The sequence below is a fragment of the Anser cygnoides genome, chromosome 11, assembly GCF_040182565.1.
Source record: "Anser cygnoides isolate HZ-2024a breed goose chromosome 11, Taihu_goose_T2T_genome, whole genome shotgun sequence".
NCBI lineage: Eukaryota > Metazoa > Chordata > Aves > Anseriformes > Anatidae > Anser > Anser cygnoides.
This window is the reverse complement of record NC_089883.1, coordinates 1,317,791-1,439,686: the sequence shown is the minus strand read 5'-3', so window position 1 is coordinate 1,439,686 and position 121,896 is coordinate 1,317,791. Positions and strand designations below refer to the sequence as shown.

The following is a 121,896-nucleotide window of genomic DNA, read 5'->3' as shown; positions in this document are numbered from 1 at the left end:
CAACCAAGAGCAGTTCCTGGAAGAACGGGAGAGTGAAAACCGCGCGTTTCCATCCCGAAACTCAGGGGGCCGGCGTGGTGCCTCGCCGCGCTCCCTCCTTGCACTGCCCTGCCCCAAGCAGAGCCACCCCGTTGCCCCCCCCCGATGGGTGCAAGGACCCCAAAAGTGGCATTTCTTCGAAGGACGAGCGTCTCCTTCAGAGGGCGAGCATCTGCACCAGGCTCAAAACCCTCCTGTGGGGCTCTGCGTGTGGGTCCCTGGCAGCAAGGGGCTGCTCCGCTCCGCGGCCCCTCGCTGCTGCCGCTGGGTGAAGGGCCCTCCGGCCTTCCCGCGTAACGCCACCGCCTGGGCAGCGCCGCAGGGGCTTCTGCCACGAAAGCAGCTCCATACAACGACGTGTCCGGTGTGAAAGCCGCGGCGGGATCCGGACTCGTTTGCGATGGAAAATCTGTGCAAGCGCCAGGCTGCACGGGCGCGAGCCCTCCGTGCGCACGGAGAGGAGAGGGGGAAGAGCAATAACCTTCCATTATCTGAGCATCGCGCCGCGTCTCGCCCTGCGGTTTTGTTTTCCCAGCGTGTGGCAAACAAGGCTAACGAATAACGCAGCCGAAGGAGGTGTTCGTGTCGCCATGGAGACAATTTTGGGGCCAGTCCTGGCGCGGGGGGTTCCTGCCTCGCGCAGCCGCCAGCATCGCAGCATTTGCGGGGTTCCCATAACCGTGCAGTGCAGCAGGAGCTCAGCACCCCGTCCTGCGCTTTTTCCTAACTATTTTTGCTTGCTTACGTGCTGCTGGTGAGGTTCGGAGCGATGCACGGGCACCCCGGCCCCGGTGCTTGGTCCTGAAGCTGGGGGGACGCGTGCGGTGCCGTGCTGCTGGGGTTGTGTTTGTGCTACAGAAGGCAAGGCCAAGGGACGTGCTTTGCAACCACGGGGTAAGGCGGGGAAGGTCTCGTGGCAGTGCTGAGCTCGCACCTACTGTAAATACCTTCCCGGGTCTGAGTGACGAGGATGGTGCTCTCATTAGGACACTTGCCGGGTTAATTTACCCGGTTAACGTGAAACCAGTGGGAGGGCAAGGCACCGTTTCCAGGCGGTTTCACTAACCTGTATGTTTGCAGGGCCCTACGGGACCGTGCAGGAGCTGGGCTGGTGGGGTCGGTCCCAACGCGTGGCCCCGCGCTGCCAGCACGCCCAGCGCCACCAGCACGCCCAGTGCCACCAGTCCTAGGCCCTGCCCCAGGACGTCACAGCCCCGGTGCTGGTTGATTTGGAGCCCGTGGCTGTGCTCGGAGGGAAGTCAGCAGCACGCAACGAGGGTTTTGCAAGGCGTGGGCTTCGGCGGGAGGTCACAGCAGGGGCCGGGGCAGGGCCCAGCCCTTGGACGGCCGCGTGAGGCTGCGCGAAGCACAACAAACTCCCAGGGGCTGCTGACGGCAGCCGCAAGGAGCCAGCGGGGAACTGAGCGCGTTGGCACGCTGGGTGCAGGCGGGTAACATCCGGTCCCCGCGGTACAGAACCAGCGGGGGGGGAACGAGAAAATCAGCGAAAAGCTGCAAAAGGCCGAGTTGGCAGCGCTGCAGGCAGCGGCACCGTGCCGGGGGCTGCCCGGCCAGGTAGGGGTGGGAGAGCCCCGCGGCACCGGGGTCTCCGCCAGCACCCCCTCCACCAGCACCTGCCTGGCAGACCGCTCGAAATCCGTGCACGTCACTTTAATAAAAATTAAAAAAAAAAGCCAAAATCGAGCAAAATGCCGTCTGATGCAGCTGTGGGCACGCTGGGGGGAGGGTGCATGTGTTCAGCCCGCAGAGCTGAGCCCGGGGCCTCGCCCCCCTCCCCGGGCCGAGGCAGGGCAGGGCAAGGACCCTCCCCAAACCCCCCCGTACCCCCCCCGGCCCCCTCCCGGGGCGCGCCGCCCGCGGCCCGGCAGCGCAGGGGTTAACCCCACCCCGCCCCTCATTCTCCCGCGCCCGCGCCGCCACGTGCGCGCTGCGGGGCGGGGGGCGTGGCCGCGCGCAGCCAATGCGCAGCGCCCTTCTCCCTCCAGACCCCGCCCCCCTCCCCTTTCCCCCGCCGCGCTCCCCCATTGGCCGGCGGCAAGCCCCGCCCCTTCCCGCCGCTCTCGCGGGAAGCGTGGGCGGGGCCGCTCCCTCCCCCCCCCCCTCCCCCGCCCCGGCGCAGGTAGCGCCGCGCCGCGCCGCGACCGGAAGGGCCGCGCGCTCCTATTGGCCGGCGGGCACTCAGCGCCCCGCCCGCTGCGCTCCGATTGGCTGCGCGGGGGCGGGGCGCGGCGCTGCTCCCTCCGTGCGGCCCCGCCTGCCCCGGCGCTGGGGTTCCGCCCGCCGGCAGGGCCCGCGCCCGCAGGTAGGGGCCGGGGCCGGGGCCGGGGCCGGGGCCGGGCTGGGGGGGGCTGGCGGGCACCGGACGGGCACCGGGGCCGGGGCCGGTACCGGGGCGGCTCCGCGGGGTCAGCGCAGGCTCGGGAGCCGCCTGCCGGAGGTCGCTGAGCACCGGCGGGGCGAGAGGAGCCACCGGGGGGGCTGCGGGGGCGGCCCGGGGCTGGCCCGGGGCTGGGGGGCTGCCCTCGGGCGGGAGCCGCCGGTAGAGCCGCGGGGGTGGGGAAGGGAGCGGGGCCGGTGCGCCCGGTGGGAAGGGGTCGGAGGGGCCCTGGGCACGGGGGGAGCACCGGGGCACGGCGGGTTGTACCGGGGGGGTGGGAGGAATGGGAGACGTTCGTGCTGGGGGGGGGCGGCGCTGTGGTCCTGAGCCCCTGGGGTCCTGAGCCCCTGTGACCCAGAGGTCCTGAGCTCTTGAGCCCCAGAGGTCCTGAGTCCCTGGGGTCCTGTGGTCCTGAGACCCCGGGGTCCTGAGCCCCCAGCTGCCCCCGGTGCAGGGCAGCACCCGGGTGACAAGGACCACCTACGGCAGCACCACCTGCACCGCGCTGCCTTCGGACGCACGGCGCCCACGCGGCCCCTGCAGGCCTCGCACGCGAGGTTCTGCGCGATGCCCCCCTAACGGAAGGGGTTTGGGGCGCCTCATTGTAAGGCGAGGTCACGGAAACCCCAATAAACGCGCTTAGGATGTACGCGGACACAGCTCCGAGCGTCCTGGGGCTGTTTGGCCTCTGCCCCTTCTGAGGACGCGGGGCAGCGCTGCTGCGGTGCGGTTTTAGCCGATTTATTCCACCTTTAAGCCCAATTTTAACGTTGCGAAGGCAAACAGCTGGCAGCCTCCTGGGCAGGGCGAGAGGGAAATCTCTCCTGTGGGCGTGCTAACCCACACGGTGCCTGCTGGCTTCAGACACCAGAAAGGGTTGGTTGTGGTGTCGTTGGTAGGAGCTTGAGCATTTGGCTTGTTCCTTTAGGCGCAGGGCCTGCCGACAGGTGGTAGCTCTGCTGGTCGGAGCCTTTCTACCTGTTAAAAAATGAGAAGCGAAGCCTTTCCTTCCAAGATGAGGCGTAACTCCCGCGGCTGCTCCGTGCCCCTGCTTTTCAGGTGCAGCGGGGAAGTCTCGGCAGCCCAGACGTCAGAACCCAGCAGTGTTTGTGGCAGGCGTTTAAACTTTAAAAAAAAAAAAATAGTCAGGTGAGAAGGACGAATCTGAAATCCCCAGGGCCGGTTTGCAGTGCCACCTTCACCGGGCCTGGCCGCCCCAGCCGGTGGGGTGCCTTCGGTCGTGGTGCTCTGACAGCACAGGAAAACTCCGATAAAGGAAATACCGGCACTTTTCTCTCCAGGGGGCACGCGGGGGAGTTCCTGAGCCTCCCAGCAGGTAATAACGGCGGTGTCTGCGCTGGGGCTGCCAACGATTTCTGTATTTTTTCACCTAATCAGCGGAAGCGTCCCGAGGCAGTGCCCGGAGGAGGCCGCCCCCTTTTGTGTCACGCCGCGTGTTGCACAGCTAAAAATTAGGAGGGCCCTGAGATGATTAGCGGCTGGCTGCTGGCCCGGAAAGAGGGAAAGCTGGGCCTGGCAGCGTCTTGACAGTAATTTTCTGTAAGACAAGCGTCCTCAGCTCCTTCATTGTCCGGCTGATGCCTTAACAATAGCGCTCCCGTCGGTAACGCCGTGGCAGGAGGAGCGAGAGGTGAGCCAGGCACCGGCTCGCGCACGTGCTGCGGTAAACAAGGGGTCCGGGGCGGCTGCTTTGGAGAAACGTACCCGTTTTTCCACATTTAGTATAAATATTCCGCCGGAGCAGCCGTGGTTGCTGGTGGTACCCTCGTCACGTCAGCAGGTGACGGTCAAAGCGCTTTGCTCGGAGGTGGACGTGTTCTTTGGGGTGTTTTTGGCCTTCGGTGTTTTTCTTCTCTCTTCTCAGGATCTCTCCTCCTGAAAAATAATAATAATAATAATAATGATGTGAGAGTTGGATTTCACTAAAGTTAGTCTACGTAGCTCTCTCTCTGAACACTTAATTGAGCTGGAAGATGAAAAGGCAGCTGCTCGTGGTGTGTCTTGAGCTGGTTGCTTTGCTGCTTGGCTGTGTTTTAATGAGCCGCCTTTCATGTCCGAAGCAGCCAGAACTTCAAGGTCTAATTTCTGCCGGTTTCCAAAGCAAGTTGACTCATCGCTTCAGCTCGTGCTGCAGACCCAAAACGTCGGCAGATGTTCCCCTTTTTACGGTGGTAGGATCTCGTGATTTATTTATTTTTTTTTCTTCTCTAACGCCAAAACCCGCGTACACCCAAATAAGATTTGGATTTTCCCAAATAAGATTTGGGAGCTTCTCAGACCTGCTGACGGGTGAATTCCCGAGGCGCCTGCCACGCGTCCGGGTCCTTCCTCGCCTCCTGGCACCACGGTGGCTGGCAGCACGTGGTGGCAGTCGAGCTGATGTTTAACCAGGTCCTCTGGACGGCCAGGCGTTGCTTCCTGGCTGGGTTTTGAATGGTAAATATCGAGTCTGAGACATTGGAGGCGGCAGATAAAATGCACGGTAATGAGATCCTGCTGAAGAAAGCTTGCTGCTGAGTCCAAAGGAAACGAGCTTTTAATTAGCGTCTTATCTCAAGTACGGCACCTTTTCTTTATTTCCGTGCTTACGTTGCTTGTGTCGTTGGAGTTAGAGGTTGGCTGGAGTCCTCTGACACGTGAACCAGTCGGCTGGTGGCACTTTGTAGAGCCCGAGGTACAAATTCTTGTTTACACACACCTTGCTGGTCTCACAACGAATTGATCTGGTGATGTCTCCCAGCTCTGAGTTTACTGTTGCCTGAAGCCACGCTTTGGACCCCAGAGGTGGCTTTTCACGTGCTCTTCTTGTAAATGTGCCTGCTGTTGAAGGCAAATCTTGGTAAAAGCGTCAAATCACCAGGTTGTGGCGCTGAGCTCTGCTCTCGGGGACGGCAGCAGGGCCCGAGGGAACGGCACGGAGCTGGGACGGGGGAGGCTGAGGCTGGGTTTTTAGGGAAAGGTTCTGCACCCAGAGGTGGTCGGGCACGGGGACAGGCTGCCCTGCGGAAGAGCAAGGTGAGAAGGGAGCTGAAGTGAGGATAAAATGAGGCTGGCTCGAGAGGAGAGCTCTTGATCCCATACGTGGTGTGAGCTGGGACGGGCGATGCCTGGTTTGGCTCCTGAAGGGGCTTTGCCCAGGCTTGGTGTTCTCTGTCCTGCTTCGTGCCTTGAATAAACGAAGGCTGTCACAGGGGATTGCAGCCTTTTTGTCCCTTGCAGGGTGAGTTGAGTTGTTTGTGTGCTTCAGTGAGAAGCCTTCTGAAAACGCAGATCTGGTGGGAGAGTCCCCGAACCGTTCCGGTGCAGGAAATGCCGCTGTTGCGTGGTGGTTTTTTTTTTGTCGCCTGAATTGCATTAAGGTACGCAGGAAATTCCAGAAAGCCTCAAAACAAAAGAACGGATTTATCAGAATCTCTTGGAGCTGCCGGAGCCTCATTTGGAGGTGAAAAATCAGGAGTTTTCACTTGTACTTCTCGATCATCTTGGAGATACCGAAGGGCAGCTTCACCTTTGGTAAGAGTGAGAGGAGCCTGCAGAGGCAGCTTTGTTCCTCTTCGGTTTCCGTGTTCAAAGGGAAATGATTTCCCAGGTTTTTCCTGGGCGTGCTTTTCCCGAAGAAGTGGTTTTGGTCTTTTCCTTCTTCTCCTGCCTCCAGGTGGGTGGGGATCCTCAGAGGAGTCCCGAAAGCATCCTGCCCCGGGGCGCTGCGAGCAGAAGCCCCCGTCAGATGGTTTCCATCAATTGAAACAGGCGAGCGGAAGGCCAGCCTTCAGCCCTGCTTCGTTAACAACACGCTAACGAGGTCACAGCCTTCAGCGATGTCCAGGCCAGGGTCTGGCACCCGCAGCTGCAGAGCCCGGCTCCTGTCGGGGCAGACCCGAAGGCTCCCGGTCGGGCTCCCCAGCCCCGCGGCTGCCGTCTGCAGTAAGGCTTTGAGTTCTCCTGGGATTTCCCCCCTTTTTTTTTTTTTTTTAAAGATGAAACGGGGCTGTTTCACGTAACCTTCACGCGGTATTGGATTTTTACCTTTTTGGCGTTCCTATTTCTGTGTAACGTTTGCAGCCAGTTGTCGGAAACGGGCAGAGCGCGGTTAATGAGCTGACGTGGACGTGTTTAATTGCCGAGCGCTTCACGACTTCAGAGATGTCTGAACGAGCATTTCTCACGTCAACGGTCTGAAAGCAGGATTTAGCTAAACCGGGATTTTAGCTTGTGGTTTGAATGGAAGAATCACAGAATTGTGGGGGCTGGAAAGGACCTCAAGAGATCATCGGGTCCAAGGGGTCTTTAGGTTTTTTTTTTGCCTCTGTCAGTTTGATTTATATTTCTGCTTTTTGGTAGGCAGAAAAAAAAAATTATCTTTAGCATCCATTGTGAAAAACGTCAGCTTTGGTTTTTGGGAAGTTGACAAATAAACCAGCTTGAAGTCAGAGCTCAAGCTGTCCCGTTAGAAGGTGCGTGAGGATGAAGCTGTGTACAGAAGGCTGCGTGTTATGTTGCCTTATTTTTTTTTTTTTTAAGTTCTTGCAAAAAAAAAAAAAAAAAAGTGTTAACTGTTGTGTGAATCTCGAGCCGAAGGACGGATGGGCTCCTGCCATCCCTGCTGTTTAATGCAGGCTTCCGTAAAAACCCTAAGAAGCTTTGCTCTCCTCGCGGGGCTTTCGGGTGTCTCCTAATGAGAAATGTCAACAAGTGAGCTCGGAGCATCTTCTGCTGCAGAAAGGGAGATGTAATTTTGTTGTTGTTTTTTTTTTTTTCTTTTGCTATACCATTTCTCCATGTACCTGAGGACCCAAAACAGGTCGTGTGCTTCACACCACGGGGGCGGTGGTTCTGCAGGTGAAGATGCTGAGGCATCAGTGGAAGAAGAGGGAAGACAGCATCGTTTGTGCGGCTGTTTATTTTTTTAAATCCATTTTTAAGTAGAGCTGTGCACCTCGATTCCATCCTGTTTCTGTGACGGGTTTTGAGTGCTTCTTTTTTTTTTTTTTCCCCCGTGGAGCTGCCACACAGAAGGTGAATTTAGACGAAATCTTGGTTGCTCGCCAGCCCCAGAACTTAGGTGTCGGAGCCGTGCCTGCTCTCCCCGACAGCCAAGTTCCTCCCGGTATTAGGGGCTCCTTGCTCTACTTTTCGTGCAGTCGGTGTTCTTCCAGACAAATTTGAATTTCCAAGGAAGTGAAACTGTAAAAAAAAAAAACTGTCAGCGAAGCTCGTCGCTTTTGGGTGGGTGGCAGGAAGAGCTCCGTCGTGCTCTGCCATATGTCAGTGCTAACTTCAGGCTGGTTTTAGGATTACAAAGCGGTAATCCCCGTGGCCTGGCGTGACCGGGACCCCAAGAGGATGGCGTGGCGGTGGTACGGGTGTACGGGACGCCCCTTAATGTCCCCAGCCCCGAGGATGCTGCTGGGGCTGCCCCATGGATGGAGCCCACCCCAAGCCTCCTGGGGCTGCTCTCGCTCGTCTCCTGCAACAGTTTTTGGCTTTCAGATCGTGCCCAGCACCTCTCTGCGCGTCCCTGCTGGACCACAGGCACCGTAACCCGCAGCAGGGCACGCGGTGAGCCCTGGGTGGCCGAGGAGAGCAGGTCGGGTACTGCCAAGCACTGCAGGTAACTTATAAACGAATTTATAAACGCCGTTACTTCGTGGAGGCGAGGGAGATCCCAATACCAGCAGCAGCAAACCGGTGCTTCGCAGTAAACAAAGCCTTTTGCAGGGAAGATCTGGGAGTAAGTAGAAAGGATTATTTTTAAGCTCCAAGCTTTGCATGTCTGGAGATTTTATTTTTTTTTTTCTTTAACATTAAATAGGTTTAGAACAGAAAATCTTGCCTGGTACGTAATGCTTCCCAAACCCTTGGCAGATGGGTAGCTGTGTTTCCAAACATCAGACGTTTCAGCTGTTTAATGCCTGTTTTTAAGCATGAACAGCGCGCTCGGAGAATGTTCATATTAAAGCCTGCTGAGAATTAGGCTTTTAAAAGAGGCATTTTTAATATTTTATCATGTGAAGTGACGAATTACGGAAAACAATGCGAGGCTGGGGGCTCCTTCGCGCAGCGCACAGAGCAGCATCGGCTGGGGACGGGGGGAGCTGAATTATGCAAAAATCGCCCCGCGCGCACGCGTGCGTAACCTCGAGTGTCAGAGCTGGAACATTTGGTGGTGGGAACGGGATCGACGCCTGGCTGGGAGGTGAGAAGCAGCAGGATGTTGTGTTGAATTCAGATGCTCTCTTCACTGGTCGTGGGCCGTTTCCAGCAGGTGCCCCCACGGTGCTTTCCCGGCGCTGCCTGAGGTCTGTTAGAGCTCCGGGCAGGAGGGGACGGATCCCTGGTGGTGTGAGGTGGGGCACGTTGGCCACAAGGCACGTCTGGTTCTTAAACCTGTATTTGAACTGTGCCTAGAAGTAAATATTTGGTGACTGATATCGTAGGGAAGCCTTGCGGATACAGGAGGTGAGTTTGCTCTGAGACTTTTGAGGCAGGTGGGGCTTGGAGCTGAGCATCAAACGCCACCAGCAAACGCGATCTTGTGGCCAAAGGCTTCTGCAGAGCCCTGAGTTTTCTTAGAAAGCCGGCTCTTGGCATCGGCGTTCAGCAGCAGTGTTCTTGGGATACGTGGGCTGTAAAATTTATAGAGTAATAGATATGCAAATGTGCTGCCACGACTCTGAAGGCTGTGCAGTAATGCAGGATTGTGACATGTTTTTAGCTGTTTGCAAAAATTGGCTTTCTTGCAAGAGTGAGATTTATCAGGTTCTCACCTTTTAAAAAACAGAATTCTCAATCTCTTACCTAAAGACATTTTTTTCTATGTTATGGTATTGGTGGCTTGGGAAAATGAAAGCTGAAAGCAGCGTTTGGGGTTAGCTTGCAGGTCACTCACAGCAGCAGTGCTTCCCGAAGGCTGTTTCTGGCTTTCAGAAGACCCGAGGTGGTGCCGCACTTCTCTGACACTTAATTGCTTCGTCTCCTGCCCTGTGTGCGTCGTATCGGGGGTCAGACTTTGGGCTGAGCAGCGCCTGGAAGCCCCAGGTGTCCGAGCCCTGGAACAACCCACTTTGCTCTTGGTGTTTGCTGGGGCATGGCTCTGTGATGGCGGAGCAGAACGCCGGGATCGTGACCTTAGGGATGCTCAGCCCAGCACTCTGGCCTTGCCTTAAATCCCACAGAACAGTTGTTAAACCTCTGTAAAGGAAAAGAAATGCTACTATCAGTCCCCCCTTCTGTTTTTTTTATACATGTAAATATTTGCGTTTTCTCTGACACAGGTTATAGGGCTTGAGGTTTATACACAGTACAAAATACCTGGGGTGAAATCCCAGGTGCACGGCTCGCTGAATTTATTTGGAGGCGTATGCTCTAACGGTGAGCTTGATCCTCATTGGGACTGCTGCTTTAAAACGAGCCCCCGTAGTAAATACCCTGTGGTAAAATGTTTTGCTCGAAAGAAAAAAATACTGACCAGTGAAACTTAACTTTATCCAAGCAACTACAATTGAAGCTGCTCCTGCTGGTTTCGGCCCTTGCAGTCGGTTTCCGTGAGTGTAAATGGAGGAGGTGATCTCGCTGAGGGGTGATACGCGGTGTTTTAATGCATATATATTTTATATATATATGTATTATATATATCTATACACGTATATATATGTGTGTGTATGTATATAATGTCACTTGGTGTGACTTCTGGCACTGCCCTCCTCCCGTGGCAGGGCTCCTCGCAGCCTGCAGCCGGCTTTCTTATTTTCCAGCCTTTGCTTTTAAAGCAAACAAACCCGAGTGCGGTGCGTGGGGCTGCAGCCGGTGTTGGGTTTGCAGCCGGGTGCTCCTGGCGTCTTCAGCTGAGCCCCGCTGGGTGCTGCGGCTCCCACCCGGGTCCTCTCCCTGCCTCCGAGTGCCCTCTGCTGGAGCTCGCTCCCCTCTCCGCGGTGACAGGTTTGTCCCCGGGCTGCAGGGCTTCTGGGTGACGTTTGGCACAACTTGTGTGTTCCTTGCTGCTCGTCCCAAAAAAAAAAACCAAAACCAAAAAAAAAAAAAAAAAAAAAAAAAAAACAAAAAAAAACCCTGGGGGTCCGAGTGCGGGTCAGTGTCCTGCTGTCGGCGATCGTTTCTCTTGGGGCTCGCTGTAAAAACGTCCGCTGTAAAAAGCTGCAGGCCTGGTGTTTGCCTGGGGGGAGAGGGTCTGTACCGAGCCCCGGGCACGGCGGTGAGCCTGCGGGGCACGGGGGTGGGATGCCGTGAATCCTGCCTGGCTTTGGGCCCGAAAGGCGTCCTCTGTTTGCCGAACCAAGCTCGATCCTGCTGCGCTTCCACGCCCAGGGGCAGGCAGACTCGCCTGCGTTTCGCCAGCTTGCTGGGGAACCGTCTCCAAAATCCCTTAGTTTGCCCCCGTTTCTTGCGACCCTGTCTATCGAGTGCCCGGCTTGTGGGACAGGAGCACCCCGAAATGGGGGCTTTGTTCTTGCTCTAAATATCTGCCTTGCACTGCAGGAGGGGTAAGTGTCGGGGCTGAGGGCCGGCACCCCGCAGCGCCCGCCTCGCCGGCGCGCATCAGGGGCTTTGTGCAGCCTGCGGGTGTGCAGGGGTCTGTGCCGGGCTGCGTCCCCTTCCCGTGCGGCCAAAATCCCTGTCAGCAGGAGCCGAGGTGGGCAAGGCCAAACACTGGGCAAAAATCCGGACGGCAAGGAGCGTTGGTTTCCGCGGGTGGCAGGGCGTTCATGCGGCTTGGTCGCGCGCGTTAGGTGTTATGTGTCTGCCGTGAGTATGTCCTGAATATTGACACCGTCCTCATGCTGAGCAGCTAACTGGGTGCTGTCGCTGTACCCACCTGATTTAAATTGAGAAACGCTCTTCGTGAAGGACAGACGTCGGCTGTGCTCCCCTCTCCCCCTGCCTCTGTCCTGCCCCGAGCCCGCTGCTGCCCTCGGGGGACGGCCGAGGAGCGGGGCAGTGCCTGTGCCCAGCACCCGGTGCTGGGTCAGCGCGGAACCAGGCAGCCCCTGGGATTTTAGCGGGGTTTTTGGGAGGGATTCGTGTCGCTGGGTGGGCTCGGGGATAGCTCTGCTGTGTGCGGAGAACCGGGAGCGCCCAAATCCGAATCGCCCCTTTGGTGCAGGCCTTGGGCCTTTCGTTAAACGTCTCAGCTGTGCTGATCGCCGCTTAAAGGTTGCGGTGGGACACGAGGCAATGGATTTGTGCAGGCAGAAGCTTCCGAATGGGCACGACGTGGGCAGAAAAGGTAACCTCTGCCGTGCTGCGGCCCTCCTTGCTCAAGCCGCGGCTGCGGAGCGGCTCGGTTTGTGCCACGGCAGAGTTTTGCTCGGGAAGAGCTGGGCACCTCGTGCGTGGTTTGGATCGAAGAGAAGGAATCCGCGTGCGAGGGAGCCGTGAGAAATGGACAAAAAATGAGGGAGGCAGGGAAGAGCCAGCCCCCTTCGGAGGGGATTTGGGGGAGCGCTGGGTCATATCCCCTGGGAGAGGCAGCGTCTGCCTGCCCCATCCTCAGCGGTCTCCTGGACAGCCGCGTCGCTGCTTTATCCCGGTAAAAACTTTTTTTTTTCTTATCTGGGAGTTGTTCCTCTGTGCCGAGGACGCACAACCTGGGAGGTCTCGCCTCGCTCCTCGAAGGCGCTGCGGCGAGCGATTAAATAATAAAAATGAAGCTCTTGGGGAGAGCGAGGGAAGGCTTTCTGGCGTGGAAGTGCCGGGCACTATTTAAACATCGATGTTGTGCGTGGAGTGCTGCTCGTCTGCTGTAACCTGGCTGCAGGGAAAATACACGTGGTGCTTTGCCTTTGTTTGCTGCAATTTGTAAATAAGTGCCAAGAAAATGAGGATTTGGTTGTAAAGATGTTTTCAAGGCCACGTATGTATTTTTTCTAAGGAGAATCGTGGCAGACAAGCTGACAATTTAATGGTGCATGATGCACTAATAAAAATGTCTGTGTGGTTGCCTTTAATCCTTTAAAGGAGAGAAAAGAAACACAGCAGTTATCAGCATTCAAAAGGCAAGATGCAGGCTTAAATGTATGCAAAGCCTTGGAGAGGGACTGGAGAAATGTACTGACTGTGTTGCAGAAAGCTTCTGACAGGCACATCGCATCTTTGAAAGTAAGATTTGAATTATTAGAGCTGCCTTTGTTTATTAAATTGAGCCTCCAGCGAGAGGATTATAGGAAGAAACACTGAGCCGGCTCAAGTTGCATTGGCATAAATTTTAACGGGTGATAAAATTTACTTCATTGAGCTAATTCAGTGAGAAAATTCAAATAGATTTTTAAAAAATAATCCAGGTGTGTATTAGGTACCTTAAAAAAAAAAAAAAGGACTTCAAATGCACAAATAAGCCTCCTTTTGTGGAATCCAGTGTGCTTTTAGCGGAGGGTAATCCTTTTAAGACAAGACTACTTCAAGGCGAGCTCCAACAGAAGAGGTTTTGTTTAATTTTAAATTGGGAATGCAAGGGAAGGAGGCAGGAGGGCTAATAGGAGCGTAATTATACGTGCTACTGCCAAGCTGAGGAAGGGCAGAGACCATTAAAATGCCATTTTAGGAGTTAATTATACGGTGGGTCAAGTTGATGCTGGCGTCCCGAGTTCTGTTTAATCCACGTTTATCTGGTGCGTTGAGGATGTTGCCTCCGCGCACCTAATTCCTATTTCGAGAAACTTTTGGTTGCGAAACGCCGTCAGAAACCTTCCAGCCTCCGCAGGCTTTGTGCCCGTTGGCCTTGATTAGGAAATATGCAAAAGCAATAAGGGAGATGGAAAAATCCTCGGCGAATATTTTGGGGCCGGCACACATGCCATAAATAAAGCGTGGCGGTGGAATTTGGTTAGTTAAATCTTTCCTGAAGCTCATTTAATAATTCCAGAGCCTCTGCTACCGCTCCGACGTAGCCGGCTGTAATTTGTTTCAAGGTTAGGCTTTGCCGTGTGCTTTATTAGCTTTTCAGTTTATGTTCTTCCACTCGTGCAGTTCCTCAAGTGAAACTACATAATGGGGTAGCTAAAAGTGAGCTCCTTTAAATATGGGCTTTAAATCGGAATTCTTCGGGAACGTCTAATGAAAGCTCTGCATGAGGCAGATGCCGGGATTTGCTCTTCAATTGGTGGGGTTGTGGTGGGGAGAGCAGATTAGGCTCCTTCGCCGCTGATGTGCTGCCTGGAGGAAGTGACATTTATGCTCTTGATCCTTCAGTGATTCTGCATGTCAAGAGCTGAGCCTTGAAATTCGTCAGCAGTGCTGTCTTAAGAGCAGACAGGACTGAGTAAGAGGATTTCTACAGATAGAGGGGAAGGAATTCAACTCCAGTGGCTGCTGCGGATCCTTAAGTACTCCAATTTTTATTTTTTTTCCTCTCTCCACATCTCCCCTGTAGGAAATCGCAGAGGGAAATCTCGCTGGGTCGCCCGCCGATGTATTTTTGAAGCTGAAACACCCGAGCCGCGTTCGAATTCGGAGACCTCCCTTTGCTTAAGGTAAGCAAGGAGCAGATGCCCTGCTTCGAATACCCAAAGTGGGGCTGAGTTTGGGGGGGGGGGGCTGCGACGTGCTGGCGCTGCCCAAATAACGCTCGTCCGGCTGCGAGCTGAGCTGCCAGCCGTGTTCACAGAAGGTGCTGGCTGGAAAATCTCCTCGGCGGGGGGCTTTTATCAGCCCCGTGTGGCCGGTAAGTGAGCCCGTGGTGAAAGGTGCCTGGCTCGGGGGGCCGTGGGGAGCTGCGGTCCTGTTGCCAGGGGATGCGCGGAGCGCGCCAGTGTGCGCAGACAGCGCCGGGAGATCATTCCAGGGGAAGATTATTCCGGAGGAGGCGGCGTGTGAGACCAGGTCTGCGTGCCGTTAGCCTGGCTGCTTGGTTTTGCGTGAGAAAGCTGTTAACTGCGTGATTTTGGGTGCCGTGCAATTAGCTGCCCTGTGAGCTCGAGGTCCGTGGCGCGGAAGAGGCAGGGTTTTAACCCGTTGTATGTGTGGGGAGGATGTAGGGTGCTGGATAAAGCACAGACGTTGAACTGGGGCTTGGCTTTCCACGACGCTCCGATTTTCCAGAAGCAAAAGTTTCTCCTCGTGGTAAATGCAGTGATTTATTTCTTCTTGGTCTTCGACAGTTTCTCTGCTAGTCGTGGTACATCTCGCTGTGCACGAGTTTAGGAAATCTGATTCCAAAGGAGAGGAGCCCGAACCGGAGGCTCGGAAAGCTTCCCAGGGCTTCCAGCGTGCCTCCTGTGTCACAGCTGAAAGATAAAAGCCCTTTCGGAGCTGCTACACCAGAAAAGTGGTTTCAAAGCATTTCAAGATGATTAAAGGGAACTTTAAACTTCTGCCTGATAATTAATACATGCTGCTCTCGTGTGCTTAATCGGCGCTGGGTGAGTTCTGGTTTTCCGAGCCTTGCAGCTGAATTCAGCCTGGGGTGTGCTCCCCGGGATCCTGCTGGGGTTTGAGCCCAGTGTGTAAGCACCCAGCCCGTGCTGGCGTACGGGATCTGTCCTTTGGGATACGTGGTGCAGCAGGACTGTCTCGAGCCCGGAGTGCTTTAAATTCTCCACTTACTCTTAAACGAGCGGAAAGGAGCATTTAGCAATTCAAATAGTCTGGAGTAGCAAATGAATTTTAACTGGGCAGACAGACTTGTGTGGAAATTAAGGCAGTGTTTGCAAAAAAAAAAAAAATAAGCATCCATTTTGTGTTTTTGTGCTGTGCTTCTTCCTCTGTGCAGCTGGAGTGGAAAACAAATGCTCTGAATCCCTTGTGGAGGTTTTATCGGTTGCTCAGAACCTTCCCTCTTCCAGCAGCTCGTGTATTCTGCAAGTATGCTCCTGAATTGTTTGACTTGTCAAACTCATCATCCTGCCCAGACTTTTTCAAGCTTAACTGATCGTAGAGTATGCTTTTTATTAACATCGAGGCAATAGAATCTGAGAGAATACTCCCATTGAGTTGGGGAGCGGAGTTTTGCTGCCAGGTTTTAAATATATGTTCTCTTAAACTTGCTTGGCAATCTGCTTATGCGAGCATCATGAGTCTTTATATTTGAAATGATTTTTTTTTTTTGAAAAGTAGTGATGAAAGTAGTTGGAAATCTGAATTGCGAGGGATAGATGAAATTAAGCAGCAGAAGCAGTGATGGCAATCTACAAAGCTTTAATGTGTTAATGTAGCCTAGGCATTATACATATTTAGAAGCAGACTAGATTGAATCCTGGAGAAAACGCCGAGGTATTCAGAGACTCCTGTCTCGATCGTGTTTTCCTGTAAGTGATGGAAGGTACGAAACAGTGTTTTGAAGGAGATGCTAAAAATTATTTTGCTGCTGCTAGAACTGTATCGGATATTAATTGCCCCCAAGTTAGCTTTTTATTTTTTATTTTTTAGAAAAATACCGGGGAGGGCGGTGGATACAAGAATGATGTTTGTAAAATTTCCTAGCCCCGCGTAGACCTTATTTTGCTGTCATGAATTATTTAGTGTTTCGAGTCTGCTGTAGTGCTGTATTTAATATGTTTTAAATGACATTGAATCAGTTAATACGATGGAGGAGAAGATCTGGGCGGACTGATAATTAATCTGCCAGGGGGAACAGCAGAAGAGAAGCTGTTGACATAGACCGAACAGTTTATTTTATACAAACAAGGAGCATTTTAGCATCCACTAAAAGGGTATTTTGATCGACCCGGACGGAGCAGCTTCGTGGAGCCGGTGTCTCCACTCCGGCACGGTGCCGTGACCCTGGCTGGAGCCTCTGGATGCACAGCAATATAAAGTAATAATTTATAGGCTCTCAGTGGGGTTGTAAGTGAATAAAGAGTGAATGCATTGAATTTCTGGATGAAAAAAGAGTCCGTAGCATCCAGAAGAAAATAGCTCGCTATTGTAGACCTATTAATTATGTTCCAATATCGAACAGCTGTTGGACAGAAGCACAGGGAGGAAATTCTGTTCCTGGCAGTCAGGCGCAGGGGTGCATGCGGGTACAACTTGGAAAGGAAACTTCTTACAGTGCTGCCGAAAGTGGGGTGTTCTGCCTGCACGTTTGCTCCCCTCCTTCGCTACCAGAGGCACCTGGGGCAGGACTAGAGGCACAGAGCTGGAAGGGACCCACCAGGATCACCGAGTCCAACTCCTGGCTCTGCACAGGACCACCCAAAAATCAGACCGTGTGTTTGAGATCGTTGCCCAAAGGCTCCTTGAGCTCCGGCAGCTCGGTGCCGTGCCCACGTCCCTGGGGAGCCTGTCCCAGCGCCCAACCACCTCTGGGTGCAGAACCTTTCCCTGACACCAGCCTGAGCCGCGTGCTGCCTGCCCCCTCCGTGCTGCTCCTGCCTTCTGCTTGGCCGTTAGTCTGCCTCGGAGCAGCTCCAGGTGAACCACTTCCTTTCGATGCAGCTGGGACTTCCTAGATGACTTTTGCAGGCAGATGCCCTTCAGTGAAGTCTTTTCTTCTTGATGGCCTCGGTTGATGTTTCCAGAGCTAGTTGTTAGATTGGCTTTTTCTGTAGTAGTTCTGTGACGGTCTCGTGCTCTACTTGCGCTTCGGTGGTAGCCCCTTGGCTGCAGTCGTTAGGATGAAGTCCTCCTGGTTTGTTTGATTTATCATCCGTTTTAAATACCTGAGTCTGTGCGTCTGTAGCACGCCTACTGAAGTTTAAAACCAGCTCAGTGAGACGGCGATGGCCTTTAGATTATGGAGGAGATTTTGGCTTTCATTTATTACTTCTGCCTCGTGTTAATTAAGACTTCAGCTGATTTTTAACTAGAAACACGTGCAAAAAAAAAAAAGTTTCAGAAGGCTCTTCTGAGCTTTGCCACTCAACCAGCACATCAGTCCTGGGCCTGTCCCGGTGCTGCCCCTCGCCTGCTGGAAGGGGATGGCTGCAGCCCCGTAGCTGCTCCTCCAGTGACCCCGTTCCCTCGCTGGAAATCGATGCTTGAGCTTTCCCTTCCTCCTCCTTCCTCCACCATCATGGTAGACGCTGGGTTGGCTCGTCCACAGGCGCTTCCCTAGCGGGCTGTTTTTTGGGAAGGACCAGCTTCTGCCTGGAAGTCTCCTCGAGCTCGGTTTTGGGCTGTTTCCCCGCGGAGGTGAGGCGGGCAGAGTTTCAGGGGCCGTGTCCAAGCACACGTTTCTGTAGCTGCCCTGGAAACGTCACATCACCGTGTTTTGTTATCCTAACGCGGGGATTTGTTTCTCCATGCAGATGGTGAAAAGGTGGTCTGGTTAATTTGTGCCTACTTGAAATAAGCAGCTAAACGTGCCTTAAACCACTCATTTGTGAGGCCAGAGCGTGTTGCTGGTGGGTAAGTGGTGACGTCGGATAAACCCAAAACCACCGAGGAACCAGGGAGGTGTCTGCAACTAAGGCACAGCCAGACAAAATGGTGAACTGTCCTACTCTTAGAGCCTGCAAGTAATCTGCCTTTGCACATCTCAAAACTAGGAAGCATGGAAAAGAAAGTGCTGACCCGTTGCTCCCTGGAAAACCTGCCTCAGGAAGGATTTTCTTGTAAATTCAGTATTTCTCTTCTGAACTCTCCGTTGTGCTTTTATCTTGCCAACTTGGCCCATAGGATAATACACACCTGACGGACACTGGCATGATGTCAGGCGCACGCTGGCCTTTCCCTACCCAGGTGGGCACAGTTACATGCTGCACCCAGAGTATTCTTTGTACCTGGTCATCAGAAAAAGGTCTGCCACTGCAGTCAAAACTGCCCTTTCACCTGCCAAGAGTATAGTTGATTTTTTAAATTTCTTTTTGGAGAAATGCAGCTGGCAGAAGAGGTAAAAACCCCTCAGTAGTACAGTGCCACTAATTACTACTGCTGTGAAACCTGCAACAAAACAGCCTTCGGGCTGCCTGGCAGTCGGGATTCATCAGCCCATGGTTGCCTTTGAGGCATCTCGGAGCTCTGTTAGCAGCATTTCCGTGGCAAGGGTTAGATTTAATGGAACAAAAGGAGCTAAGTGGAGTAGCAAAAGGGAAACTAAGTTTTGTTTGTGTGCAGTGACGATCCTATCAGAGCCAATTCCCTGCTGCTCCCCTCCGGCAGCACCCAAGGGTGAGCGAGCTGTGTTTTTGTGCCCGGGACTTTGTGGGTGCCTTCACCTGGCTGTGAGGACCTTGGCACGTCCCCAGGTGCTGGTAATGGGGAAGGAGGGAGCTCATCCATCTGTCTTCTGGCCAAGTGCACATTAAAGTCGACAAGAGCGGTGGCCTGACTTCCTGGCACTCCGAGGAAATGCTCTTGACGGAGGGTATCTTAGTAATTTGTTGCGTTATGAGGTTTCCATTAGTGCCAACTAATTACATGGACCACGTCGGGTTGGAGTCGCAATTACATTGACCGATGTACAATGATTAGCTTTAATACATGTTTCCGTGTGTAGGAGACGTTTAATTGCTTGCTGTTTTTTTGACGGAGATATTGCTGTTTTCTGTAATTGGGTTTCCCCTTTCTGCGAGTGCCCGTCTGGAGCTAGCAGCCCCTCCGGCAGGAAGACGCGGTCACCGCCGACTGCCTCACGCGATGGATGTGGCATCAGCATTCTGGCAGCTTTGCTAACGGCACTCGGTACGTCTTGCAAGCAAACACTTTGTCTTTGTGTCCGTCTAACAACGTTGGGCCTTGAGCAGGTTTCCCGTAAAGCAGCGCTAGCTCCAGCCAAAACCGAAATGGTTTCGGGTCAAACCCGTTGGTCTGTGGTTCTGCTGCTTGGTTTTTATGTGCAAGCGTGTGTAAACGTGGGCAGCCCCATGACGCGTCTTCACGTTAACAGATTTGGTCTGGATGCCCGTGTTTTGCACGGCCGGCGTGCCCTCTGCCTCGTGCCGTGTCGGCGATGCCGCAGGCAGAGGTGAGCAGCGGTGGCAGCTTTTGTGCCTTGCTCTGAATCTTCCGGGCAGCAGCTGTTCCGAAAATCATCCACGGTCCTAGGAAAGGGGCGAGTCAAACCCACTCTTTCCATTCCTAGTAAGTGCTTGTAATGCTCCTGTGCATATGTCTGTATGCACAGATTAGTGAAAGCTTATTGTTTTGCTTAAAATGTTTACTTTGAAAATTCCTTTTATTTAAATTTTTAGTAAAGCCGCTCGCACGCAAATGTGGTGAATCGTTTCAGCTCGTCTGTATGCAGCCCGTTCCCGCAGCGCATATTGCTGAATGCGTTCTGCATAAAAAGTATAATCAGCGAAACTATTGTTAAGGTCTAATTGCGAGCTGGATCGTTGCATGTTTGCAGATTTTTTTTGGCAACTCCGTCGCCAGTTGCTCATTAAGAGAACACTTGTGCGAAGATTGTGCTTGCAGTGCTACATTTGTCAATGGCAATCTAGCATTAATAGTACAAACTTTTAAAAATAACTGATGCAACAATAAATCCCCGACAAATACCAAATACATACTAAGTAAGCGTTGTAAAGTTTCAGACAGTGCTTTGAAGTGCTCCGCTAATAAACCGTTTTTACAGTGGCGTGATGGGTTCTGTTCGTGGGGTGATTTAACAGTCTTCATCTCCACAGCACTTTTGCCTGCAGCAACGTTACATGGTCAGGATTAATGATTAGGTGTAGTATCGTCGTCAGTCTCAGCACATTTTTCTTAATTTATTTTCATTAGATTAATGGCCTCATCGTGGGATAGACATAACTTGCCTATAAAGCAATCGTTGTATTTGTATATAGACGGATAAAGCTCCCCTCCCTCTGCGGCCGTTCTCCTTGCGGCTCCACGTGTCCGGCGTTACCACCTGGCACCTTGGCTAGCAGGGAACTGGGATAAACTGGTGTTAGGTGCGCTGACTTCCACTGTGTCCATCTTCCCAAGCACCAAAGTCTTCCGTTCTTTGGTAAGAGCAAGGCTTTGAGGCCAGCTCGGACTGTTTCTAAATACTCTCCTCAGGTTCTCTCATTTTGGAGCTCAGCTCAATGTCTGAACCACGAAGATGTTCATAAAAGCTCTAGGAGCGAGCCTGTTGAGTGAATTTCCATTAAGTGGAGATTTCCTGAAGCTTGTTGAAAGCAGGTTTACCTAAAGTAAGCAGTTGTTCTTATGTTTTTGTTAAGGATATTTTTATTTTGGCAAACGTTCTTCCTCCAAAGAGGCAGAGCCGTTCAAATCTCGAAACGCTTGCAATCTGTCTGCTACCTACCTGCAGAATAGGACTTGCAGGCTGTGTTTCTGTAACTTGCCGTGTTCTGGGAGGCAGCTAACAGTGCTGGTCATTGCTGCGCATCGGGAGTTAGCATAAGAGGCGGTGTAGTTCAAGGGTTGACATCTTTCCTCAAATCTGTGCAGCAAAAACATATTTGTCTCTAATCTGTGCAGCAAAAACATATTTGTGCTAAAATAAGAATTGGTAACAAGGGTGGAGTTTGTGTTTAGATGTGCAGTTCAGGAATTCCTGCTGCAAAATGTGCTCCCTGCTTCGACAATGAAAGGTCTTCTGTGGAATCTAAAATGAAAATATTTCAGATCGGAAGGTTTAATTCAGATTAAGGTTCAATTTCTGTCGTTGTCTCTTCCTCCTTGCTTCCTCCCTCGTGACCTTGCATTTTTCATGGTGTAGAACAGACCGGGTAGAGAGGAGGAGAAAAGGTGAGGAAAGAGCTTGTTGCGTAACCCATTGCTCGTGCCTTTGCTTCAGTATGTTCTGCTCAGCTTAAGCACTTGTTTTAACTTGTGCTTTTGCTGTGGGAGTGAATGAGAGAGTCACTGGGAGGCTCTGGAGAATATCCTCTGCGTGGGTTTTAGTTTCTGCCTCAGGGTCCTGGACAGCACTTCTTGCCATTGGAAAATGTGTGTTTTTGGAAAAAGAAAGCGTTGCTTTAGTCGTATCTGATTTGCTGCAAGTCGTACTTGAAAGGTCAAGTGTGCTGGTCTGTAGCTAAGCACGTGAGTGTCCTTGGGCCTGGGTTCATTTTCGGATGATGAGAAAGCATTCTGGGTTTGTGGTTTCTTGCATGTAAATTTTTGCATATGCTGATCGCTTTGGGAGATGCTTTGTAATGAGGGAATTCTGAATTAAATTGGACTTTCTTAGTTTTTAAGCTTTTTCTTAAAGCTTCTTTAAGCCTGCTTTGCTTCTCCTCAAAATAGCAAACCTGATTGCATCCTTCCTGTTTATTCCTTCTTTCTCTGAAATCTTCCTTGCTGTTAAACTTGCGGTAGCAGTGCTGCCTACCTTTGCGGGGGAGAGGAAGAATTGCTCTTGTTGTGTTTCACAGCAGTTTATTTAAAATAGAAAAAATCGACTCCTACGTCTGCAGAGCTGAAGTTACTTTGGAAAAAAACCAAAACAGGTAAACCACAAAACAATTTCTTCTAGCAACAGGAATAAATGCACGGGGTGGTGATGACTTAACCTGTTTTGGAAGAGAGAATACTTTTCTACCAGTTCTGACTCATTGTCCAAACGCACTGTGTGTTTATACAAATACGCATTCATACATCATTTATTGACACGTAGCTGGTGCATGGTCCACGAGGCTCGGTCTGAGTCACGATCAAAGAGCACGCGTCTACTGCAGGTCTTACCTTTCACCTGAGGCACTGGGGAGACAGGTGCAATTGGGGCCTTTTTGGAGGAGAACGGCTGAATATGAGAAATGCCTTTATCTGGCTTGTGTCGTGTAAATAATTATTTTTTCTTGAATGGAATAACATAAAATGTGACTGCGCTACAGGCTTGTGGTAAGCGTGTGCAATCCAGCAGTGAAACTGCATTGCTCCTGGCATCTGTAGCAAAGCTCCCATAGGTTAATTTGTGTAAAATGAGACACGAGAAGAGAGTAGAAGGAAAAAAAGAAAAGTGGGGTGTGGAGGAGGTGCAGTGAGAAGTCAGGAACAGCCCCTGCAAGGCTGAAGTTGTGCGCGGTGGTCTGCTCCCATCGCCGCGTCTCGCCGGGATCCCACCGAGTTTGGATTCGCTCGAACAACAGCTTGCAGGCCAACACGGAGTCTACAGTAAATGGAGCTGGAGAGTCAAAGATTTAAAAAAAAAAAAAAAAAAACCAAAACATGCTAATTTCCTTGAGGGTTTGTTCTGTAACATAGCTCTGAAACTTAGCTGCCTGCTTGCCTGGGAGAAAGGAGAGTGCGTCGCTCGGTGCCGAGCCGCTCCCAGGGAAGCGGTGTTCTTGGCTGGCGGAGCCGGTCGTTTTCTCCTCTGCTCCACCTTTTAAAAATAATGGATTTTAAAAAGCAGAGGAGATCGATGCCAGGTTCCAAGTCCTGCAGTGACTTGCGTGCCAGGTGATAATAGCGGGGTGGCTGCAAGGGTTTGGATGAGCACAAACGTAACCCAGAAGCATTATGTGCAAGCCTGTCTGACAGCCAGGTCGTGGGCTCAGCTAGTCTGGGACACTCAAGTGTTTCAGGAGGAGAGTTAAGAGAATTTGTTGACAGCAGCTGCTCGTGTGCTAAAACAGTTCAAAACCACGGTCAGTGCTGCAGGTACGGAACAACACCGTGGCTCTGGCAGCCCAGTCCCACTCCTCTGTGTGAAAATCCAGCTGGGAGCATCACCGGAGGGCCTGCAGCTCAAGTTAATCCCATCAAACGATGAGCCTGGAGAGGAAATGGAAACCATCGTGTAGCCTCAGACAGAAATCAGTCTGTGCTTGTTAGGATCAAGGTTATTCCCCTGCCAATAATTCCCCTTGAGACACATGAAGTCTCTGACAGCATCTTTTGCTTAATAATGCAGCCAGACACGAGGGTCAACTCCAGGTTTTTTTCATGGGACCGATCCCAAGCAGAAAATCGGGAAGATGATGTTGTCAAGAGCAGTAAGTTTGGGTTGCAGCTCTCTGTTCTGCAGGGTGCTTGCTAACTAGAGTTCGAAGAAATTTGAGTGCAACTTCTTAAATACTGAGTGTCTTGTTACAAGATTTTAATTTGGTGTGTCACAACAGGAAGAGCAGCTAAAATCTATTTTGAGAAGTGGAGCCAAAGGTCTTTGGAGGCTCCCTCTGGATTAACATTGGCCATAAACACAAATTTGGAGCCGAGCATTGTCTCTTTGTAAACCCTCTCCTCTCTTGAATATAAGAAATTGCAGTCGGGATGTCTTCACCCCCCTAATTACTGAGGCGGAAGCGGGGAGGAACCTTGGTCACAGAGGCTGATGGATAACAAGTCTTGTAAGCAGAGCTGCTGTGTACAGCCAGGATATCCGTGTAAGTTCATAATTTCTGGGGTTTAAGAGCTGTTTTTATTGGGATGACTCGACTGGTCCAGCACTCGGTGCGGAGAGCGGTGGGGTAAGGGAGGGACCGCGGGGAAGCTGCCGATCCCGAAGGGCAGGCCGGGGCTGTGCGTGCAGGCCGGGAGCTGCTCTTCCAGTTCGCTTCGTCAAAAGCCTTTTCCTTCCACGTGAGAATTGTGCAAGCCGTGTCCTCTGGTGTGAGTGGTGGTGGTTTGGAGTGATTTTACCAGCCTGCGAGAAGTCCTTCAGCATGTGGAGGACCCCTCATGGGGGTCCTTTGGTGGATATCTTTGGTGTTCCAGGGAATCCAGATGAAGTCAATTTTCTCTTATATTTTTGGGGAAGCTAAGACTTGCACAGTTTTCAGGATTGAGCTAGGAAAGGAAAACCTCCTTCGGAGGAAATCGCTCCTCCGTGGGTGCACTCAGTTTAATGGATGTGACATGCAGCAGCGATGTTTTAAAGACCGATGCTCCTTGTGGTGAAGCCTCACGGTCTCGAGGGGGCTGCAGGCTGAAAACTTGTTGGTGAGGTGCAGAGAGTTGCTCCAAGAACACGATGGCACTCGGGAACGGACTCCTCAGGCTGCCCTTTTACCTTTCTGCTTGTGACTCTTCCCTGTTGGCACCTTGAGCCGATTTCCTTCTGGGTGGGAGCATCCCATCTGTGGAGTGCTTTAGGGCACGCTCCAGCTGCTTGCTGGATTTTACTTTTACTTTTTTTTTTTTTGCCAAAGTACAAAAAGCAACTTTACAAGCTCCTACTTGAAGCTGTTAGACAAACTGAATAGAGCCATTAGTGTAACATCTATCCTCCATTAGCTAAACGTTTCTAAATGTTGTAGAGCACAGTGAAATATTAATTTTTTTTTCCTACTTCAGTCCAATTATTACCACTTTACTAGGGAATGACACTGGGAAAAGGGAGTTTTTGCAGGGGAGGCATGGGCACGCTGTTATGCTGCCTCTCCTAAGGACAAACCACTTACACTTGCTGAAGTCCCATTAGACGGGGATGAAATTAAATCAACTGCTCCAGGAAATGAGACAAACGTTCCATCAAAAAAAAAATATCTGTCCAACTGTAACAACTGGTTTTGATATTCACACAGTGAAGCAGAGAGCGCTTGCAGAGACGTCGGATAGAGGAGACTTGGCCGTGAAGGGGCTCTTGCAGACAACTCGGCCCTGCTTCTGCCCCCTTACTTGTGCCCTGGTATTCGAACTTGCCCCATGAAAGGACTCTCGCCCCTTCTCCTGCCCCCCTAATTTCCATTCCCAGCGAGTATTTGGTGGCTGAGTGTCCTTGTTTCCTGGGGAAGCTCCCAGCACAGCCCTGCCTTCCCTCACCCTGCTGCCGCCCGCATCCTGCTGCTGCGGTCCTGGTGCTGGGGCTGCTCCGTGGCCCGCGGCCCCTTGCCCTTTTTGTCAAAAATCGGCCTGCTGAAGTTTAGTTTGCAATGCTGTGTGACCCCCAGGTACTTTCAAAGCTCAAAAATAAACAAAAAACAACAACAAAGCCATCCTGTTTAACAGGACAACTTCTGTAATTGTGTATTTTCTTTTTGGTCCGGAATAATTTGCATTTGTTGACTTTTTTCCTTTTCTAAACGTCCCTCCTGGTTTCTTAATCATCCCGTTTTCCTCTGTCCTTGGGGCGCTTTGCAGATGTGCTGCGTGGCGGCGAGGCCCGCCCCGGTTAGTGAAGGCCTTGAGGAGAGCCGAGGGGCCCGCTCGGTGCTGGGCCCGCTCCGTGCTGGGTCCCCTGGTCCCCGCGGATCGGCCGCGGCCTCGCAGGCTCCTTTGGGCTCCTTTGTGTCCCGTTACAGGCGTTCAGATCGTGGATGAAATGTCTCGGGGTGTATGGGAAGACCTGACGCATCCCGGCCCTGAGAATGTCAGGGTAGAACGCCTATAAAATGCGTATTTATTTTTCCAGCAGGGATGGGTGTACAAAGGTCACAAAAATGAGGAATTTGAAACCGCAGAAGAATTCTAACGTTGATATTTCCTGCTGTCTGTACGAAAATGGAGCCGGTTGATTGCTCCAGTTGGCAAAAGCCCTTTAAAGCAAGGCGAGGCCTTCCGGCCCGAGCTGGGAGCAGCCGGGCACCCGCGCCCCAGGCCGGGCCTGCGATCCCCAAACACAAACCCCGAGGTTTTACAGTTTTCTCTCTCATGGAGGAAAGCCTTCTTGATGGGTAGACTTAAAATTCTAGCAACCCACGTGGAATTTGAAAGCTATAAATCGTGCCAAGCCCGCGTTACGTTCCGGGTTGCGCGTGGAAGTCTGTACTAATAATTGTAGGTATGCATCCCCGTCCTGCTGGAAGCACAAACTGGAGGAATCTCAGAAATGTGTGTTGGATGTTTAACAGTAATCACCTTCTGTATTAAAAACAGAAATAAGCAGTTCACTGTCGTGGCTTTACAGAATAATTCGCAGCTGATGCAGTTTGCTATCAGGTAGCTTTCGGCGTGCTTTTATATCGTTTCTGATTTTATTCTGCCCTGCTTTTTCATCAGCTCTTCTAAGGAGCTGGAGTAGAAAGGATTAAAAATAAATAAGTAAAAGGCTATCTCCGTCGTATGCCTTATTACCTGCCTGTATGCAGTTGTGGGCTCTATTCTAAAAACCAGAATTCAAGTTACTGTAAAAGCTAGCTCTGCCTTTGTTGTGAGCTTCAATAAAAACAGGATTTGTGCGTTATCTTGGTCTCCCTAGTATCCAGCCCCGCTGCCTTCTCCTAATCTCTGGCTTGCCAAATATGAAAAAATGTAGAAACGGAAGGTTTCCAAACACATTTGCCAGGGTTAATGCCAGAGTCTAAACACAAACTCTGCCGGGACAGGTTGTTACTGGGAGCAGCGCTGGGTGGAAGGGGTGGGCTGAAAGAAGCCCAGAACCTCCTCCTGAAGGCGCTGCCTGGGGTCCCCAGCGCATGGTACGTGTGCTTTTGTCTTTTGAAAGTGGGATTTTGGGAACAGGGACGTGCTTGTGCTGTGTTGCTTCGGCTCCTGTCGGGTGCTTGTGCCTGCTCGTGCTGGGTTGTGTCCGCCTTGTTTCTGTGTGAAAACCAGGAAAGTAGCAGTAAGTGATTGTAATCCCAGCTTCTGAGGCTTCCTGGGAAAATCCCTTCAATGAAGTTTCTCAGTGGCATTGCTTGTTGTTGTGCAGGTTGTTTGCTCTGGAAATACTTGGGGAAGCAGCACAATTTTGCTGAAACCTTTAATTCAGCAATCGGGTAACTGCCACCAGTGAGCGACTCCTTCCCGAAGAACTATCTGCACACAGCATCGAGGTTTGCTGAGCAATAAAAGTGAGGCACTTTTAGACGGTTTCTCTGACTTAAAGCAAATTTTATTTATCTGCTATTAGCTACGTTGCTTCCTTAACCTCTGCTTTTTGCATAGTGAAAGAGGGAAGAGGGAACCTACCTGCACAATACATAGGAATGTAACAGAGTGGTTTATGCTGATAACGAGCCACAAACATCAGCGAAGCAGCAGGGTTTTGGGCTTGATAGGTGTTGAAGCCTCCAGGAGAGCACTTTGGGGTGGCACAAGGGGGCTGCCAGCACATTTGATCCCTGAAACTGGTGCTGGTCATGCTGTGCTTTGCAGACCCTGCGTGGCTGTGCTCACTGGGAGGTGAGATCCCCTACAGAAGCTGCACGAGGCTTGCTGGGTGATTACCAAGCAAAATTGTGCTCTGCTGAGGGCGTTAGACGAAGCCTTGAAGGTTCATCCGCTTAATATGAATCTCGTGTGATTTTTAGGGTCAGCTGTGCATCCTCCAAAGCATCGCACTCGCTCCTTTTTAAATGGTGGCAGTGTTCGAACTAGAAAGGCTCTTCTATTTTTACTTGAAGGCTGCATGCAAGCAGGCTTGCCAAATACATGCCAGATGTCTGAGCTGTACTTTGGAGCGCTCTTTGTATGGGATTCTTGTAGGCATTGTCATGAATTGGCAGCAGGAGCGCCGGCATCGCTGCTCTGTGGCTCTCCTGTTGTCGGTGGAGCGCTGTCGGGAAGGAAAACGTGGGGCCGTGGTTCCTGCTGAAACCCGCGCTGCCTGTCGGGCTTGGAATGGCTGGGAGAAAACGATCGTGTATTGAATCATTGGGATTTTCTAGCCGAAGCTATAAGGGGATCCTGGTAGGAACAAGTGGAAAGCACAAAGCAACTTGGGGCTTCCTAGCGGCAAGAAGGAGGGAGCTTGGCACAGGAGCGGCAGGCTTTCCTCGTCTGTTTGCGTTGAAAGGTCTGTCAGAGCAGAACGCAGGAGCACAGTTTTCTGCAGAGGAGGAAATCTGTGCTGCTCTGGCTGCTCGGAGCTTAGGGCCGTGATTTCTCAGTTCCTAGGAAGGCGCAGGAGGAGGGAGCCTGGCTGGGCTCCGCGCCGGGGGCTGCGTCGTGCAACGGGGTGGAGGAACCAAGCAGCATGTCGTGGCTGCTAACGCGTATGGAACTGCGTGAGACAGCTCCAAACGTCTCTGATAAGCCAGGAAAATGTGAAGTGGTAGTGAAAAATCTCATTTTGGTCCGAAGTTACGTGTTTTTCCATTAATTTACAGGGGAAACACATCTGCTGATGGAAGCAGCAGCGGCGATGCTCTCCAGCAGCAGCCTGGCGGCTCTTTGGGTCTGTCAGGGGGCGACGTTTCTGATGTTGCCCTCACTCCTCAAAAATGAGGAAAACAAAGCTTCAGGCTCGTGTTTTAGTTCGCTCAGTGAGTGTTTTCAGTAGAGACAGGTAAACAAGCGAGAGATCCGGATGGCTTCCCCAGCCACATCAGGGCAGCCACGCGTGACGCGCAGAGCTTGTCCTGAAGCAGGCGATGCCAGACCCAAGGGAGACGTGGCTTTCGTGTTTTGGTAAAGCTGCATCGCTAAGCAAAGGGGGTTTGCTGTTTTTTAAGCATCGCTATATTTCCGAGCATTGCTCTAAGCCCTCGACATGCTAAGAAGTATAACCTGGTGATATGTGGCCAGGAGCTTTCTCCTACATTGTTGTGGGCTGCACACCTTAAACACAATTTTTTAGTACAGTTCCTGAATCTGGCCTAGAATTATGTTGGAAATCCTGTATTTGTGGCTTGAAAAGCAAGGTTTCTTCCTCTCAAAGACCGGTGATTTCAAGTTTAGTAGTGGTAAGTTTTCTGCCTGTTCATAATCCACATTAAGTCACTCTTCAGTGGCAGACCTTAGGTGAAGTTGGTTTAAACATTGTGTTTCAGATTAGCTCTTGCTGCAGATAATAAAAATGACTATAAAAATGTTAGTCTTGACCCTGCTGATATTGGAAGATCCTTATTTTTGTAATAAATTCCCGTTCTGGCCTCCCTCCGTGCCTTCTCCAGGTGCATATGCTTTGCTATCATGCCGTCAGAAGGGGAGCAGGGGCAGGAACCTGGGCTTTTTTGTCTTACCAGCCTCTGAGATGTACACGCAGAGTGTTGAGCTGCGGGAAGGATTTCTGAAGTAGCTGTGTTCCGACTTCTTAGAGCTAAATAGACCCTGACTTAGTGGTTTATCCTCTCTCCAGCGGCACGATCAAAATTTAAATTACTGCTGGTGTACTGGATCGGTCCTTGCATTAAAGGAATTTGGCCTCACATCCTCGCTGTCGGGAAATGAGGTTACGGGGGTTGTGTCCTCCAGCAGAGAGCTGGGATCCCGGCCACGAGCTTCCCATTGCACCGGGTGGCCGTGGGGCGGTGGCGATGCCCGGGTGTTAGAGACAGCGTGGCTAAAAACACTAAAAAACTCTTTATACATCAACACTTTCTCATAATAATTCTGCCTAACAGAGAGCTTGCACACGGGTGCTGGGGATGTGATGCGCTGCGAGGATCGCAGCTGTTAAACGTTCTGTGCCACGCCACTTCCAAACAGCGCTTAAAATAACTTGTGGACGAAAATCGCTTTTGTGCTCAGATGCTTTTAGTTTGGGAAAGGCAAACGGTTGCAGCGAACGCCGCGCTGCTGCTCCGTGACAGCAGCCACCAGCACTTCCATGACACACAGCCGTGAGAAGTGCTGCGGGAGCCGGGCGGGGACGGGGTTTTAGGGGCATTTAAAATTTTGCCGCTCTCCGTCTTCAGGATGCAACGTGTCTCTTCCTTACAAAGGCAGTGACAAATAGGAGCTGACATGGTGATGGGGTAGTTGCCAGCGCCGGTGATTAAATGTGACCGGTATTGAGACGGCGGGACGGGAGTGATGGCTGCGTTGGAGAAGCCGGCGGCAGAGTTACCACGGAGGCTGGGCTTGGGGACAAAAACTGTGCTAATCAAGCCAGACTTGGTGCTCAGGTAAAAACACGTGGCTTGTTGATGTAAATAACCGGTGGAATTACACCCTCGTGAACCCTCCTTGCCACTCTTGGGCTGCTTGCAGCTGTGGGTTGAAGCAGTCTGCAGGCGTGGGGTGCGAGCTGGGTGCTGCTGCTCGGCAAGGGGCTGCAGAGCAAAGTGTGAGGAGGGATTTGTGGAGTCTGCTTTTCTCTGCCGTAGGGCTGTGGGATGGAGCAGGTGCTGTCCCCGCGCACAAATCAGCGCCGCTGCCCGCAGTGGATTTATGGGGACGTTAGCTGGGATGTTAACCCAGCGGTTAACAGGGTTAACTTCGCGGGCATCCCGCTCGTCGCATCTCACCAGGCAGCGCTGCAAGGGGAAAGGTGCGAGCAAGGGGCTTCACCTCCTTGTTTTGGGGTCGGGCTTTTATGTCATGAAGGCAAATGGTGGGAATGACACGTTTTACGTGGAAGTGAGAAGCCAGGGATGTGCTGGGGAAGACAAAAAGGAGCAGCTGCAACCCCTGTGCCTGCGGTGCGGTCGGCACACGTACCTGCACCAGCTCCTGTGAATTCAGCACAGCTGGCAGTCGCAGGTCCCAGGCTCTCTGCAGAGACGACAGCTCGGGTGCTGCTTAAAAGTCACCTGCGGCTGTTGGTGGGAACTCCCCGGTCACTGGCCCCAAAATAAGTGTGCTGAGAGCCGCTTCCCTCCAGCTGGCGTCTCCTCGGTGCTGTGAGCGGCTTCCAGGAGGGCACAGCTACTGGAGCGGACACGTGCTGAGGCTTTTTGGAAAGCGGTTTGAGCTGGGTTTGGTAGCGGCAGCATCCAGGACAAGCGGGTCCCGTCTGCAACAGGCACAGCCACGGAAAGGGCTGGGGTGCAGCTGCCCCGGCTGCTCGCTTCTGGCAAGGAGGGAGCCCAGCTCCCTGCCACGGCACCAGCAGCTCCTCCGAGAGCCGCGTCCCTTGGTGCTGCTGCCTCGAGACTCGTTAGGGCATTTACGCGTGGCTTCCAGAGCCTAAATATAAGGAGACCGATGGAACGGTTTTGTCTTTCGCTTCGTTAATCTGTGTAGTAACACTGTGATACTTGATAGCTTGGAAGGAGGCATCGTAATGCCTCTGTGAGCAGCAGCTAGATTTCAGAGTTATTGTTTGTGCCGGTAGTGAGGGGTTTAATAGCTTAATCTATCTGCAAAGTGAGTAGATTTATTGGGCTGTACAACGAATGGGCTCGTAATTACAGCAGCAGTCCTGTGAACTGGCCGTCCTGATAAGGCAGGGAAGTATGGCATGCAGAAGCGACTTCATCAAAGTTCTGTAGCGGTACCCTGTACTAAATTTACTGAAATTAAAAAGAAAGGCACCTTGGTAGTCCTTCCTGGGTGAGCGAGAGCTTCCTGAGCATTGGGGCCGGCCGCCTGGGCTGGGGCACACAGACCGAGCGGGTACGCACAGAAACCCCGATAAGCTCATCGCTTGCACCGCGAGCCAAGTGGCTGCCTGCCCAGCGTCGTTGACACTTATTTATTTATTTTATGTGTAGCTGAGATTGCAATTACGCTCTGAGCCGTAGTAGATTTTCTTTTTAATTAGTGCAGCCTGATAAATACTTTACAAAGCACGCAGTATATTCTGGAAGTAAGAAAGAAGACCGATGCTTGCTCTGTAGGACAAGAAACGTAAACAGTCTCGTAAACAGTCTTGTTGCTTTGGGATTTTCCTGCAGTTAACCGTTATACATAGCATGAGGGGAAACTTGAAATAAATTCCTGGATGAAGGTTCCTCCCCGTGTTTTAGATCCTTTCTGTCCGGCAGCCCACAGATGGAGAGTTGGAAGCAGCGAGGATTAGGCAGTAAATCTGCGCTAAAGAGCCGCGGCAGAGGCTGGTAATCTGTGCTCAATTATGGCAGATACGTTCATTTGGTTGCACGCTGCTGCAATTTCCTAGCGCTTAAGGAAGAAAGAAGCCACCCTGGCGGCACACCGGGTATTAAAATACCGGCCGGATATGGGCTCTGTACAAATCACGCATACACAAAATGGTAGAAACAAGGCTTGGCTGCTCGGACCAGTTGGCCGGGCCCTGATAAATTCTCATCTTGTCAGAATATTTCCAGCGGTTGGCCCCGGTGCGTAGCGTTGTGCAAAACGCCGCCAGCCTGCCAGCAGCGTGGGGCAGCAGGCAGGGGTTTTAGGCAGGGCATCGAGGAGCCAGCACCGGCGGGTTTAGGACGCAGGCAAAACACATTTGGGAAGCGTGGAGCTGTCAGGAAGTTTCAATAATCCGTAAATGTCTCATTTTAAGGCGTAAGTGAGCTTTGGCAAAGGATGAGGAGTTTTGATATTAAATTATCCAAAAGATTTAATTTTCTGCAGTTATTAAAAACAAGCCCCGAGTTCTTTTTTTTTTTTTCTCTCTCTGTTACAAAACATTGGGCTAGTCTAATGACTGGACCGAACAGCATTTTGCTGCGTGTAACGAACGGGAAATGGGGGGAAAATTCTGCCTGAGGTTTGTGTGTAGCTGAGTATAACTTTTAGATCAGGCTATTATTGAAGTTCCAGTGTCTCTTCTTTAAATATTGGGTTAAACGTATCTCAGATTGGCAGTCGCTGCTCGGGTTTTTTTCTCCCTGCGCTAAACGGCTTAGCCCGGCGTAGAGGCTTCAAAGTAAATAGGTAGCTTATCGCTATTCGGCAGAAATCCCTGGTCTTAAGTAAAAATACTGCCCGTCTTCCCGCCGAGCAAACACAGAGCCGGTGCGTTCGGCTGCTCCGAGACCTCCCGGGTCTCAGCGGGCGGCTGCGTGCCGGTTGTTGGTTAAGCGCACCCAAGGTTAAACGCGGGCGCTTTCGCTCGCTGCCGGCCTCGCTCCGGGAAGGGTGCTTTTGGGGTTGTGTTTTTCTTTTATTTTGGGTCACTCGCTTAGGAAGGCGCATGTTTTCGGGGCTGGTGGTGCTGGGGTTGCTCCCGGATGGAGCTGCGGTGGTGGGTGCCAGGCTCACCGGGGCGGCACCGAGCGAAAATAAAGGCAGCGAGGCCGCGGGGCACGTGTGGCACCGTCCTGCCTGGGCACGCAGCCTGCCCGCAGCTGGCCCTGCCTTCCTGCAGGAAAAGGGATTTTGCATTTTGCTCTTGCGTCAGGGCAGTGGAAAGGCAGGCTTCCGGATGGAAATAATAAGTCAATTATTTTATCTCGTGTTTCGAAAGCGCGATGTGGGAATTGGCACGGACGGCGCGTCCCGCTGAGCCCGGCTCGCTGCGAAGTGAGCTGCAGAGGGCACTGCGTGGGGTGGGAGCACAACACACGAGAAGGGACCTCTTAAAGACGTTGGCAAGGGCTGGTCCCTCAAGGAACACGAGTTACCTGGCAGCGGGGGGGTGTTTGACTTTCCAGGGGGCCACAGCTTTGCTCCGCGGGGCTGCGGGGAGCAGTTGTCTCCAGCCCGCGGTGCCCAGCGCCGTCCCGATCTCGTAAGAGGGATTAGCCAAAATGATCCCTTGAAGGAAACTGGGGGTTCTTGCAGAAACTCACTTTCTCATTTTCGTGCCAGCTTCCTTCTTCTGGCTCCAGATTTCGTTCTTCTGTTCGCTTTCCTTTCTTCTTCCAGGGATGCTCACGCTGATTCAAAGGCTTGTCCTGTTTACCGGGTGCTTTGTAGAGAGCGCGGTGACGGGGGAGGAAAGGCATCTGAGTTCCCGGGCTGGAAATTCTGCGCTGTCATCTTGGGATTTTCAAACAGAGGGAGTCCTCTTACTGGTTGTGACAGTAAATACACTAGTTGTTAGGTTTGCATTATAAGATCCTGCCTTTTGTTCAAAGGACATTTTGGTGTTGATAGTACCGACTTCCAAAAAAAAACCCACAAACCCTCGAGGAAGGAATGAAATGCCGGTGAACAGCTAAAATCACAAGAGGCTCTGACATTCACTTAGAATTAGGTTTGGCTGAAGATCTTTGATAGATGCAGGCGTTGTGTGTGTAGTAACAGTGCTACAGGAAAGTGGGGAGCGTTCAGTGGCCACGTCTCGTTGGGAAGCATCGCATCAGTCCCCGAACGTGCTGCAATGGAAAACTTAGGGGGAGGATGTGCTGTGGCATCTGCTGTAACTCAGTGTTTTCGCATTAACACCCCTGTGTAACTCCCACTGAGCTTAAAAAAAAACCAAAAAACTGGAAGGGTTTATTGAAATAGTTTTCTTCTAATGGTTCCTGGAAAACCAAAGAAATGCTAAGTGTCGCGGGGGTTCTCCAGCTGGTTCCCGGACCCGGGAGCGAAGTGCTGAACTGCAGAAGGAGGCTCCTCAGCTGGTGCTGGCGGTGATCAAAGGGAAACGGCCGAGTCAGTGCTCAGAGAAAAGAGTAAGTGGAAAAATTAGTGTTAGCCATCAAGGAGTGAGGGCACACACGGCCAGCTGCTGTCAAGGAGGTGTCCCCAGATGTGTCCCTGCTTCCCGGGAAGTCTGACAATTCTATATGCATTTATATATTGGCTACATATATATATAAATAAATGTGTGTATATTATTAACGTTTCCCCTTGAATACACGGAAATCTGACAATGATTTGGGCTTCAGAGAAATTCCTGCTTTTAATATATTCAACACAGTTCTGCAGTTCAAAAAGCTGTCTTACAAAGAGGCTTCTTAATAAATATTGCAGCAAGTAAGTTGCTTTTATTTAAGAAACGCGTACCGGAGCTGAACCTGTCACTCGCAGATACGCAGCAGGGACTGCTGGTTCCTACCTCACAGCATGGAGCACCAAGGCTTGTCCTTTTTCCAGGTAGGAGTAAGAAAGCAGCGGTAGCAAGGCTTTATTTTTATGTAGCTCCATTGTTCTTTATGCTAAAAACAACGTTTCTGAGGCCTTGACACCTCACTGGAGTTGGCAAAATAAATGTCTCTAAATGCATCCCTTCTGGGGGCTGCAAACCAGTTCGCTCTGTAAGAAATGTTATTTCCCTGCATTTTAATTAGTTTAATGATGGCTCGTAGAGCAAGTGCAGAAGCAGTGGAAAACTAAGGCGGTATTAATTTGTAGATTGCTTGGGCGCTTCTTGCAGGAGGAGCGTGAGCCCTGAGGCTGTGCCGCTTACAGCAACGCACCGGGTCCTGCCGCCAGCTCCTGTAGCCCCGAGCCGTAATTCAGCAGAGGAATTGGAGGAATTTTTGCCGGGCTTCTGCACTGAAGCATTTGCACTTCAAAAGCAGTGGTTCCAGGGTTACTGGGGAATAGGGACCGAGGCGACGAACAACCCACGCCTCGAGGTTCAGGCTAGGGGTGTTCGGGTGCGCAGCCTCAGCCTTTACACTGTCTAGCAAAAAGGGGAGAAAACAAACCTGGGTCTCACAGATTTGTTATTTCATACCTTAAAATACTTTCCCATCTCACACTCCTTAAATCTTTTAAGTATTATGTGATGAAATCCTTTTCATGAGAGTAGCAAGGGAATAAAGCAATTTAACACAGTCCCTTTGCAGGTTTAAATTACTTCTTTCTGCTGTGGAAATTCTGAATTCTTTCTTCTGCAGTTGAATTAAAAAATCCATCTACTCATTTAACATGCAATAAGCCTCCCTCCTGCACTGATAGTTCTAGATTTTTCGGTGACTGCTGAGATTTAACGCGATGGGTCTCTTCAAATACTCCACTTTTCTTTCCGAGTCCTCTTTAGTTCGTTTTTGGTTGGTAAAAGCTAAATATTTCAGCAGCCTCACCATGGAGTGCTGGATGAGGCTGGGCTCCGGCCCTGGGGCCGGGCCGTAGCACCCAGTCAGTAGGGGTAGGAAGGGTGCCCCGTCCCACCAGCTCTCCGAGGGTGAGGAATTGCACCTCTGCTTCCCAAGCACAACCCAAATAAAATCAGAGCTGATCCTAACAGCGTACCCAGGCACGGCTTTAAAAACACGGGGTAATGGGAGCATAAAAAGTGTGGTGCTGGTGTTCCCCCTTCCCTCTCGCTGTCCCCCGGTGATGCAGATGGTTTAATTAATTTGGAGTTTTATAGGTAGGGGTGAAGTGTGTCAGAAATGTTATTCTCTATTTAAAAGTGAATTATCCCTGTGTGTAAAAAGAGCAGAGCGTATTTGTTGGGGTCATCCTGAAAGCATCATCACTAAAAATTATCTGCTGATGCAGAAAATTGGATTTATTCTTATGCTAGCATTTCCATAAAAATACAATTAGATATAAATTTATGTCCTCTAAAAGCTTGCAGTAAACTGGGCTTTCAGAAAATAAGACACTTATCTTTTAAAGTCCAGTTTTAAATGACCAGATGGTGCTTACGGTGTGGAAGCATAAAACTGGTGAGAGAGAATTGTTTCCATTTAAAAATAAAAAAAAAAGGTGGGGGGGCAGCTTGAGGTGAAACTCCTCTTCCTCGTGTGCGGTGAACTTGTGTGCGTGTCTGTCGGCCGGACTTGGGTGGGTTCCGGAGTTCCTCATTTAACAGGACGGCACCAGGGGCACTTGTGCTTCAGGAGCTCCGTGGGTTTTGGTTCCCCTCTTCGGTTCTGGCTCCGGTGTGGGAAGCCCAAATGCGCCTGGTGGTGAGCATCCTAAGATGGGCCTTGGAGCTGATAAAAGCTCAGGGCTTGGCTCTCCATAGCAGCTGATGCAGTTAGAAAACACAGAGAGGCAGAATATTTTTTAATCCTTTTTTTTTGTCTTCTCATTCAGTGGCGGGTGGGCACGGCTGGTAGAGGGCATCTCGCGGCTTCTGCCATGCCCTCGGTGCTCCTCCTCGTCCCTCTCCCCAGGGGCAGTGGGGCTGTGCAAAATCACTCAAAAATCACTCAAACTTCTGGGTTTTGTCTTCGCGCTGCTCGGCCTTGCTCCTTGCTGGGGTGTGACAGCGGTGTTGGGGCACGCTGCACGCAGCAGGAGATTCATCTCGCAGGGAAAAATAAAGCACAGAGAGCCTTTTTGTGGCTTCTGCCTCCTGCTCGGGGAGCAAGCACGGTGAGTCCCCAGCACGTCTGTGGAAGTCTGTCCGTCCCTGGGACAGCCTCGCGCTGCCTCCGTCTGTCCTCAGCCTCGCCAGGGGCTGCGGGAGCCGAGAGCGCCGCAGATGCCTGGTGCCGGCACCGTGCTCCTCTCCACGCGCATTGCTGTTTTGGAAGTGCATCTGAGGTGTGGATCGATCCAGCACTGAGTTTCATCTCCAAAACTGTTTATAGCTCGCTGTTGCGCTTTTAAAAAATAATAAAGAGGGAAAACACACATCCCTTTTCGTGTCAGCGATTGCGGCCGGCTTTGATTCAGGTTTTGATCATAGGGCTGTTCTGCTGGAAGTCCTCTCTCGCTGTGCCGGAGGTGGTGGCGTTTTGCTGAGGGCCTGTCTTCCTCCTGTGCTGGCGAGGGTCTGCTCGCCAATTCCCCGGGGATTTCTCAGCCTCTCGTCAACGTCAAGCACTGTACCCAGCGCCGCGGCCGGCCGTGGCTGCTGTTTCTGATGTGCCCTTTGCGTTTGACAAAGCGTGACATGCTGCTCTGTTGTCACAGCCCAGGGTGAATCGTTGCTCGGTACGTTTGTCGTGGTTTGGAGAAAGAATGAAGGGGAGAGCTGGATAAAAAAACTTCTCTTTTAGGTGCCCCTACCGGTCCCCTTCTCACAAAATGCCGTCATGGGGTGCACATGGCAGCACCTTACACGGAAGCAAGGCTCTGCAGGTGCTTTATTCGATGCTAAATTAGGAGGAACCGTTGATTCCCTTGAGGGTAGAGAGGCCCTACAGGGAGATGGTGATGGATCAGATCTTGGGGCGATCGCTGGCTGTATGAAACTTAGCAGGAACAAATGCTGGATCACAGTGTCAGGGGATGGAGAAATAGTAGGTCCAAAGGAGGGCAACAGATGGTGAAAGATCTAGAGGGTGAGGTGTACAAGGAATGGCTGAGGGTACTTGGTGCTGCCTGGACGTGGTCCTGGGCGGCCTGCTTGGGCACGCGGCTGGGCCAGGTGCCCAGAGGTGGCTCCAACGCCAGCCATTTTGTGGTTGTTTGCTCCGCTCTGAGCAGGCCGAGGGGAGGCCTCATGGCGGCCTGCAGCTCCCTCACGGGGAGCGGAGGGGCAGGCGCTGAGCTCTGCTCTCTGGGGACAGCGACAGGACCCGAGGGAACAGCGTGGAGGTGGTGGAGTCCCCATTCATGGAGGTATTGAAGAAACGTGGACGTGGCACTGAGGGGCATACTTTAGTGGTGGGATTCAGGTCAGGTTGATGGTTGGCCATGATGACGTTGAAGTTCTTTTCCAACCTGAGTGATTCTGTGAACAGCTCTGGTGCCAGGCCTGCTCAGCACCATTGCCTAACGACATTTTTCATTGATTTTTCAGGTATGGTGTGAATATGCGTTGCCTGGCAGCTCGGGTCAACTACAAGACTCTGATCATCATCTGCGCCCTCTTCACGCTGGTGACGGTGCTGCTGTGGAACAGATGCTCCTCGGACCGGGCCGGCCCGTTCCCCCGCAGCCCCGGCAGCCTCGAGCGCCGCGGGGCCGCCGCCAGCAAGGGTCCCGCGCGCGACGCGGCCCGGCAGAGCGAGGAGGCTTCGCCCCAGGAGCAGCAGAAGGCTCCCCCCGTCGTGGGAGGCTTCAACAAAGCCCCGGGGCTGAAGTATGAGGAGATTGACTGTCTGATCAACGACGAGCACACCATCAAAGGGAGGAGGGAAGGCAGCGAGGTCTTCCTGCCGTTCAGCTGGGTAGAGAAATACTTTGAGGTTTATGGGAAAATTGCTCAGTACGATGGTTATGACAGGTTTGAATTCTCTCATAGCTACTCCAAAGTATACACACAAAGAGCACCTTACCACCCGGACGGGGTCTTTATGTCCTTCGAGGGCTACAACGTAGAGGTTCGAGACAGAGTGAAGTGCATAAGTGGTGTTGAAGGTTTGTGTTCAGCATTTTTTTTATCATTGAAATGCTTCTTAAATTTACTGTTGTTATTTGAGATGCACAGTGCTCTAAATTTTGTCATGGTGGTCCAGATAAAAATCCGTTTACTCAGAGAAGTCTTTTGGAAGTCCCAACGCCATACTGAGTTTTGAGATTTTACCAGCTTCCTTCCTGCCTCGCTGGTGTTACTGGTTGCAGCCGTCTCCTGAGGGCCAGGACACTTCTCTTGCAGCGCTGCCGTCAGGTGTTGGCGTGGTCATTGACGCTTGCAGTGTCTGTCAGGGAGCCAAAAGCATTTTTCAGACAAGCAAACAAAACCAAAAAAAAAACCCCAGGCCTGGCCCTGGTTTCTGCAGAGACTCCCACTTCCCTGCGGACACGGATGGCACGGCTGATGCTCACTGAGCCAAACGGCACCAGCGGCAGCTGGGACACCGCCCGGCTGCTCCACATTCGGGTTTTGTCTTTGTGCTCACGGTGCTTTAACAATATCCACTCTCCCTGTGTGGCCAGGGCGGTGCTCAAATTATACCGGTCAGACCATCCATCCGCTGTGGGCTGCTCCAGAAAAGCCGACGATGCTTTGCTCAGCGTGGGATTAGCTCTGTCAATGCCTGGCCCTGTGCAAGCTCTGAGTAACCATGGTACGGGCGCTGCTGCCCGGGGGCTGGGAGAGGCTGTTCTACCCTGAGCAATGCCGGGAGGTTTCGAAGAACTGCCTGTGGGCCGAAAAGTGCTTAGAGCCTCCTCTCCTAAGTCCCCGCAGCAAATTAAAGCACCTCTCCAGTTCCTGCTTTTGCTAAACTGCACCTCGGTAATTAGTAGGCAAGGTCTTCCCGTGTCTTGGCAAAGATTTAATCGCAGGAAATGCTTGTTGGGTTTCAAATTAAAAAAATTAATGACTTAAAAAAAAACTATTATAGAATGTGATACTGTGACCCCTTGTGAATTGAAGACCAGGTTTCGCTTAAGGACTAAAACACATTAATTTTCACGCGTCTCAGTGATTGGTGTTACTCTGCTGTGTTGATGTGAGCTCTTCCCCTGGTACGGTCACTGCAGAGAGCTGCCATGTCGAGCAATTAGTTTGTCTGTGAAGAGTTCACACAAACAAATGCACAGGGCACGCCAGTCTTTTTTAAGGTTTCTTTGTTTTCTTAGCTTGGGCATCACCCAAATGCATGTTTCTCGTTCAATATTTTTTGAATTTCAAATCTGTTTTGGAGAAAGGAAGCTCACAAACTTTTTGGTAGATGTGATACACTGTGACGATTAAATTAGGGTATTAAAAGGGACGATTTCTTAGTTCGACCTCTGAACCTTACCTACGCTTGTTTTTAAGAGCCTCGCCGCAGTGTCTTTCAGCATTTGTTACTACTGTTTCGGTGTCAGCAGAGAGGGAGAACACCATCACAGCTGTTTTCCCATGCTCCTGTAATAAAGGCAGGGTTTGAAGGAATTACTCTGAAAGCGGTCATACAAAGGAGGAGAAAGGAGGTGCTGACAACACGCACCGCACCGTGAGAGCAGGACAAGCCTGCTCTGAGCAGGGACTTCCCCAGCCCATCTTTGTTACCGAAGGTGCAAACTCACCGTGGTAGCTACAAATCCCCCGGTGTGAGTGTTGTCCTGCTCAGGTTTGGGCTGCGAGAGGCTGAGGAGAGGGGTTTGCCTTGCTTATTGCTGGGGTAATTGCTGGTTAAATACAACTTGGGAATATAAATAGTAGCTACGGGTGTTTCTTTTGTTGTTGGAGGGTAGGACGTGGGTCTTGAAGCACCGCCAGTTTTTGTGTGAAATGGGGAAGTTGTGTGGAGTGCCTCTTGCAACTGTGCTTCAGCAAAAAAACCTAAATCCAGTAGGAACTAATTCCGAGGCGGTGGATCCTGCAGCCTCTTGCCTTGCCAAATGTGCACGCTGGGGACCGCGAGGCTCAGTGCTTTGCTGCTTTACACTTAAGCCTCGAGAAACAAGCGGGGCTAACGCTGGACAATTTGGTTAGTCATTTATAAACCTTGCATTTTTGTAGCATGTGATTTAAGAGCTGTCATCGTGAAATGTAGCGCCAGAGCCTGGCTTTTGTAAAGGCAGGAGAGCTATTGGCATCCAGCAAATAGGTTTGAGAAATAGTCGTGTGTTGCAGAGAAGGAGATTTAATATTAAAACATTTTCTCAGGTAGTTTTAGGCTCTTGCCTTGCATCATTCCAGCCCCAGAAATTCTCATATTGTTGCGTGATAAAAGCCTCGTGTTATGTTTTCACCTTCTCTCTTTTTGCAAGGTTAATGTGTTGTTATGTCCTATGACCTGGAGAATTTAATCTTGTCATCTTGTATAAATTTCAAGTAAAGCTCTTACGGCAGATTTCTTTTTTTGCATCTTTCAGTCTCGATGAATGCGCTCTTTAACTGAAAATGCTTAACGTTAATGAGCGCGCTGGCTTTCAGGAGTTGAGATAATACGCGGTATTTAAATATTTCCCGTGATGGCTTTCTCTTCAGGCAGCAGTCAACCATCACATTTCCATCAGTAATATCTGTTAGCAACACGAGGCACAGAAATACGTATGAAAATCTATCTTTTTCCATTGAGTATAAGCAATATTTTCATTGCACCAGGTTTCAGGCAAAATTAGTTTCTGAGCTTGACATTGCCGAAGGGGAAAATGGTGCAAATGCCAACTTGTTTATTTCCATCTTCCTTTTTCTTACGTGCGTGCAAAGGCTTACAGTGCTAAATATGCTTGGTTTCCTGCAGGAGGGTCGCGGTGATGGATTCCCTCTTTGGATTGATATGCTGAGGTTGGGTATTTGTTCCAAATAAAACTCAAGACTTTGGGAGAGTCCTGTTTTTATCCATTTTATCCGGAGTATCGTGTGTTTGCTCGCTTATGGAGGTGTGCATGTAAACAAGTCTCTTCGTGTGGCTCGTATTCGTTCCACACGCAGCACTGATGCAGCAGGCAGCTCGTGGCGCTGTTTTTTTTCCGCTGAAAATCTGAGGCTGGGCCTCCGGGGAGCTGGTGAAGGGCAGGCAGGAGAGGCTGGAGCTCGGCAGGGTTTCTGCAGGAGCATCTCTGCTGGCCGTCCTCACGGAAGGCGGAGGTTTTAACCGAGCGTGGTGTGGGACATCGAGCTCGCACGGTGGGTTTTGTGTGGGGACAGCTCTGGGTGGCAGAATCGGGGTGTATTCTGCTGGTGCTGCGTGGAGGGCCTGGCTCAAGCATCGTCTCCGACTGCCCTCGTAGGGTAATTGGAGCAGTTTGTGGGTGCTGGGTAGGCTGCTCTTTGAGCATCAAGTAGCTCTAACCGAAATCTAGTCGTAGCACATACGCTTAATTGGAAAAGATTGATGCGGCGTTAAAGGGATTGCGTTATACGTAACGTCGTCTGGAGATTCAGTGGTCCCCAGGGTAGGGGGAAAAAATCTATTAGGGCATTTTAAATGTATTTTAAAATAAGCATGATGCTTCAGTAGACAATTAAATGAGAATGCATGGAAGGCCATGATAAGGACTTCTCTGCCGTTCCCCTCTGCTCAGTTTTGACTGGTCACGGATCCCAGTGTAAATGGGAGTAATTCGTTCCTTGAGATGGACTTTCCCTGAGTCTAAATAATAGTGACGCCTACAAATATCATCCGCCAGAAGTAAAGCGGTGATGGGGAATGGAGGAGGAGGAGTGTGCAGGGCTGCAAACGCTGTTTTTCCAGAATGTGCTGCTAAAATATTCATTTTCTCCCTCTCTCGTAGGTGTACCATTATCCACCCAGTGGGGACCTCAAGGCTATTTCTATCCCATCCAGATTGCACAGTATGGGTTAAGTCACTACAGCAAGAACCTGACGGAGAAGCCACCTCACATCGAGGTGTACGAAACAGCTGAAGACAAGGACAAAGCCGGCAGGTCCGCGGAGTGGACGGTACCGAAAGGCTGTTCTCTTTCCACAGTGCCCGACAAAGCCAAGTTCACAAGCGTTAAACAGTTTGTTGCTCCAGGTGGGTTATCGTGAATATATAGCAGCTCGGCCACGTTTGTTAATTTGCTCAGGTGGTACCGAGGGAGCTTTAACTTTCCACGATTAATGTGGTTTTGTACATCCTAAGTGACTTTCCATCCTTAATACCTCTCCCGAAAATGCCATTGAGTTCCTATACCTCTGGAGTTTCTCTTTTCTTCTGTTGTCTCTCCAGCACTGCTTTTTGCAATACCGTTATTTTAATGAAAAAATGTGTGGATGTACACATGGAGGGCAATGCAGCTTGACAGAGAAGCTGCGCTCGCATTTCCTGAGCCTTTTAGCTTCTGTTTCAAAATAGAAGCAAAAATATTTAACCAGTTGTGAAGGCTGGGAAATGGTGCTGACGTGTGGTAAGCCTCTGCTGAGAGATGACAGATAAAGGCTATTTTCAGCCTTGAGCAAATGTAGCACGTGTGAGTGGTCGGTTGGACCCTGTGTCCCTCTTCTTTGGGATGCAATTATTTTAGCAAAATTGGAGCGCCGTGCAGCCCTCAGTTCTGGTTAACCCAGGTAAACACACGTACAGTGTCAGTATTTTCAGAGGGCAGGGGATGGGCTTTTCATGCCTTCTGCCCTGAGCTGCTGGTTCAGGAAGGATCTGTCTCTCTGATTAGATCAGCTTTTATATTGGAGCGATCATGCATGGGCGACAAATATTTTTCTAAGGGTTTTTACACCACTCTTTAAGGGAGGAGAGCAACCCCTACGGATAGACGGGCACCAAAAGCTCCTCCAGTGACTCCTGGCCAACACAGACATGGTGTTGGTGGGACTTTGCTCTCTGGCGTGAGGCCCCGCTCCCCTGTGGCAGCTGCTGTGACTCGAGGTGCTGCTCAAAGCTGTCCTCACCGTGTCCCGGCTGATCCTGGAGGTCTGGGGCTGCACACGGGCTCTCATCGCCCATAGAGGCAGGAGGTGCATTTTGTTGCTGCCTCTTGACTTCTAAAATATTCTGTTTTGTACTTAGCAGAGGTTTATTTTGAGAAATTCATTATTTCATGCAAGAGTTTCCTTTGTGCTAGGACAGGCTCATTAATAAGGACGTAATGTATTTTTCTTCAATCAATACCCATTAGAATTAATGAGTCCATTACTTAAAAAGACAATGAAGTAATTTTCGGTTGGCACCTTAGGCCTGGGTCTCTAGGGAAAAAATGTCGAACACTCTCGTGTCTTTGTAGTAGATAAATACAGGGAGAGGAAAGGCTAAAAGATCTGTTATGTATTCTCTCCTCATCCTTTATTGATGGCAGAGTAATCTGCAGGGCTTGAAGGCCACAGTATGCATCCACTCATCTTAGATGGCCTTAAGTAATGGATTTATGGGCGCTTAAGGCTGTACAGAGAACAGGCAGCCTTTGGTTTTCCTCTGCTTCTGAAAACTTTTCCTCTATTATAATTCACTTTGTTATCACACAAGCATTTATTTACAAGGAACCGTAAAGCTTGGTTGGCAGGAATTGTGTGATTTTTTTTAATTAGATTCTTCATCGGAGCAAAATGTTGTGTAGCAAAGCGCTCTGCTTTTTTTTTTCCAAAAGCAGATGCTGATCTCCAAAACTCAAAGGAGGGAAGCTTTTACTTTCAAAGATTTGAAAACATGACATTCAGTCAAAATAATAGGTACACTACAATAGCAGCCTACAACGCAAGATGTGGAAACGGTCGTGATGCAAAATGCAATAGATGAGTTGGGGAGATAGGGAAAAGCCTCTGTTGTTCAGGGAAGGCTGACCATAACCCACTTTCCGCGCACAGAAATATTTATGGGATATTTCACACATCAAGAAGTAGCAAAAAAGAAAACAATTGCCTCACACAGGAGAGTTTTATTCCGTGAAAAGCCGTTAATTCAAAATGACTGTCTTTAAGTGTTTATCATCCCTCTGTGCCTTCAAAGCTATAGGATTTGCGCACAGCCTTACAAACTAATTAGCCCTTTGATCTTCTAGTGGAGGTTTTTTGGGGAGGAGTTGATTTTACATTTTAAAATCTAGGCTGAGAGAGAACACCGGGTTTCATTATGTGGTATTGCCTAGGAGCTTTATTTAATACATATATATATATTTTAATTAAACTGAGTTTTGCCAATGGAGGGGTTAATAAATAATTTTAACATGTTAGTCTTTCTATATTATTTTATTTTTCTTTCCGTTAAAATAATCAGAGCGCTGGTTTTTGGAACACCTCGGGAAAGAAAAAATCACAGATGTAAATGTTAGTCCCAGCAGGATCCTAAATACTTGCTTCTCAGCACTCCCAGCTTGTTTGCTGAAAGCAGAGCTTTATTCAGAAATGCGGCTCTACGAGTGACGCCCCGGTTTTGTTTTTCTTCCTGCCAAGTTAAATTTCCAGTTTGGAACAAAAGGGTGGTTGTTGGCTTATATTTTGAGCTACCGAAGAGGAGGCAGCGAGACACCAACTTCAGGTGTCCGGCACGCTCAAAGGGGGGAATTTATTCTCCCCTTGTCTTTCTCTTGTCACCCTAATGCCTGGTTGGGGTTTATGTTCTTGCAATGTGGCTGCTGAGCCTCGTCCTGTCCCTGTGCGCTGCAGAAGTCCAGCTCTGCGTCCTCCCGGGACCAATTGAAGGCAGCAGTAAGATCCCGCCGTTCCTTAGCTTTCCTTTACCCCAAATTCTGCCAGCCCCTGCTGCACCCCTCCGTCGTTCACTTTTCAGATGTGTCGGATGAAGCAATTTGTGGAGCCCCTGGCGCTCCTGCTGCTCGGTGCGGTGCGGCAGCGCGTTAGCGTGGGATGCTCCCTGCTGCTGCTGGAGTCAGCCGCCGCGCACGGATTTACTTTTATGCTTAATTAAATAATATATGTACGGAAAGAAGAGACCGCTTGAATTATTGATCAGCTACCCTAAAAGCATTTGGATTTTGTCTGGTAGCTGGTTACCTCTGGAAGCTGCGCTTGCTATCTTAAATAGTTCTGCAAAAATGAGGGCTTTACCACTGACAATTTTTTATTTGTTTGTTTTGCAGAAAATACCGAGGGGGTATCTCTGCAGCTTGGGAACAGCAGAGATTTTATTATCTCTTTCGATCTCAAATTCATAACGAACGGGAGCATTTCCGTGGTTCTGGAGACAACAGAGAAGAACCAGCTCTTCACCGTGCACTACGTCTCCAACACGCAGCTCATCGCTTTCAAGGACCGGGACATCTACTACGGCATCGGGCCCCGGACCAGCTGGAGCACCGTCACCAGAGACCTGGTGACCGACCTGCGGAAGGGGGTGGGCCTCTCCAACACGAAGGCCGTGAAGCAGACCAAAATCATGCCTAAGAAGGTGGTCAGGCTGGTAGCAAAGGGAAGGGGCTTCCTCGACAACGTCACCATATCGGCCACGGCTCACATGGCGGCTTTTTTCGCTGCGAGCAGCTGGCTGGTGAGGAACCAGGACGAGCGGGGCGGCTGGCCCATCATGGTGACGCGGAAGCTGGGGGAAGGCTTTAAGTCCTTGGACCCGGGCTGGTACTCGGCCATGGCCCAGGGCCAGGCCATCTCCACGCTGGTCAGGGCCTACCTGCTGACGAAGGACCACACGTTCCTCAGCTCGGCCCTGCGGGCCACGGCGCCTTACAAGCTGCCGTCGGAGCAGCACGGGGTGAAAGCCGTGTTCATGAACAGGCACGACTGGTACGAGGAGTACCCCACCTCGCCCAGCTCCTTCGTGCTCAACGGGTTCATGTACTCGCTGATCGGGCTCTATGACTTGAAGGAAACGGCCGGGGAGAAGCTGGGGAAGGAGGCGCGGGTGCTCTACGAGCGGGGCATGGAGTCCCTGAAGGCCATGCTGCCCCTCTACGACACCGGCTCAGGGACCATCTACGACCTCCGGCATTTCATGCTCGGCACCGCTCCCAACCTGGCCCGCTGGGACTATCACACCACCCACATCAACCAGCTCCAGCTGCTCAGCACCATCGACGAGTCCCCGATTTTCAAAGAGTTCGTCAAGCGGTGGAAGAGCTACCTACGGGGCGGCAGGGCAAAGCACAACTAGAGCTGACGACCAAAACCCCCGTGCCTGCTGTCGGCGGGAAGGGTTGGCTCCTCGGAGCTCGGCGGAGGTACATTTCAAAAGGTTGCATACTAAATTTTTACAGACCGTTTCAAAGAAGTGATCCTTAGAACTGATCTCCTGAAATAATTGCATTCCAGTGTGAAAATATTTGGGTCTGATGGGTAGGATTCGGGAACTTCAGCTCGCTCACCTGTCCTTAGTGCTCCACCGTGAAGTTAGCCGCACGAAGCAAAACCCGTTTGTGCTCCTGAGCTGGGGGACGTCTTTGTTTTTCCGTTTTGCAGGAAAATATTTACAGAAGCCATACAGGTCTCTAAAGTCCAGCACTTGCCTGAAAAGTTAGTATGTGGCCTCTTTAAAAATGGAGTTCGATGTGTATATGTTGGAACAGCGTAACGGATCATGTGGTGTAATGCAGTAAATGTGTATTTACTTGTAGCCTGGGTAGTGGACAGCGTAGCTTTTTCAAGGTGTTTCTTTTTATATGGATTCTTTTCTTGGGGTGAGAAATACACAGGTTTTTTTTAATTCTCTATATGGAGATCCTTTATCTGTATGGTTTCTTTAGAGATGTGTGGACAGAAAACCCACAGACAGCGTTCAGGCTTCAGAGTCACATCACGTTAAGCACAATTCGGTGGGGCACGTGGGCTGCGGAAAGCCTGCAGCCATGGCACCCCCTTTTTTATGAAGCCAAATTTACAAGGTTTGCTGGTGTCACGTCCTCCCTGGTAGCTGGAATCTCGTGTCGTGGAGCCCAGTGTTTTGTACTGTATTTTTTAATTCCATCCGAGAGGTTTCTGCAAACATTGGCAACTACATTCGCTGGGAGACCTGTAGTAAATTCCTGAACGTGACGTGGAGCTCACTTCGAGTAGCACACAGGAAGTTTGATTTGAGATAGTTAACGTTGTCCTATGGCGATTTTCATTTTTAACCTGCTTAAGTATATCCAGCACTTTAAAAATGTAAATTACCCCATAGGGCTTTCCAGCTCCGTCTGTGCTTTAACATCAAGTTTCGCCTCTGCCGGCCGTCTCGCTCGTAACGTCAGGGGTCGTGACGTCCCCAGCCCTGGTTTACTCGGTGTGCTTTGTTGTCGTGGCTCTGCCGAGCGAGCAAGGGGACCTGTGCAATAACCAAACGCGTCGGAACCCAAACGCTTTTACTTTACTGTCGTAATGCAGGAGAAACCAGGCGGTTTCTTCCTCGTATTTATAAATCCTTTACACCCACCGCGGGTCTGCCTTCTCAGCATGGAGGTTCCTGGTTGATCCAGAAGAGTAAAACCAACCGATTGCATCATTAGATCGGTATTGTTTAGTTTGGTAGCGTAGCAAATATCAGGTCATCAGCTCTGTTAAGGCACGCTGGTGTTTGCTTTCCGAGTCCCGGGCTCGAAAGCTCCCGACATGCACCAGCGTGGTAAGGACATGTACTAGCTTCGGGGTTTTTCCACTGATCCTATTACATGTTGTATGTGTAGGCGGGGGTTGAGCTTAAGGTGTTTGTATGGAGAACAAAGCTGATTCAAATCGCAAAAACGCTGGGCACAAGGACAATGTGCATCTTGATTTTTGGTTTGTTTTCTTTCTTTTGTAATGCTTTTTTCTATTTCTTGCAGATATTTGAAGCAACTTTATAATTACTTGATCTCTGCAAACGCATGCTATATGATCATATGCATTAATGTGAAAAGTGGATGTCACAGGAGAAATTTCAATACCAAAGTTAGCAGAGGTGAATTCTTTTTATATATTTTTTTCTTTTACTTACATGTGTGCACACACACAGAAACCAACCCAGAAAAATGTGCTTCCTTTCCAAATGACTGGTCCTCACTACAAACAGAAACATCTTTCTCCTGCGTGTTTCCTCCATCTTTTGCCCGTTTTGGATTTGGGGAATCTAGAGAGACTATTTGGGTACTGCTCAAGAGGCAGTACCGGTGCCTTACTGAGGCCACAATTTCCTCTTTTTTTTTTTTTTTTTCTTCTGTTTTGTTTTTCTTTCCCCTTTTTAATGCCAGTTTAAAAGTGCAGTGGTGCTTCATTGGAATCGGCCCAGCAGGTAGATGAGCTCAGAAGCGATAGCTGGCAATGCCAGCGCAGTCGGTCGTGTCAGACCACCTTATCCTTAATATCTCCACTGCATTTCTGTTGGCCTTTGCACATGTACAAATTGAACCACCCACTGTCACAGGTTGTAGAAGTGAAGAGAATTCGCGTGTGGGCTTCTCCTTTCTTGTTTGCTTGGTTGTTTTTTTTTTTTTTGAATAGAGTTATGCAGTAGGAGAGGATTTTTGGACATCGGTGCCCATAATGTCATTGAATTCACTTAAATTTTTATTCCTGTGCTTTTTCAATCTTCAAGCTGACAAAGGTCTTAGAGACTAAGATCTGTTTAACCTTTCCATGAGGCTTACTGTACATAGACTTCATTGGAAACATAGTACGCATGGGTATATGCAAACCAGTGACACAAGCACAACTGTACAAGTGTGGCAGTGCTGTTTTTCTCAGCCATTGTGCAAGACATTCACTGAAAGCTGCTATTTTCATTCACCTTGTAATTGTACTTTATTTTTTCTACATTTTTACATGTGGGATATACACCATGTGTTAAATATGCAATAAATTGTTTACAGGATGCTCTTGTAAAGGGTAGTCCTTTGTAAAGCTGTACAGACTTTGCAGTTTAAGCACAATGTGCACATGTTAGTTTTATATACGGCAAGACAAGACTTTTTGCAGAAGGAAAGGTTCTACTATGTTTATATACAAAGTAAATGGATCAACGTTTGTGCTTAATGTAAAGCTGCTTTATAAGATTGTAAAATAAATTTTTTATCTTAAGACAAACACGGAGTGTTTTCGTTATTTCGGTGTATGCCTTCCCCCTGCGTATGGCCACAGGTGAGTGCTGGGTAGCAATCGTCTTGGTGTCTTTTGAGATTTCTCCTTTTAAGGAATTCTGGAAGGTGTTTGATCCAAAATAGGATGAAAAATGTTTTTACTTCAGCAGTTAAGAGTTTCTGATTTGGGATAAGGGCCAGAGGTGTATATTCTCTGTCTGCTCAAGTAAAGTGCACGCAGTGTGTTGCTGACGTGAGTTATTTCTGCTAAATGCATCTCATTTGGAGTTCATGTAATTTTTGGGAAGTGCGTTTTAAATAACTGGTCATCGAAGAAACACCCTAACAGAGCTGAGATTTAGTAATGATCTGTGCAAGAGGAGCACCGGTCTCCTCCTGTTTTCAGCTAAAAGCGTGTGCAAGTCCTACTTTCTATCAAAATTCCCCCCCACCCGAAGGGGAGTTGAGGTCACCTGAGCCCATCTCCACCACTCCGTGCCGGACCGCGCTGCATCCTCCCTCGATGTGTAAGTGCTGTTAAAAGTGCTGGTAAAAGTGCTGGTAAATCGTTGTTCCACCGGAGCTCGCTGGGCTGCGGCCAGTTGGCGCTGCCGTAGCCGCAGGCGCGACCTGCCCGCGGGCCATCACGTCTGGCTTCGTCGCGGATAACTTTGCGTGACTGAAATACGCGGAGCGCATCTTCCCCGGCCGGGCAGAGCTTCCGAGGCCCCCTCCCAGCGGCGTGGGCGAAAATATTGATTTTCATTACTTAGCAGTTTAAAAACGTATGAATTGAAAATAGAAGAGGATTTAAATATGTTGTCTTGGTGATGAATTTGAATGTTTGCTGCTCAGTTTGTGGTGAAAGGAGATACATTTACCATCTGCCGGGAGTGATTGATAACTCCCCTGTACGCATTGCACTTCCTGAATGTTAAATAGCTGCTTCTATACTTTACTAATCTCTTCCCAAAATGGAAGGAGCTATTTAAGTGTCGAGCACTCAGCAGTTTAGTGTGTTCAACAGGGCTGAGTCTCGCTACGGTGAAGTGCAAATGTTGAAAGACGTCCTGGCACTCGCTGTCTTCAGGGCGGTGAATATTTTAATAGCTCATCTCGTTGAATTTGTATCTCCGAGCAACTTGCTGAATAGCTCTCGGCTGGTTTGAGTGAAGATGAACAGCTCTTCCTCGAACGGCGTGCGGCACCTGGCGCGGGGCAGTAACGGGCTACAGAGCACAGGGGCAGCCCTCTGCTCCTTCCCTTCCCTTGTGTGTTTCACACCACGGAGGGAGGAGGAGCACATGCAGGCACTTATCTTGTCCAGAAGTGGTGGAACCCTGCCGTGCCCTGGCCTCCAGCGCAGGATCCGTCCCGCGTGCCCTGCAGGCACCCGTGCAGGAACCCGTGTTACGGTACCGGGTGCGCGGCCCCAGGCATGTGAGCTCTCACCCTCGCGGTGCTGCCAGCACGTCGTGTTCTTGGTGGTGGTGAAGGCGGGCTGCGTGTCCCCAAAGCAAGGCTTTTTTTAGTGGTGTTTTGCAGTAGGAAAGTGCCTCGCGTGCAGCCACCCCCCTGCGCCACCCCGTGCCTCCCTCCCCAAAGCCAGGCAGCGAGGCCAGCTTTGAAATGCACGGAGCACATCTCCCCCCCGCCAGCCTCCTGGCCCTCTGTCAGCACAAACCCTGCTCTGAAGATGTTTGCGGACGTCTTGATCGCCTTCCGGAGCTGAAGCGATGCCGTGGCCTCGAGGCGCTCCCCTCTAAATGGATCCATCGCGGTTTAGTGGCGTGCTGCCACCCTGGCGGGGTAACGCGAGGCAGCCCTGATGCACGGAGCTTCCCCGGGCTGCCCCAGCCAGGGCTTCACCCTGCGAGGCCCCAGCCCTGGGGTTGGGCTTTTTAAGCAACCTGGAGATTCGGAGCTGATTCCTGACGCTGTTGTGTCCCCAGCAGTCCTCCAGAGGAAGGCTGGGCATCTTTTGGGACCGAGATCTCCAAAGAACCTGGAGGGGATGGCACTTCTCCGGGACAGGGCGGCGAGGAGTCTGCATTTTGCTGGAGGGGACGTAGCTGTGCCACAGGGGTAAGGCAGCCCCGGGGCGAGCTCGGGGGCTGCGGCTACCCAAGCTGGGACTGCTCCGTGAGCCCCTTCTGTGCTGTCCCGCAGGGCTGCTCCGCTCCCCGCCCGGCCGGCATCGCCTCCGCAGCGCTGGGGCTCAGGGAGCTCCGGCACCGAGCAGGCACGCCTGGCCCCTTGTGTGCAGGAAGCATCGAAATAGACTTGCTGCTGCAAAGCCCATTACCGGGGGAAAAAAAAAACAAAACAAAACAAAAAAAACCACCGAATCCAAATGGCATTGCCTGGGTGGGGAATACTACCCCGTTAATTTGATCATAAAGAGCCCTTCTGACTGAAATCCCTTCTGTGTCCCAAGTGCTGGCAGGGCTTGGCGGGCTCTGACGGACGCTGCGCTCTGCCACGCTGTGTCTTTTTGTTTTCCCCGGGCCTTGTTTGAACAATCAAATGTCAGCAGAAGCAGCTGGTGGTAAACTGCCATTTCCCTCTGTCCGGGGACCGCAGGGCTGGCTGCCGTGTGCTTAATCGAGGGATGAGCTGCTTAGGGCGCGTTAAACATCGATGTGGTGCCCTAGCACGCGGCTCGGCAGAACCAGCTGGGCCCTTTTTCGGTGCCACGGGCACGCAGCCGCTGCAGGAAAGCGAGGATGAGGAGGGTGTAAGGAGGCCTTTTCCACCGCAGGCTTCCATCCTTTGGCTCCGCAGGGTTTTTGCTCTGGGTTTCCGCAAGGGTTTGGCTCCCCCTCAGCACCCGCTCCCCGCGGGCAGCGCTTGTTCCCGGCCGGGCGCCAGCCCCCCTCCTCCTCCTCCTCCTCCCACAGCGCGGCGGCAGCGCCCGCGCTGGCACCGTCCTCCCTCTGCCGTGCCCTGCGAGCAGAACCTGTCAGCGCATCCATTTTGTAATTAAAAATATTAATTAAGACGGGCCGGAGCCAGAAATCCATCGCGGGCGCTGCGTGGTGCCAGCAGCCGGGTCCAGCTGCGTGCCGGGTCGAGGGATGTGCCGGGGGGGGGGGATTGGGGCTTTCCATACGGGCCCCTGCAGCCCCACGGGGCCACCAGCTCCCACCGATGCCCCCTATTTCTTATTTCAGTAGCAGGCAGGCACGGGCCGGGCTCCGGGGCACAGGGACCCCCCACGAGCCCCTTCCACCCTCGCTCCTCCTGCTGGTGGCCCCGGACAGGTTTGGGACGGTTTCTCGAAGCGTTTTCCCACCAAATCCTCCGCTTTTGCTCCTGCCGTCCTCGCCTTTTCCTTGTCCCTGGCTTTTCCCACCCGACACGGAGTGGGGTGAGGCAGGATCCTGCTCGGCTGCTGCTTCGAGCCTCCTGCCTGCGATGGCTCTTGGCAACAAGGGGCCGCGGCCCCCCCTTGCTTGGCAGGATCCGGCCCCGCGGGGCTGCGGCCCCAGCGCTGCGGACGCGGAGCTTGAGGCAGGCCACGAGTAAGGTGGAGAAGAATTAAATGTGCGTAATTAAACACGCGGGCTCGGGGCTAAATTAAATATTAACCAGCTCTCCCTTTGCACCTCCGTGAGCGGCTCCGCTGTGGTGCCGCAGTGATTGGGAGCAGGCGAGGGATGCTCGGCTCTCCCCTGAGACCATTTTCTCTTGCTCGGAGGTTTTGGGGAGCTGTGAGCGCTGGGGAGAACCCTTCTCACACTTGGTCTGCGCCCCATCAACTGAAATTTTGGGAAAGCCCATGCCCAGACCCTCCAATTAATTTTAAGTAAATAATGGAAGAAAAATATATATATGTGCTCAGAGCACGTTGACATCACCAGCATCTGCGTCAGACCCGGATGGAGGGGGCGGTGGGACGGGGTCCCTGTGCGGGCCGGATCCTGCTCACCCTGACCGCTGTGATCAGCAGGGAGCTGGGCTCAGCCGCGGTGTCCCCGGCCGGGGCTGCGTGGGGGCGTTTGGCAGCTCGGCACCGTGACGTGGCCACGTCCCCAGCTGCTGGGAGCTCCGACACGGGTCCGAATGTGACCCCGGCTGCGTCCCCGCAGCTCCCGGCTGAGTCACGTTTGGGCAGCGGATGTCTGACCGCAGCTCAGCAAACACGCGCCGTGTCCCGCGGTACCACGGGCGGCTAAAAGTCACCTCTGCGCTGCTGCTGCCTGCCTCTAGGTCACAGCTGGGAAGTGACCGAAACCGGAGCGCGGCCCTGGTGAGCTCGGACACGTCCGTGTGCCTGCTGGGACCGCTGCCCCGCGCTGCCCCCAGGCCGTGCAGGGGCTGCACGGGGGTGCTTTGGGGTGCACATCTGCACAGGGTGCTGTCTGTGCACACCTGGGGGGTGATCTGCAGGGATGTGCGTGCCTGGTGCCCCCCAGGACGCATGGCACCCCAGGGCTGGAGGGGAAGTGGCAGCAGAGCCGGCGCTGTCCCTGTCCCCAAGCCCCTGGATGTCACCGCTGGCACCGCTCAGACCCCAGCTCCCAGCAGCCGCCTGCTGGCCCCAGCTGGGTCCCCAAAACCCGCCTGGTGCTTTCCCAGGGGTGCCCCTCGCCTGCAGCGCACCCCGAGATCAGCATCGCTCCCTTTGCCCAACCGCGTGGGGCTCTCGTGGGGCTCCAGCACCCACCGACCCGGGCAGCAGGGCCTGGCCAACACTCAAACACCAATTTTTCATTTTTCATCCTCTCTGACATCAGTAAAAGCGCAGCTCCCGGGGAGCTGGGCTCTGACAGCGGCTTTGAACTTCGCTTCTGACCAGCGTGGAGCTGGATGCTGCTGCGGTGAATCCCGGCCAGCTCTGGAGCAACGCCTCGGGGCTGAGCTCAGTGGCTCCAGCTCCCCCGACCGGGGCTGCTCGGGCATTTGCACCAACACAGGGACAGACGTGCCACTTGCGTGTTCCCCCCATGAGATTTTGGGGTACACAGATCTTGGCAGAAGGCACTGGGCGCTCTGGCAGTGCCCCATCCCCATCCCATCCCCAACCCGTCCCCATCCCCATCTCCATCCCATCCCATCCCATCCCCATCCCATCCCCAACCCGTCCCCATCCCCATCCCCATCCCCATCCCATCCCCATCCCCATCCCATCCCCATCCCCATCCCATCCCCATCCCCATCCCATCCCCATCCCATCCCCATCCCATCCCATCCCCATCCCCATCCCATCCCCATCCCCATCCCATCCCCATCCCCATCCCCATCCCATCCCCATCCCATCCCCATCCCCATCCCCATCCCCATCCCCATCCCATCCCATCCCCATCCCCATCCCATCCCCATCCCCATCCCCATCCCCATCCCCATCCCCATCCCCACTCCCTGCTTTGTGGCCTGACTGCATGATGTGTATCCTGTAACTTTCCCCCCGCAAACGCCTTGTCCTGCTGGTCTGACCCCAGGAACACGGGAAAGCAGGAGCTGATTTGTGCTTGCGGCTGTTTTTGCAGATCCCCCAGGCCACCCTGCTAGCACAGTTGTGTTCCAGCTCCGTTCCTATCTAGCCGCAAAAAAATTACAGCCGGGTTCTGCCCGAAACCCGTAAAACACCTTTTACAGCTGGGAAGTTTCCACTGGTTTCCAACTGGCCGCACCAGTTGCCGGAAGGCTTCGCTGCGTTGCCGCAGCCCTGCCGAGCACAGCGGGGCGAAACCCACCGGATTTGGGACCACGAGGCTGGGCTGCGGGGCGGGCACGGGGCTGGGGCCGACGTCGTGAGCGGGGCTGGGAAGCAGGGAGCCTGCGGGGCCGGTGCCATCGCCGTGCGGGTGCGCGCTGCCCGGCGCGGGGTCAAAGTTCCCGACCGAAACCTCCCCTGGCAGCGCCGTTAAGGCAGAGCTGCGAGGTGGAAGGGCTGGCAGCGAGCAGCTCCCCGCTGCCAGCGCTAATAAGCAGAGCGCCGGGCTGAGTGGCTGGATAGGTTCGTGTCGGTGATCGTATTAAAAAAAAAAAAAACAGGAGTCGTTTTCAAGTTTTTTTTCCTGGGTTTATCACGGCGCAGCAGCGGACTTCATCCTTTCCGGCTCATTTGACCAGCCCCGGCTTAGCCCCGGGCAGGCAGGGGGTGAGTAGAAGAAATCTTCACCTCGGTCCTTGTGGGGCAGCACGGTGCCACCCAGGAGAAGCTGGGTTTTGGGCACCCCGGGGAGTACGGGGACACCGCGAGGCGGGGGCATCTCCCCCCCCGAGATGTCCCAAATCCTGCGTGCCCCATGGGCTGCCCCTGAAGGCGGCGTGGGCGCAGGGTCCCAGCGGGCTGGGGACGCCTCGGAGAAACATCCAGGAAATGGTCTGGAGGAGAAAAGAGGCAGAAGCACAGGAAATGGTTTAAAACGCACGCTAAATGCCAAAAGCGGGAGGCGGGCGGGGGGCGGCTGCGCGCCACTGCGCTGGGCCCCTTGGGGACGGTGGCCCCGGTGTCCCCCGGGGGCTCCGCAGCTGGAGGCAGACGTGCCTGCGCCCAGCCCGGCCACGGCCGCATCCTCCCCGTGCTCCCAAAGCAAATCCAAACGTTGTGCTGCTTCGCCTTGAAGGCTGGAAAAACGTCTCACGGGCTTCGCCATCCCCGCTCCAGCCTCCCCTCGGCGCTGCGCTGAGCTGAAACCTTCCCTGCGCTGCCTGGGGACGGCGTTACTCCGTTCATCTGGGCGAAGGGGTGTTCCTAAACCCAGAGCTGCCTAGGTCCAGCTCCCCAGCGCCGGTTTCTGCTGGCACAGACTCACCTCCACGGGAGGAATTCCTTGCCCAGGCTTGGGAAGGGCTGGTGTAAAACGACCCGATTTAAACCACCATTAGCCCTTCTCCCCGGGGCTCTCAGGCCGATGCGTTCCTCCTGGACGCGGTTCTGCTGGCTGCTTCCAGGAACGGCCACGCATCGCTCGGCAGTGATTCACAGCCCTTAACCCACCCTCCGCTCACTGTGAAACATCGCTCGTGGCTGCCCGGGACACAGAAAAAAAAAGAAAAAAAAAAGAGGCTTTATGGAGGGGAAGGGGAAACGCGCCGGGTTTCGCATGCGGCTGCGGGAGCGGCCCCGTGCAGCGCGGGGATGGAGCCGTCAGGGCAGCGACGCTGCGCGGCGTGGGCCGAGGATCCTCTCCCTGGTAGCACCTCCCTCCCCGTCCCCGTGACGGTTTTAACTTTTACGGTCTCCCTGGAGACAGTTAAGCAACTTTCTGGTGTTTTCCGGTGCTAAAGGGCCCTGGGAGCCGAAGATGCACGGAGAAGCCTGTGAGTTAATATTTTTTCCTGCCCTTATTCTGCTTCCTCACGGCCTCACTGAAGCCGATCCAGAGCGCGATCCGACGGAGTTTGGCCGCAGCAATTTCCGGTTTTGTTTTGTTGTTTCTTTCTTTTTTTTTTTTTTTTTTTTTTTTTTTTCCTGTTCCACCAAGACACGAGCCAGAATTAATCCGCTCCTAATCGCGGCGTGCAGCCGGCCGGGCTGACCTCCGCACGTCCTTCCCTGCGCCCAGCGGGGACCGTCCCCGGGTGGGACCCTCCCGTCCCCGTCCCCGTCCCCGTCCCCGTCCCCGTCCCCGTCCCCGTCCCCGTCCCCGTCCTGCCGGTGCCTGCTGCGAGCCCGGCTCTTGGCAGAGCTCCCCGGCCCTTCCTGCCTCGCCTCCCTCGCCGCGAGCCTGCCCGGCCCCGGCCCAGCCATGCGGGCTGTGTTTGTACACAGATGAGTAACAGCTCCGGCGCTCGCACAGCGCCCAGCCCGCTGCCGGCAGCAGCGCCGTAAGTATGGGCACGCTCGCTCCTCTTTCCTTGCCTCCAGCAGCTTTTGGCAACTCCTCGCTGCCGGCCGTGCTCCTGTGCTCAGGCTCTTTGGGGGGGGGCGGGTTTCCAGCCGGGGGGAGACGGGGTCTGTGTGATGTGGGGTGCGCGGGGCGGCCGGGAGCTTCTCACGCGTGCCGTAGGCAGCCGGAGGTGGGAAGGAGCGGCGAGCGGCGGTGCCGCCGGGGAGGCGCCTTGCCGTTGCCGCTCGTGGCTGCGGTTCGTACGAGTTGCATCCCGAAGCCTTTTACCAGCTGGACGAGGAGGGGTGGGAGCGCCAGGGCTGCAAGGAGCTCACGCACGTGCCTGAGTCTCAGCTGTCTGGGAGAGCCTTGAGCTTGTGCGTGTACTTGAACTTGCTCGCTTGTCTCCGCGCCGGAGCAGCTGACGGCCTGCCAGCAGCGGCGCGTCCCGCGATGCTCGCCCCGGGGAGCAGCACCCCAAGGGGCCCGGGCGCTTGTTTTGCAGCTCAACCGGTCCCTCTCCCGTGCGGCCATAAGGAAGCCGTAAAAGTTAATAATTAACAGCTAAAATATTTTTCCCTCCACTGAAATACGCGGCCGCATCCTGCTGGGCTCCGGGCTCACGCGCGTGCAGGGCGGATGCGGTGACAGGGACGGGTACAGGGCTCGTGCGTGGCCGTGGGGACGAGGAGGAGTAGCAGGAGGAAGACAAGCAGGAGGAGGAGAAGGAGCAGAAGGAGGAGGAGGAGGAGGAGGAGGAGGGTGTGTTTGCAGCCAGCTGGGTGAGCCTCCAGGGTTCGTAACAGGCTGCTCGGAAAGCCGCCGCTCGCAGAGGTCGCGGCTCGACGCGCGGCCGTCCCGCCAGCCGCTGCCTTTCCCCTGCCCGCGGCTGCAGGGGCGATGCTGCCCACGTCGAAAAAAGCCAGCCGAGGCAGCGGGAAGAAATGGGACTGCAGGGTGTGCCCGGGCTGCTCACGCAGCCTGGATTTCGGGTGACTCATTTTGCTCTTAAAAACACAGGCTCGTGCTTGGGGCTGGCACGGGAGCTGCGGGCGGAGGGCGAGGGCCCCCGCGGGGACAGCGGGAAGCAGCCCGGCTGCCAGGGGCCAAGTCCCCGTCCTGGGGACACGTGTTTCTCCATCGCTTCCTCGGTTTGCCGAGGTCACTGTCACCCCGCAGGCCTGTCTGCAGCACCCCGTGCTGCTCCCAGCTTGGAGAACTTGTGAACGCGGCGGGTGCTGCCCCGTGCGCTGAGAGGGAGGCTCTCGGGCACCTTGCGCTCATCTCATCTCTGGTGTGCCGCCGCGGCTGCGCTGGGCTTCTCCTTCCATCCGGGGTGCAGACGCTTTGGGCACCCCTCTCCCTGTCCCTGCCCCTGTCCCTGTCCCCGGGTTTGCACCCTGCGACCCCGCAGAGCCGCGGCGTGCCCGGGCGCCGACCTCGCCGCATAGCTCGCACGGCTCCCGCGCCTTCGCCCAGATAAGAGAAAGTATTTTTGTTCCGTCCCATTGTCGCCCTCATTTGTGTTTATATCAGACGTGCCACGGGGACAGGAACAGGCAGAGCTCTGTGCCAGAGTGGCCTTTGCTGGTGGGGAATGCAAATAAGCAGCGAGGGCCCTGCTTCTCCAAGCCCCTGGCGGTCTGGGGGGGGTCCCTGGGGGCTGCGCGGGGCGAGGAGCCACAGGGGACTCTGGGGGACGGGTGGGCTGCTTTGGGGCACTGCCGGTACTGCAGCAGCCGAGGAGAAGGTCTTAAAGATTGAAGTCTAATCTTTAACCAAAGGCATTTCCAACTTTATTCTGTGTCAGGTTTATTGCTCTCTTGCCTCGTTAATTTTTTCCCTTCTGTTAACCACCTCCCAGCCGCTGCTCTCCCCGGGCACCTCCCGCCCCCCACATGCCACGGTGTTCCCCATGCCCGTGGGATGCACAGAGGCAGGGCACGGGCAGGTGAAGCTGATGGGCAGTGCCAGGGGTGGGGAAGGGCAGTGCCAGGGGTGGGGAAGGGCAGTGCCAGGGGTGGGGAAGGGCAGCAAGGGGCTTGGGGCAGGACCCCGCAGTGGCTCTGTGCCGAAGCTGCCACCAGCTCCGTTCGGTGAAGCTGGAGCTACGTGGAGGGAGCGGAGGCACGGGCACAAGCGGGGCAAACAGCAGGGCTGTTGCTTGCGGCCTCGGTGCTGCTCTTTGCCCAAAACGGACCTTTTTTCACCTTGGTTTCACAGCCCAGGGGTGGAGGCGGAGAGGGGAGCGGCGGCGCTGCCGGGGCCATCAGTGGGTAAGTGCTGGAGACGCCGTGGCTGCTCCGTGCCCCCGGGGTGTTTGGTGGGGAGGAGGTGGGGGCCACCAGTCCGGGCGCCCCCCCACATCCCCCCACATCCCCGGGGTGATCTGTCCCTGCCCTGTTCCCCCCTGCTCCTCCCAGGTGCGGGTGGCAATGGGGGGGTCCCCACACAAAGCCCCAGGCTGGCTGCCAGGCCACCCCTGCAGGGGTGGGTGCCATCTCCCAGCCCCAGGATCCACACCATGGAACCCCCCCCCCCCAAAGAAGTGTTTGGCACCGTCAGGTTTGGGACCGCGTCCCTGTGAACACTTGTGTCCCCCAGGCCACCCGTCCGGAGCACAGGGACATCACCTTGGCCGTCACGGGGCAGCCACATCCCCATCCTTTTACCTCCCCAGTGCCACTTGGTGCCCGGCCGGGCAGCGATGCATCCAGGCAGGGTGTGAGGCACCGCCGGGGCTCGTCCCCGAGGACGCCGAGCCGACGCCGTCCCTCGGAGCCGCCGTCCCGACCGCGCGATGCTGAGCCTCAAGTTACCCCGGCTGCTCAGCATCCACCAAGTGCCTAAGGTCAGAGCGGAGCTCCTCGCCCCTAAGCCCGAGGCTGGCTGGGATTTGGGGAGGTGACAAGCGGCAGCAGCGTGCCAGGGTGGCCGTCGGTCCCGGATCCTGAACCCTGGCACCTCGACTGCCCGTCCGGCTCTTTGGGGAGGATTCGCCACCGCTCCTTGCCTTGCAGGGCTACCAGGAGCAGGGCATCCTCTGCGGGTACCGCCCCCCGCGGAGCTCGGCGGCCGACTGCCTCCTCAGCGTCTTCCAAATGACCAACGAAACGCTCAACATCTGGACGCATTTCGTGCCCGCCTGGTACGTGCTGCCGGGGGAGGTCGGGCAGGGACGCGCCGGGCGCGACGCTCACCGCCTCCGCCCGCAGGTACTTCGTGTGGACCCTGGTGGGGCGGCTGCGGGGGCCGGGGGGCCCGGGGGACCCCCACGCCTGGCCCCTCCTCGCCTACCTGCTGACCTGCTGCATCTACCCCCTGGCCTCCAGCTGCGCCCACACCTTCAGCCCCATGTCCACCCGCGCCAGGCACATCTGCTACTTCTTCGATTACGCGGCGCTCAGCATGTACAGCTTGGGTAAGGGCGGGTGGCGTCACCCTTGGGGCGGCGAGCCCGTGAGGATTTCGGTGGGGTGCGGGTGGTTTTGGAGAGCACATCCGGCCCGAGAGCCGAAGAAATGGGGTTTGGGGTTTGGCGCCAGGTGAAGCCGGGGCTGGCGATGGGATGGGGATGGTGCAGCGCCGCTCGCCCCCCCGTGCCCAGGGTTTTGCTGTGCTGGCGAGGGAGGGCGCTCGGTGGGATGTGGCGGCTCCAGCCGCGCTCAGTGAGACATTTCGGACATGGATCCGCGTGACACAAAGTGCTGCGGTGATCACAGAGCAGGGGGGGGACGTGAAGCACCCGTGACACCGCCATAAATAACGATTTGGGGCTGGGTTTAATCCCTGGCTGTCCTCGGGGCAGAGCCCTGGTGGCGTGGCCCTCTGCGGTGCTCCAGGTAAATAGAATAAGGGAAAAAAGAAACACGTCAAAGACAAATGATGGCAGGGAAGCCGGTAACCTGTGGGAGCCGGGGGGGGAGCAGCAGCAGCAGCACCCTCCCGGTACGTTTTCCCTTTCCAGGTTCTGCGCTGGCGTACTCAGCATACGTTTTCCCAGCCGAGTGGGTCAGCAGCACCTTCCACCACTGCTACGTCCCCATCGCCGTGTTCAACACCGTGGTGAGCACCAGCCTGTCCTGCTATTCCAGGTGCGGTGCCTTCTGCTCTATCTGCCGCGATCGCTACAGCATAATCATCAATTAGTGCTATTAATGAAGCTTTCGAACTGCTGGCTCTATTGTAACAACCTGAGCCTTGCGCTCGGGAAATGGGAAGAAGAGGATTTTTGCTCCGTGTTGCTGGCACTGGGGCAGGCTGGCAAACAGAAATGAAAACAACCGGAGCAGCTTTAATTCGGGGAAGTGCCAAAGGTGTTTTCGTGGTGTGGCAGGAGGAGGCACAGCTCCAGCCGTGCTTGGGCTGCGGCTTCTCTGCCGTCACCTGCGAGCGGGGCGGCTCCGAGCCACGGGCACGTGCTGCATCTTTGAGGATGAGCTCCGCGTGTGCACGGATGTGTCTGCGTGCCACCGGCCTGCAGCGGAGGAACCTCGACCTCCCGCAGCCAGCTGCGTTATTTTTGAAGCAGGGGCAGCGTTACGTGTGTGGTGTTTTGCTCCTGAGCCGGCTTGGACAATTTGTTTTGAATAACTCTTAAAAAATATTTAAAGTACTCAGATGGTTTCCAGCTGTGCTTGCTGTGCTGGGTCTCCGGCTGCAGTTTGGTTCCAGATCATTCGTGGTCGGTACCTCCTCGAAGGCTTGGGTGTGCGAAGCACTCGTACGTCCTGGTGTTCCCTGCGGGTCCTGCGATTTTGGCCGCTGTTGTGCTGGGAACAGAAGGATTTGCTCGCCCTTTGGGCTGCGGGTTACCTGGGTAGCCCCGCGGGACAGAGGGTTTGGAGCTGTGGCAGCAGTACCGAGCAGTACTGCAAAACCAAGGGTCGCTCCTGGGTCCCTTTGTGGGTCGTGCCAGCTGAGGCTGGGTATTTTGTCCTCATTTCTTTCTCCTTCCTTTCCCTCTCTTTCCTCCCCTCTTATTTTTGTGCGTCTCTTAATGGTCTCATTAGAGGGGCTTAGCAAAGGAAGCCCGCTGACCATGTGCTAACCCTTGTACTTACCACCAGGAAATATCAGCAACCTGAGATCAGCTCCAGATTAACCAGGATTTATTTTAATTCTTCGTCCTCAAATGTAATTGTCAGCATCCTTCAGCTACGAAACTTTAAGTACAGTTCTGTCGAAACCACACAACTATTGATACATGACAGAACTGCAGATCCTAGGGACTCGGGAATTTTTGTTAGAGAAGTAGAAAAATCCGTCAAATGTCAGCTCAAAAAAAAAAAATCAGCAAAAGGCAACAGTGGCCGCGCTGGGGCCACCCCGAGGCAGGGCGTCAGCAGGGAACAGACCCGAAATCGAGCCCCTAACCTCTGCCCTAAGAGCACGGAGTCACCAAGCAGGGAAACCCACGCAGACGGAGTGAAATAAGGGTGCCTGCCCTTTGCACGACGCTACCTCCCCTCGCCGCGCGCCCGCCCGCGTTCCCCGCCCTGCGGGATGAGCAGCCCCACAAAAGGTTCCTTTCATGCCTGTGGGCTTGGCATTTCCCCGCCGACTTGTGCAGGAAAGCAGAAAAACCTGCATGGGCTTTTCATGGGGAGAACAGAGCCCGCCTGAGCCGCGCCGTGCTGGCTGAATGGGGCAGTGTCCCCCCGCCGCCTGGCCCTGCGCCCGGGGGCTCCGCCGGCACCCGCGGCCCCCTCGGGCCCGGACCTGGCCGAAGGAGAGGGCATGGAAGCGGGCGAGCAGAGAGCAGTGCCAGGCGGGGAAACCACAGCAGGAAAACGCGGCGGGGGGTAGTGCAGAAAGGGGTGAAAATAGAGCAGGAGGCGTCTTGACATCGGCCGGACGCCTCCCTCCCAGGGCTGAGCGAGCCACCAGCCGTGGCAGAAGGCCAAGAGGGAGAGGACTGAGATGAAAGCCCGTGCGCAGTTGGCAGCTGTTGAGCATTTATTGTCTTTGATGCGCTTTCAACACATTTTTGGGGTCATACCAATAGATCCGGTGGCTCTGGCAGGCGGGCAGGGGCTGGGCTCGAGCTGCCCACGGGTGGTGGTCAGGAGCATCCCGGTGCCTGCCCTGCGCCTCTCCGTGGGCTTTTTGCCTCCAGATTGCATCCGAGTTGTGCTCCTCGGGTGGCGAGAGCAGGCTGGGGACTCGGCACCTGGCTTGCGGCCCTGCTGCTCTTCCTCCAGTTTTAATAATTCTTTTTTTGTGGGGGATCTAAGTCTTCAATTATTTCATGATTTCAGCTATTCCAACATTTCAACAGCATTAATTTCCTGTGGAACACAATGCAGAATATTATTCCCCACCCAGACACATGCTTTCCTCCTCATATGCACTATGAATATAACCCACAGGCTTCTTGCTCCATTATAACCGGGATTTCATAAAAAAAGTAACTTGTTAAATTAATTTACTTTCTGGTTTCAGTAACTTTCTCCGTGCATTCTCTGAAGTGACGCTTGCAAAGTCTTGTCAGGATGTAAAAAAGAAGCATGCGGAGACATTTCGTGCACCTCAGACACACGCTGCAACACTGCTTAGTTAGCGAACATCCACAAATGCAGCCGGAACGCTGCAGTACCCACGACGCCTTCCAAAGCAAAGAGGGAATTCCTGCACCCTGAAAGCTTGGATTAAAAACCGAGAGTAAAAACTCAGTTAGAAAGTGCAGGGGCAGCAGCCGTTTAACAACAAGCCCTGTTCTCAGCGGCTGGTGGGCAACAGTGGTAAAAGAAGCCAAATCAGGCACGAAAAGATGGTGCAAAAACGATTGTTTTCCAAGCTGCTTCCTGGTACCTCCTAAACCATACCTACAGGCGGAGGCAGGCAGGCAGAGCGGTCGTTCCCCTCCGGTTTGTGATTTTTTAATAACGGGCGAGGGCACCGTGCGCCCCGCCGCAGCTCAGGTGCGATTCAGTAACGGGAACAGGGGCAAACGGCGCCTGCAGCAGCCGGCTCTGCCCCGCTGCGTGGTGCGAGATGCCTGCTCTGCTCTCCCGCAGGTTCCTGGAGCTGGAGCGGCCGCGGCTCAGCAAGGCGTCCCGCACCCTGGCCTTCGTGTACCCCTACCTCTTCGACAGCATTCCCCTCTTCTACAGGGTACGTAGGAGGCTCCGGCGGGCGGCGTTCGCGGCGCCCGCACCTTCGCTTGCTGCAGGGTTGGAAAGATCAGCTGCTCCGCCTCGCTCTGAGAATACTCGGGAAAATACATCCACCTTTATTTATTTTTTAAAAAGGGAAAACAAACTCCTGCAGGAAAAGAGATTTGGTTATTTTTTTCCTGCACCGGTCAAAGCGCGGCATTCTTTGAAGGCTGCGAGTCGCCGGGTCAGCGGCGCGGGGTGGGCATTTTGCTGGGGGGGGAGACGGGAGGTGTGGGGCGGGGGCAGCCGATGGGATGTTTGGGAACGTGGTGCTCTCCCTTTTTCCCCCGCCGCTGCCCTCCTGCTCAGTTCTACCTGTGCGCCGCGCGGAGCTGCGCCGAGCCCGCGGTCGCGCTGCACTACAAGCACACCGCCTTTGCCTTCCTCACCTGCTTCATCTTCGCCACTCACCTGCCGGAGAGGCTCGCGCCGGGACACTTCGACTACATCGGTGAGTGCCGGCAGGCCGAGCTGGCGCTGCTTGCTCGTTAAGCAGAACAAATATTTAAAAACGCGACGCCAGGAGGCGACGGCTCCCACGCCGGAGGCCTGCCGAGCCCGCGGTTGTGTTTGAGGGAAACCTGGGGAGTTTCTCCAGTGCTTCTGGCTTCCTTGCAGGGCACAGCCACCAGGTTTTCCACGTGTGCGGGATCCTGGGCACGCACTTCCAGATGGAAGCCATCATGATGGACATGAGCGAGCGCCACGAGCGGCTGCTGGCCACCTCGCTGCTGCCCTCCGCCCTGCAGACCCTGGTGCCCATGGGCACCTGCATGGCCATCGGCCTGGCCGTCATCGGGCTCTGCTCCGCGTCCCTCCGCTTCATGCCCGAGCCTGGGCACAAAGACAAGCCGCACGGGCGCTAGGCTTCGGGTCTAGGTGGCATCCGTGCCGCTCCGCAGGCCAGAGCCTAAACAGCACGTGGATGGGATGAACGAGGAGTTTATCTGCGTACGCTCTAGGAGAAAATGTTTATTTACTGTTTCTCGAGAGCGGAACATATTGCACTGTTTTTTGTACATATAGCTTTAAAGCTGGGAACAGATTATGCAATGCTTTTAATCAAGTTGGTCTCTCACCACCAGAAATATTTAAAATAATCTTAACGTTTCCTGCAAAAGGGAGATAAGTGCTAATACTTTCCAAAGCAATAGGCATTCATCGGTTCTGCCTTATGGAGGACGTGGGGAGGCAAGGGCAGGGGGGAGCACCGGGGGTACGAGTGTCCCCGCTGGTGGCTTGGTCCTGAAGCAGACCCCGATGGCAGGGAAGGGAACGCGCTGTGCGCCACGTCCCGAGCGCTGAGCCCAGGGCCCTCACCTTGCAGGTGCTGTCATCTGGGAGGCCAAAACTCAGATATCAGAGGCCTTGCACTAAACCCAAGTGCCTACCCGATATGGGACTGAGGGAGACCAGGGCGTGCCTACACTTTAAATTTTACTGAAATAGCTATTTTTGATAATTATCCGGAAAGTGTTACTCCAAGGGATCTCTCCATGCGGATGCTCCTCCAGAACAGCCCTTTTTGTCCAACTGCAGTGCATAGAGGAGTCCTGGGGAGTGAATTTCCGTGCAAGAACTCAGCTCTCACCCTACGGCTGGGGGCACCTCTGCCCCTCCTTGCCTTCTGGTCCCTCTTGCACAGAAAAGTGTTTGTGGCTCCCCCGGGGCTGGCGGCTCCAGCGACGGGGCCGTGCCCGTGCCTGGCTGGGCTCCACGGCACAAGCAGCCCGCCAAAGGGGATCGCTTCTCCTCCAGGAGAGCTCCTGAGGGCTTTGGGGACGCTTCCGATGAGGCTGTCACGTTGGTTTTACCCCATACCTTACAGGAGGTGCATGTGATGCAGATGACTGCTATGGAATGTTATCAAGCTCCTTGATAATCATACGGGTGTGTGACTTGTTTCGCGTATAATTACCTCTCAAGGTATACTAGATGCACTTTTGAGTGACAACACAATGGCTCGTTAAAGATATTATGGGACAACTAAGTCTTTTGAAAGCAAACTTTCTTTTGAAAGCTGACCAAGATTTATATTAATATTTATAAGCACTGGAACGTAATTGTTTATTCAACAGTTTTATTTCATTAAAAGAGGAAACTAATATAACTATGGCACTGATGTATTCTAACCTGATTTGGATAGTTCCGTTTCTGTCTGTGAAAATAATCACTTCAGAGATAATTGCTAATAATTGTAAAGCTTATTTACCTTGTGTGTATGTGTAACTGGAGAGGAATCTGGCTCTATCTGCAAGACATGATTTAAGCTCTGTAAACTTTACATTAATTACTCTAATTTTTTTCTTAGTTGTTTGTTTAACTTCTGAATTTGGGAAGTTCTCTGGTGCTCTTGAGGTGAACTTATTTGCAGGAAAACTACACTGAAAATATAGCACTACATTCTATACTGCCACAATCCCTCCGGACCCTGCAGCCCTTTGCACAGACCCTCTGCCCAGCGCACACCTTACACAACAGATGAGTGGATGTGGTTTGATCTTGGAGCAGCATAGCCAAGCCAGATTTCTTATTCAGTTGGAGACAGGCCTTCAAAAAGCTGTTCAATGTACTTCATTTTATTCACATAAAGAAATAAAAGCTTTGTGTCAAGTTGTAAACAATACAGGATATTTATCTGTCGGAACATGCTGTTCTGTTGCGGCTGCACTCCCTGTACGTTGTGCAAACCCCGCTCTACCGGGGCCTTGCACCAGCTGCACGCCGGCCTGAAGCCACAAACGCCACTGTTACCACTAGGAACAAAGCTAAGAGAGCATCACTACCCTGCTCTTCAGCTGAGGTTTTACTGCACTGATCAACAGTGCAGATATGGCAGATATGAAGGAGGGTCAGACTCAATAGGTACGCGATGTACATGATACGGCTCTCCCTGGAAAAGGTTTTCAGGGCGATTTTTGGCTGGAATCCCTCTTTGGTTTTCACCTCTGAACTCCGTGCCCAACCCGAGCCTGTTTGCTGTGTAAACTCTTCAACTTAATCTTAATTTATGTTGAACTCTAGTATTCCACACCAACCACTATAATGGTATTCAAAGTGCGCTTTACCACACTTGCAGTCTGCTGATCTACCTTTTACACCTTAGGTAGAAGTTAAAGAAAACTGCCAGTTGCCTATTCAGCAGGGCAGTTGGCTGGATTTTAGGTCTATCAAATTCCTTTGGGTTAATGTAAAATGTGATTCTGAATATTTCTGAAAAATGCTTAATCCAACAGGCACACATTTTCTCCCATAACAGTATAACACACAGCAGGGATTTAAGTCAGCTGGAATAAAGGTGTAAGTGCCTGCAGCGGGAGGTGTGGGGCTCTCTTCTGGAAGTCCTCCCCGGGTGAAGCAGCCATCAGTGAGGTGAGGATGGAGGCACGGATGAGGGGCAGTGTGCAGGAGACTGCTGGTGCCTGGCTGGACAGCAGGGAAGTTATTCCTTCCCTAGCAGCTGAGACTGCAGCGCTACCTCCACTCGCTGAGGTTTGTGATCTCTGAGGCTGATTAGACTCCTGGCTCCTGCCACTTGATCGGGTAACCAGCACAGAGCTATTTTAGCCTTTTTTTCCACCTACAGAGACAGAGGAACTTGTGCACATCTGAAAACAAACACACACTCGGTTGCAGACCTTCTGTCTTGCACGTCTTTATCGCCCTGGCATCTGACATTGCAGCACTCTCTGCGCAGCTTAATTTTAACTGCTTATATTGTTGATATGTTTTATGGGAACATTAAAAAAATTGTCTGATATATTGTAAAACACCGTTTAAGAACTGAAGGTTACCCAGGACACCAAACAGCTTATTGTCATGATTCCTTTGGACTTTTTTTTTCTCTTAAAATGGGCAAGCTAATGTTATTTAGTTAATTTACACTAAAATGAAGAACTTGGCTGGAGTCAGTGGTTTAAGTGAGACTGAATTCAGCCCACTGGAGGATTTCTGAGCTGCAAACCGGGGTTAAAATCCAAGCTACTTCATCCTTTGCCCCAGTTCCCCAGTTGATTTAGAAGTGCGTTTCCTTCTCAGGAAATTGGTCTTTCAATGGGCTCATTTGGCCGGGCTCTTTACCCTTGCCTCCTTTTCCACCACTAAGCATTTCCTAGGGGCTAGGAATTAACCGAGCGACCTGCAGGCAGGTAGCAGCTCAGCCACCGGGTACGAAGAGAGGCCCTGGCATAGGGAGCTTTGCTGGATTATACCTGCCTTCCTGATCCCAAACCTTTATTTGAACTATGCACATAAACAAACACAAGAACAGCCCCCGCAGCCTTCCAGGAGAGGTTCCCATGCACAGGGGAGCCCAAGCCCCGCGCTGCAGCAATGTTTTTTTAATCTGGGCTCAAGGAAATGTTTGTTGGCTGTTGAAGAGCCCCCACAGGGGTGTAAGGCAAGGTGCGTAGGGGCCGCTTCCCACCCCGTGCCGGGTGCCCCCATCTCTGAGGCACCCACAGGAGGCTGCGGGGCGGGGGGCTCAGGAGGTGCTTGGGCGACGCTCTCAGGCACAGGGGCTGATTTTGGGGTGGCGCTGTGTGGAACCAGGGCTTGGACTGGGGGGGGCTGCTGGTGGCCGGGGACGTTCCGTGATTTGTGTGACCACAACCCCGCGCTCCTCGCAACCGGGCCCGCAGGCCCCGAGGGCCCAGCGGGGGGCGCCCGCGCTCGCAGGCCGCGCCCCGGGGGAGGGGGCCGTCACCACGGCAACGCCCGCGGGCCGGGGCGGGCGTCGTCCCCCCGTGACGCAACGACGCTACGCGGCGGCGCGCGCGCTGATTGGCTGCATTTGAATCCGAGCGGGCGCGCGGGCGGAGGCAGCGCCGAGAGCGGCTCCGGGGAGGCCCCGGCCCCGACCCCCCCCAACACACCCCCGTACCGCGACCCCCGGCCCGGCCCCGGCCCCCCGCGCCATGAAGGCGGCGTAAGTCGGCCCCCGGCCCCTCAGCCCCTCACCTCACCTCGGCCCGGTTCGCCCCCCGCCCCGGGCCACCCCTCACGCCTCGCTCCTTCTCCCAGTAGGGCCAAGACGCCGCGGAGGCCGGCGCTGAAGAAGCCGCCCGCCCCCGGGCCCAAGGATCCCGTGGGGGTGAGTGCGGGGGGGGGGGACCGGGGGTCGGGAGGGGAGGGCGGGGGAGGGCTGCTCGGAGCGGGGCCGGGCCGGGCCCCAGAAACTCCCCCCCCGGCCCCCCAGACACCCCCCGGCCCCGGTCACCCCTTCCCGGTCCGTCCGTCCGTCCGTCCCCCTGGTCCACCTCTCCCGGTTGCCGGTGCGCCCACCCGCCCCCGGTCCCCTTCTCCCTGTTCCCGGTCCGTCCCTTCCCCCCGCCCCCCCCCGGTCCCTATCTCCCGGTTCCCGGTCCGCCTCGGCCCCCCCGGTCCTCATCTGCCGGTTCCCGGTCCATCTGCCCCCTGATCTCTGTCCCCCGCCCCCGGTTCCCGGTCCTCTCCCCCGGTCCCACTCTGAGCGCCCCGCCGGGCCCTGTCCCCCCCCTGTTCTGACACCCCCCCCCCAGGTGTACTGCAGGGTGCGGCCGCTCAGCCGCCAGGACCAGGAGTGCTGCATCGAGGTGATCAACGAGACCACGGTGCAGATCCACCCCCCCGACGGGTACAGGGTGTTCCGCAACGGGGAGTACCGGGAGGTAAGGGCCCGGGGCTGCCGGGGGTGGGCGGGAGCGCCTTCCCCCCTGTCGGGGTTCCCTGCTGGCTCACGGGGTCCGCCACAGCTTGCAGAGCAGCTCCCGTGTGGTTTGTGTGCTCGGGGAGCCGGTTTCCAAATTCAGAAGCCTGCCTAGAGTAAAAAGGCACGATTTCCTTGGCCATCAGATGTATCCTCTGCGCACATAAGGATTCTTTTGTGGGGTGGAGGGGTGAGCGTGAAAGGGCAAAAGTAAAGCTGCCAAATCCATGGACTGCTGGAAGGACTCGTTTGCAAAGGGCTGGTTCACAGAAAGCAGCTCTATGCAAAACGAGGCATAAATGAAATTAACGGGTGATTTATCCTTAACTGAAGTTGGGCAATGTCTGTGCATGTACTGGATTTGGGGAAGCTGTAGGTTATGTACGCAAAGAGGGAAGGGAGGTGCCAATGTCTTCCTTGGGAAGTGATGAGGGGACACCAGGAACAAAAGTCGCACCGGGGGAGGCTCAGACTGGACGTTAAGGAAAAAATTCTTTACCGTGAGGGTGGTCAAACTGTGCAACAGGCTTCCTGGAGAGGTGGCTGATGCCCCGTGCCTGCTGGTGCTCAAGAGGTGTTTGGACAATGCCCTCATTAATGAGCTCTAACTTCTGGTTAGCCCTGAAGCGGTCAGGCAGTTGGGCCTAATCTCTGCAGGTCCCTTTCAACTGAACTATTCCAGTAGTGAAACGGCACAAAGTGGGAAGCAGGTAGCGGGGCGCTTATTCCAAGCAGTTTGTACTGTTACTGGACCAATGTCATCTTTCCTAGGAAAGAAGGGTTCAGGTCACATGCACAGAACGAGGAGCTGAAGCCCTCTAGTGCTGAGCACCGTTTGGTTGTGAAACAGTTAATTACAGGTCCCCGGCACAGCCATGTAGCTCTCCATGAGACAATGTCTGCGGCTTTCTGTGAATAAAATGCAGTGAGCGCTAGCTGGCATGCAGAATACTTTGTTTCCGATTTCGGTATGGAAGAACCTTGAAGTATATAAAGTTATCTTCAAAGTCTTAAATAAAATGGGCAAAGGCTTAATTCAAAATTTCGTAAACAAGCCTTTGTTCAAAAACTCTTAGTTCAACTATTTATGTGAATAAGCGTTTTGATGCAAAGTGGCCAGAGTGGTCAAAAATATATTGAAAACCTATCCTGGAACTGGCTGGAAAAAGACATGAACTTAAAAGAAGATGACTAAAACCTGGAGCATTCTGGCTTTGGCCATTGTGCGTGTTGCTTTGCTCAGTGCCTGCACAGATGATGACCGCAGCTCACACAGAAATTTGAAACCGAAAACTGTTGGCATGGGAGGTCAGGCTTTGCGATCATTCCAGTTACTGGGGACTTAAGTTCTATAAAAACTGGCTGGTTGCTGTGCTTTGTTTTGCAAATCTTAGCTTATTCCTGGAGTAGTTGTGGTGGAGCAGCTGCGTGCGTTCAAACACCGGTGTGATCCTAAAGTAGATTTTGTCGTTGTGTTAAGCTGATGGAAAGCTGTTCTAAAGAGTGAAGCGTTTTGAAGCAGTGACTCCTGGACAGGGAAACGGAAGGTTTAGGGCGCTGTATTTTCTTTGCTTCAGACGCAGTATTCGTTCAAAGAGGTGTTTGGCACCCTCGTCGTTCAGAAGGACGTTTTTGATGTGGTGGCTAAACCTCTAGTGGAAGATCTCATTCGTGGGAAAAATGGTAAGGAAGTAGTTGTTGTTCTCTACCGCTTCTGTGGGTCTACCCTGCACCTTTTTGCTATTGCTATGATTTTGCATGTCTTAAGGTTTCTTAGCTTGTCTAGGTAAAAACGTATACACCTTGTTTGCAGTGAAACTGTTGTGGTTCAGCTTCTCTGTACGACTTCCCTGGGAGCTGCTCTTGTTTTTCATTACTTGTAAACTTATTTTCCTGTGTTATGGAGTGCATGTAATGTGCGTCAAGGAGTAATCTTTGTTGTACACTGTTAACAGAAGAAGCCTTTTTTCTGCAGAAAGGGATGACTTATTCACCTAAAGACTGACCACAGAGACAAATCAATCTGTCCTGGGCACAGCTTGATGTCTCAGTGTTGGTCCTTGAGGTATCTGGCTAATGTCAATCCCCTCAGTAATGTCCAAAATAAATTAGATCTCTACACATGTGGGGCTTAGTGGCTTCCTTCCATTTTCACTTCCGAACACAGGTTAAGTACCGTGACTTGTAGTTGAAGTGTGCCTCAATGAGGGATGCACGCGTTGGTATTGACTAGGAATGGCTTTTGGTGGGCTGGGGTAGCTTACTGTTAGCTGCTCCAAAGGAGTCATCGTTTTTCCCACGTATATTTTACCCAAGACAGACGGAGTGTGAATATAATCAAGCTTTTCTGAGAGTCTTCTGTCTCTCCTAGGTCTCCTTTTTACCTACGGGGTGACAGGCAGTGGGAAAACACACACCATGACAGGATCTCCTGGTGACGGAGGACTTCTCCCACGGTGTTTGGATATGATCTTCAACAGCATAGGACCATTCCAGGCCAAGCGATTTGTGAGTAGTTTTGCATTTTAAAAAGTTTAAAATGTTTGACTCCTGTCTTAAAAAAACAAACCATGAGATTTGAAGAAGGCCGAAGAGGCAGGCCTGGTATCTAGGACGGACATTTCAAGAGGTGGAGAAGACCATTTCTGTGGTCTGGCTGTCCTTGTAATTGTCATTTATTCTTTAATTACTTGGTTTCCTGTGGCTTTTGTATCTTGTGACTAGGTTTCATTCCTTGCCTAAAATAATATAGGAGGTGCTGTTAAGTTTTTCTTGTGGTAAGGCATCTCTGATTTTTTGCTACCTAAATATATTTGAAGTAATACTGGAAGCATTTTCCTTGGTAGCATTCTAGCTTGGAAGCTTCTATGAAAATCTCGTATTTTGGAAATACCTGTTAAATCTGCTTGGAATTAGCCGGCACTTTGAGTGTTAGTGAGGGGGTGTTAGTAAGGTATTTGCTGATTGCTAGACAGCCTGATCAAATCGCTTGTCTTCTGCTGGGTAACACCTCGTGTTCTCTAATGTTTATCATTGTATTGTCTAAACGTGTTCCCTCTTCAGGTTTTTAAGCTTGATGACAAGAATGGTGTGGATGTTCAGTGCGAAGTAGACGCTCTATTAGAGCGACAGAAAAGAGATGCCATGCCTGTTCCCAAAACTCCATCTGGCAAGTGAGTAACTCTTGTAACGCGCAGAACAAATTACTTAACGTAAATGTTAATCTGGAATTGTGATTTTAAATTACCTTGGTGTCCTTAGCCTTCCTTTGAAAAAAGAAAAATAACTTAATGAAAAGTTAGTATGTTAGTGTATTACTTTTCATGTGGCTTGAGCAATTGCATAATGAAGTATTTAGATTCTAAGACTTAGAATCAGGCAGAATAAGGCTATTTTTTGTACCCATTTTCCGATAAATAAAATGCCGTGATTTGATAAAGTAGTGATACTGTGAACTTAAGGGTGTTTTGCAAAAAATTGCTGAATGGTGGGTGATCCAAATGCTAACCATCCAGGAATTTTGCAAGGCAAAAATTCTTACTGCAACCAAGTACAGCACTGCTGGATGAAAATCTATCTGTTTTAACTTTTTTAATCTGATGGGACTGCAAAGTGATGTGTTGGTTTTAGTTTCTAGGGTGAGCTTTTCTGTTCTCGGATCGTGCCACCTGTCAGTAGACTTGCTTTTTGACTGTAGTCACTGTCTGACATGTTAACTGTCTGTGGATGCTCCATTGCAATCACTTGTTGTGTGTTATCAGCAGGCGACAAATGGACCCAGAATTTGCTGATATGATAAACGTGCAAGATCACTGCAAAGTGGACGAAGTTGATGAAGATAATGTCTACAGTGTTTTTGTTTCTTATATCGAGATCTACAACAACTACATATATGACCTCCTGGAGGAAGCTCCCTTTGAGCTGATAAAACCAAAGTCAGTATGAATATTCGTGAGCTTTGGTTACGCTTTTGTGAGAGCTATGTTGTCTTTGTGGCTGTTGTCAAGTCTGGCTCAATTCATTCATGTGAATCGCTTCAAAAAATCACATAGGAAAAGGTGATGCGTAAGGAGTCCAGACAACAGTATTTAAGTGTGCCAAGTACTGGTGGTTGTTCTGTTGATGCTAAGACTTAGTGCTCCCTTTCTTAGCATAGTGGGAGGCAAGTAAATATTTGTTAGGCAGCGTTGTATCCTGCTGAGATTATAAGTCTATTCATACTGTTCTGCAAGTACTGTTCCTGGCTGGTGAGTGCAACTTGAAGAGTAAGCCATTCCGTAGCTGACATTTTTCTCTGGATAACTGTATTGGGCAAAAGTTGCTATTGTTGCTTTACAGTTGATGTAAGCTTGTGTATCTCTTTGCTCAATGCCAGTCATTTCCATAGAAACAGAAATGAGTAGTCTCATAAGCGAATTACTGAATTTTTTTGGGAAGGTGTGTACTTGGCTGCTGTCTAAAATCAGTGAATCTTGTGACTTTTGGGAAAAGAGTCTGCAAATCAAACTTAGTTGAACATATTTTTTGATTCTAAATCCATTAAAGAAAATACTATGCATATCTACTGGTACATGTGTTAATTAAAGAGTTGGCTGATCTATAAAGACCGACTAGAGCAAAACAAGTTATTGCACCAAAACATTGAGAGCAGTCTCCAGGGTACTGCTTTCAAATGAGTTTGAATGTCTGAACGCTTTTTAAAAAAGAATTAAAATTGGGTTTAGTGTCTTGCTTATGTCCAGAAATCAGCCTAGGAAAAATCTTGGATTATTTCCACTTACGGAAGCTACAGTGCATTAAATATGAAATGATTTCAGACAAGCTGAATGACTTAATATTTTTAACGCTGTTTTTTTGCTAGGTGGAACAATTGCAACACTCCTGTGCGAAATGGTGACTTTATGTATGTGCATAAGCATATTCCCACTATTGAAAAGTGAAATTTACTTGCAGTAGAAGCAGAAAATAGACTGACTCTCTATCTCTTCTTGCTTAACTAGCAAATATAGACTGCTCTTGAAGCCATCTTGCTTCTGTATGAGCATATGCATGTAGAAAAACAATAGCTGCCGTTCAAACCAATGATTTCTAGCAAGAATTGCAATTAAATGTGGCTTCTCAATTAAAGCAGTAGCTGAAGTGTAACTAATCCTTGCTGAATGTGTGTCCCTGTACTTGTACTTCCTCTCACATCTGCTGTATGGATGATTGACGTATTCAGTCTGAATTTTGTACTTAAAAGAAAACTTGCTTGACATAACGTGCTGCTGTATATACACCTCCACTCATTTTATTGTTCTTTCCTTCCTTGCCCTTAAGACCTCCACAATCCAAAATACTTCGTGAGGACCAGAATCACAATATGTATGTCACAGGATGCACAGAAGTAGAGGTGAAATCTACAGAAGAAGCTTTTGAAGTGTTTTGGAAAGGTAAATCTTGAAAAGTAACTTATTACATCTAGTACAGACTCATAATCTTTTACGCTGCCATGCTGAAAACAGAACTGGCTTTGCTAGGTGGCAAGTCTGTTAAATGAAACAGACTTCTGGAAGGAATGCTTTTTTTTTTTTAAACAGGTCAAAAGAAGAGGCGTATTGCAAACACTCAGCTGAATCGAGAATCTAGCCGATCTCACAGTGTTTTCATAATAAAGTTGGCTCAGGCACCCCTGGATGCAGACGGAGATAATGTGCTACAGGTGAATTCTGGGGCAGGCTATTAAAGAAGAGCTGTGTGTGTATGTATGTATATGTAAATTAGAAAAAGAGAATCTTGTAATATGGCATTCTGAAACAGTTACCTTGTCTCGGGAATATGCATCTTGATCGTTAGAAGTTTCGTTCTGAAGTAAATCAAAATTATGAAATTTCTGAAGTCTTCAACAAAGTTAGTCTCCTATTTATAATTTAAGTAGAGCATTAAAATGGTCAACAAAGCTGCCCGTTCCTTTGTTCTTCACCTCTGTTTTGAACAAAACACATTAAGAATGTAAGAATATAAGACTTTGAGGCTTTGAGCGAGTGTACTTGTTACAATCTGTCTTGTGGCCTAAGACAGAAAGGATTTGATAAAACTTATTCACACACAAAAAAGTGGTGCATAGTTGGATCGTGAGGTGTGCGTGTTTTCTTCCAGTGCCCCCTTAGAAGGCAGGGAATAGAATGCTAATAATCTGTCTCCCTTTTTGTCTGTAACAGGAGAAAGAACAGATCACTTTAAGCCAGCTGTCCTTAGTTGATCTTGCTGGAAGTGAAAGGACTAATAGAACAAAAGCTGAAGGGAACAGGTTGCGGGAAGCAGGTATGTGCCGTGTTTAGAAAGCCTGTTAGTTTTATATGCTAGGATACGTTTACGTTAGTGTTGTCTGCTAGTAAAGAAATTGTAGGAACAATGAACGTTCTGTTATGATGTTCAGTTATCTGGTTTGACAGTCTTAATCCTCCAGTTTGGAAACTAGACACTTCTTTATAGAAGCTATTAAATTCATGAATGCTTCAGATTATTTGGAATGATTATCTAACTAATATGACTTCAGGGTCCAGGGGGTTTATCTTTAAGTAAACTGCTAAATAATTTGAGCATGATCCAATAGCTTCTTACAGAGCTTTTTTTCATTATTTTAAGGTAATATTAATCAGTCACTAATGACATTAAGAACATGTATTGAAGTTCTACGGGAAAACCAGATGTATGGAACAAATAAGGTATGCAACCCGTCATCTAATTATCTTTTGATCTGATGAAGAGCTGGTGTAACGTAACCTTACTAGACCTTTCTTCTACTTTAAGATGGTTCCATACAGAGATTCCAAGCTGACTCATCTCTTCAAGAACTATTTTGATGGTGAAGGAAAAGTGCGTATGATTGTATGCGTTAATCCTAAAGCTGAGGACTATGAAGAAAGCTTGGTAACTTTCTTGCAGTTCTTATCTCATCCTCACCTACTCTTGTCTCGTGTTTACGACTGAATTACTGTACTTGTTTAGTAGGTGGCAGGAGTGGTAACTTTTGTTGCTTGGACACTTCAGGTAATCAGGTATAATACTCTAGGGCAAATGTGTCCTCTAAATCTTATTTGTCCACTTAAAAAGTACAACTACTACTTGCATGTAATATAGGTAGGAAGCTTCTCTTATTTATAGCTGTCTAAATAGTCATATTTAGGTGTTTTCTCCCCACTATGACAGTACTTGCAGGAACTTAAGGCACCTGCACAGTCAGGTTTGTGATTCCTTGGGGGCTGAAGTAGGGAAGATCTTACTGGTAAGATTTTTAGACACTCAGCTTTGGATTGGCAAGCTATCTGGCTGGGAAATAGTTGAGATTATAGCTTGATAATGTCTCTGCTAAAACTTTTATTGATCTAAAGTATCACTTTCAAATTTAATTTGGACTGCTTTAGTTTAATTGTTGAGCTTGCTTCCGTTCTTTTGCAGCAAGTCATGCGTTTTGCAGAAATGACTCAGGAAGTTGAAGTGGCAAGACCTGTTGACAGACCTCTGTGCGGCCTAACACCAGGGCGGCGCTTTAGGAATCAGGCCTTCAGAGAAGAACTCGCGCGGAAGTTGGAGATGCGTGGTGGCCCAGTCAATGGAGGTAAATACAAGAACACTGGGTCTTTACAGCACTGGCCTGTGCTGTTCTTAGGAGGTGAAGATGTCTTTAAAACAAATTATTTGAGCCGTAAAGGCACACAAGGAACTGCATCAAACTGTTAGTTGTGAGCTTTCTCTGTAACAGTTACACCTGAACTGCTCTTTTCATACAGTGGTACTACTTATGCAGTAATTGGGCTTATGCTACAAATCTCGGAGTAATTCTTTATTGGTGATGAGTCGAATTCATGGTCCCATTACTGCAGCTCTGGAAAAGAAATTGTGCTGAAGATGAAACTTCGATTTATTTTATTTTTGAATGCTCTGGACCCACCTTAGAAATCAAGAGTTGCCTGAAGGTGTTATAAGGGAGTGAATCAAAAATATCACACTTAGTCTTTTCTCAATACTGTCATCTATTCTGAAAAACATGTAGTTTTAATTATCCTAAGTTCTGTCTGCTTTAGAATACTGTGGAATGATCTGTGGCTATGCATTGTCAAATAGAAATTTTCTGCTCTGTAGCTTGCTGACAGACGTTCTTGGCTTTAAATCTTACAGAAACAGAAGAGCAATCTGCTTCTGAGATATTTCTGCAGAACTTTCCTCCATTGCCTTCATGTGAGCTATTGGATCTTAATGATGATCAAACACTTCCAAAGCTTATTGAAGTCCTGGAAAAACGCCATAAGCTACGACAAATGTTGTCAGAAGAATTTGCCAAAAATGGTAAGAATTTTAACATCGATGTGGAGTTAGATTTTTTTGATGCCCTTATTACTACTACAGCATCTCTTCTCTTGTCTAGATTGATAGCTTAAAAAGAAAACTTTAAGGTAATGGAGTAGCTGGTAGCGTTAAGTTGGTAGGAGAAGAACTCATTTTGATGCTATGGGTATAGGGAGAGAAGGTAAAGTGTGTTGTCTCTCTTGCAGTGCTTGCGTTTAAGACTACACTGCAAGAATTTGATTCCAGTGTTATATCCAAGGAAAACTACATTCAAGGAAAATTGTCTGAAAAAGAGAAAACAATAGCAGGACAGAAAATGGAGCTAGAACGTCTGGAGAAGAAAATTAAAACTTTGGAATACAAGGTTAGTTTCTATATTGCTCTAAGCTGTACAACTCCGAAGTACAACATGCATTTTCTGTCTCTTGTTTGGCAAACTTCTTGACATCAGAGGTGCTTGTAAGATGGATATTAGAGGCAAGGTTAAAAGTACTTCGTGGGAAACTTCTAATGAACACTTCTGGCATTCTGGTTTTCCTACTAGAATCCTAGAATCATTTAGGCTGGAAAAGACACTTAAGATCATCAAGTCCAGTCATGAACCTAACACTAGTAAGTCCACCACTAAACCATGTCCCTATGTGCCAAAGGCCTTTCCTAATACACTAAGAAGGGCAACTTTCTTAAAAGTTGTAAAATCTGAAACTTTCTGGAATCTGGACTTCTTATCTTATATATTGGTACAACAGCTAATATATCTAGTATATCTTAACCTGGTGTTCTGGGCTTAGATGGTTGTGCATAGCTAAGTTCATCCTTTCTTCCTCCAGATTGAAATTTTAGAGAAAACTGCTACAATTTATGAAGAAGACAAGCGTAATCTTCAGCAAGAACTAGAAAGCAAGAGCCAGAAATTGCAGCGTCAGGCTTCTGACAAGCGTAGGTTGGAGGCACGACTGCAAGGCATGGTGGCAGAAACGACCATGAAATGGGAGAAGGAGTGTGTAAGTACACTGCCATAAATATTAGAGCTGTCTAATGGAGCCATGCTGAGGGGAGCTGGGGAGTTTGTTTTTGTGAGGGCTTGGAGTGTGTTTTTTTTCTTTTGTAATAGCGTTAAGATTGAAGATGAGTTTGTCTTTGTAATTACAGACTTGAACAGACATTTTCATCTTAACTTTTATAAACGTGGTATGATAGGATAAATTCCTCAAGGGCTTGTGATACAGCTAGAGTAGCTCTCCTGAGTACTTCCATTTTACTTCAATATCTAGAACTTGTTCTTCTCGGTTTGTGGCTCTCTGGGGAGTGATTCTTTCATTCTGTCAATTGTCAGTAGAAGCCCAATATTGGACTTTCCTCTTTATCCTCATGTAAACTCTTGCTCAGGTATGCCCTTGATGAGCAATAAGCAAAGGAGTTCCGAAGGATTGCCTTAAACTACTGTAGGACTGTTTTCTGCTTCAGGACCACTGATGGAACTGTAGTTAGACAGTGCTTCAATTTGCCACTAATTTAGGAAGCAAAATGGTACTGGTTTATAATCTGGGAAGTCTATCTTTTTAGCTTGATATATAATTATTTTCCATAGTTTGTATCTCAGTGGGGAAAAACTGTTTCCTGTTCAAAATTTTCAGCACTACTTGTGTTTTTGTATAATGTTACTTCATGCTTTTCCTCTCTCCTCTCTGTAGGAGCGTCGTGTAGCAGCAAAGCAGCTGGAAATGCAGAACAAACTTTGGGTCAAAGATGAAAAACTGAAGCAACTGAAGGCCATTGTTACTGAACCAAAGAATGAAAAGCCAGAGAGGCCTTCACGGGAGAGAGACAGAGAGAAGCCTGTCCAGAGATCAGTGTCTCCTTCACCAGTACCTGTAAGTTACCTTTAAAATGCTCCTTCATATGGGGACAAGCTTATTTATAAGAATGAACTAAAACGCAGACTACTTTTCTTTAGTGGCTAGAAAATAGTTCCCGAGCACAGAATTTGAATGACTAAGCTTTCTTTGAATTCTTCCTTCTCCTCTTGTATTTATCAGTGTTCTTTATTTGTGCTCCTGTCTCCTAATGCTCCTCGAACTGGAAGAACACCCGATTCTTAATGCTGTCACTGCAACACAGGAGCTCCCCAAACCTCTAAGCTCAAATAGCCAAATTGAATACTGACAGTATGCAGAGTGACACTGTTTGATTGCCTTACGAGTTGACAGTTCTGTATGTTCACTAACTTCTTTCCCATTCTCTCTAGCCTTCTAGTAATTTAATTACTCAAGTCCCTAGCAGCCAGCGGTTCGTGAGCAACCCCCAGGTGCACAGACGTTCTAATTCTTGTAGCAGCATTTCTGTGGCTTCCTGTGTTATGGAATGGGAGCAGAAAACCCCTTCGCACAAGCATACCGGTGGCACTTCTAATGCAAGGAGTAGACAACAAGAACCAGAACAAAGTAGAGACTATAACACCTCAGACAGAAGGCGAGGGATGTGCTGGACTGGAGTCACTGAGGTTCCCAGGCGTAGAGATGAGCTAGAAATAGAAGAGGATCAATGCTGCAGGGTTAGTGCTGATCCCGTCAAAAGCTAAAGGTAGCATTGCTTAGTCTGGCTCAAAAGTTCATCACAACTGCTCTCTTACATTGAGCACACCTAAAACAGATTGGATTTTTTTTCCCTAAATTTATTTCTTATAGCACAGTACTATTTCCTAGTCTCATTATTCTATTTAAGTTCTTAATTTGGCATTTAAAAATTTTTTAAAAGCAGTGAGTCTCTTTCCTGTTAGTGCGTAGATAGCTCTTGTAAGGAACTCTGAACTAGCTAGACCTTTTTCCTAGCTATGAGTGTCTTTGTTTTAATTTGTCTGTCTCCTCAAATCTGTCTTGCAGCCTGCAGTTTACCATAGTCTGGGCAGCTTAAATGGTGGTCTTATGAGCCATATATGCAAATGTCTACTGGAAATAGAGCTTGGGCAAATATCTCACTTTAACTGTTAAATTTAGCTCTCTTAGAATAGTTCTCCCAAATTTTCATGTCTGCGTTAAAACCGGGGGGCTTTGCTTACTTTTCATTAAATCGATGTGTGCAAATTATTTGTATCGGTGCTGTCTCTATCACGTTATAGCTCTGTCGCAGTGGCTCAGGTAAATCCAAGAGAATTGTACAACACCCTGCCCCCTCAAATCAGCCTTCTTGAGAAAGCTTCTCAAGAGGGGGGGAAACTTATGGTAAACTAATTTTTTTGACAACGTTTTTGAAGTTTGTTACTTGCCAGCCCTTTAAAATATGAAATGGGTGTTTAAGCAGATGCTATTCCAATTAACCAGTAAACGAACCATCAGGGCCATCAGGGATGTTGTCTCTCCCACAGTAACGTGTGACTGGTGGCAGTGTCCTCCCTTTAGAACATAACTTTTAAGGCACCCTGGCAGAATTATTTCCCCAAAGTGCTAACAAAAATAAGTACTTGCCCACTAAAAGGGGGAGGTGGGGATTTTGAGTGTTTTCTCCAATTTTAATTTAAACTCTTTCTGAAAGCCACATGTCTCTGTGCACATCTAATTTTTAAGAGCTGCTTTATGTTTGTAAAGGGCACGGCCCGTCTCAAGTCTATTGCTAAAAGAAATCCCAATTGCTGCTCATAACATAAAAGTACAGCGGATGGGATTTGCTTTCATAGCTTTGGGTTATCTAACCTCACTATGACTTACAGAGGTCTGCAAAATTTAGTGTATAAATAAGTCTGCAGTACTTTTTCAAATGCCTGTTCAAAGGTCTTGAAGAGACCCAATTTTTTTTAAACAAGTTTCCTGAATTTTCTGGCTTTCCTGAGCAACTGAAAATGTTCATGACCATAAGATTAAAAATGTACGAACTTCAATCACTTCTCATGGATTTCCAACAGCTTAGCTTAGAAGCAATAACACTAGCACAGGGGACGCTTCCTTTTTCTCTGCTCTGTTTACTCAGAAGTGTTATGAGACCTAGCATCCTTTAGAGACGTTGGAAATCCATACTTGGTCTGCTTCCTTTGCTACCTCAAAACTCCTTGATCCATGAATGAATCTGCGGAAACATTTCCAAATTTCTTTTTTCAGGTTGGTTAATATGTTTATAGCAATCAGACTTAACCTGGAAGTTTAGGAGAAGCGTTACCAAAGATAAAGATGTTCTTGTGGAAACTTTACTATGTAGGGAATGCAACTGATTGGATAGCACCTAAAATGTACAAGAAACAAGAATTGGCACAGAAATAAACCATTAAGAATCCTTTACAGGGCTCTTTGTAATGCTGCCTTTCAGGATGGATTCTGAAAGCAGTTTGGGAACGAAGCTTTGAACTTTCAGATAAACGCATCTTAACCAGACCTGGGAAATTCACTCTGCTAATGATATCCTTTGAGATGTTTCCTGTGTGCTGATTTCTTCTGATTCTCTTCCACTCTGATCAGAACGCACCTCCGGTTCGCCTCAGACACAGACGGTCGCGCTCAGCTGGGGAGAGATGGGTAGATCATAAGCCACCTTCTAATCTGCCCACTGACACGGTCATGCAGCCGCACGTCCCTCATGCCATCACGGTGGCGGCTGCAAGCGAAAAGGCACTAGCTAAGTGTGACAAGTATATGCTGACGCACCAGGAGCTAGCCTCTGATGGGGAGATTGAAACAAAACTAATTAAGGTAACGCAAACACCTTTGTGGTGAACTCGTGATAACCCTGTCAAATCCCGTATCTGGCAATGTATTTGTGCTGCAGGCGTGCAGGAGGGTATGTTTAACTCGCTGTGCTAGGAGATCGGATTTGGAAGCTTTGTGCAGGTGGATTCAAGGGAGCTTTTAGAGTCTGAAAATGCTGTTCTTGAACTCTGTTGTTACTTTATATTTACCATTATAAGCTTGTTTCTCAGTCACCATTTTTCCTGAAAGTAATCAAGTGGTGTGTCGTGTGTCCACGTCGTTCCCTCCCCCCAGTAAAACACAATAATCCATTTATAGTGAAAATTTCTTAGGCTTGTGGCTGCAGCTGATCTTGTGGAGTCAGTCTTGCTGGAACATTGTTATTTGATTTCCATTAGTGGAATAAGTAAGCTTGCAGCAGTGATGGATGCTCAAATGCTCCGGAATGTAATTCCTACTAGTCAACTAACAAGCAAATTGGTGAGATCACCTAGGCTTTGAACACTAACAGTGGCTGTGTCCCAAAATGCTGACTGTGCTTACCTAAGGCAAACTGAGAGCTCTTTGTAATTCGTAGCAAGTAGCTTTTGGTTCATTTTTCCTTTGGTCACGGGCCTTTCGACATTGCCTTTTTTTCTTTTGAGTTTTATTTAAAAAAAAGAAAAAGAAAAAAACCTCACTCCTGTAAGGTAACCTTGTAGGTCCGAGCAGCCTCACAGAGGTAACATACCTGTTAGTGCTGTTGAATGGAAGCATTGAAACTGAGCCTGTGACACGATTTCTGCGTATCTTATAGCAATAACTAGGTGTTGAACAGACAGAAGCCTGTCATAGTGACTGTTCTGTGTATCTTGCATGATCATCAGGGTAGATGTTCGTTGTGCCTTATCCTACGTATAATGGGGGAGAATGTATTTGTGCATGTATGCTTACTGGCTACTGAAAGGAAATTAGTGTTCTAAGCACTTAAGTTTTTGTGTGGAAACTGGCACTGTTGCTGGCGTAATGATTTAGTAACTGTAACTTGTTAAATGATTTTGGCTTCCAGGGTGATGTCTTCAAAACCAGGGGTGGTGGACAGGCTGTGCAGTTCACAGAGATAGAGACTTTGAAGCAGGAATCTCCAACAGGGTGAGTTGTTCTGACACTACTTCAGTAGTGCACAAGTAACTGATTCCTGTCCTAATGATTAAATAGCAGAATGTTGTGTCTAACCTGAAATCATATAAAAGTAACCTGGAGGAGCTTTCAGGTACTGGAGCTGCTGGTAAGGCTGATCTGTTGCTGAGAGACACGTATTTCATTGGAAAGTATAAAATGTATTCTCTTGCGTACGGGAATCTATCAAAATACATGACGCTTCAGTAACATTTTTTTCCCTCCATACTCATCCTTCAGTCGAAAGCGGAGATCGTCACCTTCTAATCCTGACCCACCAGAGGATGCTGCAGACTCTGAATGGACTGATGTGGAAACCAGAGTAAGCTACAAAGGAAGGGGGGGGAAGGATGAACGTGTCATGTTTCCTCTGGATGAGGATTTTTAATGTTGAGAGCTAGGGTGGGGTTAGCAAGAGGACTAACTGCCTCTGTGTCTTCTCAGTGTTCCGTCGCAGTGGAGATGAGGGCAGGATCTGCCCTTGGACCTGGGTATCAGCATCATGCTCAGCCCAAGTAAGTGTCTTTCCTCTCTAGTTTGGGTATTGTGCTCTTTCCTGGCAACATCTAAAGTGAGATAACACTTTTTCCCCCATGACATTGCTGCCCTTCCTGCTTTAGGTTTGTGATGCGTATGCTTTAATGCTTTAAGATGAACAGGCTTGTTCAGTTCTTGGAAACCCTGACTGTATGAATCTGTAGGGGGCTGTCACCCAGAAGACATGTTCTTGCGTGGTCTCTATATTCATTGCAGTGAGCAGAATGTCAGGGTTTGATCTTGTCCTTCTGCAGCAAATCAGAGTTCACTAATGGGGCTGCAGCATGACCTGACAGGCCAAAATTGGTACAGGGTTGGCGATGGCAGTGGCAAAATTCTAAGCTGTATCCTTCTCTAGTCTCTCTAGCCTGTATCAGATGCTGCTGTAGCAAAATGTACTCATTTTTGCACCTTCAGATAAATTGAAATTAAAGGTTACGAATACCCTAGCATTCATTTTGAAGGAACAGAGGGAGCTGAGGCAATCGTGGGATATACCCAACAGCATATTTGAAAGTAGCTAATATTTCAGCTGCTACCAGCTGTGCAACTGCCAAGGCATCTGCTAAGGAAGCACAGGTTTTAGTCATGCTAGAAGAAATTTCCCTCTCCGAATGCGTAGATAACACTGAATTTTTCAGGGCTCTCTTATCATTCCTTAACGTGGTGGGGTCAGAGTGGCAATCACGCAGCACGTGTCCCAAATCAGAAGCCCCAGTTTCTAGTAAAAGTTGAAATGGTCATGCAGTTTGTAAAGCTAGTGCCCAACGTTTGAGCCCCACATCTAATAAAATCTTTCACTTATAAAAGAAATGCTTTGGATATGATAGTTTTGCTAAACTAGGTGTTGCAGAACAGAAGATATCCAGACTTGGCCTCTTGCAGATAGGTGCTGGCAGTGCTGTGGAAGCCGCCTATTCAACTCGGGGGAAGAAAACTTGTAGTTTTGCAAGACATGTTTACGGGCAGGAGAGAGGGCTGGAGAGGCAAAGAGGTATTTGTGAGGCCAAAATGAACCAAACTGATTGCATTTAGAATTGAAATAGTAAAACTTGCACTTGCTTTGTGCGGTGTGTGTTGTTTGGATATAGAGTTTAAAACTAGAGTGGAAAGGTATTTCGGGGAGTAACCAGAAATGGGAGTAGTCTCCGAGCTAAGGTCATGAATGTGGCTGTCACCGTGTTAGTATACACTACATTCCACTTCTCACTGGAAACTGGACCCGTTCAGGTTGGCTGCTACTACTTGCAGCCTTGCTACAGCTTCATAAAGTGGTAGTAAATCATTTAGTTTGCATATTGATTCGAGGCTTGTGTTTATTTCAGTTTAATGAGTTTATTTAAAGCTTTGTTTTAAGCTCATGGCTATTTTTTTTGGGGGGGGGGGGAGGTGAAAACAACTGCTTCTTGATAAATAAGTTGTTTGCTTGTAGCATTTGTTAGCATAGGAAGCCTGTGATATGTATACGTTCAACAGGATAGGTAAATAGGCTGCTGTTCTGGAAAACTGCTGCCGTGGAAAATCTGAAAGTTACTTGACTTTATTTTCTTTTAGGCGAAGAAAGCCATGAACGTAATGTACTGCTGCGTTGGAGTCCTGTTGATTTTATCAGACTGATGCTATCTGCTACCAGTGATAAACTAACTGGTTTGTTATCACTGCAGGCTTCTATTTTTATAACGGCCTGTGCTAATGGCAGTAGCTAAATGGGAAATACTGTCTGCAATCCCAAAGAAGCATATGAGTGGGTGCATATATCTTCAGTAGAAGGGGTGGGTGGGAGGGCTCCTGCCATTATGTGCTGTGGACTTCTGAAGAACACCTTCTGTCTTGTATGTATGATGCTTTTGTTATTAAGATGTATCTTTATAGGCTAATGACGCAAGGCTTTTGCCTTGGGTATTTTTTCAGCTTTTTATATAATCTACTTCTTTTCTGGTCACTACCCCTTCCTTGTCAGGTCCTCTGTTTTGAAGAGGCATAAACGCTGCTATTTATTTAGATGCAGTAATGCACTTTAAGAGTGTTCCTATGCCATTTCATATTTTATTAGCTAGCAACAGCTCAGTAATATGAATCTCTTCTTGGAAGAGTTACCTTTGATTATTTAATATGCAAATCAGCTTGTGAAAACAATTTCAATTTTCCCGCCTTCGTAGTAACAGAGCAAGAATATTGAGATGATGAGTAATGATGTCTTGACATCATAGCTACTTTATTTTGTAGTGCGAGTTAGTAATTAAATATTTTACATCTGTAGATGTGGGGTAAAAGGGTAGTGTGCTCACTGACATGGTGAGAACTTTGTATGTGTGGCTCTGCAAGCATATTAAAATAAATACTTTTATTCAATGGCTCTTACCAACCATGACCTTGTTACGTAGGAGTACACTAAGCTACAGAAACGAGGGTAAGCTTTGCAGCATCACGACTATCTTATGCAAAGACCTATGAATGAACGCAGCTTTTGGGAAGCTTCTGGAATTTAAACCAAGGAATCTGCTTGGATCCCAAGATGTGTTTTGGACAAGCTTATGTTCGAGTCTGCAAACTGCTTTTAAGGGCAGTTGGTTGCTTTGAGTGAATGACTGCCTGGTTAAAAGATCTCGAAACTTTGAGCTTTATGTTCAGGTGGTCTGTGAAATGCTTTATCCTGGAAAGATAAAAGAAGCCTTTCCGCGGGTCTTTTTGGCCCACAGCTAGAGCAGAAAGCTGTACGGCACTGGTAGTGGTTTAGAGCTAATGCTGTCCTCTATGGTAGTATTAATGTTCAAGTAGCTAAGAGCAGGCTTGATCGTACTTGTTCTGAGAAAATGTGTAGCAGAGTTGTTCTGCCATCTGTTGTCTTGGGCAGGCAGTGCTGTGCAATGGTTTCAGAGGGTTTCCACCTTGGTCTGGGAAACAAGATGTCTTAGCTAGAAGAGCTCCAAGCAGAGATAACTGCATGCCTGACGCACAGCTATTAAATGCATGTTCAGGATGCTGGTTGGAGTACAGCCCTGCTTTGATTTAATTTGTAACTAGTTAATAGCGCTATCCGAAGACGTGTCATTTAAGTCATAAATGACATAAGGAAAAAGGGGGAAAAGCAGCTTGAAGAAGCGTGGGTTTGTTTTAGAGGTTTCTGTGCGTTTTAACAGGCGAATCCCACGTTGCATCAGTAAGGGAGCAGTGGGGAGCTCTGCAGCTGTAATGGTGAGCTGGTGCCACTAGGTGGTATGAAATAACCGCTGTCGGGTGCTGGTGCCTGAATCCTGTGCCCCGCAGGGAGGGAGGTTTTTGCCTGGGCTGCGTGGCAACAAATTCCTCCTTTTGGCTTTTGGCACTGGTGAGTTTTTGGGATACTGCTAACCTGTGCAGTGTGTCCTTGCTGCCACCCATCTCCTGCCTTATCCACTGCAACCCGGTGGGAGGATGGGAAGGGCGGCCAACAGCAGTAACAATGAAAGAAACTTAAATAAGGCCCGTGCTCCTATTTCTGGTGTTTAAATTAACTCCTTCGCAAGCACTAAAATTAATCTACTATTAATGATGAGCAAGCTGTCAAAGACATTATCTCTTTGAATCATTCTGGCATCAGCATAAATCGTTGAAGCGTTACTGGGGAAACCCGAGAGGGAGACGTGAGAAATGAATATTCAGAACTTTGTAAAAGAAAATATTTAGCTGCAGAATGTGGCTTCTTTTAGGTTGCTTCAAAAGCAATGTGAATGAGGCATTCAGAATTAGCTCTCCAAATGCTATCTTTTGTATCTGGTGGCAAAGGATGTGTGGCTGGAGTGTGAGAGTCCTTCCCGAGTTCTGTATCTTGACACACAATGTACTGAGAAAAGCTCTTGTAAAGCAAAAGTTCTTGTTTTGAATGAGGATGCTGTTAAGCACGAAGAAATAGTTGCTGCAGCCAACTTGTCCCCATTATAAAGGTTAATCAAAAGCAAATATAAGACCTTGCAAAGGAGGATGTGTGTCCTTGACAGTGCTGAGGCCGGTGGCGGCGTGGGAACAAGTTGTGTCAAGCCCGTGACTTGTTCTTCATGTACCTAAGCTGCCCGTGAGTTCTGAGCTAACAGCGCTGCGTTGTGCCCCTGAGCAGAATTCGAAGGCGAGGCGAAGGCTGGGCTGTGTTACTTGAAGTCTTGACAAGTCGCACCCCTGTGCAGCCAACACAGCCACGCTACATCCCTCCTGTCTTAAATAGTGCATCTTTAATTACCTGAAGGCTGGTATTACAGCCTGTGCTGGGCAGAGTGGGCAACTTTAAAGAGCAAAACCTAACGATGCGTGAGGGCTGTCTCTGCAAGCTGCTCTGGGTTCGTGTTTGGGAAGAAGCAGAACTTCGCAGAGCCCAGAGCGCTCCTCTGGATGGAACTCGAGGCTTGTCAGCTTGGGGGAAGGAGAAGACACAGGGGCTCATCCACTAGCAACGATGGTAGGATTTCATTGCATATCAAGCTGTGTCCTGGCCCAGTTCTAGCAACACTTTTCCATCAGAGGAATCGCATTCAGTGCCACTCAATTGCATTCCTCTGAAGTCGTTCTTCATGTCTTTGCGTCTTCTTCACATATTTACTCTAGTACATAGCTCTGGCGGTGTTTACTCTGCAAAGATTCCTCTAAGACTCAGCTAAGCACACAATTTACTCAGCTAACAAGGGCTGGCATTTATTGTGGGTATCTTTGTGTACTTGTCATTCTTTAGTCTCCGTTGACATTCAGTGGGAAGCGTTAAAACAAACAGCAGCACACAGTAGGAGGGTTGCCTGTACCAATGCTCCTCTGTGAAATAGCTGAATGAGGCCTTCTGCTTGATGTTGGCCAGAGCCAGCTTCTACCAGTTACTGTCAGCGAGGCTGGAGAAGCCTTTGTGTAGGAAGTGGGCTTCTGGGAAAAAATTTAATCTTCTGGAAATCCGGGTTTTTGTTCAGTTTTGCTGCGTACTTATGCCTGCCTTTACTTTTCCCCTAAGCTTTGCACTGATTGCATCTAATATTACCCAAAGCAGATAAGAAAGTAGCCCTATGGAGTGAGACTTGAAGCCCAAGTTCCTGTTGGGTGAGATTTGGAGGGGGTAGCCCTGAATTTGTTGCCCAAGCAGGGGCTCCAAAGCTGAGGACGTCTTTTTAGGGTGCCACTAACTGTAGGCAGCAGGAATATCTGCCTGGAGGGTGGTGGGCTCTGGCTCCGTTCGCTGTGTGCACGCAGGAGTCAGCTGCCCCCCTAGCCTCAGTGTTGGGAGACTTGAACCTGCTGCGAGGAGAGCTCAGTTGTACTTGGAAACAAAGCAGCCAGTGTGATGCAAAACCATGATAAATTGAGGTTCCTTTTTTTTTTTGTAATTTAAATGGAAAATCTGTAACTTATTTTCCCCAGGATCTTCCTCTTAGAGCTCTCGGTTTTATTGCAGGCTCTTATTTCTGCCAGCCCTTCCACTGGCAAGCAGGATCAGAGCGTGTTCCAGTGGGATGCATCACTCCGTTTCGCAGGGGCTTGTAGCCTGCTGGTGAAAGCAGCTCTTCGATGCTTTTGTTCCGAGTCTTGTTTCTGTGATTTCTGTTTTGTGCAGCTAGAAGCTAATGGGATTTCAGTACTTCAAGTCAGCTTCTCTCTGGGAGAGAACTGATGAGCGGCGGATGCTCTGTGCTTTCTGTGAGCAAGCCCGGAGTCAGAGGAGAATCTTGGTCAGCTTGCGTGTAGTTAAGTTCCCTGGAATTACTGACAAAGGCTGTTTTAAATGCAGTTCGCTCAACTGAATTCGTGTTTACCTTTTGAGGTAACAAATTGCTCCCACAATAAGCTGAAGTCTGCAGTTAATGCTGCCCGTTCTGCCTGCCAGTTCTGAAACGTCAGAGTTTCCTACTGGCAAAAGGTGAAGGCTCTGGGCTCTGTTGCCTGTGTTGCTTGGATGTTCTTGGCATTAATTGGCTGCAGCCTCTGCTGAGTAATGAAAAGCAGAAGAATAATATGCAGGCTCAGCCCTGAAATCATAGACTTCTCACAGCGAGCTGGAGTAGGTCTGTTCTTGAACCAGGGCTGGCTGAAATCTGCTGTCTCAAAACAGGTCAAGGTACGGTATGAAAGTTCAGGACACCAATCTCATTCCAGGTCATGTTCTGCCCCTTTGCGTCTGTGGCAGTGAATCACTGCTAAGCATGTAAGTACCAGAAGCCTGTAGGATTAGCTGAACTCTTCCCAGTGAAGTTAACAGGATTTTACTGCCTACCTCACTAGCCTGCCGGCTCTTCTTGCCAAGTGCTCTGCAAAAAAAAAAAAAAAAAAAGAGGTGCCTGCACTCTGCTCCTGTGAAAAGCGTTCTGGCTGAACTCAGCCTGCGCGCGCTAGGCAGCCTGCCAGCGAGCAGGGGATGAAAAAGCTGATACGGAGGAGCCTGTCTGCTTTTGGACCTGGCAGCTCCTGTGCGTGCTTCACACTTGCATGCTAACATGCTCCAACCCTGACCCGAGCGGCTACAGCTGTTCTCAGCCTGGCCTCTCAATCAGGGCCTGTCATTCCGCAGATCTGCTGGGCTGCCTGGTGGAAGCTATTTGCAGACAGGGATCAAAGGTATGGCCGACAAAACTGACTGCTTGGGGACTAACGGGGGTTGTCTGAGGTGGAAATCTTCCTTTGCTTGGAAGTCAGCGCAGCACATTCGCGCTGAGGCAGCGTCTGACAAGCGCTGTGGCCCGAGCAGCGGGCGCTGGGTGCCGCTGCCTCGTCCTTGCGGTGCTGGGCAGGCAGGATGGGCTGCGGGGACAGGCGCCGAGCTGAGACATCACCCCGGAGTTGTGCTCCGTTCCCCATCAGACCTCCCTGCTGTTCCTCCATGTGCTACAACAGGGATGCAGGCGCCTGGCTCCGAGCAGCGCGTCCCCAGAACAGAGGCTGGGAGCAGGGAGCAGCTACTGCTGGGTGCCCAAGACGCAGCCACTTCTAGTGCTTATTTTTGCTTGTAACATGCTTTTTCAGTGAACTGTTCTCTTTTTTTCAGCTGTTTTTTTCCACTCCCTTTTGTGGTCTCCTCCGTCGCGTCTAACTCAGATGGCTGCAGAGCCTGTGTGGCCTCTATTGTTTTTTGGTGGGGCAGGCGATGCTTGGTGCCCTGCGGTGGCCCACGGCCGAGGGGCAGCCTCCAGCTCTCCCCAGCTTGCCCCCTGGCAGCGAGGGTGTGCGATTGGTACCTAGGGGCCGGGTACGAAGGTGGAAAGCTGCCTCTTCAGAGTCTGCAGCAATAAGCTGTAGATTGCCCAAAGGAATGAGGCTTGGAGTTGCTATTCTTCTGAGAGAAGGCTTGCTGTTCGTAGCGCAGCATGAATAATTATAAGCAATAATCCTGGCAGGCACGAGCAACCCTCTCGAAACTGTAGAAGGAGACGAACTGCTGGCAAACGGCAGCGCCTGTGCTGGTAAAGCAGGGTGGGGTTGGACGGGGGCAGCGCTGGGAACAGCGCCCGAGGCCTTGCTGTGCTCCCCTCCCGGGGCAGGTGATGAAAACCACCTTTGACCTTACTGCTGCAGGCGAAAACATTCCTCTTCTGGGGAGGGCAGCGGGCTTGAAAGACGGCTGGTGCCCGTGTCTGCTGCTGTCTGGGACTGCTTGGCAGCGTCTGCCTCCGAAGGACGGGGCTTTATCCCTTGCAAACAGGACAGATGCTAACACGCAGACACCCCCCCGTGGAACCTTCCCTCCCTGCAGCAGCCTCGGTGGCGACCCTCGATCCCCGTCGGGGCAGGAGCTGCCCCGCAGGCAGCCGTGGGGGCCCGGGGCTCTGCTCTGCCACCCCGAACGGCACATAAGGAACGAGCTTTTCCACCGAGCTGCTCCCTGCTTCCCAGAAATAGCGTTTGCCTCCACTGTCTCTTTGATTTATGGGGAGTTCAGATGCTGTTAAAAATAATCCTCCCGCATGCTAAAATTATATCGTCTCTGATTATATTCAGCTTTGTGGACGGAGCGCCTATAAAAAGATGAGCAGAACAGGGCTCGTGGTGGGGTGGCGGGAGAATGTCGGCCGTTTGCTGGAGGAAAGAAGTTTTGTCCTTTCCTTTGGCCGGAGCCGCTCTCCCCTGCCCCAGAGGCAGGCAGCCTGCGCCCGGGAGAAGGCAGCAGATCAGTTCCTAGCCGTGCTAGCCCCCTGCAAAGAGTTCGGCTCGGTTCCTCAAGACGAAATACAGGAGTTAAACACACAACTTAATCTGCAAGTCAGATGAAAACTCCTTTAATTAGTTAGCAGGAGTTTTGTTTCAGACAGCAGTGAAGAAGCCTCTCCTTCCTGCTCCAACAGCTTGCTTATTCTGTAGCTTTGGATTCTTGGATTTATTTTGAAAATGCCATGAGCTGTTCTTGTTGTTTTATTAGGAAAAACCTAGAGCCCATAAAATACAATTCCCTAGGATAGAAGGCTAATCCTCTTATTTCTACACATTTCTGGATGATTAAACGGCTGGATTATTTAAGTAGTGATTTGTTACTGGATTGCATCATCAAGGAGATCTAAGGCATAAATATTAGCTTTGGGCTTTTGGCTCTTTGCTGTTGAAAGGGGTAGAAGGTGTTCTGCAGACAAAAGCCAGAGAAATTAAATTAAATGAGCATGTGGAGTAGTGGGTCGTGGCGAAGTCCCTAAACCCTCATTGGCTCGAGGAGCTTTAACCTTTACAAAGAACACGTACGGTAAGTAACGTCAGCTTTGCCTGGTAAATCTCGAATCCCGCGGCGTTTCTAAGCGAAGTGGCCCTTCTGCTGTGCTCGGAAACGGTTCCGCAGCCTTTGGTAGCTTCTGGGGCTTGGATTTGTCTCTCCCTTGCACACAGCCAACTCCTGGCAGCCGTTTGTGCCACGTCACCCAGCAAAGGGGCGCGTGGGGGGCTCGGGGCACGGCGGGAGCCCCCCGCTGCTGCTCCATCCTTCGGGGCCGCCGGGGTGGGAGCAGCCCCGCAGGGGGTGAGCGCTGCCCGGGGGCTGCCTCCTGCCTGGCTCCAGGGGTTCCAGGGAAGCAGCAAGAGCTTGAGGACGAACCGGGGCTGTTTGGGGCAGGAGGCCGTGGGGTGACCCTGGTGGCTTCCACCAGCACCCCTGTGACCGGCGGCGCGGAGCCGGTGCGGGGCAGCAGATGGTGCTCTTGGCCTGGGCTGTGCTGCCGCCAGCAGCTGGGGACTTGGCCTTCAAAGCCTTCAAAAAACGACAGGAAAAATGCCAGGAGCTGCTAATGAGGCTGCTGGGAGATCCTGAGGGGAAAGGGGGGCTGCGGGGAGCACCCTGCCTGCCCCTGGCACGCCGTGCCCTCGTGCCACGCCGGGGAAGACCGGCACGACGAAGACCTTCCACGTGCTTCATCGCGTGCTGGTGGTGCGCCCAGCACATCAATTCCCCGGGGCATGGATGTAGGAGGGATGGATCGCGCCTCTGTTCCGTGCTGCTGGAAACGCACAGCTATTGCAGGTTAAACGTTTGTGTTCGACACTCCTGGCTGGCGCAAGAAGATAAAAAGCCGCTCCTGTGGAAGCCGCTGACAGCCGAAGGTGTCCAAAGCAAAATGCGTCTCCTCGGTGGAGCGCCCGGCTCGTCGGGTCTGACAGCCCTTGGCAGCACGTAGGGACAAACGGGAGGGAAGGCAGGCGGCTCCCAGTGCTGAGCTAGCTGGCTTCTGTCCTGGTCTGGCTCGTGGGACGTTGGTGGGGTTCGTGTCTGCCCGGAGGCTGCCCGAATCCAGCCCCCCCTGGCGTGCTGAGGCTCCTACGCGCAGAGCACCGAGAGCAGCGACCTTTGCGGACAGCACGCGTGCATCGAGGCTGATGCACCTCAGGGGGAGGACGTGGAAAAAGGTGAGAAACGGGAAAACTTCTGTCGTAGGCAGCTGGAAGAGGAGCACGGGGGTCCCAGATCGGCGTCCTCCTCCCCTGGGTTCCTTTCTAGGCGCTGATGGAGAAGGGATGAAGGGACTGCTCCTGCCTCCGAGCCACGAGGAGAATCCCATTCCCTCACTAGCGAGTTACGCAGGCGTTAACCTCTCCTGCCTGGGTCTGCAAACCGAGGGCGATTCTCTTTTTGTGCCCTGTTTCCGGACTTTTTCCAGCGTGGAATCTTCCAAGTTGTTCAGACAGCTGTGTGAGGAGAGAGGGGTGCCTGCTAAGGACGTGTTCTGCTGGATGTGCTGCTGGCCGTGGTTTAGTAACGGCATCTGCTCAGCGTGGAGGGTTTGGGGAGAAGATTTGTTCACTCGGAGACGCGTTGTGCCTAGATCCGGAGGGGAAGGAGAGCAGGGTGCCTCCGGGTGAGGGTCTGGGCTTGGCGCTTGTGCTTGAATCCTGCTTCAGGGGCCCTTCAGGGCCACCAGGCCTCCGTCCGCGACTTCTCTCTGAGGAAGGAAGGCTGAAAGGTGCGACGGGACCCGCTCCTGGATGGGGCCTGCTCCCGGGTGCCCGCTGTGGAAAGGGACGGGCACGGCAGGAGGGGCCGAACGCAGCCCTCGTGCGGAGCGGAGGGCACAGGCCCAGCCCTGCGCTGCTGTGGGAGATGTTGCCACAGCCCCCGGCCTCGCGCTGGGGCTGCTGCTGGACGCGTGCTTTTGTGTGTGATGAACGTGCGGTGTGTGCCAAATACAGGGGCTCAAATCACCTGAGGGCTGTTGGACGGGGTGGGCGATAGGAGGCTGAAAAATTGAGGAATGCAGCTGGCAGCGTGAGCGTTCCCCGAGGCTTTGGGTTTCCAGGCGTTAGAAGAAATACGGTTAGAATGAACCCATACAAAAAACCAATAGCAAAAGTGTTGCAATAATAAAACTACTTAAACGATACAGATATGAAAATGGGTGCAGGCAGGAAGGGGGCTTTGCTGTAGAGTCGGAACGAGCAGCGTTGGAGAGCATAATTCCTCAGCCACTTTAAGAAATTCAGTTGAAAAATAAGACAAAGTAAATATTTACTCGAGCTTGGACTAGCTGAATGCATTATTGCATTGGGAATTCTTAGCTCTAGTACGTTAATACTTTCATCTGTTGTGGCAATAAACTCTGGCAGAGGGGCTGCAGCGTGGCGCGGGGAGCTGGGCTGGCGGGGCTGGGCTCGCGCGCTGCCCCAGCCCCTCCAGGTGCTTTCCAACCCTCCTGTTTAAACACAGGTTGGGCTTTTTTAATGAATCCAACCTTCGATGCAAATGAGATTCCAAATAATAAGTAATTAACTTTATCGAATTGAAATTACCATTTATAACAAAATGTCAACGCTGCCTTTATAAACAAGGCAGAGCTGCTCTTTACGGAGGCCGGGGGGGGAGGCTGGAGGAAAGGAGGAAAATGCAGCGAGGCCAGGACAAAGAGCAAACGCTCGGCTTCTCGGGCTCTCGGTTCTCCTCCCGCGTCTCTCGAAGCAGCTCCCTGACATCTCGGCGCCCTTCGCTGCGGTGCCCAGAGCACGGAGAAGGAGGTGAGACGTGCTCGGGGGGCCGAGCACCCTGCGGGCAGGGCAGGTGCTGGAAAAGCCTCGGTGTTGTTCTAGGCACCGCTTACAGCCAGCTTCATCTCCGAATGATGCGTGCAGGGGAAGGCAGCCTCTAGCTGACGGCGTTTCCAGAGGTGCAGAACAGAGGAGAGGTCGGGGGGTGGTGCTCGCTTTCAAGGCTGGCTTTCCACCTTCCTCCCAGGCTCTGCCTCTGACACCTCCGGGTTTTACAATGAGAGCAAACTTACCAATTAAAACATGCGCCTCTGCTTTGGGGCGGGTGCCAGGCCCCTGATGGATATACGTACCTAATAAAAATGTGAAAATTTGCAAACTGGGAGACTGCTTAAAAAAATAACCAGCGTGTTTAAAAGAAGGAAAAAAGTGTTTACCCTCACACATGGAAATAAAATCACTTCTCAGTGTGCGTTGGCGACAGTATTGTGTATTTTCTTGTTACCCAAGAAATGAAAAGTTACTCATTTACCTCTGGTGTCCTCGCAAGCAGAGGTTAATAGCTGCAATAAGGATAAAGTTTATCCTCCCTCCTGGAAGCACAAAGCTGGGACTGCAGCAGCGGAGCAGAATTTAAGTGTGCACGGCTCAAAGGGCCCTGCCATGGGGGTTTCCACGAAGGAAGCAGGAACTGGGGGCTGTGCTTCTTTGTTCTTGGGTGCTGCGTGATGGCTTCGGGACCCCGCAGTCCCTCGCGGAGCTGCTGCTTGCAGGGCAGGAGCCCTGCCCGGGGTGCTCCAAGGCAAGGAAAGCTTCCTTCTACGTGGTTGGAGTCACGGTCCCATAACAAATTTTCATAGTGGAAAAATATTCATTTTATTGGCGTGGGTGTTTCTGCGAGTTTCTCTTTATTGCAAGCCTACATTTCTGGCAAAGGCCACCGAAAGTTTGGCAATCCAAAGGGAAGTGTTAAAATAAAACTCAAGGTAGGTTAGGGACTTGGAAGATTTCTGCCTTAGGGCCTGGAGTCGCAGCCGAGTAGGGGCTTTAAGGCCCTAAGGGTCCAGCTGCAAAAAAATAGTTTTTCTTTTTCTCTTAGGGTTGCTATTTAGTGGCCGGTCATCCAAGGAGGTGCCAGTGGGATTTGTGGCCTTTCCTTTTCAGTTCACCTCTTGGCAGTGATAAACAGGATGAATTTCAGCTTAAAGGATCATTTCTTGGGGCGGGGATGAAATGGAAGGGGGGCAGAGCAGCTCCGTGCCTGGCGCAGGGCTGGGCTCCGAGGCAGCAACTTGTGCTGTTTGAACGCGAATCAATCCAAAAATCCGTCTTCTGTTTAAGATTTTTAAAAAGAAAAAAACAACAACAAAGAAAGCCACGTTAATCTCATCGGTGGAAATAATCATGTTGGGTCTATGATCCTAATCTTTTAGGTCGTACACATCTGGAAAAGTAATTCGGGGAAATAATATAAACTTCAGCTAAGCTGTATAAACGCAATGAGAAAGTGATTTCATTTAACTGCAGCTCCGTGGACCTTTGTCACACGCCTTCCTGTAACAATATTGACTTTGTAACACCTACACTTTGTTCTCTTCCTTAACAGGACAGCTGCTAAGTGCCGGTAAAACAAACATCACATGTTCTGTGGGGCTCCTACAAGGTTTGCAATCAAGCGCTCTCTAATAACTGCTTAAATACTCTCATCAGGCTTGTCCTTGCTGTTTGCTTTAGGACACGGTGTTTTTCTCTCCCCTCTGTATTTATTCTGCACGAGCGATAGACGGAGCTAGAGGTCGCACAAAGTAAATGCAGGTGGTGCTTTGGTTTTGTTTTTCTTCCCCCCCCCCCCCCCCCTTTTTTTTTCCGGGTTGACTCTCATCACGGAGCCTGCCTTTCTGAATCAGCAGAGCGGATGTCACTCTAAAAGCATTGCCTTGTTCGTCGAGGCTGGGTAATCTCTCCTGAATGCAGGTCCCTATTCTCTCTTGGCACGTTCTCAAAGCCAAGCCGGGCAAATGCAAGGTGACAAGAGAAATAAGAGCTTGTTTAGCAGGAAGGAGAGGAGCGAGCCTGATCCGGGGGCGGCTGTCCCTTCAGCGCGGTGAAATATCGCAGAATTACGTTCCCCTTTACACGGCCTTCAAGGTCAGCAGAAAGCAGAGAGGAGCTCGGGGGGGTGCCCAAAACCCCACACGCGGCTCCACCGCTCCCCAGCGCCACGATATGGGGGCTCGAAGCCCTGCTGGGGCACCCCAGGATAAAGCCTCCCCTCTGCTCCGACGTGATAAAGGGCGACTTTGTCTGACGGGGAAGCTGCCGCGTTAGGGGGGACGGACAAACCATGGGCCCCCCGCTCTGTCTCCTGCCATCGGGTGCGTGCGCCCTGCCCGTCGGAGCAGGGGATCGATACCGGCCCTGGGTGAGGACGCGGCGTTTAAATCACCGCAGAGACAGCCCGCTGGGGAAGCGGCGAGGGGGAGCACGCGAGATTGATCTCAAATAATTTTCCTGGCTGGGGACTCGAAGCTGTTGTCGATATTTCTGCATAAATAACGAGCAGCAGCAAGAAGAAGGGGGGGGGCAGCCGTCGGTGGCAGCGTGCGCGGGTGGTGCCGGGGCGCGGGACGTGGTGCGGGTTGCCTTTCCCGAGGGGCAAACGGGGATTTTGGCACCGTCTGCGGGCTCTGCCCCTGTGCCAGGGCCGGTTTTGAAGTCGGCCGGGCCCTAATTTAGACGTCTTCCCCCTTCCATCCTCCCGGCCGGGACAATGCCCGCTCTCAGCTCGCCCTTGGTCCTGTCGCAAGGCCTCCGAACAATAACCAGGAGGTAGCTGGCGCTCGCTGGCGTAACATCTATTACCTTGGTCTCTGCAATCAAAAGCCATTTATAGTAAATGTGTTTGCTTTGTGCTGAATTACTCACAATGCTGCCAAGTACAACCACACCAGCTGTTAATTAGAGTTTAGCTTTTATTACCAAAAAGTCTGCTCTGTTGATATGGAAAATGGGAATAAAAAGTCATTTAACCTATTGTGATGTGAAAATAAACGATGGCTTGTTGGTTTAATTAAATAGTCTATTTATCTAGCCGTCGACTTGTTTGAACATACACAGGATTACGAGCAGCATTACCCTGGCTTGTCTCCTGTTGTCTGCATAATCCACGGTGTTTGAAGTGACAGTTACCTGCTAAATGGCCCGTTGAACTCCACGGGAATCTTTCAGCAGAGAAGTCCGATGCATTTACCCTTCCCTTCCCTTCCCTTCCCTTCCCTTCCCTTCCCTTCCCTTCCCTTCCCTTCCCTTCCCTTCCCTTCCCTTCCCTTCCCTTCCCTTCCCTTCCCTTCCCTTCCCTTCCCTTCCCTTCCCTTCCCTTCCCTTCCCTTCCCTTCCCTTCCCTTCCCTTCCCTTCCCTTCCCTTCCCTTCCCTTCCCTTCCCTTCCCTTCCCCTCTCCACAATTACTCCTGGGCACAGTGAAGGGCATCGGTGTCAGCCCCTTTCATCACACCTCTGTGCACACTTCCCCAAAACACTCCTGCTGGGCTTGTTTGGGGATTTTGCTGTGTGTTACACGGCAGAAATAATGCTAGGGTTTCCAGAAACCTGCAGCTCTTCCCAGCCTTCATCTCTTGCGTGATGCTCTTTGTGATAAAGCTGGTAAAGGAGATTCCCCACGCTCAGATCTGATGTTCATCATCTCTTGTGCCATTTGTTTGTCCCCAGCAGCTCTGTCTCCAGCGGCGTGTGGCTTTCCAGGATAAATACGGCAAACCAGAGAGCCTGGGTCTGGGTCGTGGTGAGCCCAGCAGAGCGGGAGTCTCCAGCGCGTGGACTTCCACGTGGAGGGGCTTGGAGAAAACGGGCTTAGGGAGCGGATCTGGTTACATGGAGCAGCTTTAGTGCTTCTCCTGGGGAAAAACAGAGGGTGAGGAGTTCTTATATCGAGGGGAGAAATTGATTTCAAGCCCCACAGGGAGATCCAGCGCTCACAAGGTCGCTGAGGATTGCTTTGTGCAGACGGAGAGCGAGCAGCCCGGCACGGCAGCTCCAGGGACAGCGTGGCATCGCTGTGCTGGGATATTTAGCAAGACCCAAATGTAAATCCTGGTGTTTCCAGGGCACAGCTCTCAATTACCGAACGAGATGGGCAGCAAGGCAGCTCGTGCTAATGGCATTCGGATGCTTCAGAAGTGGGCTCCGCGCTCAGCTGCCAGGCGGAGCACTGCGAGCCTCCCTGGAGGACGCTGTGCCCGGTTCTGGAGGGAGTTCAAGGATCTTTACTCATCTGTGGCAGAAACGGCTTTGTCACTGCTGCTTTCCCTTCCTCCTCTTACAGAGTGTTTCACCGCCTGCCGAGGCTGGAGGAACGCGTTCCTGATCGCCAGGCTGGGGAGCAGAGCAGCGTGGTCCTGCCAGGGGGTGGAAGACACTCAGGTCTTTCTGCCCCCGCTGCATTTTTAATACAAAAGAGGCCGACCAGTGCCTCGGGTTTTGTGTTTTGGGCATGTGGGCATTTCCTGGCACGGGTCGCGGGTGTCCGCCTGTCCCCCTTACCACCCCTTCTCCCATATCAAACATCACGCTCGTGTGATGCTGTTGAGGATGGGCTCCATGCACTCTAAGGACACGATCCTGACGGGCGTGCGCTGTCGTGCAAAAAGTGCCGATGCTCTTGCACGCTTTGTTCGCTCCCCGGAGGGGCCGAGCAGGTGCCGGTGGCCACCTCTGTGGGTGCCGCGGTGGCACCAGGTGCCAGCCGCAGGGCGGGCAGGGCTGGGGCAGGCAGCGTTTGGATTTGCGTTGAGGAGCTGCTGGCTGTCAGCAATTACTCTTTGGGCAGGAATTTGTCTCAGCACCGCGACGTCGCCCTGTCCTGGGCAGCGGGAGAGGAACCGGCGCTGCGCCTCTGCGAGCAGCAGGGGCACTCTGTGCCAGCCCTGCGCAATAACCATCGGCGTGTCCAGTGGATGTAGGTGGTGGTGCTCTCTGCTTCTTGCCTGGAGCCGTGCCCGGCTGCCCTGCTGCTCCAGCCCCGGTGTCCGGGTGCTCCTGGACGGCGGCGGGGCCGCGCGGTGCTCGTGTCGGCGTCTGCCTGCGGCTCCCTCTCGCCGTGCCCCGGCGGTCGCGGTGGCACGAAGCACACGCGCTCTGTGCAGAACTCCGTCGCCACGAGAGTGCTAAACTTGTCATGGCTGTTTACTTACGCTTTCGCACTGTTTGTGTAGTCAGAAGTCTTGATCTCATATTTATCTCCTCTTAAAACAGCTACAGTTTATAGTTTAAACACATTAATCATTTCCAAGCCTTTAAAGGGCTTTTAAGTGGAGACACTGCTTTTGTTTGCCTTTTAATTTTTATTTAAAGTCTCCCTTCCGAATCAGAAGGCAAGTGCTTTAAAGGACATTGAAGGAGCACGCTCTCAAATAAACTGCGACTCGGCGAGCCTTCCCCGCGCGAGGCAGAGCTGCGGCAACTCGGGCACCTCCGCGCTGGGGCTGCTCCCGTTCTGCCTCCTCTGCACCTTTCGGGAGGCGTTACGCTGCAGGCTGCCCTCGGCCGTGGGACCCCTTTGGAGGGTGTGTGGTCCGCAGGGTGCCCCTGCACTTGGCGGTGCCGTGGGCCTGGCACAGGGAGGGATTTGTGCCCTGCAGCCATCCACGGCCCTTGGGGTTATCGGCCGGGGAGATGCGGCGGCCTGGGTTTGTGTGGTCTGGCTGCGAGCGAGGTGCTAATGCAGTCAGTGGCTGCCTTGGCCAAGCCGCTCCAGGGCTTGCCTTTGGGTTTCTATGGTCCCCGGGTCTCGTAAATCAATCTTGTGGTCTTCCAGCTCCAGCTTAGACGATCAGAAATGCTGGCAAAGGACAAGCCATCCGAGGAGAGAGACCTGTTGCTGTTTGGGATCTGCCTTGCTGCTTGGGTTATAGCTCACCCCTGCTGCTCTTGCCCCGTCCGTGGTGCAGAGGCAGCAGGCACCGGGACCCGCTGCACCAGCACTGCTCACAGCTGTGGGGTTTTGAGCTCCAAACCTGTCCCCGGGTTTTCGGGAGGAGGCACGAGCCGTGCCGGTCAGCCGGAGCGAGCGAGCGGCGCTGGCTCTCGTTCAAGGCGCTGCGGCCAGCCCTGCTGGGGACACGGTGCTCAGGACACTTTTGGTAAATACTGGCACGCTTGTTTGTTTTACGGGGAGGAAATTCTGCCAAAACCAAGAAAACTCACGCAGCGTTTCATATAGAAATAACAACCGCTGCGTGGGACTGAGTGCTGTGGGGCATCGGTCAGGCGAGCAAAGCTATCGAGAGAGAGCAAGGGGCTGTGCCCCTAAATCTGTGTCCCGCTAAAATACCTGGAATAAGGCTGAGGGGGTTGGGTCCCTGCCTGGCAGCCAGGTGCCAAAGGATGGGAATTACCGGGTGGAGATGCAGGATTTGGGCAGGTGCCCTGGGCTGTGCTGGGGGCAGGACGCTGGTGCAGGGCACTGCGCTTTGTCACCCGTCCTCGCTGCCGCTGGGTGCCCAGAGCTCGGGGAGCAGCAGCCCCCTGCCCCTGCGCTCGAGCCAAGCGGTTTCGGGCCGGCTGCGGCGGCGCCCGCGGAAGGATTGCCTTGGCACTCTTTGCTTTCCTTTCCGGGCCGCTGCAGGAATTCAGACTCAGGGCTGTTAATCCAGCACCTTGTGCAAGCAAAAGCCGCAAAAACCAAGCCGAGAGAACGGGCTGCTTGTCCTGCGCCTCCTGGAGCGTGGCGGCGGGCGCTCGTCCAGCCAGGACGTTCTGCATCGTCCTGCACATCGCATCCCCTGTCCCGTTAGGCACCCGGGCTCTCCGGTGCTGTGGATCTGTGCGTGTATCAGGACGCATTTTCTACAAGTCCCATGCTGCAGCCGGGGGGGCGAGAGGCTGCTGCCTGCTCTGGGCACGAGCACAGGACCCTCCTCGCAGAGCTGCCTGCCCCGGCTGTTGAAGGTGGTGGTGCTGGAGCCTGTCTCTGTGCCACGCTGAATTATTGTAGTTTTCCTTGGAGTCCCATCGAGGTGCTGCAAATGGATCCAGATGTGTAAACACTGAGCCCAGCTGAACCTGCCAAGAAGCCCGGATGAAGCAAAGTTGCTGTAAAAGGATCCGCACTGGCAGGGGCCAAGATGTGCCTTCACATAACACCATGGAAATCTGGTTTTATTTTATTTTTCTCTTCTGAGATGGACGAGAGCCTGCATGCCACATCGCCAGGGCTGGAGCGGAGATCCGAGGGAGCTTGCCAGGAGAGGCTGGGTGAACTCACGGTTACCCATCAGTGACTTGGAAAAGGTGACCGAGCTGCGCCGGAGGGGCTGCGGGCGTGCGAGCAGCAGCGCGGAGCTTCGCTGGCCGTGCCCAGGTGCAGCTTTCCAGAAAACCTCCGTGAGGGTGCACTCGGACACGTGGGACGTGCAGCGAGCCGGCGTCCTGCCTGCGCTGCAGCTGGGGGGGAGCGGGAGAGCAGCCCCCTGACCCTGGGGGCTTTTGGGGAGCTGTGTCCCCGCACAGCTGGCAGCCGGACGCGCCGAGCACGTCTCGGTGCCAAGTGGCACGTGAGGAGCTGATCGCGTCAAGAGGCCATCCCGAAGTTAGCAAAAATAAATAAGTAAAGCCCACAGACGTCTCGCGCGAGACCTGGAAGCGATAGCTGGGAATTGGCCTCGCACAACCCGCGCCGAGCCCGGGGGCAGGCCGGGGGCGCGGGGCGGAGGCGAGCGCAGGAACCTGCAGCTGCGCAGCCCCGGGACGCGGCGGGGATCCAGCGCGAGGTCTGGCGCTGGGGCGGATCATGCGGCTCTGACAAGCTCCCTCGAGGGCTGCGGGTTCCCAAACCAGCGCATAAATTACAGCGAGGCTTCAGTCATCCAGCGCGCACATCTGCGGGCGGCAGCCCTGCTCCAGTGCTGCGCGTTACGTAAAACCAAAACCAGACCCGCTTGCTTCAGCGCTCTGAAATTTCCAGAGAGAACCAGATCCTGCTGAACCCGGGGTAAAAAACCCAGCAGAAACCCGCGGCGAGGTTTGGCACAGCTCCTTCCACCTCGGATAGCCGCGAGCGAGTTTGGTTTAATTTCTTATTAAAAACACGATTGCCTGATTACGCTTTCGCAAGAGCTTTCCTGCGATCGCTCGGTGCTCCGCAGGCGTCACGAGCCAGGCCCTGGAGTGACTCACGTGCGCCCTGGAGCTGCTCGTGGCTGAGAGCTGGGAGCAGGCGCTGCTCCCGGCGGCCGTCCCTCTGTCGAGGAGGCAAACCGAGACCGGTGAGTCCCTCCCAGGTCCTCCTTTTGGACCAACGCAGAGGAAAATTCAGGATTTTTCACTGTCCTGTTTCACACCTGAATTGTGTGATTAATTAAACCAGTGCCCTCCTTGCTCAGCCCGTAGGACATCCTCTGTGGTGCATCTCCTCTTGTTGCAGGTGCCCCGGGGAGTTCTCCCAGTTCACAATTTTCTGCACCAACCAAGAGGTCGCTGGCGTGGGTCATCACCTCGGATCTGCTGCCTTCCCTGCGATTTGGGTAACGCCGTGGATACCTTTAATAACTGCCTCACTGGGAGCAGCTCTTCTCCAACGTGCTTGCAGTCTCCCCAGGTTTCGACCTGCAGTGGTGTAAGGGAAGGCACGGAGTGGTTTGGGGATTAAGCCCCTGGCTGCTGGGAGCAGCCGGGTGGGAAGGACAAGCGGGGGGTGAGCGTGTCCAGCCTCCCTCCTCCCTCCCCACGCTGTCCGTGTCTCTAAGCCAGAGCCCGGGAGGTGCCTTGGGAAATGCACCGGGTGCCTGAGCAGGTGGAAGCGGCTTCGTGTGCCTGTGTTTTATCTCCCCTTGCACCCTTTGTCCTTTCTGCTTGGGGACAGGAGAAGCCCCTGGGGATGGCAGCGGTGACTTTCTGCGGGGGTCCCCTGGCTCTGAGCTTCCCGGGCCATGCCGTGGGCACTTGCTCTGTTGCTGCTGCCCAGCCAGGGACGGATCATCGCCTAATGGCATCGCTTAGCGCCGAGGAAGCTGTCTACATCTTCCTACCGCTGTGCAAATATTAGCTAATTAAGTGGCAGCAACCTTATCTAGAGGACACTTGTGATGGCGTTGCTCGTGGCCACAGCAGGTAACAGGGAGGATTAATTCCCAGCAGTCGTTTGCAAAAAAGAAAAAGAAAAAAAAAAAAGGGAGCGGTGTTTGAGCTGGTGAAGGCTTTTTAACAAAGGTTTTATTGCCAGCTTTTGTCTGAAGGAGTTTTGGCTCCCAGGGCACCTCCGTGCCTGGCCGGTGGGATGGGGCTTCCAGGTGGCGGGCGTTAAAGCCCGGGGGGCTGGCAGTGGCTGGCTGGGTGAGCGGCAGCAGGGCTCCCCCGGGGGTGACGCATCCCCGTTTTATCTGCTCGCTGTGATGTTTGTTACCAGTGATCTGGCTAAACATCGGGGATTATTGCTGTTTACTCACAAGCAGTGACCTTGCAAGCGAGCCAAGAGGTTCAGATGCGCTTCCCAAAAACTTGCAGTGAGATTACTTCCTGGAGAGGGGGAAAAAAAAAAAAAAGGAAAAAAAAAAAAAAAAGAAAAAGAGAAGGCTCCAGGCCGCGCAGTTTGCTGGGGAAGCTGGCAGCCCAGCGGTGCTCAGCACCCTCAGCACCCTTCTGCACGATGTGCGTCCTCCTATCCATGCCGATCGCCAGCAGGCTGCAGTGCGCCAGCGGTCCCTGTGCTCCTCGTTAGCCGTGCCTGGTGATTCATTAGTCCCTCTTGCTTCCCTCATTAATTTCTAACAAATCCATTTTGTGCCTTGCTGTAGAGATCAGTCCACCAAAGGTCTTTTTTTTTCATAAAACCATCGGAAACGGGTGAGGCCGGAGGTTAAACGCCAGATTTGCAGCTACAAGTCCTCCTCCAGGTTGTGCGAGGATGTGACCGTTCCCGTGGCCTCACGTTGCTTTAACCGCAGAGAAAATGCTCGGGTTTTGAACAGCTTGTGCTATGGTAACCAGAAACAGTTTTCTTAGGAGAAAAATTGGGCCTTTTTTTGAAATTCCCCTCGGCACTTTGTGCTGAACCTGGGGCGTCAAGGAGAGCCCGGTCGGGTGCCTCTCCTGCTCCTCCAGCCCTGCAATTGTAACAAATGCTTTTTCCATAAGATGTCAGTGTGGCACAGGAGTTTAGATGCTTGTTTGTTGCTTGTGCAAGTAATCCATCACGGGGAAATGATGGAAAGCCATCTTCTGGACCGTCACCAAGTTTCAGCTCATTTACGGCTCGCAGCATTAATTTTTCCATTGGCGGAGAGGCAGGGGAATGGCTGCGCTGATCCCGTACCGTGAAAAGATGATCGCTCGCTTTCAGTGGGGTAAGGAAAAGCTGAGGGACCAGAAAATGGGTGTGAGATGTGCCTGGCCGGCCGAGGTCTCCTCTCCCTGCCTCTGCCCGTTCAGCGCTTTCATCCGACTGATTCACGCCCCAAAAAATCGAGCCCCGAATGCTGTCTCCTTTCTGTGCCTATGAAACAATAAGCTGGAAAAAAATGTTGGTATTTTAACAGTATTCTGCATATCTCTTGTGCAGCAGAGATAATCAAAATTAGGAGCAATTAATGCCCATTACACTAGCGATGCTTTTGGCTACCGTATGCCTTTACTGGTCCAAGAGGAAAAGAATGCCATAAGGGTGCCGTAAATGTGGGCAAGTGAGGGCATTTGGGCGATGTTTCCTGTGGCTTTTGCAGGGGCTGCGTGGGGAAAGCAGGATCTGGCCTCGCGTGGGCCGGTGCCCGCTCCCAGCCCCGTGCTCGGAGCCAGGTGCTTTGCTGGCGGAGCCGCTGCTGACCCCGGAGGAAGAAGTCAGGGTGGTTATGAGAAATATCCCTCGCTCTGGCAAAGGGAGGAAAGGCAGAGCTGCGAAAAACGGCCAGGGCTCAGAGCCACGAGCCGTAAGGAGCCACCACACCAGGCTGCGGCTGCGGCGCGGCGGGGAGCTTTATTGAGCGCGGGGCTGCGCAGCTGCTGCTGCACGAGAAGGTTTTCAGGGTTTGGCTCCAGACGTGGGACCGAGCTGGGGAACTGAGCCCGGCACCAGCAGCCCCCGTGCCCCGACCCCTTGCGCTCCCGCTGCCCGCTGTGGGGCTTGGTCGCAGCGCGTGGCCGAGCCCGGAGCGCTCCTCGGGGCTGTGGTCGCTATTAAGGGCCAGGTCCAAAGGCTGCTGAAGCCGTGGAGAGGCTCCTGTTGACCTCATTAAGAGCTGGATCGATGCCTAATGGCAGACAAAGGGCTGGGAGCAGCGCGCCCCGGCCCCGCTCTCCCAACGGCTCCGGGGGCCCGGGGTATTTATTTCCTCCCCGGGTAATGGGCATGCTTGGATGGCTCGGATATTGCGCAGTCCTCTTCCTTCTCTAGTTTCAAGTCGGTATTTAAATCCACTAATACACGCAATAATCTGCGTGTCTGGGATTAATATAATGTTATATGTTTCTTGAAAGCCTTTCTGATCCCATAGTTAATTTAATCTTTTATTAACATTAACTAGCTCATGTGGTGTCCAGCAAGCCCGGGGAGTATGCTTTCCAATACCAACAGATGACAAAGAGATGAAAATATAATAGCAGATGAATTCCTCCTTTACCACAAAAGCAGCAACAACGAGGCTCCAGCAAAGAGCCTTCTCCTGCTCGGAGCGCATTGTCTCCCAGGCAGAGCACGTACTGCTTTGCTAACGTGAATTGCCAGGAAGCAATACTTATTGTCGAGGCTTTGAAATGGTAAAGGAAGAGATTATTGAAAGGCGTATCTCTGGCCTAGGAGCAGCCTGCACTTAACAGCTATCAATGCACAAGTGCCAAAAGGGAAATGTTAACCTCCCTGGTGCCAAAGAGACTCCGCGGATCCATTCTTTGGCCTCCGTGCAACATTATAAAATAGAAATAATGGCATTCTGGAAAATGGCCACTTCGCTGCTAGAAACGCTGCTCTTGTGCAAATGCCAAGTTCCTACCTCTGGCAGAGGCTCGGCTCTGCCCGGATCACGAATGTCACGGCGCGGTGCACAGCGGCCGCGTGCCCGTCCCTGCTGCTATGCGGGGGGCCCGCATCCCCCCCCCTGCTGCAGCTGGGCTGACTCCAGCAGGCAGCGACACCCGTCCTGCTCCAGGCAGCCCCTTCGGGTGCTGTTTGGCACCCAAAAGCACCTCCAGCGCGGCCACGGGCTCTGGCGAGGTGGGCGCCGGGGGAGCGGAGGCAGCGGGGAGGCTCCGTGGCTGCGGTCCCACTGCTGCACGGGCTCGGCTGCGTTGGGACGTCAGCCCGAAAGCTGCAGTTACACAGGGAGGGATCCAGGAGCTTCATTAATTTCCAATTGGGCTTGTGCTAGTGCGGTTCACTTCTCTTTGCTGGAACAAAGTGGTTCAGCACCGTTTGCTGCCTCTGGCACCCCCGCGCTGCGATAGCACCGGCATTGGATCCAGATGGGGAGAGGCTGCGCTCCGGCGGGGCAGAGGGAACCCATTAGGAGCACGCTCCATTCCAAGGAATTCCTCTCCAATTTCCTCCCTCATTATCCCGCTTATCCACATGCGTGAACCCTCCTTGCTCTCATGTTGGTTTCTCTCCCGAACTTGGGTATTTTCTTTTCACTTCGTCCAGCTGTGGTGGTGCTGGCTGTGGAGCTGGCAGCCGGGTGCCTCACGGGGTGCGCTCGAAGATGGGATGATGGGCGCAAGGACCAGGGCTGCTCTTTGGGGCTGATTTATCTTTAATACAGAGCCTTACAAAACTACAGCCCAGCGGAAAGGAAGAGCTAGCCCTCATGGTGCTTGCTCTTAACGAGAGGCTCTTGAGTTGCTGCTTCTCCAAGCCATGTCAGATGGCACGAGAGGGATGTGCTCCCCAGTCTGCCATGGAAAGTCCTTAGTTTCCATTCACACCAAGCCCCTGAAGACCCCTGTGCTGCTTTCGTGTGGTTCGGTATGGCAGTGACTAGCCTTGAAGGCAGCGTGTGGTGTTTTTCTGACCTTGGGAGCGTGGGGACAGGCTCGGGACAGGCTGCCCCTGCATGGAGCGGGGCACCTGGAGGTGGCCGCCTTTGGCGAGCTCCCCAGCACGGGTGCACGGAGACCAGGACTGGCTGCGAATTTGGCTGTGGGTATCTGACATGGAGATTTCTTCTCCCATGCCACCAGCCTTGTTTTTGCACGCTACCCAGCAATGAGCACTGTAAGTGATGCGCCGGGGCTGGGTTTGGTAACAGCTGGAGACCTGCAAGGTGCTGGTTACACACCAGCGTCCCCAGAAAAACGCGGCACTTTGCACACTGTGAAGCCAGGCCAGTGCAGGCTGTAAATGCAGGGAAGGAGCATAAAAACAAAGTTGTTATAAAACAGGAGGGAAAACAGGGCTTGACTGGTTTAGTGAGGAGAAATTAGTAATCAAGTTGGAGTTTTCTGAGCCGCAAGCTACAGTTAAAAGTAAACTTTAGGAAAGTGCGGTCTCCTCTGAGGTCTGCGCCATGGTGAACACAGTGGTGCTTTCCAAGCCTCAACGGTTTCTGCTGAGCTAATAAAAGTTGTTCAGAAGAGAGGGAAAAGACGTAGTGGAATCAGGGCACGGGAGAGCCAGGACCTGAGCTGAAACTTCAGATCCGTTCAGCTCCAAATAAAGCAGACCGACGCCCAGCCGGGGAGTCAAGGCATGGGCAAGGTGCAGTGCTGCGAACGCTGCTCCAAGCCGTGCAGTCCAGGGTGGGCGTTGAGGCTGGCAGGCCCTGGGTAGCTCAGTCCCCAGCTGATTTCCTGCAAGCTCTTTACAGTTTTTTGGCTATGTATCCACATTTAATTTTTTCCTTTTTTTTTTTTTCTTTTTTTTTTTTTTTTTCCTTTGAGAGAAGGTGCACCAGTGTGTGCTTGGGGACGTGCAAGGGGAGAGTGAGCTGTGGTGGAGAGACGAAGGCAGAGGAGGTGGAAAAATCACAGCCTGGGAAAAAAAAAAAGGGCTTTTGCATATATTTGGGAAGGTTGCTAATTAGTGCAGAGACACGACACCAGGGAACACCGCATGAAAGGTAAAACTCAGCTGTGCTCAGGATCGAGGTGGCAAGGGAATTTTAATGAGAGCTGCTAAACTTCATCTTAACACAAACCCATGCAGAAATTCAGGATTTAGTGCTGCAAAGCATCTGTGAGCAGGCAGGTCGGGGAGGCTGAAGGAACGGAGGGCTTGCTGGAGACCTCGAGCAGGGCTTTCTGCTGGGCTTGGCTCGCCCCCAAAGTTCCTGTCTGGGTACTGGACGGGTGCTGAGCTGGGCAGAGAGAGCCCGAGCACTGGTGGGGACAGGCTGGTTCTGCTCGCAGGGGAGGGATCTGCTGAGCACCCTGCACCTGCTGAGCGCCCTCCTGCTGCTCCTCATGCCGGGAGCAGCATCTCCTGCATGCCTCGGGGCGGACGGGTGGGTAGGTGGGTGGATGGATGGATGGATGGATGGATGGATGGGTGGGTGGGGAGAGCGGGTTGTGGTGGGCAGGGTGGTCCCTCAGGGGAGCCTCGTGTGCATGCCCGCATGGTGCGTGGAGCCTCTGAGCTGCTCGTGGTCTGTGCAAAAAGCCGTGCACCTTCAGGTGATGGGTCACGGCGGCACGTTTAAGTTTGGGTTTTAAAATAAGTCCCAGCCCTGAATTCCTCACGTGCTCAGCGCTTACGTTGGCTGTTGGGTTTTGTGCACCTTCGGTGTGTGCACTCAAGAGATCTTGCGAGCGCTTGGGGTGGAGCTGGTGCCTTTTCCGCTCTCGTTTTGGAGGAGCTGAAGACAGCGGCACCGAGCTGTGCTGGCAGGTCTCGCTGCAGGAGCTGTTACTGTGAATAAGAGATTTGGTGCCTACAGAAAAGGGGTTTGGGGAAATCTTTTTTGTATCCATGCAGGAGCAACCCTCCTCCCCCAAGCCCATCTTCAGCGTAAAACTGCTTGAAAGGAGCCTTTCTCGTCAGCAGTGTAATCGCTCTAGCCCAGCTAGGTGTGTCTTTATTGCCCTCCAACACATGCCCTGTTATGTCTTATTGTTTAATGGGTACTTGGCACATCCCTGGTACGAGTCTGTCTGGGGCCCGTTGGAGATAAACTCTTTCTCCATTAACATCAACTGGAAGTTTTTATGGGGTTGATGAAAAATATACCTGGGACAAATCGTTGTTTTATGTCTTAGAGAAGTAAGACCTGAGAGGCCTCTAGACGCGCCGTAGGAGAACCATCAGCCATTAACATGAAGGAATAATTTGTCTCTCATCCTCTTTAACACAGGGCTGAGGGATACTTTCTAGGTAAATACAACGTTCAGCTGTCTTCTTGGCACAGCGGATAAGGGCAAATCCACTTCCTTGGCAGATTATAATGATATACATTAGCCACCCAATTTAGTGAAAAATATTGTTTTCTCCTAATTAAGCAAATTGTTGCAAGCTAGGTCGCTGACTCCTGGGGAAGTTACAGTTTCTGCCTTCTAGGCTTGCTGACAAGAGAATAGATTTATCTCCAATTCAGATCACTGGAGATGGCTTTTCGTATTTTATTACCACATACAACTTTCTGGATGTTACTAAGAGATTAATGAAGAAGAGAGGGTGGGGGTGAGGGGAGTTCAGCAACAGTCTATGCATGACAAATATTAATTATATTTCATTTCATATGCAGATAATGCAATCAACTGCACAACACTGGAGATAACACTTTTGTCTAGGTTTGTTTTTTGACCTTGAGAGGCCGTGTCCCCCCCCCCCCCCCCTTCTTCCCGCAAATCAGAATTCATATCTTAATTACGCCCTGTGATTCGAGTTCCCTTTCATATGTGCAGATTAGCGGATGTTAACACGCGGGATAGACACGATAACGCCTGCGGGTCAGGGTACCTCTGCCCTGCTCGGATCCCCCCCCCTGCCCCAGGAGAACGAACCGCCACCAGCTCCTCCTGCTCCGTGCCATCAGCCCTGCGGCATCCCAGCACCGCCCCACCGCCGTCCCAGGGATGGTGGCACCTCATCCTCCTTCTCCGAAGCCTCTGGCCGCGGCGAGGGATCAGAAACGCCGCTGACCTGCCCCGATGCAGCGCAGTGGGCACGGCGGTGCCACCAAGCCGAGAGCCACCGTGTCACCACGGGGCGCGAGGGGACCGGGCAGCGGACGGGCAGGGTCAGGCTACAAGCAGCCAGGGGTTTGGGATCACGCTGCAGTTTTACTTGACAAAGCTGTTAAGCAGTTAGTCTAAGGCTCCAGGATTTAGTGGGGTCAGCTGGAGTGCTGCAGGGTAACGTTCGGATAGGGATCGGGTGGATAGGGAATAAAACTCTCCCCTCATCTCCATCTCTGTCTCTGTCCATCGATATAGATACACATATCTATATGTATGCGTTTATGTAATTGGAAGTGTCTTTAAGTGTCCCACAGCAAAAATAGAGCTAGTAGAGGGCGTGAATTTTCTTAATATTCCAGCTGAGCAGCTCTTGGCCAGAATTCCAGGTTTTTATTAAAATTTGATTCAAAGCTTTCACCCATGGTAGTATTTTTTCTGTCTTTAACATCTTAGTGCTTATAAATGTCATCACCCCTGGCTTTTATTTTGTTCTGTGAACTCTTTGAGGCAGGAAAACGCGGTGGTTTATTGGGATGGGGAGCAGCTCCGGGCTGCGAGCGCCGCGTCTGCCGGCCCCGGGTAGGGCCCTGCGAAGCCGCCCGTGCCCGATGAATAATCATAATGGAAAGAGACGCTGTCAGCCCAAATACATCAGGCCTGTTCTCTCACAGAGCGGCAATTTGCTCTGTCGTTTAGAGTTATGCAAAGTAAGGGTAAAATAGTAATATCCTCATCTGCTAATAGCTTACAAGCGGCTTGTCGAGGGGAACGGCTGCACAGGGGTGCGGGAGAGGTGGATCAGGAGCAGGAAGCCTGAAAACGCCCAAGGCCTGGCAGCCTGGGCTCTGAAAGCGAATCGAGGTTTAAGACTTCTCCACTTGGGCGTATTTCCTTGCTTCTTGTATTTCTCAGCCTTGGCAATGAACGTCTTTCATTTGTTTTTCCAGTCCTTTGCACCCTGAGCTCCTCGTTTTTCTTACGCTCTTAAGCGAAGTTAGCATTTCGAGGGATACTTTCACATTGAAGCTTGCTGAAGCTGCTGTGCTTTAGCAGCTATTTTGTCTACAAGCTGTTGGAAGCCCTCCTTCTGTTATGGAAAAGCTGCTCGCATGGTAGGGGGAGAGGTAAGGGAGGGCTTTCTGGAGCAGCGAGGGCTGGAGCCGCAGCAGCCCCTGCGCTACGCGCCTGGGCAGCAGCATCCTGCCCTGCTGAGCACCGCCCTGGGGAAGCGGCTGGTGAAGCATCAAGGATTTTGCTCCCCGTGGCGGAGGTGCCCACCCTCGGCTCTGCCTCGCCTTGCTCCTGGGCTCAGCCCCAAGGCCGGGATCCCCAAAACCTGCAGCGGGTGCCGGCCGCGGGCACGGCGTGGCGCGGTGCCGCACCGGTGGGTCATTGGAAGCCGCTTCCCATGGAAAGCAGGGCAAGGACCTGCGGACTTCCATCCGACTTAAATCCATCGGGTATTTAATTGGTTCATCGTTTTCTGCCTTCCCCTTGTAGGTACGAGTGTTTTCCTAACCCTACTGATTCGTGCGGGCTTGTTTTTTCCATCGTGGGGCTTTCCTTCCCCCCCTCCGCTGTGCACAAACAGACAAGATAGCTTAAGAGCTCTTATCTGCAAAGGAAAAAAAATAGTCTTAATCCCCATTTAATAACATAATATCAGCAGGTAACATGTTCAATATGGCAAAAGAACTCCAGCACCAGGTCAATAGGGTAGCTATAATTTTTAGCAATAAACAAAGCCTGCTTTTAATTACTTCTGTGAAATTGCTTGATCCATGCATGATTAAATATTCATTCTGTGTAACTAGACAGTTTCTTTGTATATAGATCCATATTAAATTTAGCTGGCATCCTGCCCACACAACACATCTAATAAATTCCTTTTAATGTGCTGCAGCTTTGAAGACGTTTTTCCCTCCCCTCCTCCCCACATCTAATCTGTATAAATAGCTGATGTCTCTGCCTTACCTGGGCGACCGCGTGCTCGGGATACACATGGAATCTTTTAGGAAGGGAAATGATGGAATCTGGGGGGAGACATGGGAAAAATAAACCTCCTGATCGCTCCGTGATGGATCTGCAAGGGGAAAAAGTGACTCTCAGACCTTGTTTTTTCACAGGCTTGCCAGCTAACTACTTTGGCAGCATGTGCAAGGGGAAAAAAATCCCTCCTTTTAAAGTAAAGCCAGGGCTGATGTAAATATTTATGTAATATTTTATTACAATCTGAATTTACTTCTTGATTGAAAACATTTCCTAGAAACCCTGTGGAAAATCAAATTAATATGTAATTTAAGTGTCTTGGTTTTTTTTTAGTAGTGGCTTTACCAGGAATGCCAATGGCTGGAGGTAGGGCAGCACGGCTCGTCTCAAGGTGCAGACCTGCAGCTAAAGCCCTGCTCAGGCAAACACTGCATTTTTGGGTAGGATGCCTCTTTTTGGCTCCCTTTAATTGCACGAAGGCGCATTGATCGATGCAGCATGATGACGGCCTGAGCCCAAGGCAAGCAAGCAGGAGCACGCGCTGCAGCGGTGGGCTGGGACGTCCACCTGAGCACAACGAGCACGGGATCCTAACTTCATGGCCACGGGGACTGGGCTCCTGGCTCACACCAGGGATGTTTCTTTCCCCTTCCAGAAACATCTCCAGCCCTCTCTGACATGTGGCTTTTGCCTTTTGAGCACGCTCCGTTTACACCCCGCTGCCAAAGCCTGTTCAGGAGGTGTAAATAGTTGTAGAAGAGAAGTGGGTGGGCTGCAGCTGGTGGAAATGTGGCAGTGGGCTGCCAGGAGTGCACTGGGCTGTTTGCACGTGCGTGTGCAGCCAGCACACAGCAGCACCCGGAGCTTCATAGCTTCTCTTGGTGTTCAAGGCTTCTGGGGCTGAGCCTGGAGCCCCTTGGGGAAGCCCTCGCCTCTGGTCCTTCTCGAGCGGTGTCGTCTCGGACACCTCGAGCCCTGATGGCAAGTGTTCTTGGGGCTTTATGGAAGCGCTGGGCTTTGTGGTGGTGCTGTGCCTGCTCACAGCGATGTGCACGGCTGCAGGATTTGGGACAGGAGGGCTCTGCTGGCGGAGCCAGCTCTAGCTCCAGCAACGCCTCCGAGATGCAGACCAGCATCCCCCAGAAGTGCCCGGTGGCCGCGGCACATCTGGGGTCTGGGTGTCACCTGCGTGCGACGTCCCGCAGCTCCTGGCTGGGCCAAGTTTCCCTCTGTGCACGTCTGTGGTTGGTTTTCCACTGCAACCCTCGGTATCGATGCTGCAAATTGAATGAAATAGCTACCAGATTATGAAATTAATAATGTATTTGTTTCTGTCATCACGACTGCATTGTTTAATGAAATCTAATTCAGCAGAACATAATTACTCAATGAAAAAAAAAAAATCTCTTAAATAATCAAATCTGCACTGATAAAGCTAAAGCCAATTATGCCTCCAAACGCGGCAGCCAGTGCGATGATCTGGCTCGTGCTGCCAGAGCTCTCCGTGGGGGTCTGGGGGCACGGCCGGAGGAGGTGTGGGGGCACAGCGCACGGCCCCACACACCCCAAACCCAGCTCTGCCCAAAACCCACGCTGGTTTCTGCCCGAATTCGCAATATTAATTAGCGAGCCCGCGTTTCAGGCGAGAACATGTTCCGTGTTATCTTCTGGGGCAGCAGCATCTATAAAGGACTTTCTCTGCTCTCCTCCCCTGTTACTTTTAATCCCACGTCCAGGGTTTTCCAATCAAAGCAGAAGGATATTTTGTTTAATGAAGAACCGATGCCACCAGTGTTTAGGAAGCATTATTTTTACTGCACGGTACAAAAAAGCTCTGAATTCCTTGGAGGCCCGATACTTAAAGCTGGCGTAACAGGCTGCTTTTAAATTTACTTATAAGGAAATATCGAAGTTGTAACGAGCAGGCAACTGAACTAAATGACTGGCAAGCCAATTAGCTTGCTTTAAAACATTGTCTTTATTAGCATGAAAATAAAGCCAAACTTTTTAAAGATAATTGCGTCTTTCAAATATCAGTATTCTTGATCCATGGTTGTCTCATAAATATGCATTTTTGTAAAATCCTTTAAAAAACATGCTCCGTTAATAAGGAGCACAAAAAGTATGCTAAATGTTTGAAATTATGACATGAAATGAAACAACAACAACAACAAAAAAAGTAACAAAGACAAAGAGGCTCCACTTTAAAAGCTCAGCCTGGTGCTTAGCGGTGCCCTGGTGTGCGGGGCTGGGCGAAACGAGCCCGGGGAGCTGAGGTCCCGTGGGGCTGGCGGTGGAAGGGCCGCATCCTGCACTGCTGAGCCTGCTGGACCCATTTGGCACCCGGGACCTGGACCAGTGCCGGACCCCATCCCAGCAGGGAGGCGGGTGGCTGCTTGGCTGGGGATGGGGGAGATGGGGCTGGACGCGGATGGAGCCTTTTCACCTCCCAAAGCAGTTCCACCTTGCAGAGCCCGTAGTGTTTTGTCAGCAGGATGTTCTTCCATACAAACACAATTCGTGGCAGCAGAGCCTCTCCCGACGGAGGTGTGGGGTGGCAGCGGGGTGTGCGCTGTGCCCCGATCCCATCCCACGGGGCAGGGATGCCTCCAGCCCACGGCCCCGCGAGCAGCAGCAGCAGGAGCAAAGCCTCTCCTGCACCCGAGGCAGCGCCTGCTGCTGCCCGTGTCCCTGCACCCCAGCTGGGAATTCCCTTCTGGCTCCAATAGGACACCCCAAAGCAGAAATTGATTGCAAATTCGGGCCGAAGTCATGCTGAACCCAGCTATACAAAGAAATACGTGATGAATATTGGCCAACGCTTGGAAGCCCAGCAGCAGGTGGAAGCAGGGCTGGGATAACCTAGGGCAGCAGAGCCATGGGGCGACCGCTGCGGTCCCCAGCCCTGGGGAGCACCGAGGGAGCAACGGCTTCCTGCTCGCTCAGACAATTTCCTGGTTTTACAACCCAACGGAGAGCGCATGATAAATTACATAAAGTGGGGAAGTTTGAGACTGCCTGAATTTTGCAATCGCGCCAAGTTTGCTGTGGCTGGCACGACTGCAAAATTAAGGTGGTCCCAAACCTGCTCTAAAGCATCCCCGCGTGACAATTGGGATGCGCAGGAAGTAATCAGAGGTTGGTGTTGTGGTTTTTTTGTTTTTTGTTTTTTTTTTTTTTTTCATGAGAAAATATGAAAGGGGTTATATTCCTGGCAAGAGAGTGCAGGCTGTGCGTGCAGGCTGTGCGTGCAGGGGTGATGGGGCGTCCTCTATTGAAACGGAGCGGCTGTTGTGGAGGGGAAATGATTTTAGGGGGGAATTTCATGTTACCCTGCAGCTGGAGGGGCCAATGCTGCATCCATCAGAGCTGCTGAACGTGGAGGTGTTCTGGAGGTGAACAGAGACAGCCAGGTAAATTTAGCTCCTCTCCCCCCCCCTCGAGGTGCTAAGTGCCACTCGCGCTGCAAGCTTTGCTGGAACGCTGCACTTTAAGACTAAACTAATAGAAGTTGCTGGCGTGTGCAATTTGGAGCTTACGCTGTAAAAACGTAACTTAGCTGTCCCCTGTGGCTTTATTTATGGCTCCGGGAGAATTAGCCTGTCAAACGAGGAGTTTCTCTGAAGAACGTGAGCTGCGTTTTGCAGCGGGCCTGGCTCCTGGTTGGAGCCCCGATGGGGGCTCCGGGGGGCAGCCGCCTGCTGGCCCCGGCACCGCTGCCACGTTCAGGGGTCTCCCCCTGACAGCCCCCAGGGTTTTGGGGTGGTGTCTGGGGCTGTCTGCTCCCCCGTGGCCTTCTGGCAGAGCTGTGGGGGGGATAACAGCCCCCCTGTTTGCATTGGGGTGCGCTGGAGGGAGGCACCCCGCAGGAGATTTGCGCCCCATGAGCTGCAGACTCCTCCTGCTGCTGCATCACGGCACGGAGACGTGGTTGGGGATGGCTACGAACGTCTCCAGCCCCCATCCTGCTGCTGGCTGTCTTTGTGGGGTTAGTCCTGGTGATCCTAAGGATCAGTGGGATTCACTGCACCAGGAGGCTGCTTCCCTCCGGCTCTCATTCCCTACCTGTAAAATCAAGGGTTAAGAGACGTGTGCACCTGCCAGACGAGATGAGACACGAGTTAATCAATGTATGCATGATATTTTGAGAACATAAAGTGCACGCATTAATAAATTATTGTTCTATTATAACTGAAGTGCTGCAGGCTCAGAACGACAGGGCTGCGGGATGCCGACCGAGCGTGATGTGACGTGGGAACAGCGGAGTGCTCCTGCCACTTGTTTGCACCCGTTATTCCAGTAATCACTTGTTGTTATATGATAAAACAGGATAATTGCCAGCTACTTTTTGGGAGGCAGCTATAAGCAACAATTGCGGACTATACAGCGGAGTGAATTCATTTTCTGCCATTTTGCTTTCTTTTCCGGTCTCTCTCAGGGTAAATAGGTTCCCGTGGCTCCTGCCATTTTCTATTCATTCCGGTCTTTGTTAGGAAAATGAAGCCGCAGAACTGAACACCCCTTCTGTTCTGTGGCTCGCAGCAGCTGCTTGTGGACGCTGGGTGCGTGGCTGGTGACGAGCCACCTTCGGTGCAAAGACGGCGCTCATCAGCCTTCACTGGCCACCAGCTCTGGCAGCTGGAGAAGTTTCCTCTTCTCCCTCTTATTTTGGGGTCTCCAAAGGCATGGCCTTCTGGCAGTGGTGGGGCAGGCGGCACGTGCACGGCGTGGTGGCAGCACGAGCCGAGGCTGGTGGAGGTGCTTGCGGGTGGCAGCAGCACTGGAAGTGGCCCGAACTTTCTGGAGGCTTTGGTGCTCCGAGTGAGCTTGGAAGTAATCTTATCTCTTTTGTTTTTGTGGTATCGCTGCTCCAGGAAGGGCCAGAGAGAGATTTAGAATTGCTCCAGATGAGGAAACATTAGAGCATCATCCAGGGCAGCACGTATTTTATTTCTGCCTATCTTAGTTATGCACTAAATCCATGGAAACTGGATGTATGGCAGGAGTGCTAGGACAACCTCACTCCTGTGCTGCTGCTGGCTGCTGCTGCAGTGCATTAGCAATGCATCTTTTCTTCCTTCCTTCCCCGCTTGTGCCTCTCTCAGCAGGAATGGGTGCTTCATGCGGCATCTCCCCTAAGGCGAGTGGCTGTTGTGCTAAAAACCCAGCAGCCCTGTGTTAAAGCACGCCCTGCCCTGGAATGCACCCCAGGCTCGCGGTCTCCCTGCCCGTGCCTCGAGGAATATCCGTAACGTCCACGCCGGGTCTGCTGAGGGGAATGAGGTGAAGCGCTGGGAAAAGCTCCTTTCAGCAGAGCTTTTGTGCCAGAAGCAAAGAAAAGCCCGGCAGAGCCGAGGCCCTTGCCCCTTGTCTCCACGCAGAGCACTTCTGCTGGCTCCGGCCTTCTTCCGCTCCAACTGACGGAGCGAGCGCGCCACGTTTTCCTTCCCAGCTTTGCAAAACGCTCGACTTCGGCTCAAAACTTTGGTCATCGATCTGAAAACCCTCCAAAATCCGTTTCCTGATAGGAACAAAACTTGGTGGTTTAGGCCTCAGGTGATGCGAAGCCTTCACCCAGGCAGAGCAGAGCAGTGCACGGGGACCCCGAGGCAGCCCGCGGCCCCACGCTGGCCCGGGCAGCCCCCCGAGGGGGAGCGCACACCAAAACACCTCGGTGGGGCTCGCAGTAAGCAGGTCGGCTTGTTCCTAGCCCCTGCTGCTGCAGGAGGCCGGGGGGGAGATGCGTTATCAGCTCCCTTCCAGCACCAGTTTGTTTTATGGTCGGTTGCACAAGCGGCTGCGACTGGAGCCATCGAGAGCCTCGCGGAGCCCTACCTAAGTAGCGCCAGGCATTAAAGAATAATGCTAATTTTTCTTAAGAGATGGCAGTGCTAATGGCTTTTTTGATTGCACTGTGTACTTCTGCTTGGCCAGCAAAGAGCAGGCAATTCCTAAGCGAGAAGGGGACATTTTGATGCTGGGGGGAAAGGGGGTAGGGACTCCTCGTGCCCCCACTAGGTGCCTGTTAATTGTTCCGTGCTGGGGGTGACATTTTCAGGTGGCAAGGACGGGCTGCCCACAGCCCAGCAGGGACACAAATCTCACTCGTGCCGGTCCCATTTTGTCCCTGGAGCCCCACAGAAGTGCCCCGGTGATTTGAGGGAGCAGGATGCGACCCACAGCAGGGCTGGAGGTGTGTGCATGGCACGGGTGGGCACAGCCGCGGGTGTGGAAACCCCCCCAAAACACGAGGGCTTGGCACACCGCCGTCCCCGCCTGCTCTTCACGGGTTTTGTGCGACTGCGAACGTGCGCTACTCGGGTTTAATAATTAATCGGGGCTTTATTTAAGTCCATCACTGCACTGCAGTAATGATTCATCAGATACCTTCTTATAATGTGTACAGTGTAATTTTTATTAGGAGGTACTTCTGAAGCGAAAGCTGGTTGTTACCTGGTTGTAGTCAAACACGTCATTAGTTACTAGGTATCGTGGGTCAACACACAGGCATAAAACAATCCCTTTTCTTCTCTTGCAATGATTAACCCACCTATCAACAGTGTCTGTTTAATATATATCACTATAAACAGTCATTATTTGCAAGAATAGCCAGATGGGCAGATAATTTAAAACATAACTCGGAATCTATTTTAGTTTTTAGAGGCCTAACTTAACAAAAAAAATCATAGAAATGCCCATGCAATCACACGCCCAATTTGTGTGCGTAATTACCTTGATTACATGTGTGCTTGTGGTAATTGTCACCGCAGATGGCATGGGGATGCATGAATGGTCACTTGTGCATGCAGAGCCGCTCCACATACCACACCAGGGTAATTGCAGATGCGAATTGAGTGCGCACCTCCTGCACCCACCCCCCCGCTGCAGAGCGCGGCACGGGGCGCTGCGTGGCCACCGCGCCCGGCTGCCCGCCCGTGGGTGCGTGGTGCAGGGACTAGGGTGCAAAAACGGGGAGGCGGGAGGAAGCTGTGGGTTCCTGCACAAGGCTGCGCTGCTCGGATGTGTGCCCTTGCTGCGAGGTGCCTCCTGCGTCTGGCAGCGAGCTGGCTGCTGGGGCTCGGTGGTGCTGGTGGGGTGCCACCACGTCGGCACTTTGCCTTGAGACAGGGCTGCCTCCGAACGCCTTTTGCAAGGCAGTTTCCTCTGCAGAGCGTGCAGGAGCCCCGCGAGAAGGCATGGCCTCATCCTGCCCCGAAGAGCACCGCCAAACTGGGCTTGTACCACCCCATTAGCACCCAAGCGCTGCCCTGCTGGCACACCCCAGTGCTCCC

General features: G+C 51.8%; 3 protein-coding genes and 2 long non-coding RNA genes across 20 annotated transcripts; 3 read left to right on the top strand and 2 right to left on the bottom strand.

The window, feature by feature from the left end:
* The first annotated feature begins 2,330 nt into the window (after window positions 1–2,330).
* On the top strand, window positions 2,331–49,797 carry GLCE (glucuronic acid epimerase). 8 transcript variants are annotated; one of them, XM_067003600.1, is made up of 5 exons: window positions 2,331–2,362; window positions 13,842–13,941; window positions 38,316–38,875; window positions 42,632–42,877; window positions 45,891–49,797. In XM_067003600.1, exons 3-5 carry the CDS (start codon window positions 38,329–38,331, stop codon window positions 46,913–46,915), a joined length of 1,818 nt encoding a protein of 605 aa, XP_066859701.1. In that variant the 5' UTR covers window positions 2,331–2,362; window positions 13,842–13,941; window positions 38,316–38,328; the 3' UTR covers window positions 46,916–49,797. The 8 variants fall into 8 exon arrangements, 7 of the variants coding, with proteins under 7 accessions (XP_066859701.1, XP_013048700.1, XP_013048697.1 ...); XM_013193246.3 differs by lacking the exon at window positions 2,331–2,362 and adding an exon at window positions 2,807–4,088; XM_013193243.3 differs by lacking the exon at window positions 2,331–2,362 and adding an exon at window positions 13,404–13,730.
* LOC136791671 (uncharacterized) lies at window positions 3,163–6,259 on the bottom strand. The gene is made up of 2 exons (XR_010834125.1): window positions 4,738–6,259; window positions 3,163–4,333 (listed from the first exon to the last, which is right to left on the bottom strand). It is a non-coding gene; the product is annotated as an uncharacterized lncRNA (long non-coding RNA).
* A 5,999-nt stretch (window positions 49,798–55,796) lies between the features above and the next one.
* Window positions 55,797–57,169, bottom strand: LOC125179798 (uncharacterized). The gene is made up of 2 exons (XR_007157616.2): window positions 56,555–57,169; window positions 55,797–56,123 (listed from the first exon to the last, which is right to left on the bottom strand). It is a non-coding gene; the product is annotated as an uncharacterized lncRNA (long non-coding RNA).
* Window positions 57,170–57,421: 252 nt separating this feature from the next.
* Window positions 57,422–67,362, top strand: PAQR5 (progestin and adipoQ receptor family member 5). Its single transcript, XM_048046235.2, has 9 exons — window positions 57,422–57,569; window positions 59,795–59,847; window positions 60,252–60,422; window positions 60,592–60,719; window positions 60,787–60,992; window positions 61,539–61,665; window positions 64,591–64,687; window positions 65,041–65,182; window positions 65,350–67,362. The coding sequence occupies exons 3-9, from the start codon at window positions 60,372–60,374 to the stop codon at window positions 65,595–65,597; spliced, it is 999 nt and encodes a 332-aa protein (XP_047902192.2). The 5' UTR covers window positions 57,422–57,569; window positions 59,795–59,847; window positions 60,252–60,371; the 3' UTR covers window positions 65,598–67,362.
* Window positions 67,363–69,563: 2,201 nt separating this feature from the next.
* On the top strand, window positions 69,564–87,474 carry KIF23 (kinesin family member 23). Of its 9 annotated transcripts, none has more exons than XM_067003668.1 (24): window positions 69,564–69,658; window positions 69,754–69,823; window positions 70,251–70,379; window positions 71,995–72,100; window positions 72,789–72,925; window positions 73,481–73,590; window positions 74,182–74,352; window positions 75,279–75,320; window positions 75,737–75,849; window positions 75,997–76,118; window positions 76,618–76,720; window positions 77,045–77,124; window positions 77,210–77,329; window positions 77,858–78,017; window positions 78,578–78,745; window positions 78,952–79,109; window positions 79,576–79,749; window positions 80,440–80,619; window positions 80,994–81,299; window positions 83,191–83,421; window positions 84,467–84,549; window positions 84,817–84,898; window positions 85,021–85,091; window positions 86,668–87,474. In XM_067003668.1, the coding sequence occupies exons 1-24, from the start codon at window positions 69,648–69,650 to the stop codon at window positions 86,681–86,683; spliced, it is 2,943 nt and encodes a 980-aa protein (XP_066859769.1). In that variant the 5' UTR covers window positions 69,564–69,647; the 3' UTR covers window positions 86,684–87,474. The 9 variants fall into 9 exon arrangements, with proteins under 9 accessions (XP_066859769.1, XP_066859768.1, XP_066859777.1 ...); XM_067003667.1 differs by having other exon boundaries at window positions 74,179–74,352; XM_067003669.1 differs by having other exon boundaries at window positions 69,581–69,658; window positions 69,757–69,823; window positions 74,179–74,352.
* The last annotated feature ends 34,422 nt before the right edge of the window (window positions 87,475–121,896 follow it).

Excerpts from the sequence above, each read along its gene's own strand:
- KIF23 (XM_067003667.1), top strand. Across the intron at positions 70,380-71,994 it reads GCAACGGGGAGTACCGGGAG|ACGCAGTATTCGTTCAAAGA; the intron begins GTAAGGGCCCGG and ends TCTTTGCTTCAG. Across the intron at positions 75,850-75,996 it reads TTTTGAAGTGTTTTGGAAAG|GTCAAAAGAAGAGGCGTATT; the intron begins GTAAATCTTGAA and ends TTTTTTAAACAG.
- PAQR5 (XM_048046235.2), top strand. The coding sequence starts at position 60,372 with ATGCTGAGCCTCAAGTTACCCCGGCTGCTCAGCATCCACCAAGTGCCT. Across the intron at positions 64,688-65,040 it reads GCATTCCCCTCTTCTACAGG|TTCTACCTGTGCGCCGCGCG; the intron begins GTACGTAGGAGG and ends CCTCCTGCTCAG. Across the intron at positions 65,183-65,349 it reads GGGACACTTCGACTACATCG|GGCACAGCCACCAGGTTTTC; the intron begins GTGAGTGCCGGC and ends GCTTCCTTGCAG.
- GLCE (XM_048046231.2), top strand. The coding sequence starts at position 18,993 with ATGTGGCATCAGCATTCTGGCAGCTTTGCTAACGGCACTCG. Across the intron at positions 19,034-38,315 it reads AGCTTTGCTAACGGCACTCG|GTATGGTGTGAATATGCGTT; the intron begins GTACGTCTTGCA and ends TTGATTTTTCAG. Across the intron at positions 42,878-45,890 it reads TAAACAGTTTGTTGCTCCAG|AAAATACCGAGGGGGTATCT; the intron begins GTGGGTTATCGT and ends TTTGTTTTGCAG.